At 38.5% G+C, this 121,896-nt stretch overlaps 11 protein-coding genes, 1 long non-coding RNA gene, 1 other non-coding gene and 1 pseudogene across 15 annotated transcripts; 3 read left to right on the forward strand and 11 right to left on the reverse strand.

The window, feature by feature from the left end:
* Nucleotides 1–13,585: 13,585 nt before the first annotated feature.
* LOC106911082 (protein mono-ADP-ribosyltransferase PARP6) lies at nucleotides 13,586–30,873 on the reverse strand. Of its 2 annotated transcripts, XM_088004418.1 has the most exons (21): nucleotides 30,025–30,872; nucleotides 27,612–27,706; nucleotides 27,337–27,397; nucleotides 27,031–27,121; nucleotides 26,774–26,840; nucleotides 25,522–25,671; nucleotides 23,204–23,354; nucleotides 22,831–22,962; nucleotides 21,147–21,242; nucleotides 20,849–20,941; nucleotides 20,538–20,663; nucleotides 20,282–20,347; nucleotides 20,073–20,140; nucleotides 19,839–19,887; nucleotides 19,610–19,722; nucleotides 18,107–18,179; nucleotides 16,108–16,177; nucleotides 15,339–15,418; nucleotides 15,049–15,112; nucleotides 14,493–14,577; nucleotides 13,586–14,090 (listed from the first exon to the last, which is right to left on the reverse strand). In XM_088004418.1, the coding sequence occupies exons 1-21, from the start codon at nucleotides 30,130–30,132 to the stop codon at nucleotides 13,988–13,990; spliced, it is 1,941 nt and encodes a 646-aa protein (XP_087860544.1). In that variant the 5' UTR covers nucleotides 30,133–30,872; the 3' UTR covers nucleotides 13,586–13,987. The 2 variants fall into 2 exon arrangements, 1 of the variants encoding a protein (XP_087860544.1); XR_015762547.1 differs by lacking the exons at nucleotides 13,586–14,090; nucleotides 16,108–16,177 and having other exon boundaries at nucleotides 14,506–14,577; nucleotides 30,025–30,873.
* A 6,027-nt stretch (nucleotides 30,874–36,900) lies between these two features.
* On the reverse strand, nucleotides 36,901–38,539 carry gjd6 (gap junction protein delta 6). The gene has a single exon (XM_014994328.2). It carries the CDS (start codon nucleotides 38,537–38,539, stop codon nucleotides 37,361–37,363), a length of 1,179 nt encoding a protein of 392 aa, XP_014849814.1. The 3' UTR covers nucleotides 36,901–37,360.
* Nucleotides 38,540–43,670: 5,131 nt separating this feature from the next.
* On the forward strand, nucleotides 43,671–61,144 carry pkma (pyruvate kinase M1/2a). Of its 2 annotated transcripts, none has more exons than XM_014994359.2 (11): nucleotides 43,671–43,813; nucleotides 49,516–49,694; nucleotides 49,933–50,024; nucleotides 52,971–53,102; nucleotides 53,186–53,372; nucleotides 53,461–53,731; nucleotides 53,841–53,991; nucleotides 54,872–55,024; nucleotides 57,094–57,260; nucleotides 59,714–59,895; nucleotides 60,006–61,144. In XM_014994359.2, exons 2-11 carry the CDS (start codon nucleotides 49,544–49,546, stop codon nucleotides 60,110–60,112), a joined length of 1,593 nt encoding a protein of 530 aa, XP_014849845.1. In that variant the 5' UTR covers nucleotides 43,671–43,813; nucleotides 49,516–49,543; the 3' UTR covers nucleotides 60,113–61,144. The 2 variants fall into 2 exon arrangements, with proteins under 2 accessions (XP_014849845.1, XP_087860545.1); XM_088004419.1 differs by lacking the exon at nucleotides 57,094–57,260 and adding an exon at nucleotides 57,630–57,796.
* A 78-nt stretch (nucleotides 61,145–61,222) lies between these two features.
* LOC106922160 (trans-1,2-dihydrobenzene-1,2-diol dehydrogenase-like) lies at nucleotides 61,223–64,717 on the reverse strand. The gene is made up of 7 exons (XM_088004421.1): nucleotides 64,094–64,717; nucleotides 63,187–63,298; nucleotides 62,895–63,058; nucleotides 62,074–62,326; nucleotides 61,879–62,003; nucleotides 61,643–61,793; nucleotides 61,223–61,499 (listed from the first exon to the last, which is right to left on the reverse strand). Exons 1-7 carry the CDS (start codon nucleotides 64,181–64,183, stop codon nucleotides 61,390–61,392), a joined length of 1,005 nt encoding a protein of 334 aa, XP_087860547.1. The 5' UTR covers nucleotides 64,184–64,717; the 3' UTR covers nucleotides 61,223–61,389.
* Nucleotides 64,718–65,002: 285 nt separating this feature from the next.
* Nucleotides 65,003–67,686, reverse strand: LOC106922158 (trans-1,2-dihydrobenzene-1,2-diol dehydrogenase-like). The gene is made up of 7 exons (XM_014994353.2): nucleotides 67,560–67,686; nucleotides 66,899–67,010; nucleotides 66,611–66,774; nucleotides 66,063–66,315; nucleotides 65,864–65,988; nucleotides 65,608–65,758; nucleotides 65,003–65,462 (listed from the first exon to the last, which is right to left on the reverse strand). Exons 1-7 carry the CDS (start codon nucleotides 67,647–67,649, stop codon nucleotides 65,353–65,355), a joined length of 1,005 nt encoding a protein of 334 aa, XP_014849839.2. The 5' UTR covers nucleotides 67,650–67,686; the 3' UTR covers nucleotides 65,003–65,352.
* A 418-nt stretch (nucleotides 67,687–68,104) lies between these two features.
* On the reverse strand, nucleotides 68,105–73,545 carry LOC148160266 (trans-1,2-dihydrobenzene-1,2-diol dehydrogenase-like). Its single transcript, XM_088004422.1, has 7 exons — nucleotides 73,419–73,545; nucleotides 72,557–72,668; nucleotides 72,215–72,378; nucleotides 71,850–72,102; nucleotides 71,064–71,188; nucleotides 70,776–70,926; nucleotides 68,105–69,129 (listed from the first exon to the last, which is right to left on the reverse strand). The coding sequence occupies exons 1-7, from the start codon at nucleotides 73,506–73,508 to the stop codon at nucleotides 69,020–69,022; spliced, it is 1,005 nt and encodes a 334-aa protein (XP_087860548.1). The 5' UTR covers nucleotides 73,509–73,545; the 3' UTR covers nucleotides 68,105–69,019.
* Nucleotides 73,546–74,441: 896 nt separating this feature from the next.
* On the forward strand, nucleotides 74,442–76,102 carry LOC148160267 (uncharacterized). The gene is made up of 2 exons (XR_015762548.1): nucleotides 74,442–74,824; nucleotides 75,062–76,102. It is a non-coding gene; the product is annotated as an uncharacterized LOC148160267 (long non-coding RNA).
* A 3,670-nt stretch (nucleotides 76,103–79,772) lies between these two features.
* LOC148160268 (trans-1,2-dihydrobenzene-1,2-diol dehydrogenase-like) lies at nucleotides 79,773–83,388 on the reverse strand. Its single transcript, XM_088004423.1, has 7 exons — nucleotides 83,236–83,388; nucleotides 82,537–82,648; nucleotides 82,201–82,364; nucleotides 81,836–82,088; nucleotides 81,018–81,142; nucleotides 80,730–80,880; nucleotides 79,773–80,233 (listed from the first exon to the last, which is right to left on the reverse strand). The coding sequence occupies exons 1-7, from the start codon at nucleotides 83,323–83,325 to the stop codon at nucleotides 80,124–80,126; spliced, it is 1,005 nt and encodes a 334-aa protein (XP_087860549.1). The 5' UTR covers nucleotides 83,326–83,388; the 3' UTR covers nucleotides 79,773–80,123.
* A 5,088-nt stretch (nucleotides 83,389–88,476) lies between these two features.
* Nucleotides 88,477–92,562, reverse strand: LOC106913099 (trans-1,2-dihydrobenzene-1,2-diol dehydrogenase-like). The gene is made up of 7 exons (XM_014979847.2): nucleotides 92,470–92,562; nucleotides 91,801–91,912; nucleotides 91,483–91,646; nucleotides 91,156–91,393; nucleotides 90,285–90,409; nucleotides 90,028–90,178; nucleotides 88,477–88,928 (listed from the first exon to the last, which is right to left on the reverse strand). The coding sequence occupies exons 1-7, from the start codon at nucleotides 92,557–92,559 to the stop codon at nucleotides 88,819–88,821; spliced, it is 990 nt and encodes a 329-aa protein (XP_014835333.2). The 5' UTR covers nucleotides 92,560–92,562; the 3' UTR covers nucleotides 88,477–88,818.
* A 92-nt stretch (nucleotides 92,563–92,654) lies between these two features.
* Nucleotides 92,655–96,478, reverse strand: LOC106913098 (trans-1,2-dihydrobenzene-1,2-diol dehydrogenase-like). Its single transcript, XM_088004425.1, has 7 exons — nucleotides 96,296–96,478; nucleotides 95,574–95,685; nucleotides 95,242–95,405; nucleotides 94,894–95,146; nucleotides 94,035–94,159; nucleotides 93,747–93,897; nucleotides 92,655–92,764 (listed from the first exon to the last, which is right to left on the reverse strand). The coding sequence occupies exons 1-7, from the start codon at nucleotides 96,383–96,385 to the stop codon at nucleotides 92,655–92,657; spliced, it is 1,005 nt and encodes a 334-aa protein (XP_087860551.1). The 5' UTR covers nucleotides 96,386–96,478.
* A 3,797-nt stretch (nucleotides 96,479–100,275) lies between these two features.
* Nucleotides 100,276–100,348, forward strand: trnav-uac (transfer RNA valine (anticodon UAC)). The gene has a single exon. It is a non-coding gene; the product is annotated as a tRNA-Val (tRNA).
* A 2,186-nt stretch (nucleotides 100,349–102,534) lies between these two features.
* Nucleotides 102,535–106,704, reverse strand: LOC106913443 (trans-1,2-dihydrobenzene-1,2-diol dehydrogenase-like). The gene is made up of 8 exons (XM_088004640.1): nucleotides 106,700–106,704; nucleotides 106,535–106,628; nucleotides 105,875–105,986; nucleotides 105,554–105,717; nucleotides 105,174–105,426; nucleotides 104,424–104,548; nucleotides 104,168–104,318; nucleotides 102,535–103,001 (listed from the first exon to the last, which is right to left on the reverse strand). Exons 1-8 carry the CDS (start codon nucleotides 106,702–106,704, stop codon nucleotides 102,892–102,894), a joined length of 1,014 nt encoding a protein of 337 aa, XP_087860766.1. The 3' UTR covers nucleotides 102,535–102,891.
* A 15-nt stretch (nucleotides 106,705–106,719) lies between these two features.
* On the reverse strand, nucleotides 106,720–110,675 carry LOC106913649 (trans-1,2-dihydrobenzene-1,2-diol dehydrogenase-like). Its single transcript, XM_088004424.1, has 7 exons — nucleotides 110,493–110,675; nucleotides 108,945–109,056; nucleotides 108,609–108,772; nucleotides 108,268–108,520; nucleotides 107,409–107,533; nucleotides 107,133–107,283; nucleotides 106,720–106,829 (listed from the first exon to the last, which is right to left on the reverse strand). Exons 1-7 carry the CDS (start codon nucleotides 110,580–110,582, stop codon nucleotides 106,720–106,722), a joined length of 1,005 nt encoding a protein of 334 aa, XP_087860550.1. The 5' UTR covers nucleotides 110,583–110,675.
* Nucleotides 110,676–112,529: 1,854 nt separating this feature from the next.
* On the reverse strand, nucleotides 112,530–115,041 carry LOC106922157 (trans-1,2-dihydrobenzene-1,2-diol dehydrogenase-like; annotated as a pseudogene).
* Nucleotides 115,042–121,896: the final 6,855 nt, after the last annotated feature.

Consider the following 121,896-nt stretch of genomic DNA (forward strand, 5'->3'; position numbering starts at 1 on the left):
GTTGCTCACCCATTCACTCGTTCATCTGCCTCACCATCCATACCATCGTGGAGCACAACAGAAACCACAAATAAACACATCTTCATCATGCTCAGATCCACTCTGTTTGTCTTCCTTTTCTCTGTCTATTCATGTTTATCGTTATTCTCCTCTTCTCTCTTTCTTCCTCTGTCCTTCCTCCACCGGCCGGCTACGCTCTCATTTGTCACATTTACAATGGAAACATCCAAATTTACAGATGCTATCAATTAATCACCTCCGCTCTAATTACAATCCAATTAACCTCTGTTTCCATGCGCCACGCTGCAGGACGGCCAGCAGCCTCCCTACTCAATCACTTTGTTGAGAGAGACAGAGCGAGGGAGAGTGGGAAGCAAAGTGAGATTTAATGGAAGAAGAGCAAAGTGTAGTGGAAAAGTAAGGAAGATGAATGAATGAACTATCGTGGCAGACCTGCCCAACCATACACTGTTGGTCAGGAGGTGTTTTATTGTTTAGGTTGAGCCAGTTCCCTTCGGGGAACGACCAGAATCGTGCAACATTCAACAATATTTTTGATGTGATGGGAGCAGCTTAGGGAAGCATGTCTGCTGATCAGCTCCAGGAAACACAGCTGGGAATAAACTGAAGTAGCAGCTGTGAGAACATACATGCATGCATACTAGCAGTACTCAAACCTGAACCCCCCCCCAAGTGAAGGGTAAGAAAAAAACAATTCAGGAAAATATTGAGAGAGAGAAAAAAAATTAGACTTAACTTAAGAGCTGATGTCTCAGTGGAGAATCACAGGTGTGACAGAGGAAGATGAGGAAGCTTGAGGAGGAAAGAGTCAGAGAGAGACAGACGAGGAGGGGGAGGACAGGGATGGAGTGCTCTTGGTGCTTTTGACAAGAGGATTGAAGAAAGAGGAAGGATATGTCCATTACAGACGCAACTGTTCTCCTGATGCCATGGGAAACCAGCCTGTCACCATGAACCACCTGTGCAAGAGTGTAGGGAATAGAGAGGAAGGTGTGGGGGGTGTTTTATGTGTAGCATATGCACTTCTGTGATAACTAAAATGCTAAAGCCACACATGCTGTAAATGCACATGTATACATTAAAGAGCATATGTACATATACACACATGCTCATCCAGCTCCAGCACAGATGGATATACACCTTGACTATTAGCAGCTCTGGATTTACAGTGGCCCGTCAGCCTTCAGCTTTTAATGCCACGTGGGGCCTGTTTTACAGCTCTGCCCCAGGGCCCCAATCGGCTTTCAATTAGCAGGTGAGCTGCAGCCCTGTTCCCAATCAATAGTCCAGTACAGGAAAGCTGCAAGCACCCTGGGGCCCCAGCTTGGAGGGAGGAAAGAAGGGAAGGGGGAGAGGCTGGAGGGAAGGGTAGCTGGCAAGAAAGGCTTGTATGGAAACATGCCATGCTGCTGGGCCACAGGGCTGTTTGAATGGGTGGGACCTGTCACTTTTTCTCTTTCTGCACACATATTCACAAACACAGAGTAAGAAATCCATGAATGCAAATTTAGTGTTCAAATTTAAATTTAGAAATACTAACACATAATCTGCAAGTTAGTTTATGATTAAAACTCTGCTTTGGTCACAACAAGCAATGTAGATTTTTTTTTTCTCTCAGAATGTTTTCCAGGGTTACGAAGCCTTGCATTTTTACAAAGAGGGAAATACTATTCTTTGTACTGTTCATTCAGCTTTATGTCCCTACAACCTTTGCACATACACTACAGCTTTACATAAAAAACTGTCATATTTCGTGAAGAGTATCAGTATCAGTAATTTCAATAATTGACTAAAATCCTTCAGTGGATCTCGGTCTGGACGCAATTTGACCTTGGTTGACACATTTTTTGCATACATGCCTTTTGGCTCTTTTCCTTTTGCTAAAGGAAAAGACTTAGGTCTTTTCCTTTAGCAATTTCCTTCAATTGATCAATCACTTAACTTTATTTAGACCATTTGGTAGATTTTTTGTAAGAGAACACTGTTAATATTTGTGCTGTCCACAGTTTCTCCCACTGGATCTCTCTACAACTTTTCCTCTGCTTACCCCACTTCCCACTTCAGGTCCTGAAAGGTGATGCTTTGCTAGGTTTGCAGCCTCACTCTTCAATTTCACTTGTGTCAACACTTTCTTACTGATATGTTATTTGGTCTTCATGATGCTATTTGTTCATTGATGGTCTTTAACAAACCTCTGAGAGCTACACAAAACAGTTGTAGGCATTCTGAGATTAAGTTGCACATAGCTGGACTCTATTTACTAATTAGGAAACTTCTGATGGGAAATCCTTGACCTAGACTCCATTCAGTGCCAAATCAAGTCACCTGGAGTACATTTCAGCAACAGGGCAATTCAAAGTATGTTACACCATAAAACATAACGGAATAACCAATTATAAATCGAGCAATAAACCCTACAATCTGTCAAATGCCATTATCAAAATCATCAAGCAAATACACATCAAATACATTCATCAATGTTCAAACTATTATGAAGTTTTAAGTAGTGTTTTATGTTGGATTGCTAAGATTTCAGTCTATTGCTTCTTCCAGAAGAAGAAATCAAATTCAGCTGATAAACTGGTGGAGAAATTTGATTCTAATACTTTATGGTCAAAATATTTTATTTCTTCTGCATTGAACTTAAAACTATTTATAAATAAAAGGTATAACTACAAGTCAAGTGACTTAGGCATTTTTACAGTAAACGCACTCACATGCAAACATAAACAGGTATTTATTTAGATGTTGGCTCATCAACCATCAGCCCGGTCCAACTCCACAGAGAGAAGAGGAACCAAGTGAAGCTAAATTAAGTGATCCAATTCTCATCTGACTCTCAGAGACACTATTGCATGACATAATAGCCAAGTCATTTTAATTAGACTCACAACACCACATGCTTTGCTACACATTACACATGGGAAAGATGAAAAAAAGAAAAGAATCTCAGCACAGGGGAGCAGGGAGCCAGTGGGGGGGCCTGCCAAACCAGGCACAAAGCTGACTTTAGCCATAAGTAGCGACTAGCGATACATATCACCATACTTGCATTAAAACGTCTTGACAGAGGCGTTATACCCGTTAAATGGATTTTAATCATATTTTTCTATTTATCATTCTTCCATGTGTGTTTTTGTTAGCTTGCAATCACAAGGAGAGTGTCTTCCAGGGAGGAGAAGTCAGAGAAGATTGGAAGGAAAAGAAGAAAAGGGTGAACGAGGAGGGAAGCCAAAGTGTTGACTGACATGGGTGTCTTTGAAGGCACCGCTGTGGGGGTGGTGTTGGTGCTTGGGTAGGGAGTTGGGGGGTACTGGAGGGCCTGTGTAGATAGGCGAGAGGTGGAAGAGATAACTGCTCCATCCAAAGCCCTCCTCTTCTGCCTCCCCCTCTCTCTCTCTGTGCCAATTTTATCCAAGGGGGGCAATGAGGGTCTTTGAAGGCATTCCAGCAGGAGCTGTGTGATTATGTGCGCCTGTGCAGTTAGATGCATATGCAAAGCTTTATCCACAGAAATGTAAAAGCTTACTGAAACTTGAAAACTTTGAACAAAAATTTCAGAAAAAGTAAATTAATTTAGGTATTTTTGCCTCTTCTTTTTTTTTTTTTTGGCAGAGTGTATATAAGCGCACATGTGTATGGTTAATGCATGATGAGAGAGCAACCGGGTGCAGTACATCTCACTCCGACTGGTGGAGAGGCAGAGCTGGAGCTGCTGGAAGGCGGAGAGACAGGCAGCTCTTCCCTCCACACATCTCTGTTCAAAGGCGCCATCAAAGTCTGGCAGAAATGTCAGTGCTGCAGGCAGGGGACCGGCCTCTGAATGTCAGTCCTTCTCAGGTCAACACCGAGAGCCAGCCCGCCGCGCACAGACAAAAAAGGGGAGGGGGGAGCTGGAGAGGCGAAATGAAGATAAAAAGACATAACACAAGAACAGTGATTAGAAAAGCATGATAAAGTAATGTGGGAAGCAACAGTGAAATTAAGTTATGTAGGGAAAACTAATAAAAAACTAGATGTAAAATGCAGAGCAGAACAAAAAGAGAAAATGAGACCAGGAACAAAACATGACTTTTTTTTTTCTTTTGTTTTGTTTATTTCTTCTTCTTATTCTTCTTCTTCTTCTTCTTCTTCTTCTTCTGTGGGGGGTGGACATCACTAAGGCTCTTTTATTCTATGCCTACGTGTTTCTTTGGGTTCAGCAGGATGCCAAGTAACTTCAGTGATACAAAGACTATTTTATATGAGAGATATGACACAAGCAACAGAAAGAAAACGCAAGAAACACAGTGGAAAAACATTTGCTTCGGCATGCAGCTGAACACTGTTAGACGGATATAACAGCAGACAGAAACACATGCAAGCATGTTGGAAAGGCCACACAGACTAGCGATCGTCACAGTTATGAAGAGGCTGCCAGTTTACAGAGGGGTAACTGAACTCACAACACATGCAAACACCAGACTCCAGGGGCGCCTCCCCACCTCACCAGAACCCAATACAGGGTTCAAACAGGAGCATACTGGAGATGGGACATTGCATTTAAGTGGATGTGTGTGTTTGTGAGTAAAAAAGGTGCTTGGTGGGGACAAAGAGGAATGCCTGAGGCGCGAATGAATATGATCCCTGAAAGTTTTAAAACTGATTCAGGCGTAATTCTAACTAACTGGGATTTTCTGCAAAGCAAACTTTTTTGTTTCTGCATCTTGCACTATAAATTCATTTCCAACCTGACTTTTGGTAAATTACTGTAGACAAGACTTTTGAAAAATTTAAATTGAGAAAAATTATTATTATTATTTTTTTTTTGCAGTTTTGCTCGTTTCGTACTCAACCACCCTTCAGTTAATACATGTAAGGGTGTAATTTAACAGATCATTTGAAGATTTAGCGATGCTTTTCTTAAATTATATAATTGCATTTATTTAATTTTATAAAAGTTAAAAGGCCCTTAAAGGGCTAAAAAAAACTATCAATTGTAACTGTGTAATATCTCATTTTTAAAAATTATATATATATATATATATATATATATATATATATATATATATATATATATATATATATATATATATATATATATATATATATAAGCTGTATTTCTTCATTATTTATCTATTTCAGTGGTTCATCAAAATACCTGAGTACAAAGAGAAATGAACTAACAAATTGCATTGCTGAATTTGAGAGATCCTTTGGTAACAGACTGCAGGATCCTAAGTGCACAAAAGAGCATTATCATAGATCCTTCCTACCAGCAGCTGATGGACTTTATGACCACCACGGCTGCCAATAGACTCAATAAGTCTCTACGTACATGCTAGTATTTGCACAGCGCTTCTGTTGCGCCATTTTTATTGTCACTTATTATTAAAATCTTAAGTTTGTCTTAAGCTCACAAACTAAACTAAACAAACGCACTGCAGCCACCATCACCACATTTTCCGTCTGTATCATATTGTGCATCTGAAATACTTGGTTACTGTAATGAGACAGGATATGTAAGACTATGTTGTCCATAGTCATTGCTGAGTCATGAGTACTGACCTTAACTAACACAAGTAAGGCCTCTAATGATTCAGAAGTTTATATAATAAGTATATTATGACTACCTCGATGTTTCATTGATGCCATCTTGGAGCAATTTTGGTAGGTTGGGCATTCTTTGGAAAGTGTTCCACTGTTCCGTATTTTCTCCATTTGCTTTAGAAACAGTTTTGTAATTCAATTCAATCATAATTTTGTGTTTTTGTTGGGTTTTTTTTTTATCTGTTAGACTTCATGTCAGATAATTTTCATCTAGATATTTTGATTCTACTGATCAAGCAGTCGGGCTTTCCTGTGATTAGTGAAATTAGACCAAAACATAGTTAAACACAGGAATTTCATGATTTAACAAGAAGGGAATTGTCTTTTTCACTCAAGGCAATATTATCCTTTTTTCCTTCCCTTAATAAGTCAAATCGTTATTTGAAAACAGATTTTTGTTTGTGGTCTGGTTTTCTTTGATACAAAATAAATGTGATGATCTAAAACATTTTGGTGTGACAAAAATACTTTTCCACAACACTGTAGTTAATTGTGAATTGCAGAAAGATAAGGGTCTGACAAAGGTCAACCAAAGTTTAGAACCTTAAAACTTCAAGAGGACAGAGATGCAGTGATGAATGTCACAAGATAATAAAGGAGAAAAAATGGAGAAATATGACTTGACCATCTCTGATAGAAAAAACTGACATGTTGTATAGGGGTTAAGGATAAGTGCAAACACACACACGCACACACACACACACACACACACACACACACATATATATATATCATACTTTGAAGAGATGAGGACAGGTGACAAATGAATGTAGTTTGTTTTTTTTTCCCAGTGGCACTTTAATGGCAAAGAACACTTAGCGTTGGTTTATTCCCACATGAATAGCAAGAGGGAAGCAGACATGACAGGCACAAAACACACATTATGATATTGACTGAACGAGGCAGGAAAGGCTACATGAGAGGATCCCACCAGAAGTTACCAGCAGCCTCTTTCTATAGAAACTAGTCGAGTCTCTGGAAACTAAAAAAACATCTTTACTCCTGTGAGAGTGGCAGAGTAGGGGAGGGCATGGAAATAAAGGATACAAAGAGAGAAGAGGGAACGTGAAAGCACCGTAGGGGACTGGGGAGAGAAAATTAGGAAAGGCTGGAAGTGACAAAAGGAGGAGAGAGGGAGGAAAAGAGGGGAGAAAACAATAAGGTCTGCTGGGTGTAAAGTTTCCCCTGGATATGATATGTGGATACGGGCATGTCATCAAGCCTGTGAAGTGGAAATAATAAAGAATTAGGATTGTCTCTGAAGACAGGGGAATTAATCCAAAATGAATTATGAAGGGGGGAGCGGAGGGAAGAAAAAAAAAATCAACATCAGCTATTTCCTTTTGCTCTGCTTCAAGGCAGATAGGGGCGGTTTGTGTGCGTACAGTGAATCCCATACAAATTAAATTAATAACAAAGAAAAAACATACCACACACACAAATAGAAGCTGAAATTTTTAGTAATACGGGGGTGGAAGGGAGATAGTTGTGCAGGGAGAAAGAATGCAGATGGAAAAAAACATTTAAATGAACTGAGGGTGGGCACTGTTTCTGCCAGATTGTAGGCTACTGCTCTTTTGTTCCCCCCCCTCCCCCCCCCCCCCGACCACCACTCCCCACCCCACCACATCTCTCCGGGAAAGGGCTGCTGGTGTTAAAGAGGAGATGCTGCGGAGGCCATTGTAATAAATGCCACTTGTAAATTGCGGAGTGGAATTATACAACGTGCAGATGGATCCATACGCCAGAGCGAGACATGGCCAAAAAAACTGCGAGCGATAATTAAGACTTAGGGGGTGAATGACAGAGCCATTTGTGACGACGGAATATGGCGTCCCCCCCTGCTCTCTGGGAAACAGAAGGGCTCGGAGAGGCTCGGTGTCACAAAACATTACCCACACAGCTGTTGGCTTTATGAGCAAGCAATGGTGTACTCCCTTCCTTCCTTCCTCCTTCTCCCTCTCATCCTCATCACCGCTTTATCTCTTTCCACCAGCACCACCGCCATGCACCACTCTTCCCTTGCTGTGTGATTCTTTGGCATTTTGTGCCACCTCAACACCACCACCATCAACATTAGCTATTCAGTCCATCACAACCCCATTCTCCTTCTTCACCTCGCACCACCATCCTTGTTATCTCCAAGGGAAGAGAAGACCACTAGTACTCCATCATTCATATCCTAGCAAGAAGTGGAGGAGGAGTGGGAGAGGCTCTGCATGCACACCAAAAATACAAAGTAACACCTAGCATGAAAATTCAATAAAAAGCACTCACACTGACAGTGAATAGTGCTTTGAATAGGAGTTCAGGCTCTTTTTTTGTGGATTTTTAAGCTTCCTTTTTCCTCTCAAGAAAACATGTCTGTGTTTCTGTCATTACTGCAACCATAGAAATTCATACATTCTATACAGATGCAATTAGATTAATTAGAATATCGTGAAAAAGTTAGTTTATTTCTGTAATTCAATTCAAAGAGAGGAACTTATATTATGCATTTTAAATGTTTATTTGACTTACGTTTGACGGTTCTGCCTTACATCTTATAAAAATCCAAAATTAATCTCTGGAAATTTGAATTTGAAGCCCATTAAAATTTTACTCTGATTCAGAAATTTCATGTTATGGCCTTCTCCACCATGAAGGAAACTGTTGACAGTTGTTTTGTAGTCATTTATTGATCTTTGCTGAAGAAGCTGGCCGTACGCCATTTAGTTGATGGTTTGGTGGAAGGAAAAACATGCTAAAAAAAAACGTTTGGGGGAGATTCACAAAGTTTAAATTTCAGACAACTGTTGCACTCCTTGAATTATTTTATTTGCACAGCACATTTCAGCAACAAGACAGTTCAACCAGTAGCTTGTTGTTACTGGTTTATTCACAAGCCTGGCTAAGAAGAAGGTGACTGAATTGTTTTAGAATATGTTCAAAGTCCCGAAAATTGTACTTTAGATGAAAATAAATGTTCCCACTCACTCTGAAATCAAGGAGTTTAAAGGAACAGGGAAGAGGCAGCTAATCCATGTCCCTTTGTGGAGCCATGTCCTCTGCCGGTGTTGGTACAAGTTGTTTCATCCAGTCCAAGGTCAGTGCATCAGTGTGTTACATTGGAGCACTTAATGCTTTCCCTCGCTGGCAAGCTTTCTGGAGATGCTGACTTAATTTTCCAGCATCAACTGGCACCTGCCCATATGGAGAAAAAAAAGTACACCATTTATGACCATGGTATGATTGCTTGATTGGTCAGCAAATTTGCTTGACCTAAACTCGTTATGAGAGACGCCAGGCCAAACAATGCAGGCAAGCAAAAGGCCGCTATCCATAACACCTCAGCCATGCCAAAAGCTGATCGCCTCCAAGCTTGCTGCATCTCTGCATCCCAAAAACAGTCCCAGCCATGTGAAGCACAAATATCCCATAAGAATGTCTTGCAGCAGGCCAACATTTCTCTTAGAAATCTTTTTTTGTTGTTGTTTTTAATTGATCTAGTGTCATATTCTGAATTTCTGAAAAAAGATATTAGGAGTATTATCAAAAATAAAGAGTTAAAATATGTCACTGCATGTATGCAACTTTCAAGCAAATGACTTCCACTTACTGAATTGAATTATTTAAGTGAATTTATTGTAATATACCCAGGTGTACTTGTACTGTTTGCAAGGTTTCAAGGTGTCCAACATTTGTTTATTTTGCAGCTAGTTTAAAGTATTTATTTTCAGACATCATTATCTCCCCTTCTAAAATACAACACCAAGTCCCTTGTCTTGTGTCACTGCATAAATATGCGCTGCGCCCCGATAACAAGAACTTCTGCAGATTTATCTCTGGCAAATAAAATGATCCAAGTATGACGTGTCCACCAAGATCTGCACTCTGCTCTGTAGTCTCTCTCTCTTAAGTCCATCCATCTCTCTGCTTCGGCCAGCAAACCTGCCCCTGGTCTCGTCTCGCTCTTTGTCTCTGTCTCAAGGGCCTTCACAGTGCGCACAGTAGTCCACAAAGTCTTAATTCAAACGAAACCCCTTCGCGCCCCGTTAAACCACTGACCTTCTCTGTCACTCCTGTCACCGGCTGCCGCCGCAGACGAGGGCCTGAGCTGCAAGCTAAAAGACCCCGTGCTCAATAAAAATGTGGGTGATTAAACAACTCCCAGTAATTGCTCCTTTTGTGCAGGAATCAAGCGGTCACACTTATTACAAAGGCAGGAGACCGCGAGGCTGGGAGCAGCCGAATCCGATGAGGGCCAGACAACCCTCAGTGACCCTGTGCCCTCCCGTCACTACTCCTTTATCTGACCAAACAACCACAGTGGAGTGTTTGAGTGTGTGTATTTATTTACCAGCAGGTGTGTGTGGGTTTGCAGGAGTGTATGCTAAGTATGCAAAGAAAGCTACTGAAACAAAGGAGCAGCAGAATGACACAAGAGCTCCCCTCTGTGGTCAAAGACGTAACTGTGCATGAAACATCATTTGGATCGAAGCGATTTGCAGTTGCAAGCAACCAGCCAGCTGGCTTTGGTACTGGGTGACAAAGCCAAACCGGGAGACCATGTCCAACATGAGGTCCTGGTAACAGAGATCATAGTCATTTGCAAACTATACGCATCATCTGGTAGTCACGAGCATATACATTTATAAGCACAGAGGCCAAACCATGTGCCATGTCAAATAGGTCATCTTACAAAATGAGGCAATTACCAGCTACACATACAAACGTAAAGTACTTCTGAAGAGCCTGTGAGTGCTTTGGCTCCCCTATGATCAAGACTGCTCTCAACACAGCCAAGGCTTGTACACAGGGCCCCGTGTGCCAAAACAGCAATCAGACCGGACTGCTGTGGAGGTTTGAAATAGGAGAGCTTTCTGTGGTCGGAGAGAGAAACAGAAACCGAGAGGGGCCAGGACGGAGACGGCTTGCAGTGCCTGTCATTGTGTTGATGGAATTGCTCATTTCTTCTCTACTACAATCATAGCTGAAAAATGAAAAAAAAAAATGCTTGTATTTACATTGTTGTAGTTATGGTAAATAAAGCGGTCTTGTGTCAGTTTATATTTTATTAGGCACCCACAGATATGAAACCTAGTCATGATAAAGACAGCCAAAACAGCTTAGTATTCTCAGACATGATGGCTTTGTGAATAAGAGAGCAGATCATAAATAATTCCTTTGTGTCACCATCAAATATCCCTGATTACAAAAAATTATACATGTGAGAATTGTGAAAAGGCAGAAAAAAGGGTTTGATTTTATCTTCTTTCATCTGCAAACTGAGCTGTCAGCCTGCTTGATGGGCCGTGGAGTAATACTGCCCCCTTCTGGCTGAAACAGCAGTAGAAAACCTCATCAACAATAGACAATGTCTATGGTTGATTGTCACACATTGTCAACAGACATCAAAGCAAATAAAGCTGTTTGTAAAAACTGTGTAAAATCAAGTTTTATTAGTTTTCTCCAGCACGGCTGCCTTTCACCAGCGCCACAATCACCATCATTGCTGTCGTCATAATCTCTGAGACATCACAAAGCAGAGACAGACGGTGAGACAATAAGCCCCCTAAAAAGACTCATCGCTCACACATCTTGGCAGAAACAGTTATCAGCTGTCCGCAGAGTCTGGCACTGCACTGGGTCAGCATCACATGTCCATCATGTCCATCATCCATATATATATACACACATACAATTTGCTTTCTTTCCAGTCTTTAAGTCCACTTGGTGGTTAGAATTCCAGTTCCGATAACATTTAAAAGTTCATTTTTGTGGAGACATACCGTAGCCAACAAGTTGTATATTTCAGTTTGTTTGATTCTCACCTTTTGTATTCTACTTCCTGTCTACTGCAGGTCTGATGACAGTCACTGTCCCCATTTTAGGCAAACGCTGAATACGTGTAATGTGTAGCGTAATATCAAGAAAATACAGAGCTCACCTGGACTGAATGCTGCCAGAAAATTTTTTTGGGCTTTGGGAAAGTCCACATTTTCCGATTGTAGAGTTCCGGTGGAAAGTGTTGCTCATTCGCACAGATGGTCATTTGAAAATGAGCACGGCAAATTATTCATATTATGTAGAGATGACTCATAAAAAACGATGATGCACAAAAGGTTAAAAGGCTATCACAGTAATATGATCACAACTTAAATTAACTGTTTTTTTCCCCCTACTGAGCCAGGATAGTCCCAGCAATCCGACGTACAGTTGAAACCAGATACTTATATATTTTAAAACACACACAAAAAAACACGACCTTGATATTAAATCAGACTAAAGTTTAAATGTTTTACGCCAGGAGTTTTATTTTTTAATTTGCCAAATGCACCCAAAATGAAAGAGAGAATATATCCATCCCTTGGTATTGGTTTGAAGCAGATGCTCCCTATTTTTAGTGAAATAATACTCCAGATATTTTTGTTCTTCCTCTCCTCAGATTCAGAACTTTGCAAGGACTGCGATTACTATGCATTTAAACAGTTTGAGAAGCCCCTGACAATGATGTCATTATTTTGTAAGCAACTGATTATTTCCAGCATCTGAAATAATTTCTTGTGTGACGTCCAAATCCAAAGAAATCAGCCAAGATAGTAAGAAGAGGTAAGTATTCATAGAGAAACTGGTCCTGTATCAACATGGGTTGAAAGATCACTGATTAAGGAAAAAGACAAAACTCTAAAAGGAAATCAAAAGAGACAGAATTTGTAAATACTTACAAAGGTACACAATTTTAGGAAACTTATTGAAGCAGTATTTCAATACATAAGCCAAGAAGTTAATGTTTGAGCACAAATGGGGTTTTTTGCAAATGGAGAACGACCAAAGTAAACTACCAAACTATTTATAAAGAGCAGTTTGACAGATCAAAATTCTGTGAAGCTGTTGCGAGAAGCTTCTAGAAGGAAACCTGCAATGTATGACCCTAAGTCATATGGTTTAAAATATTAACCTGAAAAACAGTGAGTGAAGTTATGTAAACTTCTAAGTTGAAGAAATTCATAAAATATTCTCTCTCTCTCTTTCTCTCTCTCTCTCTCTGTTAGATTTCAAACAGTGAAAAAGCAGATTTGATTGTGTCTTATTTTTTGCACCATACTGTGTAAATATCTGGTTTTAACTGTACAAATTTGCATCACTGTTATGCCCTCTGATAGCGACAGCTTTATTCTGATGTTTCATCCATCATAATTCTCTCTTTGTGGGTTATGCATTCCAAATAAATAAGAAAACAAAGCTGGAGCTGATAAATACAACAAATCCTACATTTTATGCCATCATTTCTTGAAATGTTTAGGTGGGGCAAAGGTCTTTTTTCTATTATTTATATTTCAGGTTAAGGAGTTTTTATGGTTCACAATGTGCTTCCTATAACCCAATTAGGTTAATTAAACAAAACTATGTCTGAAATGGAAATCTATTTGTTTTGTGTTATATGTAAATGGGTTTAACTGTTAATTGGCAGCTTAAAAACCTAAATTTTCAGTCAGATAATGCATCACTAAATAATATTTACTTTTATGTACTCTGTTTAGTGTTAAGATGATTGGATCTTATTTTGTTTAATTCAAATCTATCATTGCAATCTGAGAACCTGCATAATTTATCATCGTTTATGTGTTGTGTTTGTTAAAATAGTTAATAAAAAACAAACGAAAATCTCAAAAGGCCAAAAAATGGAAATTTTTATGGTCAATAGGACCATGAAAATTATCATGAACAGATTAGCTACGGTAGATATTTTTATACAAAACAAAGTATACATACTGATATTAAGTTTGAATTTCAAAAACTACTTTTGACAGCCCAGAAGTATCAGTGGAAAAGTGGTGTGTTTCCCTCCGCTAATCACGGCCTCAGTTCATGTCTTCAGTCAGAAAATACTGCAGGAAATAATGACCAATAATAACTTTCCAAACACACAAAAAAAAACTAACTTCTATGTGTGCATAATTCTCTCCAATATTTGCCATAAAAAGGTCAATAATCATTTGGAATGAATAGTTGTTTTACTACATATTCACAAAGAAGAATAAAAAACTGAATCAGTTAAAGTAAACACACAGCAACAAGAATATAGCCCAGAAAAATGTGTGCATTTGTGTAGACAGCAGTAAAAACCGGGGGAAAGCTGATTTAAACCAGGTGCAACCTAACTGAGGGTCAGGCGAACATGTAAGTCGTAACAATGTGGAGAAGGTGAAACACAAGAGAAAGAGGACAAAACAAGAACACTAGAGTTAAACCATGTCGGTAGTGATGTGCTCAGGAGCTTTTCATCCCTCAGTATCTGGCCTAAGGACAGCTCGCTCAAAACGTTTGCTTCAATTGTCTGTCTTGTCTGCTTCCCCCCTGCTGAGACAGCGATAGATCTGCTGCGGAACCTCCATTAGCTTGAGTAGATTTGGGTCCCAATCACACGCATGATCTCCTTCTGCACCTTTGGCTCCTGAGTGTTGATGTTGGCATCCCCTACTTGGCCATCCTCATACCTGCAATTATACACAAAAACCTATTATAAACATTGGCTTGTAAAGGTTTTCATGTTGGAGTATTTGCTGATCTTAGCAGCTTATGACTACATTGGCTAAACAAACTTTATTGTAACATACAGAACATTTTAAGTGATACACTAGGGGCCTGCATCCTGCGGCTTCGGAGCCAGAAGTGGCTCTTTGGACCTTGCACAATGGCTTCTACTAACTTTGGTTAAAAACATAAAAAAAAGAACTAATGTTTTAAATATAAATATAAGTGTTTTGATGAATAAATAAATGATATTTTCCTTTATGCCAAAACCTAAAAATGGTGGTTGTTGGAAAAATGACAACTCATTTTAACAATTTTTCATCAAAGGGCAATGGTGCTTTCGTCATGTTGACAGGATTACTCACACAAAAAAGAAGCGGGTGCAGACATGGTCAGAGACCGGACACACCCATATGTTGCCGTGTTTCTGGAGATCTTTAGAAGTGATCACTGAGGAAGAAAAACACACACAAAAAAAAGCAGTTTGTATTCAATATTGTCATGTTTGAACGACTCCTCATTTAAATCCAGACATTTTTATTTGACCTTTATTAAAATAGGTGAGATAATTTAGAACTTGTTCTCATTTATAATTATTATAACACTACAAACCTAATGAAAACAACTAGTTATTTCCATTAACTAGTTATTTGTTATTTTGTAGATTAGTACCTCAGTTTGTTAGTCTGTAATGTTTGTGCTGTATGAACTTATTTGGTGAATAAAAAAATAATAAGAAAAGATTTGTTTTTAATAGTAAATTACATTTTGCATAACATATTGTGCATGGTCCAAACAGAGTGCAGGTTTTAAATTAATATCACATCTTCTGCATTAAATATGTTGTTTATCAACAAAGAAACATTCAAAAGTCCACTTATCAAACACAAACATGTATTTCACTGTTAGCTCAGGTATTACCTTCACAAAGAGCAATGCAGTTCAAGTTTCGACTTTGCAGAAACCTTGATTGTATTGGGCGGCTCTACAGTGAAAGACAGTCATGGGTTGCAGTTTAGATTAAGATCTAACTGATGTGTTCAAAGGACAATGTTTTTTTTTTTTCACTTTCTAGGCAATGAAAGTCTGTATTGAGATAAGGCAAAAAACAAAAAACTGCCACAATACAGTGGCAAAACACATATTTAAAGAAAATGTTTAATTTCAAATTCATCATTTTAACACAAATAAGAGTGCAATGTGCGCCTCACCTGCGGTATGGTGTTCATACGGTTGTAACGCTGTACCAGTTCATCTTTGGTGGGCATGCGATGTTGTCCTTTCCCCATTCCTACACAAGACAGCACAGCAAGGCCAATAAAAGTGTCTTAGAAAAATGCTACTTTGAGTCACTCAGGTTGTGTAAACTTTATCTTTATGTCATTTTCAAGGAAATTACTTTATTTTGTAAGTTTTGGTTAGCAGCCTGAATAGGAATACATAATATGCTCACTGACGAATTCAATTTCAGAGTTTTTATGAGTGTGTACAGAATGTTTGCATGCATAAATAAAATAAAAAAATGCCTACAAAACAATTGGAAATTGTAGTCTTTCTGAAATATTTGGAAACTCTTTACAAGAATACACTGGACTTTAACATAAGTTCTGATCATTTGCTTGGACTCTTGGTCAACAAGCAGGAAATTTGCAACCGTCTGACATATTCTCTCTACAAACACTAACAAAATTACAGTACAATAGAAAAGAAAATGGAAAAAAAAAAACAATGTTGATGTTACAAACCCAAAACCAAAACAACCACAACATAAAGTATGGAAAGGCAGGTTGTACACAAGCCTCAGCTTTTACAAATGAACAGACATGACGCTACAAAACAGCAGCACAACATATTGACGGCTGTAAGACAAAAAAAAAATAAAAAATGGCGTGCTCCATCGTGATGATCAGGCCACATCAGGAAGACACTGATTAGAAGCGGGGATAGCAGGTCTTAGTGGCGAAAACAACATATTCCTACCTGAGTATCCAAAAGATATACTGGAGATGGGGCTCAGATAGATGCCCTTTCCATACGCTGCGCCGTGCAGCTTGGGATTGAAAAGAGCAGGAAGGAAGGATGGGTAACTGAGCTTTACATTTATGAATAAGGCACACACAAATACAGCCCAATTTCTTCCTAATCAGCTTTGGTGAAAAAAGCTGATTTTTTTTTTTCACCAAAAGAAAGTTGTGTGAAAAATTTCACACAGCTTTTCTTGTGTGAAAGTTGTCAAAAAAAAAAATTCACACAAGAGAATCCAAATAGTTGAAAGTGGATAACAAAAAGGAGAAGGAATGTGTTGTGGTTGAATTTTGTTGATGAAATTCTACTGTATAACATTGTGGTATTCAGGTAACATTTACAGTGTCATAAAGAGTGTGCAGATCCTCTGAACATTTTTAATTGTGTCACTTTACAACCATAAACTTCAATGTTTCAATGTTCATTTGGCTGTTATGTGATAGACCAACACAAAATATTCCACAATTGTGAAGGGGGAATAAAGGACACATGGTTTGGAATTGCGCTTACATTTTGTTTACAAATGAAAATCTAAAACAAAGCGATGCTTACACATTCATCCCCACAGCATGACGCTGCCACCACCAGGTTTGGACATGTCCTTTTTGCTTTGTTTACCAACATGCATGCATGCAGACCACAAAGTTAAATTTTAACTTTGGTCTCATCTGACTACAACGGGAAAGGACATTATTTTATCCTGTCAGCAGAGTCTATAAGCTGAGGGGTGGATCTCTGCATCCACAGCTCAGAGAGGGTGACAGAAAATGAAAGAGGGAGAGGGTGATAACAGATGCAACAAGTTTAAAATCTTTAGTTGTCAAAAAAGATTAAAAAAAAACAGCATCTTCTATCTTCCATGTCACAAATATATTATTTTGTGCTTGTCTGTAATGCATTCACAGTTGATGTTTGTGTTTGTATTTTGACAAAGGTTTAACCTTGAATTAAAATTTTTATGAATACATTTGCCAGACATACACTTATGTAATCTATGCTAATGCATAGATTATGTCTGTGAAAGAAAACAAACATAATTACGAGGGAGAACACACACACACACACACCTACACAGACACTTTTACAGAAAATGAAAAACAGAAGAACGTGAGGTTTGTGTGTTAACTGAAGGTGGAGACTGACTCAGTCTCCTTTGTTCTGTGAAAGACGGTGACAAAGGAAGGGTGCGGATGCTCCAGCAGAGACAAAGAGGAGGAGGCAAAAACCACCGAGCCAAGATCCAAGATGGAGAGTTCAAAAACTCGGGAGAACAAAGGCGGCATAAATGAGACATATCAGCGTGACAGAGCAATCGCAGCTGACAAGAATGATTCAATGAGCTCAAATTTTTTTTGATTGAATTCTGTTTAATCTATTTTCAGGTTATGCAAGTGTCTCTAAGCAGCCACTATCGGCTGTATTCTGAAAATGAGGCAATGCTGTGCTCTCTCTTGTGCTGGGTTAGCACTCTGATATTTTTAGAGAACGTTTATTTAGGCTAATTTCTGCCATTTTGGTTTTTAAATTCTATCCGTCCTGTTTATTTCAGGTTTGAATTAATTATTTATGTGAAAGTTCTAATTTAAAAGAACCGTCTCTTCGCCCTCCCAAAAAACTTTACTCACAACTATTAAAGTTTTCTTTTGTATTCTACAGTATTCTAACATTTTTAGCGCGTGACCGACCCCCACAGGGCACACAGGCAGCCTCCTGACATGGCAGCTGAAACCACAGCATACTCCTACTGCTCCAAGCTGGAATATGGTATCTGCTGAAAGTAGCCGATATTGACCAGAAACATCTGCCACTGTGGCCTGTTCTCAAGAAAAATTGACAAGATGAGACATCTATTGATAGCAAATATGGATCAGCCTGATGGAAAGCCTGCGTCGTAAAAGAGCAGGTTTACCGTCTGTGGGAAGAAGCTTCATAAATCCGAGCTGAAGTAACCTACCTGCAGCTTGGTGTAAGAGGCGTTGACCAGTCCATTTCTAAGAACAGAGTGCCAGTTCTCTATATGGGATCCACTGGCATAAAGAGAGAAAAGAAAAGACAAAGTATGAGCATAACAACTTGGAGCTGTGCATTACATATTAATTGGACATGAATTTGACCCTCGTCTCCTTGTAAACAATCTTAAGAGTTACTTTGTTGTCAATTGTTGCTATGAAAAAAACAGATTTAAAATTATCTGAATTAAACTGAACTGAATTGATGTGAAATGAATTAACTGAACTGAATTGAATTTAAATCATTATATGATTGCAGAGGACTGGATTGGTTATACATTACAATATAACTGGGTATTAATTGCACCTCTTTCTCTTGAAGATGGCATTTGCTGTGAATTTATTAGAAGTGAATGTATCTTAGGTAATCTGAATTAAACAGAGTTCAACTGAATTGAACTAAAAATTAATTTGATGGACTCAATCAAAATGAAGCTAAACTAAAATATTTTTCTATTGTAGTGTTTTGTTCTAAATTAATTCTTTTTGCTTGTGTTTTTTGTTTTAAATGTGTTGATAATTTCCTTTTCGACCAGGCACTGAAGATAAACTATAAAGAAGTGTGAAGTGTTTTTTCATGTTTAATGTTTGATTCGATCGAAGTCTCAACTGTAGTGCAATTTATACAAATTATGCAGGACTGTTTAAAAATGCAGGATAATCTTCAGCTGTCATTTATTATTTATAAATTAGATTTTAAAATATGTATGACTACTGAGTGGATTTCCCAATATAGGTATTTAATCTCTCTTGAAAAGAGCCAAGATCGCTACAAGGCTGCTGGACTTGAGAAAATGTATTTTTCCTGACATAATTAAATAAACTTATCACTTACCTTTGTTTGGCATGTCTTCTAAATTCTAAAAGCGAAGCTATTTCTGTTTTGCATAATGTCTGTTGAGGTAAAAAATAGAGCGATGACACTCAGCTTCAATTAAATATTAGAAATGTTTATTTGGAATTAATAAATCTAAAGCTTTAACCAGCAGCAAAAGGGAGAGTGTCAGCACTGTGTGTGCTTTACTTTGACACTGCCCAGATGGGTCGAGTGTATCTAAAATATTCTGCAGAGCCCCATCTGCTGCAGGACAAATCTCTATCTCGCTCACATAAATATCATTGGCTCCATGTGCTGGCTTAGAAAGGTGTCCTCTCAGTCCAAGAGAGCAGTCACTGCTTTGTCCTTTTGTTGTAATGGTTTCATTAAAATTACACTCACGCATATCCATTATAATTAGGGTGTCATGCTCTAATAATAAATTATAGTGGTTGTTGGGGATATTATCCTGCTATATTTTCTCAAATATTTTGATGCCAGAGGTAGGTTTTAATGTAAGAAAAAAAAAAGTTACTTTACATAATTTTTAAAAAAGAAAAATAGGTTGTCCCAGCGCTTTGTAAAAATTTTTATAGATGGTAGGAATTTCCATTAGCTAGGGTTAACTCACTGAAAGGCAAAGGTGCTGCCATAGAGCTTCTTGGCGGTGCGAAAGCGAGCCTCCTTGGCTGGGGGGCTGCTGAGCAACAGGAACTGGTGGGACGTGTGCATGAATTTCAGTTGCTGTAGAAATGCAATCAGAAACCAGAGAGAGACAGAGAGAGAATATGTTTAAAAAACCACAATGAAAATGTGTTTTTGTTTCTGGAGACAAAAGGAATAATATCTTGAATTCATACCCTGCTGAGAGGCAGCTTGACAATATGAGACCTATTACTGGAGATGATCCTACAAAGAAACACAGAATTCATTCTAATAACAATAATAATAATAAAGCATATTTTTCATATTACAATTTGTATTTTTATTAATTGCAGTAGTGTAGTGGTATGTGTGTGGATATGTGGGATATTTCCAGTTTAACGTGCTTTTTAAAGAGTGAGTGTAAACACATTTTTGGAATGGATTCTCACCATTGCAACAGAGGGTGGGCCAAAGGGTCCAGTTTGTCCATCTGTTTCTTGATCTCCAAATATGAACCCTGAAAACAACAGAGAAGCATCTGCTGTTTATTTCCGTCTGCCAAAAATCAAATAAGTACTTGGAAAATGCAAATTATTATACAGACAGATGGACTTTCTATTCTTGATAAAGATTTGTCCCTCCTGCCTCCTTTTTGTACCTGGGTCATTTCACGGATGGACATGACACTGTCCAGTGCTTTCTGCAGTCTTTCATAATTCTTCTTCTGTGTCCAGGTGAAAGCAAACAAATGCAGAGGAGAAGGAAAGAATTATTATGAAAAAAAAACAACAACTTTAAAATAAATATAAAACAAAATCTTGTGACAGCAGTTTATCAAATAAAACAGACTACACATTTCTTAAATCAATTCTAAAATTACTTGGAATAATGCATGAAGCAGTGGGAATGCAAACCTTTGGGTTGAATGCAAGAGTTTTGGGGTCATTTGGATCCACAACCGATGGGTAGGGCTCGAAGATAATGCTCTTGCGTGGGGACTCAAGTGCAGCTCTACACATAGCCACAAGCAGGTCCACAACCTGGGAAGGGTTAGAAAAGGTTAATACCAATTAGTTTGATGTCTCTCAGTATACATAAAAAGAAAAGTACAACTAATTAGGGGAATGTCTTATAATGGTCTATATAAGTTTTTTGTGACTTTTTTTTCTATATGAATGTCAAAATATTGACCCCTAAAATACTGCACATATGTGTTTGTTGTTACCTCTGCTCCTGTTGCCACTTCTTCTGCAGCTCCAGACATCACACCCAGAGTGTAGAAGGAGAACACACACAACTCTCTGGTACACACAGCAGGCTGCAAAAATACAGTAAAAATGACAAAAAAAGAGAAAGAGATAAAACATGATTAATATGCTATTACTAGGAAAATAAAAATAAATGTATAGAATGATATACACAGATAGATATGTGTTTTGTTTATGCATTGTGTATGTCAAATATGTAGAAAGTAAGAAACCAAATTAAATATTAATATAGGAGTGTGTCTCTTTTCTTGATACCTTCAGCATGGACCCATTCTGAAAGACATGCTGTTCGTCACAAACCACGCAGTACTCATTAAGAGTGGGGATCCTCTGCTCTGAGTACTTCATTATCTGTTACAAGAAAAAGCATAATGCAATTGCCAATTACAACTCCCACCTGCAGCACTGATGTTTACAAGAATAAAGGCTGTGCAGACAGAAAAAAATCAATTTGGAAGGACAATTTGTCACTGCAACTTTATGTGGTTTAATCTGCAATAGGGTTTTAGAAACAGACCGAAGTGAGACAGCAGATGTGTGGTCCTCTACGTACAGTGCATTGCGTTTAACCCGCTTATACAATCACTGCCAATTAGATTTGTTGTGAGAGATTTCTTCTTTGTCCTTTAAAAGGTCAACGCACAATCAAAAACGTCAAAGGGAAAGAAACACTGACTCATGCAAAATTCTGATGAAGAAAATTTCAAATTATGGTTATATGGCAGCTAAAACAAATCAAATTCATGATACCGTTACAGTATGCTTGTAGACAAAATCTTCAACATTTAAACCAAAATCATCTGTGCTATTTTAGTTAAACCTGCCCCATTTGAGAGAATCGTAAGAAGTGTGTCAGAGTGAGCTGCAGAGTTTTCAGATCGTCTGCATTGTGTCTCCTCCTCGCAAACAATTAAATCAGTGTGCAAAAAACTTTCGTTAAATGAATAAGTTTTGGTGGTTAGGTCGTGAGACTTCAGCTAACATACTTATGTTTAAAAGCTACATGAGCCATTTTTAGACAAGTCAACCTCATTTTCAGGGAAAATGTTGCAGCTCTTTTTTGCATAAAATATTCAAGAGTTTGTCCTTGAGTAGCACAGTATAACTCAATCCTGAATAAAGCACCGCTAAATGATGTCTGGATGAGATTCAACCACTTCAACTTCAGTGTGCAAAAACAGCTTGATTATTTCAAAGTTCTCAAAAAGTGAACTCCACTTATGTTGGCAACATCACGACGCAACTTTTCCTGCAAGGAAAGCTGCATTATTTAGTTGGAGTTGATCGGAATATAGATGGAGATAGATGCAGGACAATACTGGATTAAAATCTCACAGAGTTTTAAAAGCTGAAACTGTGGCTCTGTTTCACCTTTCAGCAGGAGAATCATAAACATACAGCCAGAGCAACAACCAAATGTTTTCAAATCATTTCTCAAATAGGTAAATCAAAAGTAAAACCGACTACTAATAAACAAACTCATTATTAACAGTAATCGTAAGGTTCGAAAAATTCTTTTCACAGACACTCCTCAATCAGTCTTAATGTGCTTAAGCTATTTAGCACAGCAAAAAATTCAGTCTTCTGCTGTGGAAAGCTTGTAGAGACAAACACTGAAAGACTTTGCAATCACAACCAAAGTTGGTTGTACAAGGTACTAACTCAGGTGGAGCCAATACATATGCCACATTTTTAAGATAAAAAAACAAAAAAAAAAAAACAATGGATCTTCTTTCCTTCTACTTAATTATTTATTACTTCATGTTGGTCTATTACATAAAATCAAATATAATTACATTTTTGGCTTTATTTAGCTGAAAACTCATGTTGGGGTTAGAGACTAACCGAGCTCCTGTTTGTGTCCTAAACAATATTTAATAACTGAAACAGGGAGTACAAATGTTTTTGACTATGAGGATATATTTTCTTAGGATCTAACCTGCACCAAGAAGCCGTACTCCAAAGTAGGGATGTTCTTGCAGTGGCCGCCCGCCTGGGATGAAAAAAACAATTCAATCAGCTGCCTCGTGGTAATCTGCGCTGGGGCCCTGGCCGCCGGGACAGCTACAGTCTGATGGGTCAAGTGAAGACAAAGCATTATGGGAAAGGGCACACCAACTATGTTTTGGTAAGGGTGAGGGAAAGGCTCATGTGAAACAATGCAGGTGACAGGTGGACGTAGACAAGCGTGTAGTTGAAACTGAAAAGAATAAATGGAGCAATAACACCACACAGTAAAACTTTAATTAACTGGAAAGTAAATTTCACAATAACAAAAGTCTGGGAGGTGAAAGGACCAAAATGACCCTAACCTGGCTGTTTGGTGGATAGCTAAAGAGTTCCCCTTTAGGGTTCTTCATTGTACAGGAGATAGAGCGGTTCATCAGGCGGGTCACTCTCAGCTCAGGGACACTCAGCTTCCCTTTTAGAACCGTGTCTTGGATCAGAGGGAAACTTGGAGACCTGAAAAGATAAAAAAAAATTTAGACTAAACCATCCTGGTAATGGTTTTAGTCTAAATGTTTTGTGTGTGTCTCACACATACAGGTTCATCTCATTAAGTTACAATATCAGAGTTATTTTACTTATTAATTCAATTCAATCAGTTTAATTTATACTATATAGAATAACTACAGATAGTTCAAGTGTCTGTTTCGATAAGTGTGATGGCTACAGCTTATAGCTAATGTAAATCAAAATTCTGTTTCTCAGAAAATTAGACTAAATGTGCAAAATATTTGATTTCTATTTATAAAATGCAAGGTTTACAGTCTTTTGCAAAGGAATTTGACCAACGGGTGCTTCCAGAAAATTTTTGTGGCAATGGGGGTCACTAATCCTGGAATGGCAGGATTAGCAAACCAGAGGACACAGGGAAGAGTTTTAGGTGTGTTGCAAATCACAAACAAACAAATATTGTAACTCATGAAAGTTTCTTCTTTTGTCTCTTCAAAAATAAAATAAATGTAATGCAGCCAATGGGGCAGCTCAAAAAATATACATGAGGCATTCACTGCTGTGCTGCCCCAATCCACCGTTTTTGGAACTGCTACAGTTCAGCCTCTTTCTCCTTACCGTTATCGGTGTCTGTCAATGACTGTCTGCTGGCCAACTGTGAAGCGTCTGCTTCATGATTGTGTAGGCACTTAACCTGGGCATTGCCTTTGCTATTCTGTTTGATTCAAGTCTCGCTTCACACCTCTGTACGAAGCAAAGTGTCCAAATGACTGGCTTTTACCAAGCTAGCAGGAACTAGCTCAGCATGAGCAGGCATTGGGAGGCTGTGCCTGCCCATAAGCTCAGCTCTTCCTGACCTGGATGGGAAGCTGTCTATTCTTCTTCATTTATTTATTGTTTTACTTCGGAGTGGCTTTATCTTGATTTGATAAAGTAGGATCTCCCGCGCCTCCAATATCTAAGCCCTGTGTCTCCCGCATTCTTTCAGCCGCTCTGTTTAATCCATCGTTAACGTGTTATGCTAGCGCCAGTTTTTTCACCAGCATTTTGTATATGTCACTGCTAATGTTATAATTATTTATTTTGTATTAATTAACAACATAGGTATTGCATTTGAAATGTTGCATGATAAATATACATATAGGTTTATTCATACATATATTTTAAAAAAAGCCATTTTACTGTACCCCCCCTCCCCCCCAAAAATAAGCCATTGCCTCCCCAGGCTAAATTCATTTGCAGTATATAACATTTATATGCTTAAGAAAATCCTTTGTACTGATCTAGTGTCAACAATAACTTATGTTAATGAGAAATTTTCTGAGAAACTAAAATTAACATTTTTGTTTTCTTTATGTCACAATCGTCAAAATGTACAGAAACACAGTAAATGTGTGCAATATATTACTTTATGCGTAGTGAAGCTATACAATAGACTGGATTCAGTTTTTAAATTAAATCACTGAAATACAGTCACTTTGTGATGATATTCTAAGGTGTACTAGAAGGGTTTGGATTTAGAGCAGAAAGTTTGCAGGTTTGAAGGTACTTGACTTTCCCTGTAAAATAACTCAACTATGTTCCTTGGTGGGTTTCTGGAGGCATTTTTTGCTCTTGTCTCTCAGTGTACACTAAAAGTCGACACAAGACAGCCAACTGAAATCGATTTGGACAGTAACTCCAGTTACTAACTGTTAGACAACAAGGACCATTTCTGCCATTACTCTCAGTACCTTATACAAGTACCCCCTTGACATGAGACTGCTATCAAGTCATTAGGATGTCAGGGCAGTCTAGTTAGTGGAGTCGGCCACCATCAAGTGGGTCAGTATTCAATCCCTGTGCACTCATACCTGTCAAACCTAGAGAGGGAGTGAGAGGAATGCTTCCTTCCCTCAGGAACTTTTGTCAGCTTTTGAATTTAAGTCGGCGTTCAAGATGCTGTGTTGACTTTTTCTTCCCCCTCTTGTCATATTTGCTACAGTTCGTTGTTAGACTGGCTGTTTTTGACTGGAAGTGATGCAGTTTTTTCAGACAGCAACAGTAGCTCAGGGAGAGAGGAGCTCAATCTTTTCACAGACTATCTGTCACGACACAGTGACAGTTTTAACAAATATGTAAAATATATATATATTTATTTTATAGAAGTTATACTTTTAAAAAATAAACCTACTTGGGAATTGGGGAGAAAATGCTGAGCCCAGCACGAAACTTCTTGATGGTCCCTCCAGCTTTGAACCAGCTATGCCTCTTTTCCTGTTGGGCCTTGAGGAACTCATTGCTGAGGTGCTTCCACTGCTGTGAGGTGAATGTGCTCAGGATCCTGCCACCATAAAAACATGACTAGAGTGAGTCTGAACTGTGCTGAATCATACGTCTAAACTGTAAAGGAAAATCAGTTGAAAGAATTACATTCTTAATCATTCATAAGCTTTAACTTTTTTTTTGCATTTTGTCATGTTACAACTGTAATCTCACATGTAGGCATTTGTTTGTTAAAAAGCATTAGTGAACAAACAGCATCATAAAGACTACGGGATATACCACACAGGTCATGGATAAAGTTGGAAAGACAATTAAAACCTTGTTTGGTATTAAAACAAAAATCCAGGTTTTAAACATCTCGTTTTAATCCATTATGAAGAAATAGAGAAAGTATGGCCCAGCTGCAAACCTACTGAGACATGGCTGCCCTCCTCAACTGTCAAACCAGGTAATAATTGAGGTGCTTCCACTACTTTGAGGTGAATATGGTTAGATGTGCTGATACAATTCTTTCAAATTTTTCCACACACGGAAGCTCTAAAAATATATATTTTTACTATGTTTATGAAATATGTAAAACTTTAAGCTTTACTAAACCTCCATGGTGACAAAATATTGTGAATAGTTGCTTTCACAAAGATTCACATTTTTATTTAAATACAGTTTGACACATATTTAACCTTTTAAAAGGAGTCAATTTAAGAATACAAATAATATATTGCATGAAAAAGTATTTCACATTCTTTTATCAATCTAGTAAAAGTTTGAAAATAAAATATTGAAAGGCTTAAGCTCTGCATGTGAGTGGCTTAAACTCAACTAAGTGAACTTGAGCTACTTACAAAGAAAGATGCGCAAAACTTTTAGTATAGATGATCAAATCTAGAGATATCACCCAAAAGACTTGCTGTCATTACTGAGGTGAAAAGTGGTTCTAAAAAGTGAATACCAGTTCATATCACACTTTTCAGACGTTAATAGTGTTTCCCATACATCTTTCCTTCTTTCCACTTAATAATTATTCTCCACTTTTTTTTAACTATGACATGAAATATATATTACATTCATCGCAGTTTTTGGTTGTAATGTGACAAAATGTGAAAAACTTCAAGGGGCATAAATACTTTCACAGATAAATTATAAATGATCGCCTCACTTACTTTTTGAGTTGCAGGCCCAGACTGAAGCCTTCTTTATTCGAAGGCTGAAACACGTCTACTGACGGCTCTGAATAAATAAAGATGACTAACATCATTTACAGAGTCAACAGAAAGACACTCAAGTTTTTTTTTTGTTTTTTTTCCAGTCTCCCACGTGTGTGACACATATTGTACTCACTTCCCACACTCAGTAAGGGGCATAAATACCTAATGCCCCTGCTAGAAAAACAACACACACACATTGCGCCTTTACTCACCGGGTCCATCAAGGTACTGAGAAAGAGAAAAGCGCAGTCTCAGAATAATGGGCTCTGTTCTTATAACTTTCCAGGCTGTTGCAACCTCCTCCTGAATCAGGCACACACACACACACACACATACATACACACACACACAAATACACGCAGTTAGCAGCCTAATTAGGGCCATTTCTCATTGCATAAATATCTTATGAGCACCAGATGCATTATAAATGATGTGTTACTTTGCAAAATGTCAACGTTAGAATAGTAATGGGAAAAGTCGGAAGAGGTGTTTGCAGTGTGAAGAGAGTGCTGACTCACATCTAAGAAGCCGATGTTAATATGAAGATCGATGTCCACATCATCAATGGTTCCGTACTCCCTGCGCAGAGATGCAGCAACAGACACAGTAAATCTGTCAAAACTAATGTGAATCATTAGACTCTGATCACTTCTGCTGATTACACTCAGTGAGAGATGAATTAAAGTTATGTTCTCCTTTCTTATTTAGCTTAAAAATCAGGACGCAAATTTTATTTCATTACAGCTAGCATGGACACCTTTAAAGATTTTCAGGACATGATTCTGTGCTGTACCTGACAGAGATGGCACTGTCGGTGTAGATGTCTTTCACAGCTTCAATATCTGCATCTAGTTGAGGGTGCCGGTACAGGTCAGCAGCACAGCTCCCCTGCAACAAGCAGCACTGGTCACAGTTATAGCAATGAATGAATTCTCAATGGATACTGACTATTTTCACACACACACCCAAACATCCCACAGCAACAGCACTATTTCTACCCCTTCAGCTTTTTCACATTTTGTTGAACTGCAACATGCCTCATGCCTCTGCCAATGTCCTGTTTGCACTTGGGTTTTCCCATCATCCATAAAACATGTACAGGGATGGAGCTACATGCCGTACAATCCTGGAAGAAATCTTTTTAGAGGCTGCTAAAGACATAAGGCTGATGTGGGTGTTAATTTTTTAGCAGGTTAACCACCCTAAGTACCGTATACAGAATAGTTTGGATCAAAGGACATTTATCTATTAAAGAGGCCCATGCAGAATACGCCTCGGGCGAGAGAAGGTGTTGTAAGACTTGGGAGTTGCTGTTCACGTATTTTACATTCAACCTGACTGAGTTTGAGCTACTTTACAAAAATTAAAAAACAAGTCAGGTCCTAAATGTGCAAAGCTGGTAGAAACATTTTGCACCTGTAATCATATTAAAAAGATTGTTCCACAAATATCAAATCTGAGGACTGAATGCACACAGTACAAAATGTAGAAAATAATGTTTTAATGTTGTATTAATTTAACTTGCTCTACCACATAAAATCCTAATAATATATATGGAAAATACATAGATTAGTATATTATTTTTATTACTGATAATGATTATAATTGAAAAAATGATGAAATGTTGAAGGGATAATAATAGCTTTAAAAAACAGTTTAGATTCAAACACTCACCAAGATCCAGATTGCTTATTTTATGTAAAAGTGAATATTATAACACACATTACAAACTTAAATTACTAAACACTGACTGCATGCATTACTTTAAATATGTTTTTGAATTTGAATTACTAGAGGAAGTTTCTCAATAATGATTTCTGAACTTCTTTCAAAGTATTTAGATAAGTCTTTTTTTATTATTATTTCAGGCTACCACTGGAATAAAGATTTGGTTCTTGATCATTTTCTGGTCTAAAAAGTCTTTTATGCTTGTGTCTGGTGTCTTGAAGTCAAACTCTCATCTTCTGAGCTCAGTGTGCAGTACAGCTCCATCCTTATCATAGCTGCACTGCTTTCATGTACTTTGACTTCGTTGAAATGAGCTTTACTGGATTTACATTTCAATCAAAAGACTTGGAAGATAACAGTAACAAAGGGATAACTCAGATTAAGATCTTAGGTGGAAGAAGAGCTATCAACTTTATGAGATAAAGATGATGAATTTCCTGATGGTCTTGGAGATTAATTTGCCAGTGTCTAAAATGTGCTGCAAATAATAAATTTTGCATTCATTCATTATTAAAAAGAATATAAAGTTTCAGATATCAAGCAGCATGTTGGAAGTTTTTTAAAATGTTCTCCCTGCTCAGTGGAACTTTATGATGGAAATATTTACCATATTTATATTTAATGTAAATATTTAAAGAGGCAGCTTACCCCAACTAACACTTCTAAAATAACAATAAGAAAAAGGAGTTCTGTGTGCTTGTTAAACAATGAATGCAATTGTTGCTAACTAATAAAAATATGGAGCCTTTATTTCCAAATAACATTCAAAATTTACATTAATCTGAAAATATAACTTTCGAGCTCTGAGCGATAATTCATGCAAGACACTTCTGGCCTTTTCTTTAGTTCAGGAGTGGTTTAAAACAGTAATGAATTCTGTATCTTTGCTAAGGCTGTGTATCAAATACAATAACAATTAATATAACAGGTAACATTAGAACCTGTGATATATGCAATCATATTTGAAGCTGTTAAAATCAATACTTTTTTATGTAAGCAGCACTAAGAGTCATTTTTGTGTTCTTAATAAAAGCTGTCAGGCCATGTTATGCAGTTTTACTTTGTTTTTTGGTGCAAGTACAGAGAAAGTATTGTATTCTTGCTCAAGGTTTTTAAATTGCGAGAATCTCATTCTGGCCCAGGACTGAAAAACAGAATTTTATTTTTATTTTTTTACATAATCAGGGACAAAGACTGAATAAAAATGGATAATGAAGCCAAATTTCAAAGAACAGCTTTGAAAGGCCAAAAGAAAGTATGGTAAATGACTGATCAACACTAATTTCAAACATATAGATAACTGGCTCAAGGTGGCACAAAGAATAGTCAAATTTTGAGGTTATTTAAATTTTTACTTCAATGTCATTTAAAAAATACATTAAATACATAGCAATGACAGAAATTTATAAAAAAAAAAACAAAATGTGTAACATCTTAGCAAAACTACTTCAACAGTGAAGTGATAATGCCTTCCCTACCTGGATTCCATAAAGGAACTGTTCAGATTCGTTCTCCCCATCTGACTCCTCGTCGGTCCAACACTGGCCTTTGATGTCCTGTGGGCCCACGCATTGTGAAAACACCATTATAGTAGAGGAAAGAAAATACAGCCTCTTTGTAGCATCCTTTCATCTCCCTATTTAGCCTCCCGTTCAAGGGCTTCAAACAAGGCTTTATATAGCATCTCAAAGAGGAGACACAGAACATCCTCTGACATCTTCCCTCATAAGAATACCTAACTGAGAATGACAAGGATGACTTTTAAAATATGAAAAAAGACATGTCAAAGCATGACAGTTTCAGCTCAACGGACCAGGACGTTTATTTTTAAATAGAGATAAAATAATCTGAATGCCAAAAAAAAATATCAGCCATTCTACATGAAACCTGGAACATTATTAAATCTTCTTCACAATTATCTAAATCAATTATGTGACAGTTTTATCAAACTCACTGATTACACACACCAATAGGATCCCAGCTGTCTTACCATTGGATCGGCTGTTCATAGGGCTCTCTCAGACAGGTTTAGGCCTCTGATTAGTGCCAACCATTGCAGCCTACCTCCAGGTGAAAGGAGCAAGAGCACAAAAAAATGAAGAGCTTTGTGTGACCGTCCGTTCCTTTTCACACTCCTCTGAATTCCACAGCCTTGGAAAAATGGAAAAAAATAAAAGAAAGAAAATCAGCAGAGGAAGAAAACATGCAACACAGGCTACTGCTAGTGATGCCATTCTTAGTCAACGGTGCCCTCCTCCTTTTTTTGTTTAAATCGCCTGCACTTCACCTTGCCATGTATCCTAGCAACAACCATCTCTGCCTCCTTTCAGAGTGGCATTAATCACTGTTCAGAGAAAGTGTGTGGGAGATTTGTGCTGTACGTTCAGTACCCTAGATGTCTTCACTTCTGTGTTTAGATATTTTTTCCAGGACTCTAGTCTGTTAATACCAAAGAACAAGAGGTTACTGTATTTTTTTCTTTAGAAGTGCAGTAGAAAGACAGCACTGATGTAACCACAAAAACATGACATAAAAAGAACCCATTGTTTCTACTCCTTGTTGGCATGAATATCTCGTCAATGAATACTGGTAAAATATTTAAATTTCTAAAACATTTTTGTAAATAAAATCAATGACATGCAAAATGTCAAAAGCACATTGTCTATTGAGGATGGGCAATATGTGCATTGGTTAATAAAATGTTATTAACTGAACAATTATTTGTCATCTGTTAATAACAACAGATTCTAATTTATGATATGTGGAAACTACAAAAAACAAAACTAGGGTTGTAATTTTTCTTGCTTTTGAACTATATTCTTCCACATTTACACTTAAAAATATGACTAAATACAACTATTCAACAAAAGGTGAGGTTTTACTTTTAGAAGTGACAGTGATGGGTTAAAGCTTCACTAATTGTCAATATTTTTTAAATTGCAAAAAATACCATTAAATATTGTGATAAAGTTTTAAGTCCATATGCCAATATACAAATGGGAGGTTCATCTTTCATTCATATAAAACATGTAAACAATAATTAGCTGTAATGCTGCAAATGATAATGTAACATCTCCCTGGCAGGGCATTAGAACAGGACCCTGAAGTTTCAGTCCCTCGAATACATATGTACTTTAACGAATGGATGTTTTGCAAACAACAGATTTTATGAGGTGCAAAAAACAAGAATACATTTTATGGACAGGTGGAGTTTTGTGCAGACTATTTAAAAATATGTTTGAAATATTTTTAAAAAATGGCGATGTCATCACCAACCAATCCTTAGCCCCAAGAATATCAAAAAAACAAACTTCTACCAGCTCCTGGCCAATTTGTTTACCTACACATTGCAATATTGTTGCTTCCTAGGGTTGGGCATTAATCGTATCATGTATCATGATACATTTCTTATCATGTTAAGATTTCAATTCATTGTTGTCATGTCATCTAATTAATAATGTTTACAAACCTGGGATTGTTCTATTTTTTTCCCACTGTTTAATCAATAAATGTGCATCAATAAATATCAAAAAATTTGAAAATATGACTAAATGCAGTTTAAGTTCAAATTGTTGGTTGCAAAAGCAGGTGAGAAATGCCTCTTTGTCAGCTATGCACTGATGCATGATTTAAACAAAATCACCCGAGGGAGAAGGTTCCACTTTGTACCCAAATAAGGTGGGTACCAAGCAACCAAGGGCATAAAATGACAAAGGTATAATGACATGTTGAAAGCCTAAAATATGCTTGTTTATATATAAAGGAATTGTGTGGAAACTATGAATAAATATTTAATTTCAGAAATACTCTATATTCATGCGGACAAGTCCCATAAGGCTTGAAGCTGATGTCTACCTATTTATCAATCTACTGCAATTTAGATATTTCTGTGGGAACAGTACCAAAACTGGCTCTATTCCAGGGTCCTTCTAAATCAACCACTGAGCATCACAACACATTTCAGTTCATTAAATGTAAGGCACAATAAATCGGCATAACAAAGGCTGTACAGCAACACAGATTTGCACTGCAGATGATGATGTTAACGTATCACAGAAAAACAGCTAAGCTACACCTGTTTAGCTTAATAACAGTCAAGAAAGCGAATTTTTCTGTTCCTTAATATTTCACTGACCAAAGAAAGAGCTTAAATGCTCTTGCTTTGATAGATCGCACTAATCTGATCTTTTCTTTCTAACACTGCAGAACCCTGCTCATCTCCATGCTCAGCTCCTATTCGTTTTCTACGTCCTTAAGCCTGCTCCTCGCATTTACATCTCGATCCCACTCACCCCCGCACTCCCTGCCATTTCCTTGGCCTCTGTCGTCTCACATACCAATAGAGTCACAGAAAAAAAAATGAGCCCACCCACCCTCTGACAGTGCGCACGTACAAAAAGATACACACACATATATATTCACCTCGATCGTTCCACCATTCGTCCTTCTCCTTAGATAGCAGTTTAGCCCAAACACAGATGCGATCAGGCGGATTGCCCCCCTCCCTCTACGCTTCGGACTCCCATCACATCCATCCACACTTACCTCCACAGAGAATGGAGACTGGGATGCTGTCCTTGCCTCAGATGCTTCTTTCCTCTTAAAGGGCGCACCTGCTTCTCTCTGTGTGTCTCTCTCTATCTCTCCCTCTGTCAGTGGCTGTTTTCCACTGAAATGACAGATGACAAAAGAACCATTAAATAAATACAAGAACGCAGCAACCACAGCTCTGGACGGTGTTTCTAGATGCGTGTTGTGCGTGTCTGCAAGCGCGCCAGCTGGTGCGTGTGCAAGTGTTTATCTATTGCAGATCTCTCCTACTGCTCTCTTATATTTTGCCTAACAACACTAGCGGGGGTCTGGGCATGCTCAGTGAGACGAGGCAAGCCAGTCATGTGACTTGCAGCTGACTGCACTGCTGCTGAGAAATTGAAGAGAAAAAATGTGTGTGATCTGTATGTGCTTCTGATGTTGTATTTGTGTGGTGTGTGAGTAATGTGTGTAGTTGCATAAGTCAGTATCTATTAAAGCTACATGGTGCTCAGGGTGTAGATTTCAGTTGATATGTTGAAAAGATCTATGGGCACTCAGCGGAGTAAAAAGCCTTAAAATGAATTAATCTTTATTAAAAAGCATATGCTCACGATAAATACTTACAAAATTATTCTTCTAACTTTATTTAGTTCTGGAATCTTTTCTTCTTTATCATCATTCCCAGAATTGTTTCTATACTTTCAGCCCCCTAGTATTAGTGCATTATTTTATACTTCGACAACATTCCACAAGGTTGGGGCAAACTGAAAATTGATTTTTCACCAGTCCTCTATTCTTAAATTCCTCTAGACCAGGGGTCTCATTCTAGTGGCCCCCACTGTGATATGAAAGTATAATATTAGTGCGGCCCACAGGGAAAGCGGACCTCTGAAGGAAGTCCCGGCCGCCGGCCCTTGTCATGGCTGACATGGATAGTGTAACCCAGCTGTATTTTATTTGTTTGTTCTGTGTTATTTGCTTTTCTGTATTTTTACTTTATGGGTAGTGTCCCTTTAAGAGCAAAGTACGACATCACTTTACGGCAGTGTTCCGACTCCAGTTACTAAGGGAATTCCCGGGCTTTGGAGTTTCAGAGCTGCTGTGGAGTAGAGACATGCTAATCTCTGGCTACCTTCTGCATAGTGCTTGACTTCTTTATGCCTGATATATGATGTTTTCTTGCTAGGTGAGCATTACTGGAGATTTGTAATGTCGTATGTGTTCTAATTTTATGTACTAAGTCTTCACTAATTCCGTAATGTTTTAGAAACCAAACTCCTGTTTTACCGTGGGTATTGTGAGTTAAAATGACTGTCAAGTTTGTCGTGTTAAGTGAAATATTTCATTTTCATCTATGTTCATGAGGTGCTTATTATTTTATGGAGTTATATTCCTGATAAAAAATCTTAAGTGCTGTTTTAAAATGGAGCTCACTGCTCTTTGTTACTAGCGGGATTCCCAGGCTTTGGAGTTTCAGAGCTGCTGCGGAGTAGAGACATGCTCTCTATGAACAATTTTATTTTTTTTTTTTTTGCTGGCCAGCTTCTTTTATTTATTTATTTTTTTACCAAGGACCCTGAAAGGATTCTTTATGATCTTTTTTTTTTTTCTTCTTCTTTGTTGGTTTTTCCAGGAAAAGTGTATGACGAAGTGTTGAGACGAAGTTGGATGTGTTTCAGTCCAGTAACTTGTAATAAACATAACTGGTTGATGGTAAACTGCTATCTGAACCCAAGTACATTCTGTTCTTTGGTTATACTAGGCCAGGGGTCACCAACTCCAGTCCTCAAGGGCTACCATCCTGCAACTTTTAGATTCACCTCTGCTCCAAAATGTCTGAATTCCCTCACCAGCATTCATTCCTCTCTGCAATAGGCTGGAAACGAGCAGTTTATTTGATCCAGGTGTGTTTGAGCAGAGACGCATCTAAAAGTTACAGGATGGTAGCCCTCAAGGACTGGAGTTGATGACCCCTGCACTAGGCTAAGCTACACTGCCTTCATGCACACTACGCTTGTAACAATAGTGCGGTGGATGACCGATGGAACAGTCCGGTACCAGTTGCCATTCCGGTACTTTCTACCATTTACAAATGCCACGATCAAACGCAGAGAAAGGTGACTGCTACAGGCCTGCTCGTCATCCACCTTGCTGTTGTGACAAGTAGAAGCGGTAATGGTGTCACGCGTCGAGACGTTCTCCATACGTTGCTAGCTGGCTAAAGACTTATATAAAATGTAGAACAAGAGCGACGCCAAATGGAATAAACTTAGGGTGCGTTCACACTGCAGCCTAAAGTGACCCAATTCCGATTTTTTTTTTTTTTTCTTGACGTAATGCAACCTGTATCTGATCTTTTCATGACAGTCTGAACAGCACAGGTCGGATTCTTTTCGAATGTGACCCATATCCGATACGTATCCGATTCAAATGCGACCTAACGTCCAGGCCGCATTCATCCGAACTGAACGTCACTGATACTCAACAAATTCTGCGTCCTGATACGCGCAAGTGGGAAGACAAACAACTATGACGGACTATAATGAGGATTAAGTTGTTAATATGCTGCTCCGGTTGGACAACAACTTCAAATGTGTAAGCTAAGCTCCACCGTTAGCCTCCATGTTTGCTTGCGCAAACACTGAGCACTACTTTTTATGGCGGTTGGCAGAACACTGAGAATGCTGACGCTATTGCGCCCTCTACTGCGCATGCGGGACACTTTCAGGTCGTTTGCCCGTTCAGACTGCAGAACGCATCCAGATCGCATATGCAGTGTGAACGGCCCGGCAAAAAAAATCCGATTTGACAAAAAAATCGGAATTGGGTCACTTCAGGCTGCAGTGTGAACGCACCCTAAATTTTGTCCCACCTTCATCATGTCTTTGTCAAAGCCAAAGCCTGCAGTTCTTGTATTGGAGAAATAATTAAATGTTGATGACATTTGAGGATATTTTTTAAATGTTTTTTATGGAATCCAGCCTCACCCAGACTCTGCCTCCAGTGGCCCCCGGGTAAATTGAGTTTGAGACCCCTTCTCTAGATCTTCCACGCTACAGTTATTTTTTCTAGAGTGTAGGACTGAGATGGACCATGTGGATCCCTATCCAGGGTAGATGTGGGGTTGGTATCCACTGCTGACTATTAATTGCACCTCAAACTCCACATCAAGTCAATGTAGATGGGTCACCATACACTGCACTCTTAGGAAAACATGGCAACACACTACACTAAACTAATATTTGCAGCTTCTAATTCATCACAATGTTTAATACAATATGTTTTTTTATTTTTTTTATTTTGATTTTAATTCTTGAAAACAGGAAGCTCTTTAAACCAACTTGGTTCTATGTAAAAAATAATTTGCAAAAATGTTCATTGGAACTAACGACTTGTATCCCCTATGGCTTATGAAAAGCTTTTGTGAAAACTGGATACTTTTATATCAGTATGGAGTAATTTCTTTCCAGTATTTTTTTGCAAAATATGTTTTCATTCAGATCGTGATCTGAATAAAGGAAATAAAGGTGAAGGAAATAAGAAGAAATAAATGGGAACAAAATGAGAAACAGAAGGTAATTCTTTACTACTTAGAAGTTCCTAGAAAGCCTGTTGAACTCAAAAGTTTGCAGTATAAACTAGATAAACAAAATATTTTAATGACTCTGTGAAATACATGGAAATTCAAAGTTAAATCTCAGAATTAGAAAACAGCATCAAAAATAACAGTGACTGCAGGAATACTAGAAATGCTAAGTTTCTCAAAATATATTTTTATTGAATGGCAAATAATGTTCCAGCCTGAAAACAACACTGCTGAAGAGAAAATGCAAATATTAATCCCAATAATCAAGGCTACAATATATTTATATAATTAGTTGTGTTGTTCAAATTACAAGGACATGATCCCAAACTCATCTGAAATTAAGATATCGACTACTTAAAAGAGGACAACCTTAAGGCTGTCAGTATGTTATTATCAGCCCTTCTGCTCACAAATATTAAAAAACCTGTGGGTGGTCCCGCCTGGGTTTATAAGCACAGACTTATTAAACAATAGTACCAAACGTTTCGCAGAAAGGTTATGCTTAATGAAATTTGCCTCACATTACATTGAGCCATGCCATTTAGTTGTCATTTCAAACTGTAAAAGCTACCATAAAAGTGTCTTAAAGCTAACTCTAAGTTAACTGTTGTAAATGAGTTTTCTCACATTCCACAGCAGCAGGCATTTTTGACCAGTTTTGTCTGCATAAAACAACATGGTTCTTCACAGGCAGTCTATATCCAGACCTCAGCACTCCTCTGTTTGCACCTTTCAATCTCCTTCTTGCTCTTCAGAAGCTGCCTCTCGTGTTTATGCGAGTCCGACCTCTTTGCTCGTCCAGGCCTGACTTCTACTTCCACAACTTCACGGCTAAGTGCGCAGCTCCAATCAGGCTGGTGACCCACCACCAGATCCAGAGTGGGTAGAGAGGTAGTGCTGGTCACATCCCTAAATCCAAAAGAAGATGTGAGTGAAGGGCTGTCAGGTGGAAAAGGTTTATATCCACCCTGGATACCTGGACAGCCATCCCAAGACTTTTTCTCTCTCAACTTCAATGCATGACGAATCTTTTTCCAACCCAGATGATTTAACTCCAGGAGGTTCAGCAGAATGCAGAAAACTCCTACACAGAACATAAAGAGGAGGAAGATAGTCTTCTCTGTGGGCCTGGATATGTAGCAGTCCACCGCTTGCCTGCATGGGGAAGAAGTGCAAAGAAATTGGACAGGTACATGGAAGCCATACAGCTTCCACTGGGCCAAGACAAAGCAGATCTCCAAAACAGCCCTCAGACAAACATGGAAAATGTAACATTTGGATAGAACTCCACCAGAAACAATTTGAGCTACCTCAGTGTCCTCTCCGTAGGTGCAGGTTTGGGGATGAATCAAGTTCACTGTATTGTTTAGGTCCTTTTTCTGAATGTTCTGTGTAGTGAGGTCCTCCAGCACATCTGCAAGGCTGTGACCTAGATGCTTATGGGAGTGGATTGAGCAACTGTCCGAGTCACAGCTGCAGTCGAAGGTCTGTTGTCTTTCCTCTTGCTTTACATCAATGGCTTTATGCCTTGGTCGTTTTCCCAGCATCTGAGAGCTATTCTGTGGTTGCTTGGACAGGTTATGCCATGTGTAAATGATAAAGCAAAGCGACGGAGTGGATACACTGATTATGTGAAACACCCAGAACCGAGGCTGTGAGATGGGTGCAAATGTGTCGTAGCACACAGTTGAACATCCTGGCTGTAAAGTGTTGCAAACAAACATTTCTTGTTCATCCGTATACACATCCTCTGTAGCAACAGCAACAATGAGCAGCCTGAAGATAACCATGACTGTGAGCCATAGGCGTCCGATCATAGTGGAGTGATGATGGACAGCATCCAGGAGACGTTTGAGCAAAGTCCACTCTGTCATGATTCCTGTTGCTGCTAGTTGCTTCGGTAAAGGAAGAGCTGTCAGGAATAGAGCAGTTTAAATTAAAATACTCCACCTCTCGCTTAGAGTTGCTGATAATGTAAAATTCCTGTTGGAAGAATTTTTTTCCCCGCTGGTCCACCTAATCTATTGGAGCTTTTCTTTTTTGTAGATCTTTTTGGGTTTTGTTGTTTCTAGAAATTACATCTGTTTAGTCCTTGATTAGTTCCTCTAACCTCAAGCACCTCATGTCTGGAGAAAGCCTCTTCTGTCCCCTAATGTTTGCCAGCCCCCTTGGCTGCCCTGTGCACAGTGGAGCCTCTGTATTAGAACCACCCATCTTTCATAGATAAGAAAATCCACTTGACATGAGTCACTTGGCACACTCACATCTCTCTTGTAGTGAGGATCCATTTTAAAACCAAGCGACATCCCCGTTCCTTCCTAAGAGCAGCTACTGATAATGCTGTAACAGAGCATTCTTCACTGATTAGTGCTCTAAAAGCAAAGGAGCTCTTCTTATAACATTGATGTACATTCCAATGAACCGTGTATACTGTCAGATTCAGTCTGCACAATTTATAGCATAGGTATTCACTTGCAAGACAATTAAAGGCAAAAACCGTAAACAATGTTTCTACTATTGAGGGAAAGAAATTGGCTGATTAAAAACATGCTCTCACGGGAGATAGTGTTGGTGCCTGGAAGGCTTTTCTGTTTAAAAAAGGTTTCAATCCACTTGCCAGTCCTGTTATCTGTGTTTTAAAAAAAAGTCAACTGAAAGGGCTGCTTGGCTAAATATGCTTCCAAGATAAAAACACTCAGGCAAGCTATATCGCTGGCTCAAGACTAAGTTTGTGTTGTGTTTTTTACATGAATAAAATAATTTATGTCTATTGTCTTGCAGGTGATTTGAGATTGTGTCACAGGAGTAATGGGTCCAAGAGGGCACTACTGCCATCTCTCTTCCTATTGACATCCTCCAGCTCGTTCTGGCAGATACCATAGCCAGACTAGGTGGGATACATGATTCCTCCAGCTAGTTCTGGGTCTTTCTGAAAGTCTTCTTACAGTGGGAAAAGCCCAGAAAACCTCCAAATTAAGAACACCAAGGGGCCTCCAAATCACATGTACGAGTACGAACTGCCTCAACTGACTCTTTTCGATTTGGAAAAGTAGCAGCTCTACATAGAGTGTACTCTAGATGAGAGAGGTCCTGATCCTATCTCTTACACTGAGTCAAGCCACCGTGCCAAAGAAGCTCATTTCGACTGTAGGTGAGCGTCGGACCATGTAGCTTTGTAAATCAAGAGCTTTGCTTTTTTGCTCAGCTCTTTATCCACCACAACAGGAGCAGTGCAACCATTAATGCAGATGAAGCCCCAATCAATCCGTTTGCTGTTCCATCCAACAATAGGTTGCAAAGAAGACACAAATATACTAAAACTCCTCTGCTGGATGCAGAGACTGGCCTCAACCCAGACATTTCACCTTTTTCCTGTTATGGACCATGACCTCAGACTTAGACGAGCTGACTCTATTTCAGGCTGCTTCACACTCAGAAGCAAACAATTTCAGTACACACTGGAAGTTGTGGCCAGAAGAAGCCTAAATAGCCATGCCATGTGTAAAAAGAAAAGATGAGACTAGAGTGTCTGGTTCCCAAACCAGACACTCTAGTCTCCATGATTACACCTTAAGATCCACTCCATAAACACCAGAAACAGGGTGACTAACAAAGGGACAGCTGACGGAGTCCAGTGCACATTGGGAAAAGTCTTGACTTTGTGCCGAGAATAGGGACACAGCTTTTGGTTTAGGAATAAACGTATTGGATAGCCTTTAAAAGCCACCCAGATACCTGGCACTTCCAGGTATCGTGTTACCTGTGCAGCCATTCCAAATACTGAGCATGCATAGAAACAGAGGAGAGGACAACTCCCCTTTTTCAGAAATACACCTCCAGCAGAATCTGGATCAGTGTGAGCTGCCATCTTCAGGGGGCGACTAAGGTGTTGAGAAGACAGAGTATATATGCATAAATATGGAAGCACTAATCTAGGAGTGCTTTTATATTGAAATAAAGAGTAAGTAGTAGCAGTAACTTCTTTAGCAGCTTCATCTAGGACAGTGGTGCCCAAAGTCGGTCCTCAAGGGCCGGCATCCTGCATGTTTTAGTTCTCTCCCTGGTGGTAGTAACAACCTTTTCAGCATGTCAATGATCTTCTTAGGCCATCTAATGAGCCATCATTTGATCGAGGTGTGTTAAACCAGGGAGAGAACTAAAACATGCAAGATGCCAGCCCTGTACTGGTACTGACTTTGGACACCACTGATCCATAAGATAAACACTGTTGTAAGCCCTGAGTCAGTAGGGCTGTAACCCAAAGAGCTATTTGTGTACATAACAAAGTTAGTCACATCAGCAACTCTTTTAGTTGGAGTCTTGGAAAGAGAGGTCAGTAAGTACAGAAAGATAGTCAAGTGTATCATACTTAGAAAGACAACATGAAGGTATTGGCAGCAATAGCTCTGTCAATGCTACCTTCAAGCAAGGTGTCACAGCTAAGAAGAACGCCATCTCTGAATTAAATTTTATGAAGACATAAAACAGAGAGCACATGAAGTTTACAATTATTATTTATCCAATAATTGTAGATAAATCATAACTGATGACTAGTACTAGGAAAAAGTTGAGGAAAACATGTTAACATACTAAATACCTAATATAATACTGCAAAACTCTTTTATAATATCAATGACAGTGTGTGTCACTGTGTGCCTGTGTGAAATGATGGTCACTGAGCTTCTGAGCTAATCAGTCTTTACCCTCATTGTCTCTAGGTATCTATTTATGAACTGACAGATTAATGAACAGGTGTTAGGCCAACTGTCCACTCAGTGTGTTTGACTGCATAGTCAAAGGTAAATGCTTGTCTGAAATGTACTTTTGAAAAAGAAAAATAAGTGGTATCTCTCAATAGAGACACCCAAATTTCATTACACATAAGGTTGTCTGATTTTCAGCTGAAGAAATTTCTGTTTTCCAGGTTTAGCACAATGTGACTGTCAAAATAGCAACCTTTCCCTTAGTTTGCATTTAAGAAAAGAAAGAAAAAGTAGCAATATTTGTATATGTGATTTAGCATCACACCAACAAAGGTTGTATCAACCTTCCAGACTACACAGGAGTTCTGGTTCTGGTCTGCTTTGGATCCCCAGAACCAAATATGGAGGAGCACCATTCAGCTTCTATGCATCCCAAATATGGAACCAACTTCAAGAAAACTGGAAAACAGATCAAACACTCAGTTCCTTTAAATCAAAGCTTAAAACCCAACTTTATTTTTAACTGAAATGGCAAATCAAAATTAAAAAGAAAAATCTTTAAAACATTTGTTGTCATGGGAACATATATTTACCTTTTTTTTCTTTTTTAATAAAATGCATAGGGTATGTGATTATCCCTGAATAACTTTAGGTTCACAGTTCAAACTTAGACTGAGGACTTTAAGTGTACAATTTATATGCTCACAAGGGTTTTTAACCACAAAAAGTTCTCTCCACTACCTAAGTGTATTAAATTATGATTTTACATTTTCCTTGAGTGTTATTGAGTGCCTGCCTGTTTGTGTTTCTGTTTCTTTTTGTTGCAGTTTCTTTATTTGGCTTTGCGATTTCAGTTTATTTATTCATTTATCATTGGTAGCTCTTGTACAGTAAGACCATAATATATTTAGAAGCATTAGGTATCCTAACTGCTCAACAGATTTATCTGAGCAGATTCATAGAGTGTCTCACTGTATCCTGTGGCCCAGGAGTTAGCAACACTAAATGCTGATTGACAGGCAGGAGCTTCACCAGTGGACATACAGAGTGGACTGCAGATTTTTTTTTTTTCCCTTACCTGAGAAGGTGTGTCCACTCCCTTCAACACTGTAGTGTTGTTCATAGGCTCAGAGGCTGTCAGCAGCCACTTGGTTAACAACATGGGCAGCGGGAGTAGCAGCGCTACCAGTGCATCTGCTAACAGGTAGGAACTAAGCCAAATAGATGGAGAGGGACATAGTAGGTCCTTTATTAAACTTTGTCAGTTTAGAAAACATAAATTCATCGTTTTATCAGTTTGAAGGTAAATGTGACATTTGCCAAGCACCGTTGCTAAGTAGTTTTGAAATTGATTCAGCTGATTATTTTTCTATAGATGGAATGGGTAGGCATGTGGCAGATTTATTTTCATTGTGTCATTTATTTTTTTGACAAAGCTGATTAAGAGGCAAGATAATTAAACACCCTGGGAATAGATCCACAAAATGTACTTTACACTTATAATAGAAAAATGTATACTTATTTACTTGTTTACAATTACAAATAAGTGATGATGAATTTAATATTAGCATTATTATTTTGCGCACATGTATATAATGTTTTCTATTCAGCAAAAAATCTTTGGTCAACTAAATTACCAAAGATTTAATGACTGACTGCAGCAAAAGATTCCCCCCAAACTTAAACACAAAATCATTAGTGAAATCCCAGTCATGTCGTATAATTATCCATCGGTAGATGGCGACGCAGCATCACATTGAAGCAACTAGTAATTTACCCCTTTCATCTCCTCACTGATTGTAAATCAGAGGAGATGGCGCTGATAGCTAACAATTAATAAATATCTTTTTCCATAGTTTATAAACTAAATGCAGGGCGGGGGGGGTAATTAGAAAACTCCAAAGCAGCTACAGGATATACTGCAGGATGTCAAAATTGGATGCCTTTTAATTGTTTTACCTGCCGATATTGCGTACATCCTAAGCACTAATAAAGTGAAAAGCCATTAAAGGCAATGGACACCCACGTTGCATACTAATCCGAACGACAGTCTGACTACCTTCCTGAATGCGGTCACATGCTCTACTTTATGCTCTTGTGATGCTTTCACGCTTTCCCATTGGCTCTCTAACTTTACTAATCACTCCTATCATGTATCAGCATATCCTTCCGCCACGTTCTTTGCGTTTTATAAATACCCATCTTACCATAAGAGTCAGTATTTACATAAATATGCATTTCTCTGCTTTGGTTTCCTTAATGCTTGCCGCTGGTAAGGTTCCCTAAAGAGATCGTGCGCTTTTGCTTTTACGGTTTGTCGGATGGATATAAGCATCCCTAGAAAGTAGTTCCATGCAGTGAGGAAATAGCAGGGTAGATCACCTTGAAGCTGGTCTCAGACTGCCAGCAGTCGCATCGCAGCAGACATCCCCTACCAGAGTTCAGGTGGGTACTTTCAACAGGGCTTTAAGTTCGCGTTTTTTAAATAGTTTTGACATTTGAAAGCTTCTCTTAAGCAATTAGCCTCTCGATTTTTTAGTAGCTTTATGTATCTTGCTGACAAATTTTGTCACGTTTAGGTCAGTAATTGATGTAAGTATTTTTACTCTGTTGCCTCATGCGACTCGATACTGTACATCTGAAAGAGTCATAAAAGCAGTATCTCAAATTAGATACGAGTTGTAAGTCCAACTATGTCGGTATTGAATATTAAAATTCAGTGTGTAGACAAGAAAAAGACGGCATTTCCCCCTCGAATACTGAGCAGCTCTTTATATTTGGCCACCCGCTATCTCTTTTATGTTATGAACTTATGCTATATTCTTCCGTAGTTTTGCATAGAAATTTTTGAAACGGTAATTTAACGTGATGCGTCAAGTCTTAGCCGTGGTAGAGTCGCTTCCTGTTGCCTCCTGCTGTGGGTGTGGCTCCTCCGGTTTCTTCGCCTCCCATTGGTCAGTTCGAGTGATGTCTGCAGATCAGGAAAATGTGACGCAGGATGGGAGAACGTGACCTTTGCCGCATCGTCTGAAATTTAGCAGAAGCTGTATTTTACACCGAGATACTTTTTGTTCTGTATATGAATGTATAAAAATGAAGCTTGATCAGCTTGAAGTGTTTTAGTTCCTGAACACTTTTTTCTTTTGTTTAGACAATTTTCTTAATTGTCTAGATCCATGAAACTAGTTTAGGGAAAATGCTGGCATGTAAATGTAGTCTGAAACGTGTCTTTTTTTTGCTGCAACTGTGGTGTAATGAATCGTGAAAAAAGGGATTATTGACATTGAATACAGATAAGTGAGGGCAGGTCTCACCTTGCCTGTGTAGGCCTGGACTGTCGTCCTTAGAATGTGAACTGTTCCAGACAGAACTAGACAAAATTACTAGAGAAGGGCCTTAATTTAAAGGTTAATTTATATGGACCCCTGATCAGATGCATCCAAAGTGACAGTGACTACTCACAAGTGTTTTGGTATGTTGCAAGAAATAATATTGTGTGCAAACACAAGCAGGTTCTGTCCTGTTTAAAAAATTATGTTGACAAAATGTTGTCTTTACTTTCAAAGGGTCAAGGTGAGTCAAAATGTGCACCATTATTGGTAGTGTCCAGAAATCACAATCAATTTTCAATTAAATGGCTTAGTGATCTGAGCACACATTAAGAAATCAGAATTATTTTGTCTTTTCTTTAACTACATGAAAGTTATGAACTCCCACACTTTTCAAACAGCAGCATATGCTATCACATTTGAGTTCAACAAAATAAGGCAACACTGAATGAAGATTTTGTGTATTGTAGTAATAAAAAAAATTGTTTTAGCAAAGTCTTTATGACGTACTATTTTGGTAAAATGTTTTAGCTGCAGCAGATCTGTCAGTCAGTGTAGAAGGTCAGGCATATCACAGCTGGTCCTGCTCCCATGTGCAGGCATTTTATCTTTAATACCACTTCACTCTACAACTTATGGGTATTCCTTTACTTCTTCAGACCACTCTCATTCTGAGGTTTCAGAGAACTTCACTTTTATGTTTGCATTCCACTTTAGGTACAGGTTTATGGAACCCATTGCATTCCAGAGAGCTGTGAGATGGTACAGGCATAGCTTACAATCATGAGAATGAATGTATTATGGAGTTCAATATTTCCACACACCAGCTTTCTAGGCTGTGTGTTATAATTAGCCCACATTCTGTTTTTAGCCTAGGGTCTGTATGACCCACGGTAGCATTAGCATTGGTTAGACACTGTTCTGATGTGCTCTGGTGGGATTCTCGTGTCTGTCTGCTGGTTCAGTTTAGGGCGATTGCCCAGTTGCAGCAGGTGCTCTTCGTGTTCTTTATCCCCATTGAATGGATTTAAACTTGAGCTCCTAAAAGTGTCACACGCATGCACACTCACTTCAGCGGTCAACTCTGCTTTTGTGAGGCACGGCTTGCTCACTGGCATTGGACTTTCCAGCACACTGGGGAGGCTCTGGAGGTCCTTGCTTGTAAAGGGCTTGGTTGTCCCCAGGAGATACCAGAGGATCTACAGGGGGTATGTAGTGCAAACTATACACGCTACCTAGTTTTAGGGAGGGTGAACAATTGAAGACGCTTCTGTCCTTGGGAGCTAACTTGGATTAGCCTCATGTTACATCACATCCATAGTGGATGATGGGGAATGTCACGTCGCACTGGCAGCCATGCTTCTGTTGCTGTTGATTAATGTATAGGGATACTTCACATCTAAATTACCAAGATATGAGATTTGTTATCTTAAAACTATTTTTATGGTTGATGTGTTGGAAAGGGATTATTAGGTAGCCAACTTCTGAAGTTGTCCTGCTGCTGCAGTGATGCCTACAGGCTGTGCTAGTGTCACAGACCTTTTTTTTTTTTTTTTTTTTTTTCAAAACTAGTATTAGTAAGGTGAGTTAGACAGGAAAAACTGCAACTGTTATCAGGGTGGTTTCCATATATTTTTTTCCAATATAGTTTAAGGTTGTGGGTGATATTCACAAAGGCATATGCTCAAGGTTTTTTAAATGAGGTAGCAATATTCTAATCTTTTTCTTTCTACTAAACTAAAAAAAAACTGCATAAGTACATGCTGTAGGTTGATGCACTTATCGACAGAAAAGGTGGGATTTCTTGGTTTTGAATACGGCAACATTTCAGATTGTTTTTGTGATCACCAGTCAGAGTTGATCAATGATACATGGGCAAATGTCAATTGCTAGTCCATTAAGTAGTGTCTCTCTAAAGCTGACTAGTACCTTTGGTTGGCTGTTTCATAGCTTCAGAGGAGCAAGTTTGAGAGCTTTTTATCAAATTTGTAGCTTTTATGTTGCAGCCGTTAATTCGTAGTTCACGGTGTACAGAGATGTCTCAAACTTGCTTACATTGTTTTGGGATACAGCATAGGAACTCATTTTGTTTGTATTTTCTTTGGAATTATATGAAACAGTGAATTTATATTACAAAAATGAAAATACACCAAGCAACTCAACTCCTATCACTTCATATCAATCAGTTAAATTTGCTATGATCAATAACTTAAAATGCCCCAAGTGAATATTTGATAAATATAGGCTAAACCAGTGGTTCCCAAACTTTTTCTCCTGGGCCCCCCCAGTAGTTTCCAAACACTTTCTGCCCCTCCCCCTACCCACAGGACCCCCCCTGTGGATTACAATAGGGAGAGTTAGACTTTGGTCTTCTTATTGAAACGATGTGTGTGACCCCGGGGGTGGGTGGGTGGAGCTGGGTAGTGGGGGGAGGGAGGGATTAGAGAGACTCCCTGTTTTACACCCCTTGTTATACAATGTGTGTCCAGTGGGGGGGTTGGGTGGATAGAGAGACTCTTAGAGACTTCCTGTTATACTCTTCCACCCCCCAGCATGCACAGCATTCATCATTGTTTTTTTGTTTTTTTTCCCATTGATCCATCCTGTGCCCCCCCCTGCAATGGCATGGCCCACAGTTTGGGAACCTCTGGGCTAAGCTGCAGTAAAAAGTCTACTCTAAAAAGCACATGGTGGAGGTGCTGCTTTTTCTTTCAGCAAATGTCTGCCCCCCTCTTTTTGAGGATGTGGTTTTACCCAGTCACAGAGGTTGCCTGGGGTTGCAGTGGGATGTGACTGCACTCACGTACGGTCTTTGTCTGAGCCATTGATGTTGGTATAGCAACTCTGTCTGGAATCCCCTGTCTTGATTCATCTGTAGTTAGGATGTGATGAGTAAGCCAACGTTAAACCTCTGGTGTGCCTGATTAATGCGTAAGATTTTCCTCTCGGAGGCCTTCGTTTGCTTTTACACCACCTCCTAAAAATTGACTTCTAGGTGCTACCACGTTTGCATACAGTAGTCTTGACGCAGGCAAGTTGCTAAGTAAGACTGATTTATAATTTCATTTGCTGGTTGACATTGGAAAAGGAAGCCATTTTCTCTCTGTGGCACATGTTGATGGCTGCCACTTACCATCTGGTGTTGATCTGAAGGAGGAACAGACTCTGATCATGAGGACCAGCAAATACCAGATGAAGGGGTTGTTGCCTAAAGCATCAGTTTTTCTGCTTGTTGTTCACCAAGTGAGAGTGGATTGCATGCATAATTTAGTAATGAAGAACTCAAGCTTTCCATTGACTGCTATAGAGGGTGAAGGAAAAGTTGGCATCAAGGAGGTAATACACCAATGATGATATTGGTGATGTCACGTGTATACCTAAGATTATACAATTTCCATTATGTTAGATGTTATATTCAAGTAACTATGTAGAGAGAATATTGTTTTAAGAAGGTAATGGTTTTACAAATGCTGGTTTTTAATCTTATTTTTCTACTCTAATCCACTGACTTTTCATAAGACAATCTTTATATAAATTAATGCCATTTTGGAACTATTTTATTTCCTAAAATATGATTTAGTACACATTCACATGGCTTCAAGTGCCATACTTGTCTTTCCTTGAATGACATTTGGTTTAGGAACGTCTTCCTCATGGTGAGTGAAGTGATTCATGATATATCTGTCAGCCTAACACTGGCTGGTTAGTGAAGCAAATCTGAACTGGTGAGCTGTTTCAGCAGTTATGTAACCACAACATTTGGAGGGGAGATGCATTCTTCATTCATATACAATACTGTTGCACTCTGCTCAGATAGACCTTGACTGTTAGTTTTCATTTTTTTTATTTCTTTTTTTTTCTTTAAATAAAAAAGAAGAAATTAGTCTTTATGAGATGGATTCAGCAGGCTCATTAGAATGTCACTAACAGATTGAAGGGGGGTGGAGGTTGTGGGCAACTGTTGGGGTTTTACATAACCTCATTTCTGGTCTGCATTAAGTATCATTCTTAAAACTAGAAAATTCCACAGTTGTAGCTTTATGACTGTGTTGTTCATTGGCACAGATGACTCAGAAGGGTTGGTGGGTGGGTGTGGACAAGCTCTACAACGTGGTGCAAAGGACCAGTGTACTGTTTTATGTGGAATATGTTTGGGGTATTAGTCTTGACTTTTCAGAGATCAACAAAGCAATCCAGAAATAGTTGGGAGGTTATCTACTGTTCATTTTGTCCACTGCTTGTGCAACCCCAAAACTAAGAGGAACTTAAGAAAAAGCAGTCTTGCGTAAAAACCTGTGTTCACAGTAAAATGTACTTGCACAGAATTGCACTGTGTGAATTTCATAAGTCTAATCTTAAATTTCCACCTTTTTTCCCTTCAACTTTCACGACTGAGATAACAGAAGGTTGACAATAAAAATGCTACCTTGGGAGTTTTGGACCTTGGTTATGTCTAGGTTTTATTTTTTTCTGAAATGGTTGCTTTCTGTTTGTTGGGTGCATTCTGTGTAAAAGAAGAATAAGCCAATTGGTAGTTTCCCCAAATTCTCCTCACCTTCAAGTAAGGGTAGAACCCACAGCAACAAAATCAGTTTCTACCTGCATTATTGGCATGAGCGTTCGAGTTGCACATCAGCACATTAACAAGAACACAGAAAATTTAGATTTTTCCATGTATAAAGCACCTGGTAATTTGCTCAGATACTTTCTGCTTAATTACTTTGTAAAAGGGTGAAAAATGGTGAGTGTGGTAACCTTTTAGTTGCTGTGTTTGAAAATCTTTCTTCCCTATTTTCTTTTTTTCCTTTTTGCATGCAGTACTTGTCCAACTGTAAAAGGGATCGCCATGCCTCTGCCAAAAGACATGGGCTCTGCCTTCATCCAGACACAGCAGCTCAACGCTGCTATGGCCGACACCTTCCTGGAACACATGTGCCTGTTGGACATCGACTCCGAACCCACCACAGCCCGCAACACCGGCATCATCTGCACCATTGGTTAGTCGATTCTTTCCAGTTGCAGTCCCTTAAATCAAATTTTAATAGTTTCCTGTTAAAATATTATAGTGATACAAAATTGCTATAGACAAAATCATTAACCGTGTTTGGCTTCTTCCTGATGTGCTCACGGAAGTATAACATTTGAAAAACTCTGTGATAAGAAATTTCTATAAAGCTCAAGATTTTAAATGTTGTCCAATGTGTAAAAAAAAAAAAAAACATTTTCGTTTTGCAGGACCAGCATCCAGATCTGTGGATATGCTTAAGGAGATGATCAAGTCAGGAATGAACATTGCTCGTTTGAACTTTTCCCATGGTACACATGAGGTTGGTGCTTTTTTTTACAATGTGGTTTAATTTACTTTATAAATCTAATCACACACAGTTCTTTGCTTTATCTCAACTGGTACATTGAGCTTAGAGGTAATATTTGTCATCATTTGTAGTTTCCTGCTATTGTGAAATCTGACGCTGACAGTGAATCGGCACGTATTGTGTAATAAACTGTTTTAGACTAGAATCCTACTAAGCAATCACAAAATGGTTTAACGAACAGAAGAAATAGTTGATGTTATTGCTGAGTAATCCCACACTTTTATTTCAATACCTTATCAATAATTTTAAAATGTCTGTCTTAAGTGATGGGGAGATTTAAAAAACTGTAGCTGAATTATGCGCCTCTATTTTAGACACAAAGGGACACATGACCTTACAAAAGGCTTAAATTTTCTTGATAACAGGAACAAAGACATTTTGAAATCAACTTGATGCAACGAATAATGAAACTTGACCAGCAAACTTGAATCAAATTGAGTAAGAAAAGAGCTGGTTACCCCAAGCTTCTTCTTAGTAATAAAATAGTTGATATAAACATAACCTCATCCACAATTTACTCCTTATTTTCCTTTCTTCAGAGGACACTTGAAGAATCTTACCCAGAAGGCATCATGTTTAATTTGTTTTTAAACCATTGCTGAAATACTTTGTTTGCTCTTTACCAACTAAAAGTAACACTTTTGTCATCCACACATTCCTTGATATTTGCAGGAACTGCTCTTTTGACCTTTTTTTATTCTGTTGTCTTTAACTACAGGCCTTGAGGCAACAGGCAAGGCCACACTTAGTGTTTTGAGCTATGAAGTTTTTTACCAAAGTCTCAAACTTCAATTAGCTTTAAAGGGCAAATGTCTGTACACATTAAACTTTATTTAGAGATTGATGGTTCACGCTAAAGTTTTCCTGAATATATCTCAAATTTCATTTCAATGCAGTCAATGAACTAAACGACTAAAAGCAACTAAATTGTGCCACTAAAGCTAAAGAATGATCTCAGGCTGTAGGCAGGAAGTTGATTTCTAGTAGTGCTCAACATTATTTGTAATCACAAGAAATGTTATTTAAGCTCAAATGGAAAAGACCAGAAAAACAACCTCAAATGTAATTATCTGCCAGTTGCATTGTTACTGGAAGCTCAGGTTACAGAGGTAGACAGCAGACATCTGTCTTTAAAGCCATAAACGCTGCACTATCTGTTAATTAATCCCCCTAATGGTTGTAAAACACAACTACCGTGTCTCTTTCTTCCCACTTTCCCACAGCTTGGTTGAGAGTCACAGTGGGTGTCATTCTAACTGCAACATTTTATAGATCAGTGTGATTTTTATTTTTTTATTTTTTTGGATCGTTTGTGAAGTCTTTTTAAAAAATAAATAAAATAAAACTAGCACAGAACTAGAATATGTGCTGTCTAATTTGTGGATTTTCAGGATATTCTTAGAAAAGGCCACACCTCTTCAAATGTCGTACTAAAAAAAGACACGAGGCAGCAGGCCTGGCCCTGAAACTGGTAATTATGTCATAAAATCCAGTTGTGGTCAAGGACAGCTGCTGATGAAGACATTGACTGTTTGATTTAACTTCTTATACCCAGCAATTTTAACATTTTAACAAATGCAGTGACATTTCACATATTTTCGGTGCTTTGCAAAGGTTTCTAGAATGTTTGTTTTTAAATATTCATATGTCGCATGAAGAAAAACTCTGATCATTGCAGTGCTGCCATTACTGAGTTACTTTATGGTTGTGTGAGTTGTCAAACACACCTTGTACTTTAATTGCCCTGGCATGATTTTTGTACAAGTTAAAATGATAGCTAGTAACAGTACAGTTCCATCTAGGTAAATTAGAAAATATATTTATTCAGTAATCCCAATTAAAGTAAGACTCATTTCTTCTGCTTTAAGAAATGTTATATTACCATTTGTTAAATAGAGCAATATATTCATATCATGCTTTTCATTTAATTTGTTTTGATTATGTTTTAAAAGAAACGAAAAATTACACAAAGCAAATGAAAGATTTCTGAAATTAAAATTTGAACAGTAAATATTATATAGTATGCTCACTCTTACTTTTTAAAGTTTGCTCTGGACCTCAAGCAACTTGGATTGTCTGCCTCTCTATTCTACCTTCAGATGATGTGACCTGGACTCCCAAATAAGTGATAAATATTTGAATCTGGAAGAGAATTTATGTCACTGAGAAACTGTCCAATGCTTTTTCTTCTCATCAGATTCTACGAACCGTCTTAATTTTGGGAGTCCCATCAAGCAAGAATGTCTTTTATATGTCTTTGCATGCTGGCTCTTGAAACGCCAACTCAAGTTGAGCTTTTTCCAAGTACAACTCATTGCTAAAGTAAAGCCATCGCTTCCCTTTTATAGACCTTGACAAGGTTATTCATGCTTTTATTACCTCTCGTATTTACTATTGTAATTCTTTATATGCCGGGTTAGATCAATCATTCCCGCAGCGTTTACAAATGGTTCAGGGCACTGCAGCTCACATTTTTACTGCTACAAAGAAGTATGAACATGCATCTCATCGTAAAATCCTTTTTTTTTTTTTAATTACCGGTAATTCAGTTTTGGAGCCCCATCTTGTCTACATCATCCCCTTAACATCCATTTGTGAAGCACTTTGGTCAACTGGTTTTTGTGCTGCACACATAAAGTTAACATTGAATTCAGTTCATGTCTTGAAGCTTTCACAGTGAACATCAGAATTAAGAGAAACAAACCTAGTTGAGTTTTTAGTTAATGTAATTAATATAAATTCACCCATACTGAAATTAATTAAATTAAAGTGATGATATTGAGTAATGTGGGCAAAGGTTGGATGCGAAATTCAACAGTTCATAGGATAGTTACTTTATATGTTGTTTTTATTTTGTTTTTTTGCAAGTAATTTACAAACAGCTTTTTGTTACTCTAGTACCATGCAGAAACCATCAAGAATGTGCGGGAGGCGTGTGAGAGCTTCGAGCCGGGCAGTATCCATTACAGACCCATCGGTGTTGCCCTGGACACCAAGGGACCCGAGATCAGGACCGGCCTTATTAAAGGAGTGAGTTTAGCATTAATCCTCAAACCATAACATTTATATTGTGCTCCAATTTGATATGAAGTAAATGCATTTTTATGTGACAGAGTGGCACAGCTGAGGTTGAGCTGAAGAAGGGCAACATGATCAAGGTTACTTTAGACGATGCCTACCAAGACAACTGCAGTGATGAGATCCTCTGGCTGGACTATAAGAACATCACCAAAGTGGTGGAAGTTGGCAGCAAGGTCTACATCGACGATGGGCTCATCTCTCTGCAGGTCAAGGAGATTGGTGAGTAGACCAGTGTCACACATTAAGGTTCCTTTTGTGAGTTCTTACGGACGTTAAAACTGCTGTTGTGTCCATTTTTGTCCTCCAGGCAGTGATTACCTCATGTGTGAGATTGAAAACGGAGGCACTCTGGGCAGCAAGAAGGGGGTGAACCTTCCTGGCGCTGCCGTCGACCTGCCTGCCGTTTCAGAGAAAGACATCAAGGATCTGCAGTTTGGTGTGGAGCAGGGAGTCGACATGGTGTTTGCCTCCTTCATCCGCAAAGCAGATGATGTACATGCTGTCAGAGCTGTGCTTGGAGAGAGGGGCAAAAACATCAAGATCATCAGCAAACTGGAGAACCATGAGGGTGTACGCAGGTGTGTATGGTACTGACAAGCTGACTGCAGCTTTATGCATGATGGGCTTGGTCATGTTCTATGTTTGATTGAGATCTTTGATTATATGTTTTGCATTATATGTTTGCAGATTTGATGAGATCATGGAGGCTAGCGATGGCATCATGGTTGCACGTGGTGACCTGGGTATTGAGATCCCAACAGAAAAGGTCTTTTTAGCTCAAAAGATGATGATCGGTCGCTGCAACAAAGCTGGCAAGCCCATCACATGCGCAACCCAGGTTAGTCCATAGAGCAGGAAGGCTGATTCTTATAAACACTGAAGGTGGTGGATTTCTTTAGCAAAAGGTATTCTGACAGTAATGTAGTGCAGGATTCCACAAAATGATATTCAGCTCAAGACAGATCTAAAACACACTTGCCTACAGATTTTATCTGCATTTTTGTCAATAACATCAGCATAAAATTTGCACTGATCCACTGGTATTAATAAATATTGCATGTAGGCACATGTCAGTGAGTTTCTCAGATTTTAACCTCAAGTACAAATCCCATATTTTAAGATCATAGTATTTCCTCAAAAATGTAATACCGGTAATCTAATTGTTCTTATTCAAAATAGAATGATCTATTATGCTGCTAAAATATCCTCACACTGGTTATCAGTTATGATTCATAGCCTTTGATTATTGACTTGGGCAAAACATTTTAATAAAGAACTGCTAAACTTGGTAGTAATTCCTCAAGTCCTCATTGTGTAAAATTGTATAAATGTTTTGTCTTTCCCAGTATTTGTGGAGTACCATAACTTAGCTGGTTTTCAAACTGGATTGCTTTAAAAGTGGCAGGAGGCCATTTAGTTTCTGCAGCATTGTTGTAGTATGATGGACAATTATGGTGAATTTTAAATTTATAATTATTTTTTTTTATTTTTAAGATCTTGTTGTAAATTGATAAACTCCACACAACTTTGATAAATTGTCTTAAATCACCAGAGGCATATATGTTTGAAAGGAAGGTAGAGTAGCTTTTATCTTTAAGAAAATGCAACAAAAACCAAAGAAGTTTGCTTTTAAAGGTTTGGCCTCTAGGTTTAAGGAAGATATTTTCCGGTGTAAATGTGTGGTGCTATGCTGAGTTGAATCTCGCTGAACCATTTAGATGTTGGAGAGCATGATCAAGAAGCCTAGACCGACCCGCGCCGAGGGCAGCGACGTTGCCAACGCCGTCCTGGACGGAGCCGATTGTATCATGCTGAGCGGAGAGACTGCCAAGGGAGATTACCCCCTGGAGGCAGTGCGCACACAGCACATGGTGAGTCCAGCAACACTTAAAAATGCAAAATCTTCAAACCCGATGAGAATATAACCATTAATTATTCCACAAGCTTTCAAAATTTGTAATTGTGAAATTGAATTGAAAAAAAATTATTTGTGCTACGAATCAACTGCTTCTCCAAGAATCAACTTTTGTCTGTATGTTCTGCCTTGTTTTTATGTCGGCATGTACACTGCCTATCCAAAAAAGAAATCACGACTTGGATTTAACAAGTTGGCAATTACTGCCTTGATTATTAAGTTATTTAACCATAACTGATGTAGTAGCTTCTCATTTCTTAAACAACCGTATTGGAGTCGAACTAGCAACATTACAACATGTACAATGCAAAAAGAATTCAAATAATTGGAGCTAAATAGCAGCGCAGCTTTAAGAAAATCACTCAGGCTCATCAATTAGAAAAATCTTAAGTTTGCTTAGAAAGTTAAAGACTGGACTCAGATTTACCCTGTTCCAGAAAGAGAGTTGCATCAGTGCAAGAGAGGTGGATAAAGTCTTCAAACCTGTGTGGGAAGTGTTATGATCTGGGGTTGTTGCTCCAAGAATGATGCATATATCGAATAACCAGGTTATTTTGTCAGTAAAATTTTTCTTTAATCACACGGATATATTCCAAGATGACTGTCAGGATTATTCTGGCTCAGTTTGTGTTGAGGACACTGAAGGAGCATACATCATGTTCATGCATGAATTGACCATCACAAAGTCCAGACCTTAACAATACTGAGTATCATGCAGCAGCCAGACTCCCATCATCTTGACAAGATGTCGGCAAAAAATGTTTATCCAACTCTGGATGGCTATGAAGGCAACATCGCAGAATATTGAAAACGATGCTGCAGAAAATAAGTGCTGTAACCAAGGCTAAATGAAATGGTGTATGTATCCTTTGGGCAGGCAGTGTACATACTTGCAAGTTTAGTTTCTATGATCATCTACTGAAACACTGACTTTAAATTTACAAATTATATATATTTTTAATCTATACAGTAATCTTAAGGATGTTTAGGAGCTGCAAGCACATGGACCGCTGCATGATATTTACAATGTGCATGTGGTTATTAATTACTTGAACAGCATGTTGGAAGCTCCTTTTTTTCTCAAAGCCACAATAAATGGCAGCTGCTGCACCTCTTTATCTAACAAATTCACTGCACCTCATATTCTATACTACTTATTTCTTTGCAGTCAAGTTTCCAAATTGCAGATTTTTCTTAAATGTACTCGTACCTGACTGCATCACAAGGTCAAAGGATCATAAGTGTCAAGACTCTGAATTTATCCAATGTTGTTGCTTCAAAGTTGCATTTTCTGTTTCTCAGTTAGGGAGAGATTAAAAAAATAAGATTCAAATACCATACCATCAATGGTAATTTAGAAATATCCCAGTTTATCAGTTGTTTGAAGTGACGAAGCATTGATCCCATCTTGCCTGTCCTTCACTCCAGATGCCTTCTTGGCTAGCTGCTGCTATTCCTAGCCACAGTGCAGATGTCTTTGTGACTCAGCAGATGCAGTGCTCCTGTTGCACTGAGTGTATCGAATGTCTCTGAATCTGGAGTAAACACCCATCTTCATCAGTAGCTGCACATTAGACAAAAAAAAAAACACAAACTAATTTAGACTAACCTCTAAATACCTGTCTCAGTCTTCTGATGTTTTCCTGGCTGATTTTAAAGTGCCTTAGTTTTATTTTGCATCTTTGTGTCAAGCTATTTTAGAAATTAATAATTCACTAATGTGTCATTTGACATCAAATTTTTTTCATTTATATTTCTACTTTGTAGCTGTGTGAGGATCTTAAACATCTGACACAGTTTTAACAGTATTTCCCCGTGTCCTCTAACTGCACACCTAAACTCTCTTGTTAACTATCTTAATTTCTTCTGTCCATTCCTTCTCCTTTTTTATGTCCTCTTAACCTTGTCAATCTGTTTCCCATGTCTTATCTCCCCCTTTTTTTCTCCCCCCTCATTTCTTTTTCCATCTCTGTGCGCGACTGGTGTGGGAATGCCTGTACTCGATGCATCTTGCCCTTGTGCCAGATTGCTCGTGAAGCCGAGGCAGCCATGTTCCACCGGCAGGTGTTCGAGGACCTGCGTCGTTCTACGCCGCACTGCAACGACCCAGCTGAGGCCATTGCAATCGGCGCTGTCGAGGCCTCCTTTAAGAGCTTAGCCTCTGCGATCATTGTGCTCACGGGCTCTGGAAGGTAGGCCGGTTATCTGGCGCTGACATCTTCTGGATGTCTGATGGAGACTTGAACAGACAGAGAGGGAGAGTAGGGCGAGGCAGGCATTGATGAAGTAACTGGGAGACCTGGCAAAAGCTCAACTAGACTGTTTATTATCTCATCAGCTATACTTTAATGCCAAAGTTCTGCTATTTGTACCTAAATGTTCCCACATTTAAAGTATTTCCCAAAATTGTGATGTTTTTTGAAACTTCCCTAATTTATTTTCTGCAACTATCCTTATTCAGCATAGTCTAGTCCTGTTTTTGCCAGTCGTTCAGTGGTGTGAGTGCCTTGATGTGTTTGTAGTGGAGTGTGTTTGAGAGTAACCTTCCATTCGGGGCTTAGATAGCACGAGAGGCAGAAGCAGCCACCTTCCACAGACAGCTGTTTGAGGAGCTGAGGAGAAGTTCCCGCCTGACCAGAGACCCTTCAGAGGCTGTAGCAGTCGGAGCTGTTGAAGCATCCTTCAAATGCTGTGCTAGTGCCATCATTATTCTCACTAAGACTGGGAGGTAAGAAAGTGAGGGATGCAGTCTGAAAATGTTCCTGAAGGTAAGGTCTAATTACCCAGGCTCCTAATTCTCTTACGTATATATTAAAATCTCTTAATTTTGCATGTGTGTGGTGATGTGTGTGGATATGAAGGGTAGAGAATAAGAGCGAGAGCGGGAATGACATTAGCCAAATTAAGGGGTCTTGTCTGTTCACAAATGGATGCACTGGCTCAGAATGCAAGTTAATCATCTCACCAAATCTTCTAAGTGAATGCAAAACTAAAATTTGATCAAATTCTGATCAACACTGTTCTACATAGAAAATGCCTATCTAGAAAATGTTACATCCATTATGTCAGCTCTGTGTCATAGTAAAAAGCAAATATAACCAATTCTATTTGATAATCAGAGGTTGAACTGACGAGATGTTTCCCAAATCGCAATATTATAAATATAAGTCATTGTGAGGACGATCCATTCTTATATGGAACACATTCTTACAGTTTGTTTCTAAGTGTTTTCAGATCCCTAAGAGTAAAGTCAACATTTAAACACATTAACACCTGGATACAAATGCTGAGAAGGAGGAAGGTTGATTTTTGGCTATAAAAATCAGGCACCTTGCTATAAACGTGGAGTCAACAATCAACTCTTGGTCAAAGTTATATGAAATATGAAACCTAACTTAGCTGAAGCTTTTCTCAAACTAAATCATGAAACAGAATGATGAATGGCACAGAATCAAATTGTGCAACGTAATGGAAGAAACATAGAGATGTTACCCATACAGTTAGGTTCTCACCCAAATGTAGTGGGAACCTAACTGTACTTTTCATGCATAAATTCATGCAAACTTGAATGAGCTGAACAAACATTGGAAGAAATTCTTAGTGAGTAATTTAATGTGGGAGATTAGGTCATTTGGATTGTTAGTGTTAATCTAGAATTTTTTTATTTGCATATAGTTAAGTTTTTATGTTAATCTTTTGTCTTTGAAATATATTTACTTTTTACCAAGACATTTAACTAGAGTAAACATGAATTGGACTTCTTATTGTGACCTGGATCCCCTGCACTCCCATGAGGCATCAGAAGTATCATCACCCATTTTAACTGCTTTGACTTTTTCAGACTTTTTGCTCAGAAATTTTAGTAACTGCATGTTGAAAATTAGATTCTACAATATTTCTAACTGTATGAGATTTATTGAGTTGAAAACTGTAGTGTTTGCTCTCTGTGTGAGTCAGAATCTACCAGAATAGGTGGTAGCACAATTTTACTTTGGTTTTCTGTGGTTTTCAACCATATTGATTTTGTTTTTTTTTCTTTTAATATTTGCAGTGTTTGTGTGTTCAATACTTGTGTTGACAAAGATGTGTGTAAACATACATGGTCTAAATTTAGATCTTCAAGTATATGACCCAGTCTAATTGTCCCTTTTCATTTTGAATAAAACTTCCAAGTGGGCCAAACTAAATTCTTAATGTCTACTACAGACTACAGATTTCATTTCATTGACGTCCAAATTATGCAGTAATGGAAAAAAAGCCTTGTGTTGCAAAAATGTAAGTTTTTTCTTTTTTTTTTAACCAACGTTCTTCTGTAGTTGATGCTTTTGGCAACTGAAATAGTCTCATCCCTACTTTTTTTCCCCATGAACGCTAAATATTTTATTTAACTTGCATCCTATGTCCATGTTGTCGCTATTAACCTGTAGTATTATCAAGTTTCAGTTTTGTAATCTGGTCTCATAATTGCACAGACTACTCAATTTACATAGGCTCTCCGAAGTGACAGGTCAACTTTTTGTTGCGTCAGATGTTTTGTATGGGGAAAAATTGGCATAATCAGAGCAAATCTGCTGAAGTTACTATAAATTATGTAACATTTTCTTCCTCAGTTCTCAGCTTCCCGTGTATGCATGTGTGTCTGCAGGTCTGCCCACCTGCTCTCCAGGTACAGGCCCCGTGCTCCCATCCTCGCCGTGACCCGTAATGCCCAGACAGCTCGCCAGGCTCACCTGTACCGCGGGATCTTCCCTGTCCTCTACACCAAGCCCCCTCACGATGTGTGGGCTGAGGACGTTGACATGCGCGTCAACTTCGCAATGGAAATGGGTGAGCAGCTGCTTTTAATGCTCCCACTTAATTAAATTGAGCAGCATATCTGAATTTGTTTCCATGTTTTTACTAAGAAAGGTTTTGATACAATTTTTGTTTTTCTTCAGGCAAAGCCAGAGGCTTCTTCAAAGACGGTGACGTTGTCATCATCCTGACTGGATGGCGTCCCGGCTCCGGTTACACCAACACCATGCGTGTGGTCCTGGTGGCTTGAGCAGCCAACGCAGCTGCCCTGCACTGACCCTTCACGTTTATCTGTCTTTCATTTTCACCATCCCAACCCCTCACTCCCATAAACACTCACATGTTTAGTTTTTAGGTTCTCATGCAAATAATTAATCAGAAGACGACCCTTATGACCGAGCAGCTGCTTGGGTGGAAGCAGATATTTTTTTCCAGGCAATTCCGAATTATGTCATCATTCCTTGAACAGATTTTTTTTTTTTTTCTTTTTGTCAAAACAGTTGTCATAACTTCAGATTATTACACCCCAAGCAAAAACAGCTATATTTATTCACTCCGACACTTGTAACATTACATATGAAAGCCTATGAGTGGAAGCATCTGTGTGTGCATGCATGTCTGCCTCCTGTTTGGGTGTTGATGGTTTTGGAGCCGACTCATCTTTTTGGAGCGCCTTGGTGAACTGTAAAGAACAAACGAATGGCAAACAAAGGTCTCGACTCCATGACTCCCCTAAACAGATTTTTGTGTAGTGCTCTCAGTATGAAGTGTCCTCTCTTATAAACCAGCTTTCATTGTGTTTCAGTGTATCTGTTAGTGTTGCACTCCTTACCTTCTCCACACTGTTACATTCTAAATTGTACTTGACTTTTGTGAAAGGTAAACTTCTTTATTTTGTTATTTTTGGGACATTCAATTCTGCTTATATTTTGTCTGACTATAGAGATACAAAGTTTTGGGTGTCCAATCCAGAGGAGTTAATGTTTTGTGTTGTTGGATGTGTCACAGAGCCTTTACATTTCTTTGCATTCAGATAATATCCGAGGGGGAAAATTGTAAACATTTGATTTGGATCATGAGATCAGAACTCATGTTTAAAACCTCTCTCATCGTCTTCTCTGTTGGTGATCCACTGTAGCTGTCCTGCTCCTCTAACATGCTTTTGATTGTAATGCTAGAGACTAAGAACTAACTATGTAAAGGGGGATTATGATGTTTAGCTGGTGAACTGAGATGTCTCGTGAGACTGAGGTTCTATCAATAAAGTGAGCACCTATCAGAAGTTTCTGGCCTTTTGTTTTTGAAATAACTTAATAGGAACAGAAGGATTGAAAGTAAGCTCAAAGGAAGATTTAAAAAGTTTGGATTCAGAACCTTTTACTGAGCTTTATGAGGTATGGCCTATGTCAGGCCTCTCAAAACAACGAGATAACACAGTAGCAGCAGTGTTGCAACACAAAGTCCTGCTGGATCTCCATAATAATCCATTTTGAGTAATTATTTCATCTTTCCGTGAACGCAGAACATTTACTGGCAGTCTTGGCTGTACACCACGCCCACCTGCTTACGGATTTCATCCTCCAGTTCTGCCAGCAGAAGAGAGTCTGAGTGAGACATGACTGGACTCTCCTTCAGCCCTATGGGGAGAAATGGAAGCAAAACCATATTTACTGATGCCAACTAATATTTGAATTTCTCCTGCCACTGTAAATCAGTGCTTTTGTTACTTTCAGAGACACTGACATGGAAACAAACTAAGACGTACAAAACCTTTTGTTACCTTTGATCAAACACTGTCGGACTTCCTCGGCTTCATAGCGCATCCCTGTGCTGTTGTGGAAGTTCAGAGGGAAACGGGGTTCAGGCAAGGGGTACTGGGTCTCCTTCCCATTCACAATTAGTGATGTGGGGCACCACATCCAGGCAGGGATCTCAAAAATATTGAAAAGAATAAGCACTATGAGAATGTTCCAACCTCATTGCATTTATCTATGAACTTATCTGCTTTTAAACTACCTGGATGGTGCCTTTGGTTCCAACAATAATGGCATCATTAGGAAGCTGTATACTGGAAGAGTAAGTAAACACCGCCATTCTCTTCTCTGAAAACTTCAGAGTTACAATCACAGTTTCATCCACCCCTGTAATTGAAAGATGGCTAGATAAAATTATTTGCATAAAAATAGACCCAATCCTCTGGTTAGCTCCTACCTGTGTCCAGGCAGACCCCGGTAGCCTGGATGCTCTCTGGCCTCTCTCCATTGTACACCATACACACAAACTGCAGGCAGTACATGCCAATGTTTAACAACGCTCCTCCACCCAACTCCTTCTCTACTACTCTTCGGTTGTGCAGAACAGGGACTCCAAACTCTGACCGAACCATTTTCACCTCTCCTATCTCCCTCTGAGCCAGCATCTTTCTAACCTCCACAGAAACTGGGAAGAAACGGGTCCACACGGCCTGGAGAGAGAAACGGCAGACAGAGAATCAGAACTGGCTTAATTTGCCAAGTTTTTGTGCACAAACAAGGAATTTTATTTTGATTTCTCAAGCTCACATGTATGCCAATGTATTTTTTAATGTATTTTTATATTAAAATAGTGAAAATATGCTTTTTATGTTTCACAATAAGGCAGCTGACTAGTGTGGCTGTAAGATTATTTATGTTCATCAGAGAAACAACGTGAGGCTAGAAAGTTTCTGTGGTTGCTGGGTCTTGCAAATAGTGCTTTGTAGCAACAACCTGAGATAAAATAAATACGAACCAACTGGTATGAGAAATATTTTAGGCATTTTTGTAAATCGTCTCATGTTTGTTTTGAAGTTTTAGGTCGTTTCATGTGATTATTTTCAGGTTTGGCTGCATATATACAAAAGAGAGAGAACACAAAAATCCATAAAGAACTCCACAAACCAGGCTTTTCCTAAGGTGTGCGACAGATTGCTGATTAAGGAAAAATTGATAGATCCTGATCTTGATGTGAAAAGATTGGCTCATCCTTATTCAACCTAACTGGTGCTAGTTTACCTCCATGAAGAAGACTTGATTCCTTTTGGCAGAGTCCAGAATCTCTTTCACTTCTTTGGTGTTCATGGCCAGCGGTTTCTCACACAGAACATTCTTCTTGGCATTCATGAAGAGCAGGCAGGCCTTCAGATGGTACGGGTGGATGTTCCCAACATACACCACATCTATGCAAATATTTGACGATGAAAGACAGAATTCTAGAGGATGGACTATTCAATTTGTCATAACATTCACTTTGAAGTGCATTATGTACAGCAGCAAACATGGCAATCTCTGACAGATGGATACTGACCAACATTTGGATCTCTGGTCAGCTCCTCGTAGCTGCCATAAGCCGTAGAGATGCTGTGTTTCTTGGCAAACTCTTGAGCATCCTCCAACTTACGAGCTGCAATAGCTACAACCTGTAAATAGTCAGAAAATGACTACAATAAGTGTCTAATTCTGCGAAGCAAACTTCTTATGCAACATTTTTGATGTAGCATGTAGAGTCATTCCATTTTTATAAAAATTCTGCAGAAATGTGTTCGGATTTAGCAGTTTCATTTCTCATCCTGTAGAGGTCATCACTCGCATACGTTCACCTATATAAACAGGTGAACTTATGCGAGTTCACCTGTTTATAAAGGTGAACTTTAGGGGTGACTGTGGCTCTGTGGGCGTAGTTGTCTTGCGATAAGAAGGTTGTAGGTTCAATTCCAGCTTTCTCCTGTCGCCGTGCCCTTCGGCAAGGCACTTAACCCCAGGTTACCTACCGATCTGCATATTGGTGTGAGTGGGAATGGCAAAATGTGACTCTAGTGTAAAGCGCTTTGAGTGGTCAAAATGATTGGAAAAGCGCTATACAAGTTCAGTCCATTTAGTTACCTTAATTGTTACTGACTGATTTTTTAAAACTAAGATTCGTTACTCTCAGACTGTACCAAAAAGTATTTCCTTTCTATTCTGTGGTTTACGGTAATAGTTTGGTAACTTGACAGTTTAGTCAAAATGTAAACGTATCACAAGCTCATTGACCAGCGCGTGCTGCTTTTAGAGAGTTCACATATTCTCAACACCATGTTTACATGACTTTTTAAAAAACATATCCAGCAAACAGAAAAGACGCAGTTAAGAAGAAGCCCCAAGAAGTCACAAAGAGGCGTGTTGCATTTAAAGTACATGTTGAATTTCAGTATATATTTCAGGCAACTACTGACCTGATGGTCTTCAGCAGGAAGAGTTTTTAAAGCAACAGCAAAGTCATGACTGATCTTCCCCGCACTGCAGATTCCCCACCTGGTTGCCATATTGCTCAAAAGTTGGTTATCAGAAACAAATATTCACCGTTCCTTGCCAAAGGGTGGCGACAAAGCACTCATTTAAGATTTTATTTTGTAATCACCAGCTTAGGCGCTTCGCTATTACAGAACTATGTATGATGTACTAATACTAATGATTCAGAAGTGTGCAAAAAGAAAAAAAAAAAAAAAGACTGGTCATCTTTTTCATAATAAAAGTATATTGTGCAATATATTTGGAAATTGTTGTCTAGATGAAGCGTGAAGCACAGAATACATGTTGCTTGAGGCCTAGGATAAATTTTCCAATTTCTGATTATTTTGTGTTTTGGCAACTACAAAATCAACATTGTTACCTTGGAGAGAATGTGCGCTTCATGCTTCCATCAGCTGATGAATGTTATGGAGATTTTGATGTCCTTTTCCAACAGCACTATGACCTGCCCATACTGTCAAAAGTATTCGTACCTTGTTGGCCCACAAACTAATCATATATGAGACATAAAATCTTAAGATAAGCAGAAGACAATCTAGACTTAACACCTCACAGCAATAAAAGTTTATAAATCTGTGATACGAGTAACTCAATTACAGAACTACAACTTTAAAAACATTACTTTGAGACACCTGTGTATTTTTAATTACATCAATATTAAATTCAACATAAATGCTATTCTATGCATTAAATTAAGTAAGCAGCAGTACAAATACCTGTTTCTGTTGAAAGCATTTGTGTAATTTTGTTTGTGAACATTAAAACCATACTTTTTTTTTTCAAGGTTATGCAGTAAGAATCTTAATCAATCCCAAGCAAAACATTAAACACTGTTATATTATAGATTAAAGAAACTTTTATTAGAAGTCTTCATTTAGACATGATCAGAAGTGCTTCCGTTTACAGTCATGGAACATTCATTGAGGTTTTGATTGTTTCAGTGCCTTTTACAGATGGTGTTGATTCTTATACATGCAGCAAAGTTCACAAAATCCTGAGCCAATGTAAGCATAAACCTATGAGTGAGGTATTTCTTATTTAACACAGAACTTGTGAGGTCATCAAAAAATTGGGAACATTGCTGTAGTGTCTGAGTACAAAGTGCAGCTGGATCACAGTAATCAGGTCATTGTCAGTTATAAAGTACTCTTCAGTCAAAGTGTGGATACCGAGTGTAAAACATTTACAGGCAGTCTTGGCTGTACACTACGCCCACCTGCCTACGGATCTCATCCTCCAGTTCAATCAGCAGAAGAGAGTCAGAGTGAGACATGACTGGACTCTCCTTCAGCCCTACAGGGACAAATAAAGGCACAGTCACATTGTGTAACGATTATTTGCATTATGTCTTAGTCACAAGGTGCCTGGACTAAGAAGTCTGCAATATTTTATTATGCAGAGAGATATGTTGGTGTAGATATGCGGAATTTCTACTTACCTTTGAGTAAACACTGTCGGACCTCTTCTGCTTCATAACGCATTCCTGTGCCATTGTGGAAGTTCAGAGGCAAACAAGGTTCTGGTAAGGGGTACTGGGTCTCCTTTCCATTCACAATTAAAGATGTAGGACACCACATCCAGGAAGGGATCTCAAAAATATATTTAAAAAAAGACAATACACAAAATACCATAAAATTTCCCATTGACATCGCATTGAATTGTGGACTCAACCTAACCTGACCTTGATGATTTACCTGAATTGTGCCCTTGGTTCCAACAATAATGGCGTCATTGGGAAGCTTCATGCTCGAAGAGTAAGTAAACACTGCCATTCTCTTCTCAGAGAACTTCAGAGTGACAATTACAGTCTCATCAACCCCTGTAATTGTGAGAGTATAAATGCTATGACAGACAAAGGCGCACTATTTAAATAAAATTTATCTCTCTGGGTACCTGTGTCGAGGCAGACCCCGGTAGCCTGGATGCTCTCTGGCCTCTCTCCATTGTACACCATACACACAAACTGCAGGCAGTACATGCCAAGACTCAACAGGGCTCCTCCACCCAACTCCTTCTCTACTAATCTTGGCCTGTGCAACAAGGGAATGCCAAACTCTGACCGGATCATCTTCACCTCTCCTATCTCCCTCTGAGCTAGCAGCTTTCTAACTTCTTCAGAAACTGGGAAGAAACGGGTCCACACGGCCTGGAGACAAGGGAGAGCAGGTGGAGATGAATGATTATTAACCAGCTGGAACTAGGAATATATGACACCAATTTGTAACATCCAATGTCTTTTTTTTTTTTTTTTACTTTTAGAGAAATTCTTTTTTATTGATTACTTTAAGGTTTTACATGTATGGCTACCAAACAGCAAAAACAAAAACTGCATCCAAAAGGAATAATCATCTGGTGCACCAATGATGGAATGACAAGATAGTACTTTTGCACCAGCCTGGTAACCAAAGTACATGCTGGTCTATATTCTACTGGTAGTTTACCTCCATAAGGAAGACTTGGTTCCTTTTGGCAGAGTCCAGAATCTCTTTCACCTCCTTAGTGTTCATGGCCAGCGGTTTCTCACACAGAACATTCTTCTTAGCATTCATGAAGAGCAGACAGGCCTTCAGATGGTGTGGGTGGATGTTCCCAATATACACCACATCTATGCAAACATTTGAAAATGAAAGCCAGATAGAATAGTAAAAGAATAGACTACTCAATTTGTCATTACATTTACTTTGATGTGGATTATGTACATAAACAAAACATAACAGATGAACACTGACCTACATCTGGATCTCTGGCCAGCTCTTCGTAGCTCCCGTAAGCCTTAGAGATGTTGTGTTTTCTGGAAAACTCCTGTGCATCCTCCAATTTACGAGCTGCAACAGCCACAGCCTGTAAAGTCACAGATGATACACATTAATAATGAATACTTTAGAGGTAAATTGTTATTTTTTATGAAGTAAAGACAGCCATTCCATTTGATTAAAAAATGTTTTTAGGCCTTACATCTTTTTGGCACTTTCACTTGTCATCCAGCAGAGGGCATCATTCATATAAACTCACTTTGTTTCACAGTTGAAAGAAAGTGACATTTGCCTGGCTGGTCCTGAAAAAATGCATGACTGAGGCTGTTCAATTTAATTGTTAATTTCCAGTTCTCCGTTACTCCCAGACTCATTTTCCAGAAACAACTACATGTGTCCTATTCTATATTATACGGTAGAAAGTTTGGCAACTTGGCAGTTAAAACGTTTTACAAAATCGTTGACGGTCGTCTGCTTCATTTAGACATGGTTCAAAATCATGCGTGCTTAAATAAAAAATATATCTTATAAAACGTACGACGGAGTTAAGTACCCGGAAGAATGTTACTGACACAAAGAGGCGTGTTTCATCTAAATCACACGTGGGATTCATCTCTGTTGCAGCAGGCACACTCACCTGATGGTCTTCAGCAGGAAGAGTTTTCAGAGCCACAGTAAAGTCATAACTGATCTTCCCCGCGCTGCAAATTCCCCACCTGGTTGCCATGTTGCTCCAAAATGACTGTCGAGAACATTCACCGTTTTCCTCCACACGGGGGCGACAAAGCACTCATTTAAGATATTTAATTTCAGGCCATTTTAGACGATTACACAAGACCAAAAAACCTCTATTATGGTTTAAAGAAAAAACTCCGCAAAGCCTAGTGATGTAAAGACTAATTGTCATGTTCTGCAACCACCTTTTGCACGACCTTTTTTTAACTTAAGACTGGGTTGGTTTATTTATTTAAAATTTTCTCTTACCAATGAAATTAGAAATGAAAACTTGCTGATGATATAATTCAATGTCTATAGTACTTTGTAACACAAATGTACCTGAAAGAAGAACTCATAAACTTTGAATATATATATATATATATATATATATATATATATATATATATATATAGGCTGCTGAACAAACTTACTTTAAAGATGGGTTAAAGAAGAACAGATTTGCCATTTTTTTAGAAATTTGCTATAACATTTATTTCACAGATTATCAAAGATTTTACATTTCATTTTATTGTTGACAGTGTTCAGTGAGTATTATATTAATAAATCTGTATACAAAGCTGGTGTGTAACATGTAAATATAAAGAGATAACAGCTTCCTAACTGCTCTCATGTGGTTGAGAGAGGTCATCTTGAGTGGTTTATATTTCAAAAATAAGTTAATCAAAGAAGTAATTTTCTACAAAAATATAAACACTTTTTAATCACATGAAATGGACTACAGTGATCCCTCGCTGTAACGCGGTTCACTTTTCTAGGTCTTGCTGCTTTGCAGATTTTTTTTTTTGTGCAGTTTTTTTCACACTGCATTGGGTTCTGCGTCCTGATTAGCTGAAAAGTCTCAGCGGTTCTTCTCTATATGTGTGCCATTAACGTTACGGTATTTAAATATAAGTAATACATCTTGGCTATTCAGGAGATGAAAACTGAAACTTTGAATGCCTACTGGAAAAAACTGGCCAGAGGCAGCGCAAAGCCCGACCGGAGGCTCGCTTGACGAGATCCATCGCTCTGCCGTAGATACAGCTGTGAATATCGCAAAGCAGCTTGGAAGAGAGACGGCTTTAATAGCATGACTCCAGATCACATTAAGGCCCGATTGATGCACAGGCACATCCGCTGACCTGAAAACAGATTTTGCACTTTGGTTTCAATGTAGAGTATTTAATTATACTGTATAATAATTGTAAAAAAAACATAAAATAAAGGTAACTACTTCACAGATTTCACCTATCATGGGTTATTTCTGTAACGCAAACCCCACGAAAAACGAGGGATCACTGTATTCCTGAATTAAACAGAGTAAGTTCGTCTCCATTGTAAACTGGTTGTATTTAATCACAGCATGAATAAGTCGAACTTTTACTGGCAGTCCTGGCTGTACACCACTCCCACCTGCCGGCGGATCTCATCCTCCATTTCAGCCAGCAGCAGAGAGTCAGCATGAGGCATGACTGGACTCTCCTTCAGCCCTGCAAAGAGAAACATACTGATGAGTCAGCTGTCTACCGACACAAATGCTCCACAGAAGTTCAGAGATGAGGAGCTTATGCAGTTGACTTTTAAACCTCGTTTTACAAGATGTTAATTGTTCACCTTTTTTAGTTATGTTTTTGTTCAACCTTTTGTCAATACTTCCTATTTTTCCTATTTTCACATACACCCTCCTGCTGCATTGAGCCACAGGCATCTCATATTTTATGACTATTCCTGAAGTGGCTTTTTTTAATATCTCAGCTATACGATGTTTGTAACATAAAGTACATTACTTCACACAAAGACCTGAACTCATGGTTATTTATTGGATATGTACAACATCCAATAACAAAATCTATTTATGTGTGTAAATCCAAAAAAATCTAAGGGTCTTCTGACAACCCTGGGATTACTACAACCTTTACACTAATGTTTACAAAAAAATATAATAAAAAAAAGGTAGTGGAAATGTTTGTCTTCATCATTGCTGCTCTCTAGCATGTTTCTGTAATAGCAGAATCATTGTATTGCAGGGATCACCAACTCCAGTCCTCGAGGGCTACCATCCTGTAACTTTTAGATGCGTCTCTGCTCAAACACACCTGGATCAAATAAACTGCTCGTTTCCAGCCTATTGCAGAGAGGAATGAATGCTGGTGAGGGAATTCAGACATTTTGGAGCAGAGGTGAATCTAAAAGTTGCAGGATGGTAGCCCTTGAGGACCGGAGTTGGTGAACCCTGTGGTATTGTTTATCATTTATCATGAAGAATGTTTCATGATAAAAATTTAGATTTATCGACTCCATTAAAAAACTGGCAATATTATCACATATGTTATTTTTGCTTTTTTCTCTAATGTTTATCAATAAATATTAGCAGAGCTACTTGATGCTATTAGTTGGTGTTTACAAAGCAGTTAATCCAGGAAACTCATTGATTATTCTTGGAGCTGTTCACACCCAACAAAAATAAAGAAGAATGTAGATGTTAGCATCAGCACAAGTATTAAGACGGTTTCTATACAGATAAATTTGGTGTTTGAACTGTTAAAATAGGCAGTAATTATACTTGCTTTTGGAGGGGAGCAGAAATTAGTGGATTTTAGCCATTTGTGGTCAGCTTGGGTCACAAACATCACAAATACTAAGAGTTCAGAATATTGCCAAAAGCTCTCTGGGTTGCAACAATTGTTAGCAACCCAAGTAACATGCCTTACATATTCCGGGACACTTTATATCTAATTACGCATAAAATTGTTTTACAAGGTGAAGTGGTGAAATATGCTCTAATATTTTATTTTTTTAAAATGCTGATCGATAATAGACTGGTAGATCTTCCAAACCATTGTAACATATTAAGTATTTCCATTATAAATTATGTTTCTATTTATGTACAATACACAGGGTGTCTGTATATCCACCACTATATTGAACAGTGATTTAACTCTGCTGAATCTTGTCTGCTTGCATTTATGAAACAGTTTGGACAAAAGCCATCCCCACAAATCACAACTCTGTTTTGATTACACAGAAACAGTAGGTTCAAGCACAACATCATCTTCTGCAATGGTTCTGGAATCTTAGAGGTTCTGCAGCTAATGGTACCAGACCTACAGAAGGCAAAATGCTGATGTCTCATTACCCTTGAGCAGACATTGGCGGACCTCCTCTGCTTCGTAACACATCCCTGTGCTGTTGGTAAAGTTGAGAGGCAAGGAGGGTTCAGGTACCGGATATTGGGTCACCTTCTCATTAACAACCAGTGAGGTGGGGCACCACATCGGTGAAGGTACCTGGAGCATGTGCATCAGATTAAAGTGAAACCAGAGTTTGAAGACACTTCTAATTTCTTCTACATAAAGACACTCGAATGACTAAACATACTCAATGGTCTTTTTGAGTTGTTGTCATGCCATCCTTGGTAACCTACCTGGATTTTGCCTTTTGTCCCAGCAATAATGGCATCATTGGGCAGCTGGACCCCAGCAGAGCAGGTGAACGTCGCCATTCTGTTTTTAGAATACTTAAGAATGACAGCAACACTCTCGTCCACTCCTACAGGGATGTGAATATACAACACAGTTTAGAGAAAAGATGTCAATTCTCAAAATACAGCCGCAAAAGCTGAAAATAAAAAAGTTATAAGCTAATTTAGAGTTTCTACAAGACCTATCAGGAGGTGAATATAGTACTGGGAACATTCTAATTAGATTACAATTCTGTTACATCAGATTTGTAAGATATGAAATGATCAATTTTCTAAGTCTGACTTGATGTACTTATTCATTTTAATTTATGATGGTTAATCTACATTTTCAAAAAAAAGTTTATTGACAGCTCAAGGTTTGTGTGAAAGCTGAAGATGCATCAATCCGACTTTTCCTATTAAAAGCCAAACTCCTACCAAAAATGGTAGTTTGGTTCTTACTTTTGAAACATTTAACAAACAGGGGGAAACGCGTGTTTTAGAATTTGACCAATCAAACCACAGACAAGTAAACATTTTCTGATTTCAATACTTGACAAGTTGATCAGTGAGTCTCAAGTCAAAATTTTAAAAAGTAAGCAGCTTTTCTTTTCAATATTCATCCAAGGAGGAATCAACACACAATTATAAAAATGTTAACTCACTTGAGTATAAAGTATCTCACATAATGTCACTGATTTGGCACAGCCTCCAAGGTTACATGAATGCCTCATCCTGTTAACTCCTTACCCGTCTCCAGGCAGATCCCGCTGGCTTGGATACTCTCCGGCTTCTCTCCGTTGTACACCATACTTATGAATTGAAGGCAATAGATGCCAAGATCTAGTAATGCTCCTCCACCGAGGTCCTTCTGAACTGATCTTGGCACGTGCAACAGCGGCACACAAAAGTCGGCACGGACCATCTTCACCTCTCCTATCTCCCCCTGAGCCAGCAGATTTCTGATCTGCACAGAGGCTGGGAAAAAACGGGTCCACACAGCCTGGAGAGAAAACATGTTTTAAACTGTTTAACCTTTGAAGGTCTTCAAGTGTGTAATAGTAAACTGTATTCAGAGAAATTATTTTTTTCTTCCTGGTTTGCTACAGGCTTACCTCCATGAGGAAGACGTCATTCTTTTTGGCAGAGTCCAGAATCTCTTTCACTTCCTTAGCATTCATGGCCAGCGGCTTCTCACACAGAACATTCTTTTTAGCATTTGTGAAAAGTTTACAGGCGCTCAGATGGTATGGGTGGATGACTCCAACATACACAACATCTGCACACAAGTCAAACATAACACTGAATGATGCTCTTCGATCTTTTTCAGAAATAACAGTATGAAATATTGAGAAAATTAAAACTGGATAAAGAAAACACTTAATATAGAGCAGGAGGTATTGTAAAGTTTGAAAATTAAAAATAAACTGAAAAACCTCTGGCAAATGGATACTGACCTATGTCTGGATCTCTGGCCAGCTCCTCATAGCTGCCATAAACTCGAGAGATGCTGTGTTTATTGGCAAACTCCTGAGCATTTTCCAATTTACGAGCTGCAACAGCCACAACCTGCAAGTACAGTCAGTTACAGTACAACCACCTTCCTGAGGATCTCAGTACACATTGTTAAAGTATTAAACTCCATTGAAATCTGTGGCATTTTGACATGACAGACAATATTTTCTAACTAAATGTTCTTGTGTTCCTTTTACAGCACATTGAAACAGGACATTTGACCTATCACAATTTATCATGTTACAACAATAAATGTTGATCTATTTTGTTGAAAATGCCTATATTACTAACACAACATGGGGCATAAATATGCAGTGATGCACTGCACGTTTTTTACAGTATCCCCTAAAAAGCTTGTTGCAATCCTCATCCATAAAATGATATGGGTCCCAAAAGGGTTTGTCAGCAGTTTCCATGGTGGCCCGACCTGGGTTTGGCCATAAAGGGAAGTCTAGATGTTTCTCCATTAAAAAAAAAAAATCCACTTCATATTGTCTGTCCTCCTTTTCCCCATATGGGGCCCACCTACGTATGCTGGCTGGGAGGTTAAGAGCTTCTACTGTTTGTAAAATTAAATGTCGACCACGGCCTGCAATTTGCAACTTTGTATACAACTCGCTAAAATCTACTGCATGCACATTTTAAGCCTGTCCGCTCAGCTGGGAAGCAAAAACTGATTTTTAACAGAACTTTTACTTAGAGAATAACTCGTAGAAATCCCGTCTGTCTGCCATAACAACTCCCGACATAATGCTTTGCACCGAAAGACAGTGTTTGATTTTCCCTGCAGCTTAACAAACCCACCTGATGGTCTTCTGCAGGAAGAGTTTTCAGAGCCACAGTGAAGTCATGACTGATCTTCCCTGCGCTGCAGATTCCCCACCTGGTTGCCATGTTGAACCAAGTGTCCTCAGCTTCTTCTTGTTCTTGCTTTTACTGGCGGTTGGCAACAAACTGTTACTAGCATTACCGCCACTTACTGGTATGGAGTGTGGTTCGTGATGGTCTGTTTATCTATATCTATCTCTATATCTACTTATCTAAATATATATACACATATATTAGACAAAAAATTAATGAATAAAACAAATAACAACAACAATAATAATAATCAGTGATTCTTGAGAATAGGGACATAACATGTCCTATGGATAAAGCACAAATTGTAAATAAAATATACACAAAATATAATTTTTTTCAAATATCTGACTAATCTGGGTCATGTGAGCACAACAATGTATATTTCCTGGTGTTTGCTGAATATTTTTTTATTTTTATTTTAAACATTGTAGTAGGTTGATGCTGCCTGTAAAATCCCTTGTCCCGGAGCAGAACTCAACACATTATAATAGTTTAAAACAATTAAAGAAATACTAAGATAGTATATTATGACAATCAAGTATAAATATTTATATAAATAATTATAAAAGTATCAATAAATTTAATTAAAAATCATTTTTATATATTTTCCAGCTCCAGCGAAATTTGTCCCACGTTTTTGTCAACACCGTAAGACATAAACAGAATGTTAAAAAATCAGGCATTATTGGGGGGCACCAGAACTTCTGAGGACCCCATGACGTTGTATTTTCTCTTCTTTTGCTAAGAGGGCTAGTTAGCTCTGGTTAGCTTATGATATTCTTTAGTTGTTTCTTTTGTTTTATTCCGAAGTTGCTCGTCACAACTATGTTGTGTCAACTCCATAACTGACAATTTACAAAACTTTGATGAAATTTTGTGAAATAAAAGCTTAATTTTAGTATACTGTAAAGATTTCATGGACCTGATGAGCTACAATATGGCCTCCTTCAGAATAACATCATATACATAGAGCTTTGGAGCGTGACGTCACTGCTCTAGTCGGAGGGGTATCAGCGCCATCTTAGGGGTCCATAGACAACAGTCTCGCAGTATAAAAAAAAACAGTCTCGCAGATTTTTTCAATCCAAGTTACTTAAAATAATTTAGCTATGGTACGAACTTGCTACGTTATTGTCTGTAATGTCCGATCACACGACTGAAACGGTAAAAGGATATAAGACGGACTTTGGTTTCACTATTATCCTGCTTGGAAACAACGTGAGGAGGCTAAGCTATCGGTGCTAACGAAAAGAAGACGAATGTCCTGGTATCAGCGGTGACACGTCTTGATATCACGTTCTCCAAAATCCCCAGATACCTACAAGTTTCCTCCAGACATTTCCTTTCTGGTGAGTGTCTAAATTTGCTTTGTTGGTTTTGTGTCATAATGTTGTTCTATGATTTTGTCCGAGTGTTCTTACGTTCAGTTTCTGTTGTTTAGCTCGGGCTAATATTGTTTATGTAGCATAGTCCGAGTTTTGTCAGTGGACATCGAGGTTATTACATTATTGTGAAGTAAACTATTTTACTAGTGTTATCAAATGTACAGCTTTAATAGCGATGTGTTCTGATATGTCCTCTTAAAGGCAAACCGACGTATGAAATGGATGAGCTCAATCCTGACTGGGGTCCAGTGCTGAATGTGGGTCACTGAGGTAAACGCCACAACATCGGACCGACATGGGCGTCAATTAAAGAGGCGATACAGCAAAACCATCAACAGGTTACTGAGACTGATTTCATTATTTACCCCAGAAGAGATAAATAATGAAAACACAGTAGCAGAGGCAACAGAAGAGGAGCAAGTTGGAGAGGCTGAGGAGGAAGGAACCCCAGGAGAGGAGCTCAGCAAGGCTGCAGACTCTGAAGAGGAACAGGAACCATTTGTGTTGAAATACAGTTGGAAGTGGCTGTTCTCTCATTTAATAATTTAATGTATTAAACATTCATGAATCGTTTGATTCAAGCACTTCAAGTTGCATGTAAACGTGAAGAAAAGAATCACATTTTAAGTAACAATTTGATATTTAAATATTCAGGTAATAAACATACATGTAATGAGATTATATTTTTAAATATTTTATGTGATTAAAGGAAACAATTATATAATCAGACATCTGTCAAGACACTGGGTTTTTGGGTTTGTTTTGCTTTTCATTTTATTAACTTTGTGTTTCAATTCACTTAAGTGGTTCATGGTATTTAGTGTAGTTAGAATAATATTATTGCTTTTCCTTGTTTGTCTGAGTCCATGTCAAGCCTTCTTTAATGACTATTCTATTTTATCCTTCTAGTTATTTCTTATTTCAGCCTCCCTGCAGGGTTTCTAGTAATGTTTATTTCTTAATTTGATCACCATAGGTTCAGTTATTGTTCCATGTCTGAGTCTGTATCTTTCTGTGTCATTCTAGTTGGGTTATTTCTTTGTTTAGATCTTCTAGTTTCTCTTGCTCTGTGTTCCTTAGTTCTTATTGTTAGATCAGCCTTGTTTCTACATCCACATAAAGTAAGTCCACTGCCTGCTGCATTTGTGTCCACCGCCACATCATGACACAAACCAGATGAAAGAGCCCATCTTTAAACATTTAATGTGTAATTAAACAATAAAGGTGACAAATTTTATGAAATAGACCACACTTTAATAAATATTTGTTGTATTTAACATATTTCAGGTAAGTGAACATGTAATGACATAGATCCTGGCCTAGAATTTTATGCAATTGAACATTACAGGTAACAAGTGATGATCATCTGAGGTAATACATTTTATGAATTTTCTTTTTTTTAAAATATAATTCTGGTTAAAAAAGGGGTCAAAATGGAATAAAAATATGCCTAATCTATAGTTTAATAGAATAATTGTACACAGATTTTGAGTTAATAGGTTACATGACCTACAAGCTAAGAAAAATAAAAAATTTTGACTGCAGAAATAGCTAAAAAATATATAAAAGGTGTTCAGATGTAATAAAGGTGAGTGTGCCTCATCTATACAATCTAGTAGAACAATTTCAAGCAGATTGAGTTAATGGGACACAATTTGGAAGCTACTGAAGAAAACATTTAATATTAAAATTATTGAATATGACTTAAAATTTTAATAGAAGATAGTATGCCTCGTGTAATAGCATGAATGTCCACTTTTTGGTATCAGTTGGTCACAAGACAAAGCATTTATGCACAGGAGTGTTCGGAAATTGACAGCAGCAATGTGAAACTCCGAGCGCTTGTGGAGAGACTTAAGAACAGCTGGCCGAAATTAGCGTTCATAAATCGGATCAACCTTGAGCTGAACGTCTCTTACTCCGTGGAGCTCGGTTTATCCAGTATCCAACTTGAAAACAACTTTACTGCGGTTGGTAACACAATGAAAACACCGGTGTTCTGAATAGTTTGTTTTGGTCTGTGGACCCCAGACATGGCGCCGAGCAACGAAAACGTCATATCCTGTGACGTCAACTCCAAAGCTCTATTGAGGTAGTTTGGCTTTTTGTCAACTCCCGTCAGAGTTTTTCTGACTCTTTCAGTGAAATTGTTGACAAATCTCACTTAAATGTGCAGTTAATTCATTTTAATGTATTTTACATAAATTGCATTACTTCATATGTATCAAGTTTTTCTTTTTACTCACTAATTTGTCACCATCTTCAGCTCTGTGTCAACTCCGTCAGATGGACTTTGTTGTTTTTTGTTTTAAATATTTCTTTTGTTTCTTGACAAGCACTTGTCTGTAAAACTGAGTAAAATATCACTAATAGGGTCATTAAAAATTATTTTAGAAACAATTAATATGTTTAAACATTAGCATAGCCATCGCTAATTTGCAATGCTTGTCTCTTTAAACTCAAGAGAAAAAAGTAAAAATTACAACAATACATGAGCCTGTATCAAAAGTATTTATCCGGCCTGAATAACCACAAACAACAATTATAAACCCTTAAGAAATAAACAAACGAATAGAATACAGAGCCTTTTATTCCACCCACAAAATTTTATCTACCTTTGCTAGCTGTTGTTATTTGAAAACAAACCTTTTCAATTAGTTCTTTATTAGAGTCATCAATCACACATCTTACAATGACTGCTTTATTTATCTGGAAAGGACATATGAATTAAAGGTAACACTTTATTTGAAGGGGGTTGAATAAGACTGACATGACACTTTCATAAACATGACAAAACGCCTGTCATGAACATGAATAAGCCTTCATGAATATTTATGACTGTTGTCATAAAGTGTCATTCGGTAAATTATGACACTTTTAATACAAAGTTGACATTATTCAAAATGTCTTTGTTACGACAACTTGACATTAACCAAGAAATCATTACTGTTTAAACTTTACCTTTAATAACAAAGTTACCTAATTTTTAAAGTGCAATCAGTAATACTTTTATAACAAATTTATATCAGTATATGCGAGTTGTGTAAACTCCCTGCCACACTCTGCCAGTAGAGGACGCTGTGTCGTCAGCAGAGTTAGCTTTCTCTCCCTGGCTCTCAAGATTTGACACGACTCATGTAAATAGCATTGGGCCTGTCCTGATAATGCTGAATATACCACAAGTCCTGTTAGCCATATGGATTGCCAATTACTCTATGCAACATACTTTTTTTTTTTTTTTTTTTTTTAGTTTGAGCAAACTGTAAAGTTACTTTTCCTGTATTTCTGTGTAATCGCCTCTGGTACTGAAAAAAAAAACCCTACAGGTGAGAGGAGAATAGGTGTAACCCAGCAGGGTAAGTGCAACTTGAATTGGTGTGAAGCAACAAATTGGTTCTGTGCTGCCTGAGTCAGGTGCCAGTAAAGAGAGCAGTGAAAGCAGAGGCTCAGGTGGTCAGAGTGGGACAGGATTTGGATGGGGTCCGACCTCTCTGCCCTGGGATCCCCTGATTTCACCCTCATCCTCAGCTAAGCCATAAGCAGCCACTGAAAATAAGACGCTTTTAGCTCAACAGATTTTAATTTCTATTAAAAAGTGGCTGGCATTTCTTTTTTTTTTTTCCTTCAGCCTCCTCTGCTCAGCCAGAGGATATTAGTGGACGGTAAAGATGGCTGATGAGCTTTTAAAAACCTTGAGATGTGGATGGAAGGAAGCACCTCATTAATTCAGCCCAGACAGTACGATTGCCTTCCACTTTTACAGCTTCACATTTATGTATTGATTAATTTATTTCTGGGTCTGCGTCTTTATTCCACCGAGACTTGGAAGAATGGCGTTCCTTCTGGATCACATGGTCAGTCTCAAGTTTCTTCACAGGCGGTGTGGATCTTTTTGCCATCAGAAGTGGTTGATCACAACAGACAGTTTAGTGTCACATTGTCACATCACTTAATCTGAGCATCTTGGTGCCAGAAACATTCTGTCATTAGCAATGGCAATGACCCTGTATCTTTGTAACAATGAAAACATGTACTATATTTTTATTGAAACAGAGGGAACATAAAGGAGAGTTAGGGATTTTAGAATGTTTTTTATACATTGTTCTTTGCTGGACTAATCATGGTAGATGCTATAAAAAGTTTCTGTTGTCATGAATCAGTTCTGTGTTTCATTAACAACTTTAATTAATGAGAAATAAAAAGGACCAGAGAGAAACATTCTAATCCTATTGTGATTGATAGTTATAAACAGGGTTTTTTCCACCCTCCCCCTGGCTGTCATTGTAAATGAGATACATTTTTGTTCTGTGGGTGTTAATCAAATGGGAGAGAAACTGTATTGCAGCAGTTACAGGAGCGACATCCTGCCTTCATTTCCGTCTCAATGTCAATGCAAAGGCAGGGTGACTGACTGAACCCAGCACAAGGAGGTGTCAACCATTTTGAAAAATCCTGGGAGGGGGAGAGGGAAGTGTGAAGCAAGGCGTAATGAGTCATTTTGTCAGTGCTACACCATGTTGAAATGTGTACACTGGATTTGTTTTTCATCAAAAAATGTGATTGATGGAAGCAGAAGTGGGAGCCTGAGAGCCGGTTTGTGCAGGCCCCTTTGAGAGCCATATGTTTTACTCTACAAAGTCTAGTGATGTAAAGATTCATCGTCATGTTCTGCAACCACCTGTGGCACAATCATTTTTTTTAACTTAAGACCAGGTTAGTTTATACATTTATATTTTCTCTTAATTACCAATTCAAAGACAACTGCAATTTGTCAGAAAAGTTAACTTGCTGCTGATATAATTTATATAAAAAGCAAAAGTCTCTATAGTCCGCTTTTGCACAAACACAATTTAACACATTCAAGGAGACGAACACTGCTGAACACACTTTAAAGATGGGTTAAAGAAAAACATTTGTCTTTTTTAGAACTTTGCTATCACATTTATTTCACAGATGATCAAAGATTTTACATTTCATTTCATTGTTGTCGGTGTTCAGTGAGTTTCAATACATCTGTATGCAAAGCTGGTGTACAACATGTAAATATGAAAAGGTAACAGCTTCCCAACCTCTCGTGTTTGAGAGAGGCCATCTTTAGTGGTTTATATTTCAAAAGTTAATCAAAGTTGGAGATCAAGTAGTGTTGTTTCCCTACAAAAATATAAACACTTCTTAAATCACATGAAATGAACTATTCTTGAATTAAACAGTAAGTCATTGTAAACTGGCTGTATTTAATCACAGCATGGAAAAAGTTGAACTTTTACTGGCAGTCCTGGCTGTACACCACTCCCACCTGCCGGCGGATCTCATCCCCCATTTCAGCCAGCAGCAGAGAGTCAGCATGAGGCATGACTGGACTCTCCTTCAGCCCTGCAAAGAGAAACATACTGATGAGTCGGCTGCTACAGACACAAATGCTCCACAGACGTTCAGAGATGGGAGAAGCTTATGCAGTTGACTTGTAAACCCTGTTTTACAAGATGTTAATATTTCACTTCAATTATGTTCTGTCCAACTTTGTCAGTACCTCCTATTTTCCCTTTTATTCCCCACATACACCCTCCCGCTGCTTTGAACCCCAAGCATCCCATACTTCAAGACTTTTCCTAAAATATCCAAAACTATATTGAACAGTGATTTAACTCTGCTGAATCTTGTCTGCTTCAGCAGTTATGAAAACAGTTATCAAAATAGTTATGAAACAGTTTTGACAGAAGCCATCCCCACAAATCACAACTTAGTTCTGATTACACAGAAACGGTAGGTTCAATCACAACATTATCTTCTGTGATGGTTCTGGAATCTTAGAGGTTCTGCAGCTAATGGTACCAGACCTACAGAAGGCAAAATGCTGATGTCTCATTACCCTTGAGCAGACATTGGCGGACCTCCTCTGCTTCGTAACGCTTCCCTGTGCTGTAGGTAAAGTTGAGAGGCAAGGAGGGTTCAGGTACCGGATATTGGGTCTCCTTCTTATTAACAACCAGTGAGGTGGGGCACCACATCGGTGAAGGTACCTGGAGCATGTGGATCGAATTAAAGTCAAACCAGAGTTTGAAGACACTTCTAATTTCTTCTACATAAAAACACTCAAACTACTAAACATACTCAATGGTCTTTTTGAATTGTTGCCATGCCATCCTTGGTAACCTACCTCTATTATGCCTTTTGTCCCAGCAATAAAGGCTTCACTGTGAAGCTGGACCCCAGCAGAGCAGGTGAACGTCGCCATTCTGTTTTTAGAATACTGAAGAATGACAGCAACACTCTCGTCCACTCCTACAGGAATGAGAATATACAACACAGTGTAGATAAAAGATGCTAAAACTCAAAATACAGCTGCAAAAGCTGAAAATAAAGAGTTGTAAGCTAATTTAGAGTTTATACAAGGTCTATCAGGAGGTAAAAATACCTTTGGGAACATTCTAATTAGATTTCTTTTATACCAGATTTGTAAGATATGAAATGATCCGTTTTCTAAGTCTGACCTAATGTACTTATTCATTTTAATTTGTAAAAATTATTAGTTTTCTGGCATTTCAGAACTATGTGCAGAGAAAGGTTGTAAAAAAAATAAAAAAAGGTTGTAATTCTCTACTACAGTATGGAATTATATACTGTAACAAAGCCAGAAAACATGCATCAATCTGAATTTTCCTATTAAAACCAAACACCTACGAAAAATGGTAGTTTGGTTCTTACTTTTGAAACATTCAAATAGGGGGGAAACGCATGTTTAAAATTTGATTAAGCAAATCAGAGACAAGTTAACTTTCTGATTTCAATACTTGATAAGTTCATCAGTGAGTCTCATGTCATAATAAACAAAGTAAGCAGCTTTTCTTTTCAATATTAATCCCAGGAGGAATCTGCACACAATTACAAATATCTTAACTATCTATCTCACATTATGTCACTGAGTCGGCACAGCCTCCAAGGTTACATGAATGCCTCATCCTGTTAACTCCTTACCCGTCTCCAGGCAGGTTCCGCTGGCTTTGATACTCTCTGGCTTCTCTGCGTTGTACACCATACTTATGAATTGAAGGCAGGAGATACCAAGACCTAGTAATGCTCCTCCACCGAGGTCCTTCTGATCTGATCTTGGCACGTGGAATAGTGGCACACCGTACTCCGCACCGACCATCTTCACCTCTCCTATCTCCCCTTGAGCCAACAACTTTCTGATCTCCACAGAGGCTGGGAAAAAACGGGTCCACACAGCCTGGAGAGAAAACATGTTTTAAACTGTTTAACTTTTGAAGGTCTTCAAGTGTGCAATAGTAAATTATATACAGAGAAATTATTTTTTTCTTCCTAGTTTGCTACAGGCTTACCTCCATGAGGAAGACGTCGTTCTTTTTGGCAGAGTCCAGAATCTCTTTCACTTCCTTAGCATTCATGGCCAGCGGCTTCTCACACAGAACATTCTTCTTAGCATTTATGAAAAGTTTACAGGCGTTCAGATGGCATGGATGGACGACTCCAACATACACAACATCTGCACACAAGTCAAACATAACACTGAATGATGCTCTTCAATATTTTTTCAGAAATGGCAGTATGAAACAAAGAAAATTAAAACTGGATAAAAGAAAACATTTAATATAGGAGGTATTGTAAAGTTTCAAAATTAAAAATAAACTGAAAAACTCTGGCAGAAGGACACTGACCTACATCTGGATCTCTGGCCAGCTCCTCATAGCTGCCATAAGCCTTAGAGATGTTGTGTTTTCTGGAAAACTCCTGAGCGTCCTCCAATTTACGAGCTGCAACAGCCACAACCTGTGAAGTCACAGATGATACACATTAATTATAAATACTTTAGAGGTAAATTGTTATTTTCTTATTTGGTAAAGACATCCATTCCACTTTACTAAAAATAATTCGAAAGTAATCTGTTTTTAGGCCTTACATCTTTTTGGCACTTTCACTTGTCATCCAGCAGAGGGCATCATTCCTATAAACTCACTTTGTTTCACAGTTGGAAAAAAGTGACATTTGCCTGACTGGTCCTGTAAAGATGCATGACTGAGGCTGTACAATTTAATTGTTAATTTCCAGTTCTCCGTTACTCCCAGACTAATTTTCCAGAAACAACTACATGCGTCCTATTCTGTGCTATATGGTAGAAAGTTTGGCAGCTTGGCAGTTAATACAAATGCAAACGTTTTACAAAATCATTAACGGTCGTCTGCAAATTTAGACATGACTCAACATCATGTGTGCTCAATTTATAAAAAAATATACATCTTACAAGAACTATAAGGAGGTAGTTAAGTACCCGGAATAATGTTACTATGACACACAAGGAGGCGCGTTTCATCTAAATCACACTTGGGATTTATCTCTGTTGCAACAGGCGCGCTCACCTGATGGTCTTCAGCAGGAAGAGTTTTCAGAGCCACAGTAAAGTCATGACTGATCTTCCCTGCGCCGCAGATTCCCCACCTGGTTGCCATGTTCAATCAAGTGTCCTCAGCTGTCTCTGCCCTCACAAGGTAGCGCCACCGTAGAAGGTGTTCACTGTCACGATGGAGAGAGAGCACCAATTTTCCTTTTATATGGTCGGTCTTCTAGTAACGTCACACTAATAATGACTTGCACGTCCATTTAATATGTGAACAGCATGAATGTATGGATGCTTGGAAACCATTCCAGTCAAATTGATTTTATTTATTTAATATGGACAAGCTGATACAGCTAATATGTTTAAACATTAGCTGTATCTAACCTTTCAAAACTGTTGCACACATAAATTATATTGTTGTTTGGGAAAAAGTAAAGAATTGTCTTTGAAAAGAATGTTCATTTCTTGTTTTTATTATATCAAATGTTGCTCCATAACCTACCTGATGTGGGCTTAAGGCAACTTTTAGTGAAAATCTTCAACCCCATTACAAAAACAGTGATTTTGTAACGAGGTTGAATGTTAGCATCTTGTTAACACCGGCACTGTAACGTCGCGGCGGCAACCCTCGAACCCGTTGGTGGACACCTTCAGTGAGGGATGCTGTCAAGCTGAAGAAGGAGTCCTATCTGGCCTTTTTGGCCTGTGAGACTCCAGAAGCAGCTGATGGGTACCGGCAGGTGAAGCGTCATGCGACTCGGGTGGTCGCTGAGGCAAAAACTCGGGAGTGGGAGGAGTTTGGAGAGGCCATGGAAAGAGACTGCTGCATGGCTTCGAGGCGATTCTGGTCCACCATCCGGCGTCTCAGGAGGGGGAAGCAGTGCAGCACCAACACTGTTTATAGTGGTGATGGTGTGCTGCTGCCCTCGACTTGGGACGTTGTGGGCCCTGTGGGCAGAATACTTCAAAGACCTCCTCAATCCCACCAACATGCCTTCTATTGAGGAAGCTGAGCCTGGGGACTCTGGGTTGGGCTCTCCAATCTCTGGGGACGGCAGGGCCCCAGGGGTGGATGAGATCCGCCCGGAGTTCCTTAAGGCTCTGGATGTTGCAAGGTTGTGTTGGCTGACGCGACTCTGCAACATCGCATGAACATCGGGGGCAGTTCCCCTGGATTGGCAGACTGGGGTGGTGGTCCCCCTGTTCAAAAAGGGGGACCAGAGGGTGTGTTCCAATTACAGAGGGGTCACACTCTTAAGCCTCCCTGATGAGGTCTATTCGGGGGTCCTGTGGATCACTATATCAGTGTTTTTAAAACTTTCACATTTAAAAATGAAGTCTTTTATTGACTAAAATTATAATCTCAGTCAATTAGTGGATCATTCTTTTACCAAAAGAACTGAATGTGTGTTCATAAACATTTCAAAAACAGCTAGCAAAGGTAGATAAAATTTTGTGGGGGAAATAAAGGCTCTATATTCTATTCGTTTGTTTATTTAAGTGTTTATGATTATTGGTTGTGATTATTCAGGCTGGAGAAATACTTTTGATACAAGCTCATGTATTATTTTTGTAATGTTTATTTTTTTTCTTGATTTTAGGGTGATTCTTTGAATTTGTGGTCTCAGGTTACTAAAAAACATGCCACAAAAAATTGTGTTTTTAAACAACGCATCTATTGCATCGTTTTCTTGAACCTCCAAGAAAATGTGTCTCCCCACTTTATGCATGAAATCCCAAACATTAATACGAATTTCTTTGCTACTTCGATTGCTTTAAATTCAACCTCTTAATGGGACAATTTCATTCTTCTGAGTAAAACTCTAACATAATTAAACTAATTCTTCCAGTTCCTTTGAGATCAACTGTCCCTTGATTAAAATAACTAATTGTAAGTATATTTTATTTGATTGTGAATCATAATAAGACCGATAAGTAGAGCATGGCAACTTGATATAAAAGGGCTTTTCATAAATCGTGAAAATAGATTTTAAAATAAACATTAAATCAGACTTTTTAATGATTTTGAATCACTCTAAACTTTGCATATAGTCCAACAAATATTAGTCTAATATTTACTGATATTATAAAAAAAATTATAACAATGTATCACGTTATGGGGTTGAACCCAGTGTAAAATTTGACCAGACTATAGCCGGGTTGAACAGTCTGGCTGGCTTAACAACATTCCAACATTCAACCCCGTTACAAAATCACTGTTTTTGTAATGGGGTTGATGATTTTCACTAAAAGTTGCCTTATGTCCACATCAGCAAGGATAGTGGTTCCCAAACATTCTCTCCTGGGCCCCCCATATGGATTACAAATGGGGACAGTTGGGTTGTGGGGGGGTCAACTTATTTTGGAGTGGCAAAATAAATCGCTGTAGCTGAACACAGACATCAGTAGCCTGCAGGCTACTTGTTAACAAATTTAAGGGGCTGTATTATTAGCTAGTCATATTTTAGCCGACATTACCTGCATCCAGCAGCTTTACTCAACTCACTCGGTTAGTTTGGATAAAAAACTGAAAAGTTCTTTGTGTTTTGCTGCCATGATTCCAACACAAACCTGAGCAGCTCTACAGAGCAGCAGCAGGTCTCCGTCGCTGCCGCACAGGTGTAGACCCAGCGCGAGCGTCTTAGCGCTCATGTTGCGTTTGAAGGCGGCTCGGAAAAACAGGTTATGACATGTTAATTGATTAAAGTTTTAACTGCTAATAAAAGTGACGGAGGGCAAGGATATGGGAAGTGCAGAAGCCCCTAGTGTATCAATTTGACATAGGAATAACAGAAAGTTGGCCAGCGCACACAGCGTTCATCGTTTTATTTATTTATTCCCCTCCCCCATCTATATCATGGCAGCAAACCGCGCCCCCCAGCAATGGCAACCCCCACAGTTTGGGAACCTCTGAGCTAGGAGCAACATATGATATGAAAAGAAGAAATAGGTTTCAAAGATCATTCTTTACTTTTTTCCAAACAACAATAAATAAAGTTTACATGCATAACAGGGTTGAAAGGTTGAGCTTGACGATGACGGTCCTTGGATAAAAAAATAAAATAAAAAAAATGATGAAATAGATTTTTTCGTTTTTCTCGGGGGTTGCGTTCCGGAAATAACCCATGATAGGTGAAATCCGTTAAGTAGTTATTTTTTTTTTTACAATCATACAGAATAACTAAATATTCCACAGTGAAACCAAAAAACAAAAGCTGTTTTCAGGTCAGCGGATGTGGGTGTGCATCAATCGGACCTTAATGTGATCCGGAGTCATGTTATTAAAGCCGTCTCTCCTCTAAGTTGTTTTGCGAGATTCACAGCTGTATCTACGGCAGAGCGATGGATCTCGTCAAGCAAGTCCCCGGTCGGGCTTTGCGCCGTCTCTGGCCAGTTTTTTTTTTTCCTTTCCCCCGCAGGTATTCAAAGGTTCAGTTTCCATCTCCTGAATATGGCCAAGCTGTATTACTTATATTTAAATACCGTAACGTTACTGGCAAACAGGTAGAGAAGAAGCGCAGAGACTGTTTCGCTCAGTGGTTCCCCAACTTTTTCTCCTGTTTTGCTGCCATGATTCCAACACAAACCTGAACAGCTCTACAAAGCAGCAGCAGGTCTCCGTCGCTGCCGCACAGGTGTAGTAGACCCAGCTCGAGCGTCTTAGCGCTCATGTTGCGTTTAAGGGCGGCTCGGAAAATCAGGTTACGACATGTTAACGGATTAAACAGTTTTAACTGCTGATAAAAGTGACAGAGGACACAAATATGGGAAGTGCGGAAGCCTCTACTGTATCAAATTGACAGGAATAACAGAGAGTTGGCCATTCTAAGGTAAAAACCCAGCGCATACAAACTGTGCCCCCCTCGCCCCCCTTGGGGGCGCGCCCACAGTTTGGGAACCTCTGGTTTAGCCAATCAGGACGCAGAACACAATGCAGTGTGAAAAATAAATGCACAAAAACATCCGCGAAGCAGCGAGACCGTGAAAGGTGAACCGCGTTATAGCGAGGGTTATTATACAGTTTCGAAACTTTTCTAACACTTAAATTTCTTTACCGTGTGAGAGGCAAGAGAAATAAGTGATGTCACTTCCAGGGTACCGAGGAAATTTATAAAAAGGAGGGATTGGCATGCTGTTATGGGATTGAACAAATTTGGAGGGACATAAAAGTGCGATTTTATAAATAATTCATGTATTTTTCTCAGATTTCTTTTTAGGTTAAAGTATACCAAAGATGTTTATAATGGTACAAATAACAGTTACTGGGCATTATTTGTGACAAATTAATATTGGTCAGCGAGGACATGCTCATTTGGCTGACCTCTACACTTCAACAACCCATAACATTTTTAAAAACATTTTTAAATATATTTGCATGTTGCATTACCAAGACACGTGGATATTTCTATTTCTTGATTTTCTCAACAAAAAAGGTGGTTTGCATTATATGCAAATATTTGAAATAAACCTGTGTGACACAAAATGCACCGAATTCAGAGAATGACCCTGATTCTGACTAGTACATACAGAAAACCACCGTGTTATATAGGCTGCCGGCTCAACGTCTTCTCCCGCAGGACAACATGACAAAAGGAGGGGGAGGGTACCATGTCTCAACTTTCAAATAAGCAAAATAAAACTTTTTATACAACATAACTGACGAAAACAAACAAACAACCGTGTTATAGGCTGCCCGCTCCAAGTCCTACACAATTAACAGATCTATAAATAAACTGGATGCATTTAGATGAAAACAATACTCACCTCTCCCACAGGACAACAGGTCAAAAGGGGAGGGTCCGAGGGGCGCAAACAATTTAAAGACAATACCACAGAAGAAGAAATATAAAGGAGGGGCTTCCGCTCTTAAAGTAAAACAATTACTAATTTTTAGAGGCGTTTCAGTCAGGTAAGGAACAATAGAAATAACCAAAATACACTGTATAATTATAACAAGAGAAAGACAACTAGGTTACATAAAGACTCACCGTCATGTTCTGCAACCACCTGTTGCACGACCAATTTTTTTTTTTAACTTAAGATCTGGTTGGTTTATTTACACTTTTCCTTAAACACCGATTTAAAGAAAACTGGCTTTTTTTTATAAATAACTTGCTGCTGATACAATTCATAAACAAAATTGTAGTCTCTATAGTCCACTTTTACACAAATTTTAACACATTCAAGGAGACGAACTCCTAACATATAGATATATGTTGCTGAACAAAACTTTAAAGATGGATAAAGAAAAACAGATTTGCGATTTTTTAGAACTTTGCTATAACATTTATTTCAGATTGTCAAAGACTTTACATTTCATTGTAGACAGTGTTCAGTGAGTTTCAATAAATCTGTATACAAAGCTGGTGTGTAACATGTAAATATTAAACAGCTTCCTAACCCGTCTCATGTGGCTGAGGGGTCATCTTGAGTGGTTTATATTTCAAAAATAAGTTAATCAAAGTTGGAGATCAAGTAGTGTTGTTTTCCTACAAAAATAAACGCTTTTAATCACATGAAATGGACTATTCCAGAATTAAACAGAGTAAGTTAGTCTCCATTGTAAACTGGTTGTATTTTATCACAACACGAATAAGTCGAACTTTTACTGGCAGTCCTGGCTGTACACCACTCCCACCTGCCGGCGGATCTCATCGTCCATTTCAGCCAACAGTAGAGAGTCAGCATGAGGCATGACTGGACTCTCCTTCAGCCCTGCAAAGACAAGCATATTGATGAGTCGACTGTCTACCGACACAAATGCTCCACAGAAGTTCAGAGATTAGAGGAACTTATGCAGTTGACTTGAATCTCGTTTTACAAAATGTCAATTGTTCACCTCTAGCCATGTTCAGTACAACCTTTTGTCAATACTTCCCATTTTTCACATACAATTTTTTGATATGTTTTTTGCTCTACTGTTTATTAATATTTGCAATCCTGGTCCTTGAGGGTTTGTGTTCTGCAACTCTTGGATGTCTCTCTGGTTCAACACACTTGAATCCAACAGCTGAATCACCTCCTAAGTGCAGTCAAGTTCTCCAGAGCCCTGCCAACAACCTCATTATTTGACTCAGGTGTGTTGAAGTTGAGACATCTAAAAGTTGCAGGAGACCGGCCCTCAAGGCCTGGAGTTGCCCACCCCTGCTGTAGATCTTAGCTTCACCACAAGTGTCAAGAAGGTTTCCATGATGCTTTTTAGTGCAGATACAGATATATTTGGTGCTTGAACTATTACAATAGGCAGTTATTTATTTTATAGGGGAGCTCAGGAATTTGTGAATTTTAGCCATTTGTGAACAGTTTGGTCACAAATCCTAAGAGTTCAGAATATTGCAAAAAGCTGTCTGGGTTGCAACAATAGTTAGTTACAAAAGAAACATGCCTTAGGCTCCATCTGCCTGTATATTTTGAAACACTTTAAATTTAATGAGGCACAAAAATGTTTTACAAGATTAAGTGATGAAACATTCTCCATTTTAAAAAAATTGCTGATAAACTGGCAGATCGTTCAAACCATTGCAAAATAAAGTATTTCCATTATAAATTAGGTTTCTATTCATGTACAATACGCAGGGTGTCCATATATCCACCACAATAATGAATGGTGATTTAACTCTGCTGAATCTTGTTTGCTTGCATTTATGAAACTGTTTTGACAGAAGCCATCCCCACAAATCACACCTCGGTTTTGATTACACAGAAACAGTAGGTTCAAGCACAACATCATCTTCCATGATAGTTCTGGAGGGCAGGAGGTTCTGTAGCTAATGGTACCAGACCTACAGAAGGCAAAATGCTGATGTCTCATTACCCTTGAGCAGACATTGGCGGACCTCCTCTGCTTCGTAACGCTTCCCTGTGCTGTTGGTAAAGTTGAGAGGCAAGGAGGGTTCAGGTACCGGATATTGGGTCTCCTTCTTATTAACAACCAGTGAGGTGGGGCACCACATCGGTGAAGGTACCTGGAGCATGTGCATTGGATTAAAGTCAAACCAGAGTTTGAAGACACTTCTAATTTCTCCTACATAAAAATACAAACTACTAAACATGCCATCCTTGGTAACTTACCTGGATTTTGCCTTTTGTCCCAACAATAATGGCATCATTGTGCAGCTGGACCCCAGTAAAGCAGGTGAACATTGCCATTCTGTTTTTAGAATACTTAAGAATGACAGCCAAAGTCTTGTTCACTCCTACAGGGATGAGAATATACAACACAGTGTAGAGAAAATATGTCAATCCTCAAAATGCAGCCACAAAAGCTGAAAATGAAACGTTGTAAGCTAATTTAGAGTTTCTGTAAGGTCCATCAGGAGTTGAACATAGCTTAGGAACATTCTTATTAGAATACATTTCTAATTTGTAAGGTATAAAATGATCCATTTTCTAAGGCCTGATGTACTCATTTTAATTTATGATGGTTAATCTACATTTTCTTTATTTTAAAAGCATTTTTTTTTACATTGGTTAGAAGCTCTGAAATGCCAGAAAACTATGTGCAGAGAAAGGTTGTAAGATATGCAACTACACTAGGGAATTATTTACTGTAACAAAGCCAGAAAAATAGTTTATAGACAGCTCAAGGTCTGTGTGAAAGCTGACAATTAATCCGACTTTTCCTATTAAAAATCATAAATGGTAGATTGGTTCTTACTTTTGTTTACTTTCAGGGTGGAAAAGCATTTTTTTTTAGAATTTCACTAATCAAATCAGAGACAAGTAAATATTTTCTGATTTCAATACTTGACAAGTTGATCAGCGAGTCTCAAGTCAAAATATTAAAAAGTAAGCAGCTTTTCTTTTCAATATTCATCCCAGGAGGAATCGGCACAATATAAAATCTCAACTCACTTGAGTGTAAAGTAGTATCTCACATAATGTCACCGAGTCGGCACAGCCTCCAAGGTTACATGAATCCCTCATCCTGTTAACTCCTTACCCGTCTCCAGGCAGATCCCGCTGGCTTGGATACTCTCCGGCTTCTCTCCGTTGTACACCATACTTATGAATTGAAGGCAAAAGATGCCAAGATCTAGTAATGCTCCTCCACCGAGGTCCTTCTGATCTGATCTTGGCACACCATAGTCCGCACGGACCATTTTCACATCCCCTATGTACTCCTGAGCCAGCAAATTTCTGATCTGCACAGAGGCTGGGAAAAAACGGGTCCACGCAGCCTGGAGAGATAACATGTTTTAAAACTTTTGTGCAATAGTAAACTGTTTACAGATAAATTATTTTTCTTCCTGGTTTGCTACAGGCTTACCTCCATGAGGAAGACGTTGTTCTTTTTGGCAGAGTCCAGAATCTCTTTCACTTCCTTAGCATTCATGGCCAGCGGCTTCTCACACAGAACATTCTTTTTAGCATTTGTGAAAAGTTTACAGGCGTTCAGATGGCATGGGTGGACGACTCCAACATACACAACATCTGCACACAGGTCAAACATAACACTGAATGATACTCTTCAATCTTCTTCCAGAAATAACAGTATGAAATATTGAGAAAATTAAAACAATACTGAGGTATTGTAAAGGTTTGAAATTAAAAATAAACTGAAAAACTCTGGCAGAAGGACACTGACCTACATCTGGATCTCTGGCCAGCTCCTCATAGCTGCCATAAGCCTTAGAGATGTTGTGTTTTCTGGCAAACTCCTGAGCGTCCTCCAATTTACGAGCTGCAACAGCCACAACCTGTGAAGTCACAGATGATACACATTAATTATAAATACTTTAGAGGTAAACTGTTATTTTCTTATTTGGTAAAGACATCATTCCACTTTATTAAAAATCCTGCACAAGTAATCTGTTTTTAGCACTTTCACTCATCATCCAGCAGAGGGCATCATTCATATAAACTCAATTTGTTTTGTAGTTGGAAAAAAGTGACATTTGCCTGACTGGTAAAAATGCATGACTGAGGTTGTCCAATTGTTAATTTCCAGTTCTGTTACTCCCAGACTCATTTTCCAGAAAAGGCTACATGCATCCTATTCTGTGCTTTATGGTAGATAGTTTGGTAGCTTGGCTGTTAATCAAAATGAAAACGTTTTACAAAATCGTTGACGGTCGTCTGCTTCACGACTCATCATGCGTGCTTAATGGAAAAAAAAAAAAAAAAAAAAAAATCTTACAAAAAGTACCAAGAGGGAGATAAATACCTGGAAGAATGTTACTATGACACACACAAGGAGGCGTGTTTCATCTAAATCACACGTGGGATTCATCTCTGTTGCAGCAGGCACACTCACCTGATGGTCTTCAGCAGGAAGAGTTTTCAGAGCCACAGTAAAGTCATGACTGATCTTCCCCGCGCTGCAGATTCCCCACCTGGTTGCCATGTTCCTCCAAAATGATTGTCAGGAACAGAAGCAGAGTAAGTTAGTCTCCATTGTAAATTTCTTGTATTTAATCACAGCATGAAAAAGTTGAACTTTTACTGGCAGTCCTGGCTGTACACCACTTCCACCTGCCGGCGGACCTCATCCCCCATTTCAGCCAGCAGCAGAGTGTAGGCATGGGGCGTGACTGGACTCTCCTTCAGCCCTGCAAAGGGAAACCTACTTAGTCGGGTGAATACCGACAAATGCTCCACAGTTCAGAGATTAGCTTATGCAGTTGACTTAAACCCCGTTTACAAGATGTTAATTGTTCAACTTTTTAGTTTTGCCAAGACCTCCTATTTTTCCTTTTTCCCCACATACACCCTCCTGCTGCATTGAACCACAAGCATCCCATATTTCATGAATATTCCTGAAGTGGCTTTTTTAATATCACAGCTATATGATGTTTGTAACAAAGTACATGAGTTCACACAGATACCTGAACTCATGGTTATTTATTGGACATGTACAACATCTAAAAAAATATTTATGTGGGTAAATCCAACAAATCTAAGGGTCTTCCAACCTGGGATTACTACAACCTTTACACTAATGTTTCCAATAAAAAAAATAATGGAACTGTTTGTCTTCATCATTGCTGCTCTCCATCAGCATGTGTCTGTAATACCAGTGTCATTGTATTGTTTATCATGAAAAATGTTTCATGATAAGATTTAGACTCCATTCAAAAACCGGCAGTATCAGATAAGTCATTTTTGTTTTTTTCTCTAATGTTTATCAATAAATATTAGCAGAGCTACTTGATGCTATTAGCTGGTGTTTACAAAGCAGTTAATCCAGGAAACTCATTGATTATTCTTGGAGCTGTTCACACCCAATAAAAATAAAGACGACTGTAGATGTTAGCATCAGCACAAGTGCCAAGAAGGTTTGATTGGGGCATTTTAGTGCAGATATATTTGGTGTTTGAACTATTACAATAGATAGTTATACCTTCTTTTAAAGCTGAGCCCAGGAATTTGTGGATTTTAGTCATTTGTGGAGAATTTGGGTCACAAATCCCACAAATACTAAGAGTTCACTACATCACCAAGAGCTGTCTGGGTTGCAACAATTGTTAGCTACCCAAGTAACATGCCTTAGGCTCTCTGCTTGTATATTTCAGAACACTTTATAGTCATTACCCTTGAGCAGACATTGGCGGACCTCCTCTACTTCGTAACGCTTCCCTGTGCTGTAGGTAAAGTTGAGAGACAAGCAGCGTTCAGGTATCGGATACTCGGTCTCCTTCCTATCCACAATGATTGACGTGGGGCACCACATAGGAGAAAGGACCTGGAACATGTGGATCAGATTCATGTCAAACCAGAGTTTGAAGACGCTTCTAATTTCTTCTACATAAAAACACTCGAACGACTAAACATACTCAATGGTCCTTTTGAATTATTGCCATACCATCCTTGGTAACCTACCTGGATTTTGCCTTCCGTCCCAATAATAATGGCTTCACTGTGTAGCTCAACCCCAGCAGAGCAGGTAAATGTCGCCATTCTGTTCTTAGAATACTTAAGAATGACAGCCACAGTCTCATCCACTCCTACAGGGAGGAGAATATACAACAGTGTAGATAAAAGGTGCTAAAACTCAAAATGCAGCCACAAAAGCTTAAAATAAAGAGTTGTAAGCTAATTTAGAGTTTATACAAGGTCTATCAGGATGTGAAAATACCTTCGGGAGCATACTAATTAGATAACATTTCTTTTATGTCAGACTGTAAGGTATGAAATGATCCATTTTGTAAGTCTGAACTGATGTACTTATTTTAATTTGTGATGGTTAATCTACATTTTCTTCATTTTAAAAGCATTTTTTACATTAGTTTTCTGGCATTTCAGAGCAGAGAAAAGTTGTAAAAATATATGCAACTACAGTAGGGAATTATTTACTGTAACAAAGCCAGAAAAATAAAGTTTATAGACAGCTCAAGGTTTGTGTGAAAGCTGACGATGCATTAATCCGACATTTCCTATTAAAACCAAAAATGGTAGTTTGGTTTTTACTTTTGAAACATTTAAACAGGGGGAAACATGTTTTAGAATTTGACTAATCAAATCAGATCTCCTGATTTCAATACTTGACAAGTTGATCAGCGAGTCTCAAGTCAACATTTTAAAAAGTAAGCAGCTTTTCTTTTCAATATTCATCCCAGGAGGAATCGGCACACAATTACAAAAATGTTAACTCACTAGAGTATAAAGTATCTCACATAATGTCACTGATTTGGCACAGCCTCTGAGGTTACATGAATGCCTCATCCTGTTAACTCCTTACCCGTCTCCAGGCAGACCCCTCTAGCTTGGATACTCTCCGGCTTCTCTCCTTTGTATACCATACTTATGAATTGAAGGCAATAGATACCAAGTCCTAGTAATGCGCCTTCACTGAGGTCCTTCTGATCCGATCTAGACATGTGCAACAGTGGCAAACTATAGTCCGCACGGACCATCTTCACCTCCCCTATGTACTCCTGAGCCAGCAGATTTCTGATCTCAACAGAGGCCTGGAAGAAACGGGTCCACACAGCCTGGAGAGAAAACATGTTTTAAACTGCTCAAGTGTGTAATAGTACACAGTATACAGAGAAATTATTTTTTTCTTCCTGGTTTGCTACATGCTTACCTCCATGAGGAAGACGTTGTTCTTTTTGGCAGAGTCCAGAATCTCTTTCAGTTCCTTTGTGTTCATGGCCAGCGACTTTTCACTTAGAACATTCTTTTTAGCATTTATGAAAAGTTTACAGGCGTTCAGATGGTATGGGGGGATGACTCCAACATGGACAATATCTGCACACAGGTCAAACACAACACTGAATACTGTCATTTTCAGAAATAACAGTATGAAAGATAAAGATAAAATTAAAACGGGATAAAACATTTAATATAAAGCAGGAGGTATTGTAAAGTTTCACAATTAAAAATAAACTGAAAAACCTCTGGCAGATGGACACTGACCCATGTCTGGATCTCTGGCCAGCTCCTCATAGCTGCCATAAACTCGAGAGATGCTGTGTTTATTGGCAAACTCCTGAGCATCTTCCAATTTACAAGCTGCAACAGCCACAACCTGCAAGTACAGTCAGTTACAGTACAACGACCTTCCTGAGGATCTCAATACACATTGTTAAAGTATTAAACTCCAATGAAGTCTGACACTTCGACATGATAGACAACATTTTCCAACTAGATGTTTTGTTACTTTAACAGCACCTTGCAACAGCATACTTGACCTCTAATTACAATTTATCATGTTACAACATAAATGTAGATCTATTTTATTGAAAACTTCTAGATTATTAACACAACATGGGGCATAAATATGCAGTGGATGCACTGGATATTTACAGTGTCTTAAATTTCAAATGACCGTCTTCCGTAAGATAAAAAGAAACTAGATATAAAAAACTAGATATATCGCATATTTGACGTTGAAAGGGTAAGAGCTTCTAGTTTGTCCAAATAAATGTCGACCACGGCCTGTAATTTGCAACTCTGTATGACTTGCTAACATCTACTGCATGCAAATTTTAAGCCTGTCCGTTCAGCTCGGAAGCAGAAACTAATTTTTAGCTGAACTTTTAGTCAGAACAACAGCCGAGAGGTCCCGACATAATGTTTTGCACCGAATTGCGAAGAAATTCAATTGTGTGATTTTCGCTGCAACTTAACAAACCCACCTGATGGTCTTCAGCAGGACGCTTTTTCAGAGCCACAGTGAAGTTATCACTGATCTTCCCTGCGCCGCAGATTCCCCACCTGGTTGCCATGTTCAATCAAGTGTCCTCAGCTGTCTCTGCCCTCACAAGGTAGCGCCACCGTAGTAGGTGTTCACTGTCACCAGATGGCGAGAGAGCACCAATTTTCCTTTTATATGGTCGGTTTTCTATTAACGTCACACTAATTTTCAAATATTGACTTACACGTGCATTTAATATGTGAACAGCATGAATGCATGGATGCTTGGAAACCATTTCAGGCAAATCGATTTTATTTATGTATTTAATATGGACAAGTAGAAGTAATATGTTTAAACATTAGCATAGCCATCGCTAATTTGCAATGTTTGTCAGTAATGGTCTTTAAAATCAAGTGAAACAAGTAAAAATTACAACAATAATACATAAGCCTGTATTAAAAGTATTTCTCCGGCGTGAATAACTACACCCAATAATTATAAACCCTTAAGAAATAAACAAATTGATAGAAAATAGAGCCTTTATTTCCCCCACAAAATTTTATCTACCTTTGCTAGCTGTTTTGAAATGTTCACAAACATACATTCAGTTCTTCTTTTGGGAAAAGAAGGATCCACTAATTGACTGGGATTATAATTTTAGTCTATAAAAGACATTTTTATATTTGGAAGTATTTCAAAACATTTATATCATGATGCATTGTTTTATTACAAACATGACGTTTTTTACATAATTTTTGAAATAGGTCTATGTGTATTTTAATGCAGTTGATGTTGACACTGAAAAACAGAAATATCTCCATGTTTCTCTACAAATGATGCTGTTTGAAAACAAACGTTTGCAATCAGTTATTTATTAGATTCATCAATCACACATCCCAGATGGCACACGATGGTAATTCAAAGTTGAATTGTAGTCAGAATAGTTGGTTTTTGGTTGAGGTCGACAATTGACAATGGATCTATCATCAAACAATCATCCAATTCCAGCCAATTAACTAATGTTGAAAATATGTCATTGATCAATGTTATTTTCTGGTCGAACTCTACTGATTGAAATGCCAGTGTTTTTCAACACTGCCTTTCAAGTTTAGATATTTCCCTAATTCAGCAAACATGATTTTAACTGATGATTGACAGGGTTTTGCTAAATTGAAAACATGTAGGTCAGCTTACCTTGAGGACCAGTATTTAATCAATTTTGTATGATGTTCCATTTGTGTCAAAAATTAGAAGTCATATGTGTAGATGTCGTTGGTGTATGTCGTTGCTATGTGTCTTTGGTAGATGTCTATGGTCTATGTTGCATGTAGATAATAAATGTTGCATATGTCTATGTTGCATATGTGTTCGCTGCATATGCAACATAGACATAATATTAAGTACACCTCACTGCAGCAAATAGAAAGGGGCGGGGACGGACCGCTGTCAGTCTCTTACCTTATTTGGAAATGGGACCATTGGTCTCCGGAAGTGAAGGTGGCGCTTTTTCCTATATTATCCGCGTTCTCCCGTTTTAATTTTCTTTTGAAATCTGTGATATAGCTTCATCTGCAGGAAGGAGTTTCACTCTCAGCATGTATATCAACTTCTCTTTTTTATTTACTTCAGCGCAGCTCACAGCTTTTAACAAATTCCGTAGCTTTCTGTGTACTTCTAAATCTGCTTCTTAGTCGCATCTTTTCGGGCCTGCTACTGCCTCTAGTGGCGTGGGAGTGGTAACACAACTAATATAATTACGTCACTAAACGAGAATACCACAAAATCTGTATTATTTACTATTAATTTCGCCATTACTGGCAACGTGAAAGATAAATTATCTTCTAAAATACCATATTTTTCTTCAGGATGTAGAGCTAATTAGGTGACATAAACAATACCTTTATACATTATAAATAATATCTATATATCTCCATCAATTATAGGAGGAACAAAAACAAATAAGACATGAAAAATAACATTATCAACAACAATAAAAATACCATATACAATGTAAAAGAGGATGGATGCTCTCTGCTGAAATACTTTATGCCGTCTTCCATGTTCTTTTAGCAAACATTTGAGACAGAGTTGTTTTTGGTTTCCCCACTATTTACCTACTATTTTTCCTGCCATTCAAAGTATTCTTAAAAGATTGTCTGTTCGTCTGCAGCTCATGTGACCAAACCAGCCGAGGAGATGAAAAGCTAAAGAACTCAACAGTTAAAACTTGAGATGAGTTAAAACTTAAGATAATTTTTTAAGTTTTAACATTTTAACTCAGTGTTAAAATATTAACATTACTTAACTACAGGTAGTGTTAGATAATGTTACCTCTAACTAACGAGAGCACATGTGTCAAACTCAAGGCCCGCGGGCCACATGTGGCCAGCCATGCCATTTTATGTGGCCCCCACAGCATTTCATAGGCTCATGATTGATTTAAAATAGGTTTTGAGCACGAATTGACTACAAACTACATCTCCCACAATGCATTCCGATTGTTACCAGCCAACATTACGGCTTCTCGCCACTAGAGAGCAGCAGAGTCACCTCAAGCTGCTTATTGATTTTCCCAGCGAATAAAACTGAGACATCGAGAAGCTAACATCAAAAACGTCCAAGAAAAGAAAAATCGATTTACAAGTAAGACTGTGAATGAAGATGTGTGTGAGTTGGTGTCAGGGCGGCAGGTCGAGCTAGACTTTTTTTGTTATCCTTATCTTGACCGACAACATTTAAAAAATCGGTCATGTACTATTTTTATCCGTGAAATTACAATCATATTAACATAGGCTATTTAGCCGCATTTTATGCGGTTTAGTTAATATTCGCCGTGAATCCAGATCCCATCACAAATTAAGCAGATGCATGTATCTACATTTACTCGTAGTGACAAAAACCACTGACTGAGTCCCCAATAACTTTTAATAAATTAAATTGAGTGACTCTGTAGAACCATTTGTCTCAGCTAATGACATCTTCAATACATTTTTTGTATCCCAGGCTTAGTTTATGGACTGAACAGACAGAAACAGTTACCATTATACATTGTGAACTGTTGATTTTATTTTTGAACCATTTTTAATTGTAAAGTGTTGATTTTATTTTTGAAACCTTATTTATTGTAGTGTTGATTTTATTTTTGAACCATTTTTAATTGTAAAGTGTTGATTTTATTTTTGAAACCTTATTTATTGTAGTGTTGATTTTAGTTTTGAACCATTTTTTATTGTAAAGTGTTGATTTTATTTTTGAAACCTTATTTATTATAGTGTTGATTTTAGAACCATTTTTTATTGTAAAGTGTTGATTTTATTTTTGAAACCTTATTTATTTTGAAGTGTTGATTGTCTGAAAGACCTTAGACATGAATTGCCCCATATGGGGTTTGAACCGACGACCTCAGCATTACCAGCACGGTGCTCTAACCTGCTGAGCTGACTCACCTACCTTACAAACTGTTGAGTTTCTATGGATTTAAGAAGAACTTACATGATCTTACCACAATGAAGATTTGATAAAAGTGCTTATATTCTGATGTTTTTCAAAACAACATACATCATTTTTTATTTTCCAGAGATTTTGTATTTTGAAGTGTTGATATTATTTTTGAACCATTTTTAATTTTCAAGTGTTGATTGTATTTCAGAGATATTTTTTATTTTAATGTGTTAATTTTATTTTTTAACCATTTTTTATTTGTAAGTATTGATTTTATTTTTTAGCCATTTAGCCAAGTCTCTGTAGAACCATTTGTCTCTGCTAATGACATTTTCAATACATTTTTTTGATCCCAGGCTCAGTTTATGGACTGTAATGTGAAATTAGGCACAAGTATAAGTCTGACGGTTTGTTCACCAAGTTACTGTGCTCTCTGAGAGGATCTGTGGTATAAGTATTTGACATTGTTCCATGCCCATCGTTGACATTAGTCTCTAACAAAATGTGGATCATCTACCAGGAACACTGGAAAGAGCATGAGTTTCTGTAGTGTAGTGGTTATCACATTTGCTTTACATGCAAAAGGTCTCTGGTTCAAAACCAGACAGAAACAGATTTTTTGCATGTTCTATTCATCACAGGTGTTTACTAAAGGTCAACAAGGGCTCTGTGGTGTCATGGTCTGTACTCTGAATCCACATGTGGCCCCCCAGCATTTTAAAGGCTGATGATTGACTTAAAATAGATTTTGAGCATGAATTGACTACAAACTACATTTCAACCAAAGGTTTGTAATGCACTTCCTAACCAGATGCTCCAAAGCGTCCGGTCCATAACTCTTCAACACGCTGTCAGCTCCCGGTCAGAAAGACGCATTTAGTTCAGAGACCATGAAATGATATTCAGAAAGAATGTTTTTAATTAATTGGTTTCAGTTGCCTCTGAGACTAAATCTTTGCATAAAGTCTATAATGTCTGCCCATGTGACTTGTTTTTATTATTTGTTGCTCACCTTTAAACACTGATTTAAATATTGTAATTTTTAAACTGAGCAGTAATTTTACATCCATGGAAACTCAAATACAATATTTAAAACTTCAATACATAAAATCAGTTATTTAACAATATGAGGTTTTTAATTTATTTTTAACATTGTATTTTTATACATTTATGCTAGGGCTGCCCAAGTCTAGTTTTCCAGAGCTACCATCTGCAACTTTAGATACATTCCTTCTCTAACTCACCTGGACCATTGACTCATTATAAGCCTCTACGGAACTGAATGAGGGAAGTCAACCTTTTGTCTGGGGTGTTTTAGCAGGGATGCACTCCTGATTTGTACCGTCAATGTGGCCCATTGAGGGGGGCCAATATGCTGAAGTGGCCCTCTGTGAAATTGAGTTTGACACCCCTGAACTAGAGGTTTTGCATGAGTTGCACGAGCAACAAATTGGTTCTGTGCTGCCTGAGTCAGGTGCCAGTGAAGAGAGCAGTGAAAGCAGAGGCTCAGGTGGTCAGAGTGGGACAGGATTTGGACGGGGTCCGACCTCTCTACCCTGGGATCCCCTGATTTCACCCTCATCCTCAGCTGAGCCATAAGTAGCCACTGAAAATAAGAAGCCTTAAGCTCAACTGATTTTAATTTCTATTAAAAAGTGGCTGGCATTTGATTTTTTTTTTCCCTTCAGCCTCCTCTGCTCAGCCCGAGGATATTAGTGGACGGTAAAGATGGCTGATGAGCTTTAAAAACCTTGAGATGTGGATGGAAGGAAGCACCTCATTAATTCAGGCCAGACAGTACGATTGCCTTCCACTTTTACAGCTTCACATTTATGTATTGATTAATTTATTTCTGGGTCTGCGTCTTTATTCCACAGAGACTTGGAAGAATGGCTTTCCTTCTGGATCACATGGTCAGTCTCAAGTTTCTTCACAGGCGGTGTGGATCTTTTTGCCATCAGAAGTGGTTGATCAGTTTAGTGTCACATTGTCACATTACTTAATCTGAGCATCTTGCTGCCAGAAACATTCTATTAGCAATTGTCATGTACCTCAGTAACGATGAAAAATGGTACTATATTTTTAATGAAACAGAACATAAAGGAGGGTTATGAACAGGGTGTTTTCCACTCTCCTCCTGGCTGTCATTGTAAATGAGACATTTTGTTCTGTGGATATTAATCAAATGGGAGAGAAACTGTATTGCAGCAGTTACAGGAGCAACATCCTGCCTTCATTTCCATCTCAAGGTCACTGCAAAGGAAGGGTGACTGAAACCAGCACAAGGAGGTGCCAGTCATTTTGAAAATCCTGGGAGGGGGAGAGGAATGTGTGAAACAAGGCGTCGAGTCATTTTGTCAGTGCTACAACATCTTGAATTGTATACACTGGATTTCATCTCCTCCCCATCGCCCCCAGCTTTAAAAAAAATGCGATTGAGGGAAACAGAGGAAGCAGAAATGGGAGCCTGTGAGCCGCTCTGTGCAGGCCCCTTTGAGAGCCATACGTTTAACTCTGCAAAGCCTAGTGAGGTAAAGACTCAGTGTCATGTTCTGCAACCACCTGTGGCATGATTTTTTTTTTTTAAGCTCAAGACCAGGTTGGTTTATTTATATTTTCTCTTAATTACCAATTCAAAGACAACTGCAATTTTCCAGAAATAACTTGCTGCCAATATAATTCATATAAAACAAAAGCTAAAAAGTCTAATCCATTTTTACACAAAAATTTTAACACATTCAAGGAGATTAACTCCCAATATATACACACATATTGCTGAACAAACTTACTTTAAAGATGTTTTAAAGAAAAACAGATTTGCTTTATTTTTCAGAAATTTGCTGTAACATTTGACAGCTTGTCAAAGATTTTATTTTTCATTGTTGACTGTGCTCAGCAAGTTTCAATGCATCTGTATACAAAGCTGGTGTACAACATGTAAATAGGAAAAGGTAACAGCTTCCCAACCTCTCATGTGGTTGAGAGAGGTCATTTTGAGTGGTTTACATTTCAAAAATTAAGTTAATCCAACTTTGAGGTCAAGCATTGTTTTCCTACAAAAATACAAACTTTTTAATCACATGAAATTTACTATTCTTGAGCAAGTTAGTCTCCATTGTAAACTGGTCGTATTAAAGCACAGCACAAGTTGAACTTTTACTGGAAGTCCTGGGTGTACACCACTCCCAGCTGCTGGCGGATCTCATCCCCAATTTCAGCCAGCAGCAGAGAGTCAGCATGAGGCATGACTGGACTCTCCCTCCGCCCTGCAAAGACAAACACACTGAGTCGGCTGCTACAGACAAATGTTCCACAGAAGTTCAGAGATGGGAGAGGCCTATGCAGGTCACTTTTGAACCTTGTTTACAAAATGTTAATTGTTCACCTCTTTAGTCATGTTCTTTTACAGCCTTTTGTCAATACTTGCCATTTTTCCTCCCACCCCCCAACATACACCCTCCTGCAACAGCCAACGAACAAAATGTGGGTAAATCCAACAAATCTGGATTACTTCAACATTTACACTATGGTTTCCAATAAAAAAAAAAAAAAAAAAAAAAAAAAAAAAAAGTGGAAATGTTTGTCTTCATCATTGCTGCTCTCCATCAGCATGCGTCTGTAATACCAGTGTCATTGTATTGATCATGAAAAATGTTTCATATTAAGATTTAGACTCCATTGAAAAAACTGACAGTATCAGATAAGTTATGTTTAATTTTAGCAGAGCTATTTGATGCCATTAGCTGGTGTTTACAAAGCAGTTAATCCAGGAAACTCATTGATTCTTGGAGCAGTTTGCACCCAACAAAAATAATGAAGGTTGTAGATATATTTGGTTTGAACTATTACAATAGATAGTTATACCTTCTTTTAAAGCGGAGCCCAGGAATTTGTGGATTTTAGCCATTTGTGGAGAATTTGGGTCACAAATACTAAGAGTTCACTATATCACCAAAAGCTGTCTGGGTTGCAACAATTGTTGCTACCCAAGTAACATGTCTTAGGCTCTCTGCTTGTACATTTCAGAACACTTTATATTCAATGAGGCATAAAATTGTTTTACAAGGTGAAGTGGTGAAACATGCTCCATTTTATTTAAAAAAAAATGCTGATCAATAGACTGGTAGATCTTCCAAACAGCAAAATATTAAGAATTTCCATTATAAATTATGTTTCTATTTATGTATGATACACAGGGTGTCTGCATATCCACCACTATATTGAACAGTGATTTAACTCTGCTGAATCTTGTCTGCTTGCATTTATGAAACAGTTTTGACAGAAGCCATCCTCAAGTCACAACTTGGTTCTGATTACACAGAAACAGTAGGTTCAAGCACGACAGCATCTTCTGCAATGGTTCTGGAATCTTAGAGGTTCTGCAGCTAATGGTACCAGACCTACAGAAGGCAAAATGCTGATGTCTCATTACCCTTGAGCAGACATTGGCGGACCTCCTCTGCTTCGTAACGCATCCCTGTGCTGTAGGTAAAGTTGAGAGGCAAGGAGGGTTCAGGTACCGGATATTGGGTCACCTTCTCATTAACAACCAGTGCTGTGGGGCACCACATAGGAGAAAGGACCTGGAGCATGTGGATCAGATTCATGTCAAACCAGAGTTTGAAGACGCTTCTAATTTCTTCTACATAACACTTTGAATTGTTGCCATGCCATCCTTGGTAACTTACCTCCATTATGCCATTTGTCCCAGCAATAAAGGCTTCACCATGCAGATGGACTCCAGCAGAGCAGGTGAACATCGCCATTCTGTTTTTTGAATACTGAAGAATGACAGCAACACTTTCATCCACTCCTACAGTGAGGAGAATATAAAACAGTGTAGAGAAAAAATGCCAAAACTACAGCCACAAATGCTGAAAATAGAGTTTTATGCCAATTTAGAGTTTCAACAAGGTCTATCAGGAGGTGAACATAGTATTGGGAACATTCTAATTAGATTACATTTCTTTTATATCAGATTTGTAAGATATGAAATGATCCATTTTCTAAGTCTGACCTGATGTACTTATTCATTTTAGTTTGAGATTGTTAATCTACATTTTCTTTTTAAGAGGACTTTACATTAGTTAGTTTTCTGGCATTTCAGAGCTTCTATGTGCAGAGAAATGTTGTAAAAGATATGCAACTACAGTAGGGAATTATTTACTGTAACAAGGCCAGAAAACATTGTAGACAGCTCAAGGTTTGTGTGAAAACTGAAGATGCATCAATCTGAATTTTCCTATTAAAAAGAACCAAACTCCTATCATAAATGATGTTTGGTTCTTACTTTTGAAACATTTAACAGGGTGGACACAATCTGCACACAACTACAAAAATCTTAACTCACTTGAGTGTAAAGTAGTATCTCACATTATGTCACTGAGTCGGCACAGCCTCCAAGGTTACATGAATGCCTCATCCTGTTAATTCCTTACCTGTCTCCAGGCAGATCCCGCTGGCTTGGATACTCTCTGGCTTCTCTCTGTTGTACACCATACTTATGAATTGAAGGCAGGAGATACCAAGACCTAGTAATGCTCCTCCACCGAGGTCCTTCTGATCTGATCTTGGCACGTGGAATAGTGGCACACCAAAGTCCGCACGGACCATCTTCACCTCCCCTATGTACTCCTCAGCCAGCAGCTTTCTGATCTCCACAGAGGCTGGGAAAAAACGGGTCCACGCAGCCTGGAGAAAAAAAAAAAAAAAAAAAAACATGTTTTAAACTGTTTAACCTTTGAAGGTCTTCAAGTGTGCAATAGTAAATTATATACAGAGAAATTATTTTTTTCTTCCTGGTTTGCTACAGGCTTACCTCCATGAGGAAGACGTCGTTCTTTTTGGCAGAGTCCAGAATCTCTTTCACTTCCTTAGCATTCATGGCCAGCGGCTTCTCACACAGAACATGCTTTTTAGCATTTATGAAAAGTTTACAGGCGTTCAGATGGCATGGGTGGATGACTCCAACATACACAACATCTGCACACAGGTCAAACATAACACTGAATGATGCTCTTCAATATTTTTCAGTCAAAATTGAAACTGGATAAAAGAAAACATTTAATATAGAGAAGGAGTTATTGTAAAGTTTTGAAATTAAAAATAAACTGAAAAACTCTGGCAGAAGGACACTGACCTACATCTGGATCTCTGGCCAGCTCCTCATAGCTGCCATAAGCCTTAGAGATGTTGTGTTTTCTGGCAAACTCCTGAGCGTCCTCCAATTTACGAGCTGCAACAGCCACAACCTGTGAAGTCACAGATGATACACATTAATTATAAATACTTTAGAGGTAAACTGTTATTTTCTTATTTGGTAAAGACATCATTCCACTTTATTAAAAATCCTGCACAAGTAATCTGTTTTTAGCACTTTCACTCATCATCCAGCAGAGGGCATCATTCATATAAACTCACTTTGTTTCACAGTTTTGAAAAGTGACATTTGCCTTACTGGTAAAATGCATGACTGAGGCTGTTCAATTTAATTGTTAATTTCCAGTTCTCCATTACTCATTTTCCAGAAACTACATGTGTCCTGTATGGTAGAAAGTTTGGGAACTTGGCAGTTAATACAAATGCAAACATTTTACAAAATCATTGTCGTCTGCTTCATTTAGATGGTTCAAAATCATGCGTGCTTAATAAAAAATGTATACCTTACAAAAAAAAAAAAAAAAAAAAAAAAAAAAAAAAAGAGGGTGTCAAGTACCCAGAAGAATGTTACTATGACAAAGAGGAGTGTTTCATCTAAATCACACGTGGGATTTATCTCTGTTGCAGCAGGCACACTCACCTGATGGTCTTCAGCAGGAAGAGTTTTCAGAGCCACAGTAAAGTCATGACTGATCTTCCCCACGCTGCAGATTCCCCACCTGGTTGCCGTGTTCCTCCAAAATGATTGTCAGGAACAGAAACAGAGTAAGTTAATCTCCATTGTAAACTGGTTGTATTTAATCACAGCATGAATAAGTCAAACTTTTACTGGTAGTCCTGGCTGTACACCCCTCCCACCTGCCGGCAGATCTCATCCCCCATTTCAGCCAGCAGCAGAGTGTAGGCATGGGACATGACTGGACTTTCCTTCAGCCCTGCAAAGAGAAACACTGATGAGTCGGCTGCTACAGACAAATGCTCCACAGAAGTTCAGAGATTAGCTTATGCAGTTGACTTTTAAACTGTTTTACAAGATGTTAATTGTTCAACTTTAATTATGTTCTTATACAACTTTGTTAATGCCTCCTATTTTTCCCCACATACACCCTCCCACTGCATTGAATCCCAAGCATCCCATATTTCATGAATATTCCTGAAGTGGCTTTAATGCCCGAGCTATATGATGTTTGTAACAAATTGTGCTTGAATCAGAAGGCAAAATACTGATGTCTCATTACCCTTGAGCAGACACTGGCGGACCTCCTCTACTTCGCAACGCTTCCCTGTGCTGTAGGTAAAGTTGAGCGACAAGGAGGGTTCAGGTACTGGCTGCTGGGTCTCCTTCCTATTGACAACCAGTGAGGTGGGGCACCACATAGGAGAAAGGACCTGGAGCATGTGCATTGGATTAATGTCAAACCAGTGCTTGAAGATACTTGTAATTTCTTCTACATAACACTCAAACTACTAAATGTACTTTTTGAATTGTTGTCATGCCATCCTTGGCAACCTACCTGGATTGTGCCTTTTGTCCCTACAATAATGGCATCACTGTGTAGCTCAACCCCAGCAGAGCAGGTGAACATTGCCATTCTGTTCTTAGAATACCTAAGAATGACAGCCACAGTCTCATCCACTCCTACAGGGAGGAGAATATAAAACAGTGTAGAGAAAAGATGCCAAAACTGCAGCCACAAATGCTGAAAATAGTTGTATGCCAATTTAGAGTTTCAACAAGGTCTATCAGGAGGTGAACATAGTATTGGGAACATTCTAATTAGATTACATTTCTTTTATATCAGATTTGTAAGGTATGAAATGATCCATTTTCTAAGTCTGACCTGATGTACTTATTTTATGATGGTTAATCTACATTTTCTTTACTTTAAAAAGATGACTTTTTACATTAGTTTTCTGGCATTTTAGAGCTTTTAAATGCAGAGAAAGGTTGTAGAAGATATGCAACTACAGTAGGGAATTATTTTTGTAACAAAGCCAGAAAAAAAAAAAAAAAAAAAAGACAGCTCAAGGTTTGTGTGAAAACTGAAGATGCATCAATCCGACTTTTCCTATTAAAATCAAACTCCTACCAAAAATGGTTGTTTGGTTCTTTTGAAACATTTAAACAGGGGAAAATGCAAGTTTTAGAATTTCACGAATCAAATCAGTTAACATTTTCTTATTTCAATACTTGACAAATTGATCAGTGAAAAGTCAAAATTAAACGTAAGCAGCTTCTCTTTTCAACATTCATCCCAGGAGGAATCTGCACACAATTATAAAAATCTTAACTCACTTGAGTGTAAAGTAGTATCTCACATAATGGCACAGCCTCTGAGGTTACATGAATGCCTCATCCTGTTAACTCCTTACCCGTCTCCAGGCAGGTTCCGCTGGCTTGGATACTCTCCGGCTTCTCTCCTTTGTATACCATACATATGAATTGAAGGCAGCAGATACCAAGTCCTAGTAATGCGCCTTCACAGCGGTCCTTCTGATCCGATCTAGACATGTGCAACAGTGGCACACCATAGTCCGCACGGACCATCTTCACCTCCCCTATGTACTCCCAGGACAGCAGATTTCTGATCTGCACTGAGGCCTGGAAAAAACGGGTCCACGCAGCCTGGAGAAAAAACATGTTTTAAACTGCTCAAGTGTGCATTAGTACACAGAGAAATTATTTTTTTCTTCCTGGTTTGCTACATGCTTACCTCCATGAGGATGACGTTGTTCTTTTTGGCAGAGTCCAGAATCTCTTTCACTTCCTTTGTGTTCATGGCCAGCGACTTTTCACTTAGAACATTCTTTTTAGCATTTATGAAAAGTTTGCAGGCGTTCAGATGGTATGGGTGGATGACTCCAACATAGACAATATCTGCACACAGGTCAAACACTGAATGGTACTCTTCATTATTTTTCAGAAATAATAGTATGAAATATATAGAGAAAATTAAAACGGGATAAAGAAAACATTTAATATAGAGCAGGAGGTATTGCAAAGTTTTTAAATTAATAAACTGAAAAACCTCTGGCAGATGGACACTGACCTATGTCTGGATCTCTGGCCAGCTCCTCATAGCTGCCGTAAACTCGAGAGATGCTGTGTTTGTTGGCAAACTCCTGAGCATCTTCCAATTTACAAGCTGCAACAGCCACAACCTGCAAGTACAGTCAGTTACAGTACAACCACCTTCCTGAGGATCTCAGTACACATTGTAAAAGTATTAAACTCCAATGAAGTCTGACATTTCGACATGACTATTTTCCAACTAGATGTTTTGTTACTTTAACAGCACCTTGCAACAGCATACTTGACCTCTAATTACAATTTATCACGTTACAATAAATGTTGATCTATTTTATTGAAAATTCCTATGTTAACAACATAGGGCAGATATATGCAGTGGATGCATGGGCGTAGGTTTGGGTAGGGACGGTAGGGACATGTCCCGACCAATATTCACGGGATATGAAAAAGTCCCGACCAATTTTTGCCATATTGGCTCAAAGAAAGTGGATCTACGATCTTTGATTAGCAGCAACAGGCGGTGCGCGGAACGGAAGCTTCTTAGTTTGATATTTATTATGAGCCTCCGAGACCGTGTCGGAACGGTGCTGTCGGGGGGGTGGGGGGAGGGGGAGTCAGTTGAATCGTCGGACGTTCTTTGATTAGCTGCAAAAGGCGGCGGCTAGCTGGGCACACGCGTCTCCTTCTGAGTCTCGAGACCATGTCGCCACCAAAAAAGAAAAGGACAGACATTAGAAGTTATTTCGCTACGTCGGCTGTAAGTACAGTGAGTGGACCCATAAGTTAGATATCTATCACGCAACGCATTTGTTGTAAAGTCCGGTGTTTAGTAAGGTCAGCACTGAATGTGAGGTAGAATAGGTCTGTTAATTATGTAATATTTTTTCTTTTTTATTTTATTATTGATTTCTTCTTATCTGCAATTGTGTTTGCTGTATCCAGAGGATATTTCTTTTGATCTTACTTGTAACGTTTGCTGAATTTTGTAAAGGAAAAAGTAAAGTGTTCTTGAACTGATCTGCTGAGTATGACTGTATCTGGTTGTATGATATGGTTATGGTTGGGGGGAGGGGGTTATTAAGCCAATGTGGTTTCCCCCCCCCCCTTCTCAAAAATGTTCGGTGCTCTTGGGCATTTCACTGTGCTGCGGGGGGGTGTCAAGGTCCCCACCAAAACTTAGACCGAACCTACGCCCTTGAGTGGATGCACTGAACATTTCTTTACGGTGTCTAATTTCAAATGACCATAAAATGATTTCTGGAAGATTAAAAAAAAAAAAAAAAAAAACAAAGGGGAGAAACATCTAGACGCCCCTATATTGCATACTTTACTGTAAAAGGGTAAGAGCTTCTAGTTTGTCCAAATAAATGTTGACCACGGCCTGTAATTTGCAACTTTGTAAACAACTCGCAAACTACTGCATGCAAATTTTAAGCTTGTCCGTTGAGCTCGGAAGCAGAAACTAATTTTTAACTGAACTTTTACTCAGAGGTCCCGACATAATGTTTTGCACCGAACTGCGAAGAAATTCAATTGTGTGATTTTCGCTGCAGCTTAACAAACCCACCTGATGGTCTTCTGCAGGACGAGTTTTCAGAGCCACAGTGAAGTCATCACTGACATTCCCTGCGCCGCAGATTCCCCACCTGGTTGCCATGTTGAGTCAAGTGTCCTCAGCTGTCTCTGCCTTCACAAGGTAGCGTAGTAGGTGTTCACTGTCACCAGATGGCGAGAGAGCACCAATTTTCCTTTTATATGGTCGGTTTTGTTGTAATAAGGACTTGCACCTGCATTTAATATGTGAACAGCATGAATGCATGGATGCTTGGAAACCATTGCAGGCAAGTCGCTTTTATTTATTTAATATGGACAAGTAGAAACAATTAATATGTTTAAACATTAGCATAGCCATCGCTAATTTGCAATGCTTGTCAGTATAAGGATCTTTAAAAATCAAGAGAAAAAAGTAAAAAATAACAAAAATAACACAGGAGCTTGTATCAAGAGTATTTCTCCGGCCTGAATAACCACAACCAATAATGATAAACCCTTAAGAACTAAACAAACGAATAGAATATAGAGCCTTTATTTCCCCCACACAATTCTATCTACCTTTACTAGCTGTTTTGAAATGTTCATAAACATACATTCAGTTCTTCTTTTGGTAAAATAATGATTCAGTAATTGACTGCGATTATAATTTTAGTCTATAAAAGACATCATTTTTATATTTGGAAGTATTTAAAAACACTTAAATCATGATGCATTGTTTTATTACAAACATGACATTACATCATTTTGTATTTTAATGCAGTTGATGTTGACACTGAAAAACAGAAGCATCTCCATATTTCTCTTCAAATGATGCTATAAAACAAACGTTTGCAATCAGTTCTTTATTAGAGTCATCAATCACACATCCCAGATGGCACACGATGGTAATTCAATGTTGAATTATAGTCAGAATAGTTGGTTTTTGGTTGAGGTCGACAATTGACAATGGATCTACTATCAAACAATCATCCAATTCCAACCAATTAACTTAATGCTGAAAATATGTCATTGATCAATGTTATTTTCTGGTCGAACTCTATTGATTGAAAAACCAATGTATAATCCAGTGTTTTTCAACACTGATCCTCAGGGCACACTGCCTTGTAAGTTTTAAATATTTCAGTGATTCAGCACACATGATTTTAATTGATTGCTGATTGACAGTTTCCCTGGTTCATACAGTATGAAGCTTAACCGCTTAACCTCATGAACGCTGTTCTTCCGTGGACAATAGACTGTTGTTCTGACAGTCAAAAAGGAGTCAAATATGTTTTAAAGATCTACATCTCTTCTTAAAAAAATGTTACATCAATGACATGTTATTTTTAACATTTTATTCACATATTTTTGGAAATATGTTGATGCAAGATAATTTTGAATGATATATACCCACGATACCCATCATCTGCCAATAAAATAGCGCGTTTTACACCAGTGAAGTAACTTTAATGATATATTATGATGTAGACCAGTCAGACTGAAAAATTTACATAAATCCTTAGCTTTTATTCAATATAAAATCAACCCAAATGTGCATGTAGATCCACATTCAGATGATGGTTGAATCAACATTGATATATTGTCGGTTATGGTTGAAACCCTAACGTTGATTCAACATGCAAGTCACCGACCACTTTCAAATCCGTTTCAATGCCAGGCTTCAACATAGATTCAATGTCTCTGTCAATGTTTCACTCATAGTGTGTTATCTGGGATCTCACAATGAATGCTTTGTTTATCTGGAAATGACACAAATAAGAATTAAATGATGCTGAAGCTCAACACAGTTGGTCTATTTGTTTATGATGGGATTTTTCTGACTAAATATGTGCTTTTATCTATGTTTTAATAAATCATTCATGAGTTCCAATATACTCATTACAAAAATTTTTTTTGTGACAATCCAGAGACAACAAAATTATTTATAAAGAATTCAGACAGTTCACATATTTATTCTAATCTATTGGTTGTGGTAGTAAATCCCAAACAAAATTACTGTGTTCAGGCTTATGTGTGATCTGCTACTTCTAACAATCCAAACTCTGCCTCAAAGGACTCCCTCTGCCCCTTCTGAGCAGGTTCACTGTAGGAGAGGAAGAATTCACTTCAATGGACTAAGGATGTCATTTTCCGTCCTGGCTGAAGACAACTCCCACCTGTTTCCTGATTTCATCCATGATTTCTGTCAGTAGGACGGAGTCAGCCAGAGGCATCCGTGGGCTCTCCTTAAGTCCTGCACAAACAGACGAGCAAAGCAGGACGATCAGAAAGTGAGACAGGAACACAGCAAAATTTATGTACATATTCATAATGAAGCGAAGAGTGTGGTAAAGCAGGGATAAAAAGATTATGCAAATGGGAAGAAGGGGTAAAAACAAGCATCTAATAATAACATACTGTAGAGGACATTCGAAGGACAGAAAGCAGAAACCAAACTGATCCAGAAAGATAGGTAACATCGTGTATGATTTTTCATCTTAAGCTTCTTCAGGAGCCACCAAAAATGCAACTATTTCACTGAATTGCGGTGTTCTTTGAAACAGTGGTTTGAGCCGTTCAAACCTTGTAATCTTTTGAAGACAAATGCGCACCTTCCCTTTCATCCTGACCTACCTTTTAACAGGCACTGCCTCACTTCCTCCGCCTCGTATCGAAGCCCAGTGCTGTTGGTGAAGTTCAGAGGAAGGCACGGTTCAGGCAGAGGGTACTCTGTCTTCTTGTCATTCAGCACCAGTGTGGTAGGGCAGTGCATTGGCCCAAGCACCTAAAGGGAACAGGCAAGGTGCTTTTTTAACACTCCAGACTTAACTATGTTATCAGATATTTGTCTCAAATCTTCTACTTGATTTTTCAAGAGTTATTTTGAATTTGCATTATTTCTTAATTAAGTTAAATGGCTCTGCCCAGTGTTGGTGAAACATACCCTAATAGAACCTTTGGTGCCACTGATGACGGCATCATTTGAAAAACGAGCAGCTATTGAAAAGGCACAGAGGGCCATCCTCTTTCTGGAGAATTTCATCACCACAACCACCGACTCATCCACTCCTGCCAAAAATGAAAAAACAAATTTATATACTTTTAGTGACATACAAAGCATTAAAATGCTTTCAGTGGACAGTTCTCACATGATTGTAATTTATTTTCAAATGTCTTGTCATGTTGAGACTGATTGCAATCAATGTAAATGGCAGATTAGCTCTAAAAAGGGCAGAGATTAGAAAATCCCCCTAGTTCAAAGTTGACTTTAACAAAGCCAGACCATATTTGGTTTAAGCAGTAGATTGGAAATGACAGACTACAAGAGCAAAGAGGAAATACAAATGAAAACAGCAATGACAATCAACAGAATAATACAAAATTAATAATATGGATGCATTAATTAATTCAGCTTCAATTTTTGTGGTTAAATAAAATGAAAATAATAATAATAATAATAATAATCAGAAGGTCAAAGTCTTTCCTCTCAGATATACAGCATAACTGTTCTCATGTGGGCATTTGTATGAGTTTGACATTTTCATAATGATAATAAATTTTGGGTTCTCTGTTAAAACAATTACAGCCTGAGGTGTTTACTCTGAAGTTTATGTGTAAGTAACTTTTATGTGTCACTCAGGGATTTTTCACTCCCACTTCAGTCATGCTCAGTTTGCGATTAACTGATTCATGCTCTTTAGTTAATAATAATAAAGTACAGCCCACACCCTCCTTCAAGTCCTGCATGCTGAAAATTACCCGAGTCAAGAAGCACACCCGAGGCCTGGACAGACTCTGGCCTCTCGCCGTTAAACACCATCAGTACAAACTGTAGGCAGTACACTCCAATATCCAGCAGAGCTCCTCCTCCCAACTCCTTCTCAACTGAGCGAGGGATGTGGAGCTGAGGGGAGCCGAAGTAGGCCTTCACCAGCTTCACCTCCCCTACTGCCTCTTCAGCCAACAGCTTACGCACCTCGGCATGCACTGGAAAACAGCGGGACCAGATGGCCTGAAAGGGGACAAAACAGTCAACCCAGCACTACAGCAGCAGAACCCAACTTTTGCTGATGTTGCAAATTGCTACTATAATTCTTAACATAGTCTGTCTTGTTGAGACCAGTTTTACGTGGAAAGCAATTTGTCTAATCAAGACCTCCAACTGCTTGATAGACATCAGCATGTCATTATGAAAAGGTTGTACAGAAAATACATCTCTTAACTCTATGGTGAATTTTAAGCTGATGTCACTTTTTCCTAACTTCCCATGAAGACTGACTTTCTGAAAAAACATGTCGCATTGGCCAGCTCCTCATAACTTCCATAAACTTTTGGAATACTGTGCTTCTTTGCAAACTCTTTGGCACGGTCACTGCTCCGTGATGCAATGGCTGCTATCTGCAAAATGAACAAAATACATGTTTCTGCTTCTGTTCTGAATACAACACACAGTTGAATATTGACATTGGAGTGAGCTTTCTTGCTTCTGTTACCTGATGATCTTCAGCCAGCAGAGTCTTCAGGGCCACACTGAAGTCATGGCTTATCTTCCCCGCACCACAGAGTCCCCATCGAATTGCCATGTTGAATTGGATGGCAAGTGACAAATTAGTGTGATGCTGCTTTGGCAAGAATCGATGCTGCAGGCAAGTTGTGACCTTGAGAAATGTTGCACGTTTGTGGAGGAGAAACTTACAAAACTGTCATGCCGCTGCACAAGAGGGCAGAGGGGTCCTTTTATATGCTAGAGAGGCACAATGTGTCACCTTCCTTTAGCTCCCACCCTCAGGTTGAGATGTAATACACACATGCACATACTAATACACCCTCAGTGTTGTATTGCTGCTGATACAGGTGTTTCAGTCCAGACTGAAGTAGTTTGAGCCAGTTGTTTCTGACAATCTGTAACAGGACAGTCATTGAAGTCTAATATTTCACACACTATGGAGGAAAAAGTAACATGTGTTTCATAAATCAGCTGAGGGGTCAAACCAAAACCCATCACAGATCAGAAGCTGCTTCCTCTGTGGGCTACAAACAGTTTCCCGTGATGGTTTGACTGTTGCACTGAGGCTAATGTTTAAACTAACATCTCGTGGGGGTTTATGAAATATATAATTATGCTGAGTTAACAGAATTCTCATGGAGTCCAACGCAAAGCAATTTACCTGACCAGTAAGCTGAGCCACAATGACTTAGGAAAAGCATCAGTAAATATCTGTTCAGCCAGGCGAGCAGTTGTGTAAACTCCATTGCCACACTCTGCCAGTAGAGGACGCTGTGTCGTCAGCAGAGTTCGCTTTCTCTCCCCGGCTCTCAGGATTTGACATGACTCATAGCAAGGAATTGCACACACTTTTACAAAATCAAGGGAACCCTGAAAGAGGACAATGCTCTATAAAAAGTCTCTTGGATGTAAATTACTAATGATTTATAAAACAAGAACCCTGAAATTGGAGCATTACGGCGGGATAGTTATATTCAAGCACTTGGCTGTTTCAGATATTGTCTGCTGAGGGTTTGAAATAGTTTGTTCACCATTTAATACAAAGGCCAAAGTATCACGGTCAGTGTATCTACATATTGACTCTGGTATTGTGACTAGCTTCAGGTGTGTAAAAAGGTTCAGTAACACCTTTCTTTATATAAAAGCAAAAGGAATTTCATCAATAATAGTGGTTCTTGGTGGCTGCTCCCCTTTTATAGTTCACTTCCAAATGAATTCCGAGAGCTGGGTGCCGTTGTCATAACAACAAGGTACCATCTGGCCAATTTGTATGCAAATGGCATTGGGCCTGTCCTGATAATGCTGAATATACCACAAGTCCTGTTTGCCATAGGGATCGCCAATTACTCTATGCAACATACTTTTTTTTTTTTTTTTAGTTTGAGCAAACTGTAAAGTTACTTTTGCTGTATTTCTGTGTAATCGCCTCTGGTACTGAAAAAAAAAGTCCTACAGGTGAGAGGAGAATAGGTGTAACCCAGCAGGGTAAGTGCAACTTGAATTGGTGTGAAGCAACAAATTGGTTCTGTGCTGCCTGAGTCAGGTGCCAGTAAAGAGAGCAGTGAAAGCAGAGGCTCAGGTGGTCAGAGTGGGACAGGATTTGGATGGAGTCCGACCTCTCTGCCCTGGGATCCCCTGATTTCACCCTCATCCTCATCTGAGCCATGAGCAGCCACTGAAAATAAGGCGCTTTAAACTCAACAGATTTTAATTTCTATTAAAAAGTGGCTGGCATTTGATTTTTTTTTTCCCTTCAGCCTCCTCTGCTCAGCCAGAGGATATTAGTGGACGGTAAAGATGGCTGATGAGCTTTTAAAAACCTTGAGATGTGGATGGAAGGAAGCACCTCATTAATTCAGGCCAGACAGTACGATTGCCTTCCACTTTTACAGCTTCACATTTATGTATTGATTAATTTATTTCTGGGTCTGCGTCTTTATTCCACCGAGACTTGGAAGAATGGCGTTCCTTCTGGATCACATGGTCAGTCTCAAGTTTCTTCACAGGCTGTGTGGATCTTTTTGCCATCAGAAGTGGTTGATCACTTCAGACAGTTTAGTGTCACACATTGTCACATCACTTAATCTGAGCATCTTGGTGCCAGAAACATTCTTTGTCACCAGTGGCCATGCACCTCAGTAACAATGAAAAATTGTACTATATTTTTAATGAAACAGAGGGAACATAAAGGAGAGTTAGGGATTTTAGAATGTTTTTTATACATTGTTCTTTGCTGGACTAATCATGGTAGATGCTATAAAAAGTTTCTGTTGTCATGAATCAGTCCTGTGCTTCATTAACAACTTTAATTAATGAGAAATAAAAAGGACCAGAGAGAAACATTCTAATCTTACTGTGATTGATAGTTATGAACAGGGTGTTTTCCACCCTCCCCCTGGCTGTCATTGTAAATGAGATACATTTTGCTCTGTGGGTGTTAATCAAATGGGAGAAAGAAACTGTATTGCAGCAGTTACAGGAGCGACATCCTGCCTTCATTTCCGTCTCAAGGTCACTGCAAAGGCAGGGTGACGGACTGAAACCAGCACAAGGAGGTGCCAGCCATTTTGAAAAATCCTGGGAGGGGGAGAGGGAAGTGTGAAGCAAGGCGTAATGAGTCATTTTGTCAGTGCTACACCATGTTGAAATGTGTACACTGGATTTTTTTCCATCAAAAAATGTGATTGAGGGAAAGTGAGAGGAGCAAGCAGAAATGGGAGCCTTTGAGCCGCTCTGTGCAGGCCCCTTTGAGAGCCATATCTTTGTCTGCAGCACACACACACAGGGAGGCTGAGCTGTGGAGGAAGTGCAGGCAGGAACACAAGTGACTTTGGCGGCTCTTTTACTCTCGATGTTATTACCAGAGGAAAGTAGATACTGTGCTATTATGTAAACATAATTTTCCCCATTTTGATTTTCATTCTGTGTTATATTTACCTTTATCTGTCTTTTATTATAACTGACATCTACACTGATTAAGCAACATCTCTCAGTATGCCCCAGAGAAGTTTGACATAATCAGCTGATTAAGAAAAGTGATGTATATTTTAAAAACAGACAGAGTGTGGCATAACTTCAAACTTACCAAGCCTGGAAAGTCCACTTTAACATAGTAACTTCAAAACAGCTGTGGAGATCCAAAGCTTAGGTCTTTTAAGTAGTTGGAAGGAAAATTATTAGTTTTACAAATATATGGAAGAATAACAAGAAGAAAGCCAGTGGTGAAAGAAAGTCAGAAAGAGGACATTTAAAGTTTCCCTCAAGGCATGGACAGGGCAATAAGTACAAAATTTAACTTTTGGAAAGGCTGTTTAAAGATTGCAAAATAATCAGGGTGAAGTTCACCTTTCAGCAGATCAAAGATCTTAAGCATATAAAGGGTATTCATCTTAGGAAGTGATCACATTGAAAATCTGTGGCAAGTCTTGAAAATTACTGCTTCCTGTGCTGTAATGAATCTGATTAAGCTTCATTTACGGGTATTACAGGAGAGCAAGTTGGATGCATTTGCATGTCACACTCCTATGACATTTACTAATTTTCAAACTATGTTGTTTTTGTTCCACTTTCCAATTACGTACTGCTTTTTGTTGCAATTTCACCTGAAATCCACGTAAAATAAATGAAATGACTATGCAAAAATGTTCCAGGATATAAATACAAATTCACCTCTAATCCACCTCCTCATTCTTCAGATTAGCCAACATATGAAGAACTGTAAGTAAGCTTTGGTTTAGTTTAGGATTGTGATGTTTTAATATTTTCATCTCTGATTGAAAACCTTCCTGTTTAATTCAAAAGGCTTTATCCATGTCAGAATTTTTATGGTTTCACAAGTACAATATTCCACTTTTTCTGTATTGCTCATATCTGAGAGGTTTTTCCAAAACACTCCCTCCTCAATACACTCTCCGCCTCCATGGAGAATGTCTGTGTCCATTTGGGTCATCGGCAATGCTGCTCTGTAATGGAGAACGTACTATCTCTGTCCATTAGCTGAAGCCCAAACCGAGGGAACATTGAACACACACGTTCACTTTGTTTTTTATTTTTTTATTCTTGCAGTATCTCTTTGATTTATTTTCTGCCTCTCTTTCTTTGTCTCTCAAGTACACAACGGTATCGGCTGCACACAAACTCCACACAGAGCCATGTCTCTGTCCATGTCCAGGACGGTGCCACCTTGTATCACTGTGATTGTGTGAGGTGATATGGAGTTCATCAAAGAATCCATGCTGAGGTGAGAGTGGTGGTCATGGCAGGGGCTGAGACATGGAGCTGATACCAACCTCATTCAGCCTGCTGATAATGTCCATTTGGCCTCCAAGAATGTCCATTATGGAGTGCAGATACGTCACCTATGTGATGCTGCACACATGTGCAGGCAGGCTGGCTTCCAGAGTCAGAACGATTCCACGTTTCCAGGAATGTTGTGGAGGTGATTGAGAATTGTTTATCACGGCAAAACCAATTTTGGTAGTGATTGCAACACAAAGCTGAGCTGTTCATTGATTACAAAGCCCCAAGATCAGAGTGGGGGGTGTCTCAACAAAGGAGATAGTGTCTGACATCTGATCAGCAACAGCTGGTCTGATTCATGTTTCCTTATTTTTATGTCAGTATAAAATATAGAAACATTATAAATCAATGTATTTGATTTGAAAAGGTTATAAGGAATGCTGGAATTAATTGAGAAAACAAACATGTTGCACTGGACCTTTTACAGGATAACCTACATATACAAAATGTAGTTTTTTTTTCAACTTTGTCACAATGTTATTTTGATTTTAGGCACAAACCTTAGTCTACTTCAATGAGATATTATGTAGTAGACCAACTGAAAGCAGGGTACAAATGTGAAGTGGAAAAAAGAGAATACATTATTTTATTTTAAGTACTTCAAAATATAATTTCTTTGTTTGAACCTATAAAAGTTAGTTTCATACAACTAAAATTACAGTTTAGGATTAAGAAGGGAATTCCCAACCAACGCAATTCAAACTTGCACACCTGTTCCCCCTTGTTCTCGAACTTTCAGTTCTGATTCATATGCTGGAAATAATAATAATAATAATAATAATAATAATAATAATAATAATAATAATAATTATTATTATTATTATTATTATTATTATTATTTTTTTTTACATTTTTCATTGTTTACTCATTGGATGGAAATATATATTTTTATGATTGAGTTCAATCTTTGACTTTTTTGTCCTTTTTTAAGCTATTGATGCTCAAGCAATTAATTTTTTATTATATTAAACACTCAGAGGCAACACTTTATATATTGCTAAATGAATAAAACAACTCCACTTTTAGTTTTGGCCTCTGTCCAAAGAAATTTCCAGCACGACAGGAAAACTGTTCACTGTGACCAGAAGGGCTTCTCCCTCCTTCTGATTCCCACTCCATCAGGGGTCTGAATCCCCCCAGACAGCCAGTCACAGTGACTTCTCTGTGGGGAAGTTGAAGCCATTAAGCAGCCAGCACACTCTGCTGTGTCTCCCTGTTTAATTGCCTGATAGGGCCTGTGATATTTTTATCAGTCGTCATGCGGTAGATGGCTGCCGAGAGGGAAGATGCGTGTGTTCGTGTGTGTGTGTACGAGTGTGTGTGGCTTTACATGTCATGCCTCAGTAGACCTCTGACAAGAGAGCTGCCTGCATGCTGCAGGAAACCCTGCGCCTCCGTGCACCTGCATGTCAATTTATATGACCCATCCTTTCAGCCGTAACATGGCAAAGAACATCCATACCTAAATATGGAATGGCTTTGATGCCTCGTCATCAGTTTGTCATGTGATAATGAATAATGTACCCTGCACTTTGAAACTATTTTTTTTTTGCTGCTTTTCATCACGCAGTGGAAATATGTTTCCGTCCATTGAACAAATTCAAAGGCAAATGTTTCAGATTAACAAAACAGGTAAGATGCCTCAAATCATCTGAATTCTCATATGTTTTGTCATGTTAAAACCACCAGCAACTTGTATATAAATTACTGGGATTTAATAATTAGACCCACATTCTTTTCTTTTACACCTTAGCCCAGTGGTTCCCAAACTTTTTCTTCTGCGACCCCCCCAGTGGTTTCCAAACATTTTCTGCGCCCCCCCTATGGATTACAAATGGCTGTCTGGTTGAAACGACGCGTCTGGGCGGCGGGGGGGGGGGGGCATCGACATTTTTGGGGGTAAAATGAATGTACGTAGCTGAAAATAGACACCAACATCGGTAGCCTACAAAGTATTTTTTAAGCTTAAGGTTATGTATTGATATTAGCTAGTCATCTTTTAGCTAACATTACCTGCATCCAACAGCTTCACTCAACTCAGTCGGTTAGTTTGGAGGGAAAAACTGTGAAAAGTTCTTTGCGTTTTGCTGGTTTGCTGCTGTGATTCTAATACAAACCTACGTAGCTCCGCACAGCAGCAGCAGGTCTCCTTCACAGGTGTAAACCCAGCGCTCATGTTGCGCTACGACGCAACATGAGCGTCTTAGCGCTCATGTTGCGTTTAAAGGCGGCTCGGAAAAACAGGGTACAACATGTTAACAACGGATTAAACAGTTTTTAACTGCTGATAAAAGTGACAGAGGACACAAATATGGGAAGTGTGGAAGCCTCTGTATCAAATTGACATAGGAATAACAGAGAGTTGGCCATTCTAAGGTAAAAACCCAGCGCATACAGTGTTCATGTTTTGCCGCAATGACACGGCGCCCCCCCCAGGGGGCGCGCCCCACAGTTTGGGAACCTCTGCCTTAGCCAGACTCATGCATTGAAAGACAAAACCTTTGGACCATTCTTCTTACAGAACAACTTTAAACTCAGCCAGGTTGATTAGAGAGCATTTATGAACACCATATTGTAAGTTTCGCCAAATATTCTCAATTGGATTTGAGTCTTGACTTTGATTAGACCAATC

The sequence above is a fragment of the Poecilia mexicana genome, unplaced genomic scaffold (genome assembly GCF_051168715.1).
Source record: "Poecilia mexicana isolate PSO_F unplaced genomic scaffold, ASM5116871v1 scaffold_3, whole genome shotgun sequence".
Taxonomy (NCBI): Eukaryota; Metazoa; Chordata; class Actinopteri; order Cyprinodontiformes; family Poeciliidae; genus Poecilia; species Poecilia mexicana.

Bases quoted from the DNA above. Each gene is read 5' to 3' on its own strand.
- LOC106911082 (XM_088004418.1), bottom strand. From the start codon at position 30,132: ATGGTGTTTTCACAATGCGTGGGCCCACAGGACATCAAAGGCCAGTGT. The intron at 25,672-26,773 runs GTAAGTGAGGCG...TTATGGTGGCAG, and splicing joins CTGGGCCTGCAACTCAAAAA to GATCCTGAGCACATTCACCT. The intron at 14,091-14,492 runs GTGAGTAATCCT...GTATAATTGCAG, and splicing joins TGCACCCGCTTCTTTTTTGT to GTATGAGGATGGCCAAGTAG.
- gjd6 (XM_014994328.2), bottom strand. From the start codon at position 38,539: ATGACAGAGTGGACTTTGCTCAAACGTCTCCTGGATGCTGTCCATCAT.
- pkma (XM_014994359.2), top strand. From the start codon at position 49,544: ATGCCTCTGCCAAAAGACATGGGCTCTGCCTTCATCCAGACACAGCAG. The intron at 53,373-53,460 runs GTGAGTAGACCA...TTTGTCCTCCAG, and splicing joins TCTGCAGGTCAAGGAGATTG to GCAGTGATTACCTCATGTGT. The intron at 53,732-53,840 runs GTGTGTATGGTA...ATATGTTTGCAG, and splicing joins AACCATGAGGGTGTACGCAG to ATTTGATGAGATCATGGAGG.
- LOC106922160 (XM_088004421.1), bottom strand. From the start codon at position 64,183: ATGGCAACCAGGTGGGGAATCTGCAGTGCGGGGAAGATCAGTCATGAC. The intron at 62,004-62,073 runs GTAGGAGCTAAC...TTTCAATTACAG, and splicing joins CGGGGTCTGCCTGGACACAG to GGGTGGATGAAACTGTGATT. The intron at 61,794-61,878 runs GTAGTTTAAAAG...AATATTTTTGAG, and splicing joins GAACCAAAGGCACCATCCAG to ATCCCTGCCTGGATGTGGTG.
- LOC106922158 (XM_014994353.2), bottom strand. From the start codon at position 67,649: ATGGCAACCAGGTGGGGAATTTGCAGCGCGGGGAAGATCAGTTATGAC. The intron at 65,989-66,062 runs GTACCCAGAGAG...TCACAATTACAG, and splicing joins CGGGGTCTGCCTCGACACAG to GGGTTGATGAGACTGTAATT. The intron at 65,463-65,607 runs GTAAGTAGAAAT...TTGTCCCTGTAG, and splicing joins CCGACAGTGTTTACTCAAAG to GGCTGAAGGAGAGTCCAGTC.
- LOC148160266 (XM_088004422.1), bottom strand. From the start codon at position 73,508: ATGGCAACCAGGTGGGGAATCTGCAGCGCAGGGAAGATCAGTCATGAC. The intron at 72,103-72,214 runs GTAAGCCTGTAG...TTTTCTCTCCAG, and splicing joins ATGACGTCTTCCTCATGGAG to GCTGTGTGGACCCGTTTTTT. The intron at 71,189-71,849 runs GTAAGGAGTTAA...ACATCCCTGTAG, and splicing joins CGGGATCTGCCTGGAGACGG to GAGTGGACGAGAGTGTTGCT.
- LOC148160268 (XM_088004423.1), bottom strand. From the start codon at position 83,325: ATGGCAACCAGGTGGGGAATCTGCGGCGCAGGGAAGATCAGTCATGAC. The intron at 81,143-81,835 runs GTAAGGAGTTAA...TCATTCCTGTAG, and splicing joins CGGAACCTGCCTGGAGACGG to GAGTGGACGAGAGTGTTGCT. The intron at 80,881-81,017 runs GTAGGTTACCAA...CACATGCTCCAG, and splicing joins GGACAAAAGGCATAATAGAG to GTACCTTCACCGATGTGGTG.
- LOC106913099 (XM_014979847.2), bottom strand. From the start codon at position 92,559: ATGGCAACCAGGTGGGGAATCTGCAGCGCGGGGAAGATCAGTCATGAC. The intron at 91,913-92,469 runs GTGAGTGTGCCT...GTGACTTCACAG, and splicing joins TTCCTGCTGAAGACCATCAG to GTTGTGGCTGTTGCAGCTCG. The intron at 91,647-91,800 runs GTCAGTGTCCTT...ACCTGTGTGCAG, and splicing joins GGCCAGAGATCCAGATGTAG to ATGTTGTGTATGTTGGAGTC.
- LOC106913098 (XM_088004425.1), bottom strand. From the start codon at position 96,385: ATGGCAACCAGGTGGGGAATCTGCGGCGCAGGGAAGATCAGTGATAAC. The intron at 95,147-95,241 runs GTAAGCATGTAG...TTTTCTCTCCAG, and splicing joins ACAACGTCTTCCTCATGGAG to GCTGTGTGGACCCGTTTCTT. The intron at 93,898-94,034 runs GTAGGTTACCAA...CACATGTTCCAG, and splicing joins GGACGGAAGGCAAAATCCAG to GTCCTTTCTCCTATGTGGTG.
- LOC106913443 (XM_088004640.1), bottom strand. The intron at 104,549-105,173 runs GTAAGGAATTAA...TCCTCACTGTAG, and splicing joins CGGGATCTGCCTGGAGACAG to GAGTGGATGAAAGTGTTGCT. The intron at 103,002-104,167 runs GTAATGAGACAT...TTGTCTTTGCAG, and splicing joins CCGCCAATGTCTGCTCAAGG to GGCGGAGGGAGAGTCCAGTC.
- LOC106913649 (XM_088004424.1), bottom strand. From the start codon at position 110,582: ATGGCAACCAGGTGGGGAATCTGCGGCGCAGGGAATGTCAGTGATGAC. The intron at 108,521-108,608 runs GTAAGCATGTAG...TTTTTTCTCCAG, and splicing joins ACAACGTCATCCTCATGGAG to GCTGCGTGGACCCGTTTTTT. The intron at 107,534-108,267 runs GTAAGGAGTTAA...TCCTCCCTGTAG, and splicing joins CGGAACCTGCCTGGAGACGG to GAGTGGATGAGACTGTGGCT.